This window comes from Homo sapiens, chromosome 12 (assembly GCF_000001405.40).
Source record: "Homo sapiens chromosome 12, GRCh38.p14 Primary Assembly".
NCBI classification, from domain to species: domain Eukaryota; kingdom Metazoa; phylum Chordata; class Mammalia; order Primates; family Hominidae; genus Homo; species Homo sapiens.
The window spans coordinates 63,281,994-63,401,248 of NC_000012.12; the positions used below are offsets into that span (position 1 = coordinate 63,281,994).

Here is a 119,255-nt window from a genome sequence, read left to right on the forward strand (position 1 = left end):
AAAGACAATGTAAGAGAATAAATTACAGGTCAAGTTCATTCATGACATAATTGCAAATATTAGCAACCCAAACATAGTAAAAAGTAAAAATGATAATATATAACGAACAAGTTGGATTTAACCCAGAAATGCAAAGTTAGTTCAACATTAGAAAGAATATTAATATAACTCATGGCATAAACACAGTAAATAGAAAATAAAGATATAATCATCACAATACTCAAAAATTGCATATGTGAAAACTTAAAAATTACAAAAAAACTGACTGAAAAACTTATACCTAAAAATGATACAGTAAAAGCATTTCCATTATTTAAGAGAACAATAAGAATTTCCGTCAACATTGTACTGGATTTCTTAGAAAAAGAATAAAATATGTAAAGATTAAAGAGACAGAAACCCTACTGCCTTTATTCACGGAGGTATATACATAACATTTGCAGAGAATGATTTTGATTATATTTACCATTAGAATTAATAGAAGTTTAGCCTAATTGCTGAATTTATGATCAGTTTATCAAAGTTAAATAATACCCATATAATTTCACTAAATAGTTGGAAATATATGTTTTAAAATCATTTATGACAACAACTAAAAATATATGTCTGTATCTAACAAATATACATGAAATCATAAGAGTTATTGAAATAAAGACCTTTATTTATAGTATATGTGGGGAGTATATTTCATTGACTGTAAGAGTGAATCCTATAAAGATGTCAGTTCTCCCCAAGCTGATCTCTAGATTTAATGCAACTTCATTTAAAATCTTGACTCCTTCTCTAACTTGAAAAGCTACATATGACATTATATATTAAAAAATAGCAAGGAAATCTAAGACACTCCTTTAAAAAGTTGGGCAAAATGACTTGCCTTACCAGATATCAAGAGCTATCACAAAGCTATGATTTAAGCAATACATTATGGGTGTAAGAATAGATTAATAGGTGACAAGAATTGAATATAAATCGAAGAAACAGATTCACAGATAAATGAAAAATTGAAATGTTAATAGAGATGGCATTGCAGATCAGCAAAGAAAATAATATATTCCAGAAATGGTTCTGGGGCAACTGGTTATGAATATGAGACACATGAAATTAGATCTCTACACCATATACAAAATTCAATTCCAATGTATCAAAAACTCAAATGTGAAAGGCAAAACTTTAAAACTTTTGAACCCGGGAGGTGGAGGTGTGAGTGAGCCAAGATCGCACCACTGCACTCCAGCCTGGGCAACACACACAGTGAGACTTAGTCTCAAAAAAAAAAACCGTTTAGAAGAAAATGTGTGAGAGTATCTTCATCAATTTTTGATAAGCTTAAGTCATTTGGAAAAAATAAAAAAGAATATATTTATCACTTCCTACTAGGAAAACTTTCTCAAACAGCATAAAATGTGCCAACAGCATAAAATGTACAAACCACCAAGGAGTAATTAATACTTATTAAAATGAGTTAATATACTACATTAAAATAAACTTTTATTATTCAAAGACATTGAAAACAGTCAAAAGATAAACACAAAGCTGGTAGAAAATATTTGCAATGCAAATAATGGCCAAAGGAATGGTATCTAGAATATACAAAGTCCTGAGACAATTTTTTAAAAATGCCAATCCAGTAGAAATATATCAGCGAAATATGTGGCTAAGTACTTAACAGAAGAGGTCAATAATGATAGGAAGAGCTGATTAAAGCTAATGTAAAAGTGTGTAATACAAAGAGTTGCTCATTAGTAATCAGGGAAATGCCTATTAAAACCAAAAAGTGATACCGTTGCACACATACCACCAGAAGGGTAAAAGCTTAAAAGTCTCAAAATATCAAATATTGGCAGGTAGGCTGGGTAATAGGTACTTTCAAACATTCTTATATCCTATATCCCAACAATCCCATTTCTGGTCATATACTCCAAAGAAACCCTGGCATATGTGCCCAAAGAGACATGTTTCAGAACATTCATTAAACTCTTTGCTTTCATAGTAAGAGAGAAAAACAATTCTGTTACCTAAATTATATAGTACTAAAAATAGATAGGCACAGACAATAATGATTTAAACAATAATGTATTATTTTAATTACAGCCGGATATTTTATAAGTTATTTTTAATTTGCTCTGCTGATAGAAAATAAAAGTGTGGAGGTTCAAGATGTAGCAACTTGCCTCAAATGGTTAAGTAAATTAGCAATTCAACTTATCACCAAGCTATGGTTTCATCTTTCTGTGCTCTTTTCTTCAGATCTCACAGTCTTCCAACCAAGTCACTAATTTAGTAATTTTCAGTTCTCTTAATAGGATATTTTTAAGTGTCCATGCATGTTTCAAGATATTGCTGACTCCATCAACAGTTTTTTATTTCATTACTCAGGGTGAAGATGGCATATGTTTGGTTGTATTAACATATTCTTAATTATTTTCCTTAAAAACTGAAATAAAACCCACAGGGAAAAACAGATGCTTAAATAGACCAGGTAGTAACCCAATCTGGCAGACAGTGAAATTTTAGAAGTACTATTCTCCCACTTGCCATGCCTGATTAGGAATGGGAGGAAAGAAAATTAACATTCATTGATCATCTACTATGTTCCAGATGCTTTGCTTTCAATACTTCGTTTAACCCTGAGAAACCCGAAAGGTGGGCATTATTTCATCTGGTTTGCTGAAGAAGAAGCAGAGATATAGTGACAGAGAGAGTGAGAGCAGGAGAGAGAGAGAGAGAGATTTCTTTCTTTCATTCCCAAGGATCCATCTACTAGGTGGTAAAGCTGGGAACCCAGGTCACTCTGGTCCAATCCTCATGCTTTTTTCTTCATGTTGTGCCATCAAACACAAGGATCTCTATTTGAAGGTCTCATTCAAGCCATTTGGTGTTCAGCTTTAGGATCGATCTATGCTTAAGGTCAAGGCCTAAGTGAGAAGAGGATGCAGGATGTCTTAGTGACCTCAGCCTCAAAATGTCTCCAAAGCCCCTAAAAAGAGGTGGAAAAGCTAGCTAAGAAGAGAGTGCCTGCCTGGGAGTAACTGAGGCAAGAGAGGCCTTCCTTTTGCAGAAGCTATGAATAGACAGCCTTGAAACAAAATTCTGCTGGAGGATGAAACTGCATTTCTGGGGACCCCATCACTCTGGAGAGAATAATTCTGCACTATCTGTGCCATGAGAACAGATGTCAGGCTACCTAGACAGGAATGAGTAGACATAAAGGCAAAAGACCAAGAAGGTTACCATGTCTCAGGGAAGGCCAATAAAGACTCAGAGGACACAAGTGAACTCACTGTCTTCACTGCCATGAGCTCTTTCTTGCCCAAAGAGAAGAGAAGGAGCCCTAAGGGAAAATATGGTGTTTGAAATGAACAAATTGAATTCCTAAATTGATTGAATAATCACTTAAAAAGACTGTCTTAAACCAAAGGCTACATCTTTTGAAACGATGGTTCATTCTAGGTGTCAACTTGGCTGGACTAAGAAATACCTGAAGAACTGGTAAAACATTGTTTTGGGGTGCATCTGTGCAGGTGTTACCAGAATGATTGGTGTGTGAGCCTGAGTGGACTAAGTGGGGAAGGTCTGCCCTTGATGTGGGTGGGTATTGTCTAATCACTGGGGGCCTGGATAGAACAAAAACAGAAGAAAGGCAAATTGATCTTTTTCTCCCCTGGAACTGGGATACACTCTTTTTCCCCTGACCTTGAATGTCAGGACTCCAGGCTCTCAAGCCAGACTTTAGACTCCAGGAATTACACCAGCACCCCTCTCCACTCACCTCCACCTTGTTCTCAGGCCTTCAGACTTAGACTGAGCAACACCACCACTACTGGCATCCCAGGGTCTCTAGCTTGCAGACAGCCAGTGTGGAACTTCTCAGACCCCATAATTTTCATGAGCCAATTCTCCTAATAAATCTCCTTTCATCTCTCTCTCTCCCTCTCTCTCCTTCTGTCTCTCTGGAGAACTCTGATTAATACACTTGACTACAGGTTTTCTGCTACCAAACACAAATGTAGGCTCATGAACAAGGTGAATTTATTTCCAAAGAAATAGTTGCATGTCTAGCAAATGATTTGTGCCTATACATTTAAAACCCATGATGTAAGCATTATTAATCCCATTTTGTAGATATGAAAATCAGCACTCAGAGAAGTTAGAGGCATTTTCTATAGCCATAGAGCAAGTAAATGGCAAAGTAGAGGGTTTATTCGATATTCATTTGTTCCAAAGCTCATTCTCTTTCCACCTCAGTAAGACCTGATTTTTAAGGGGAAAATGCTGAAGCAGTCTCCCTGCCTCTAGGCCTCCATATTCTAAGGTGTGGGTCTTGTTCTTGTTTATGTCTCCTGATGACTGCTGCAGGGCACCCACACGAGGTACATAATGCATATGATCACAGCAGGAAGTCCAGCGTTACTGAAATTTCATTCGAGAACAACACATTCCCTATAATTGTCATATTTGATGACTACTTAGTGAACAAGAACATCTCATTGAAAACAAATGTCAGTCCCATTAAGATATAATTATTCTCTTCTTCTAGTCTGCTCAAGAAAGAACAGAAACTCTAGACAAATGTGCCTAATTTTGTAAGTTATACACTAACACAAAGCATCCTGCTGTGGGTGCCCTTATTTCCATAAAGCCGCATCTCAGCACATAAAAATACAAGCTCCTACAGTGCACACTTTCTTCCATCTCTGGGGGTAAAGGCAGACTCCCCAGTGGGGTGCCTAACTCAAGAATACAGTGCTATTCCAATCCTAATTAATTTCCAGGGTGTGTCCAGCTCTTCTGATTTTTGCTTTCTATGAGGATGGGGTGCCAGGGAGCCCAGGAAAGGACTGAAGTGGCTTTTTGGATTCTGGATCTGCTACTATCCATGTCCCCAGTGCCACTGCTCTTATCTACCATGCTCCTACCCCAATACAATCAGCCTGCTGAGCAGTCTTTCTCTGGCAGAAGGAGGGGTGTGGTCATAAAGAACAATAAAAGTTTTATTAAAAGGGTAACCATACTGTATTTTCTGGAAGAATCCATAGTCCATGTTTCTGTTCTGAGTTATACTCATAGTTACATTTGTACTAATCAATATCTGCATCCTGCTTATTGGTTTCCCAATCATAGTATTTTGGAAGAATCAGTTGGAGGAGTCGCTGATGAAACTAAAAACAAATTGCATATTGTTTCTAACAAACTCATAAATGGGTTGAGACATGAGGAGTGCCCCAGGGAGGTCTAATATCTTAGTGCCCCTCCACTGAAATCCCTAAATATGTATTTAGCATTAATGCAGATGTCAGAATGAGTGCAGTTTAGGAGGAAAGACAGAGAGACAGGACTGCTGGTGGTTTCGGGATTAGCAGCACGTGGTTTCCTGAGCAATTCAGCTCTGGTTCCAAATTTACAAGCATAATCAATGCTATTAACAGAAAAAAAAGTTCCTAAAAGATAGGCAAGACTGAACTGCTACCACAAAATTTACTAACATCCCTCTTTTTTGAGTGATTTCTATTTCCCTTCTAATGGCAACCCCAGCTCCAATTTAATCTTACTGTCTTTGGGCCAAAATTGTTAAGATAGCCGGTCATCAAATTGTCTGTATTTCTTGACAGCATCCCATCCAAAACTGGTCCTTGATTCCTCAAACTCCTTTCAGAACCAACCGTCAACAGCCCAAATATAGAATAAGCTTCTCCTGAGTGTTCCTTAGTATCTTAACACTCCTGAAGTTTCTCTGGGTATGGTCTTTCTTGCCTCACTAAATTAATCAACCTAACAAATAAATTTGTGAATACAGGGATGTTCCTGATGACCTTTGGTTAGTGAGTTTGACTCCGCCTATCTGTCTTAACAGAAAACTTAGCAATCTCTCTAGGACTTTACCTTCTAAGGGTCTGTAACTGGATCAAACCCAGCTGCTCACCAGTCAGAGGACGAAAACACAAGAAGCGAGGTATGGTGAAAGGAAAGCCATTTTATTAATCAAATGCTAGCAATTGGGAACTGACCAGCCTCATGCCTTTAAAAGATCTATCCAACTTTTGGGGCTGAGTGAAGGGGTTTAAGAAGAAAAACTTGTATAGGAGATGTGGAGGAGTGTTGTAGGGGGGTGCGGGTCTGTATGTTTTGTTCTGATAGCTATCTTGAGTAATCGCCTGTCTAGAGATCCCCGTGGTGTCGTCTTGGCTTTGGCCCGGTGGGTGGAGGACTAATTGTTCATAACTCCCCTTAAGTGGGAAAATTCTGCAGCTGGGCCTATACCTGGTTTGTTTCAAAATTAGCCCCTGGAATTTCTAAGCAAGCACATAATTAGATAAGCATGTACTATGCACGCAAGTACCTGGTGGACAAAAGAGAAACCAAGAATTTTAACATACAAGGCTACATTTTGAGATTAAGAAAGAAAGGAAAAAAAATTTCAAAATGCATTTTGAAGTTAAGCTTCTCAGTTTATAGATCCTCTTACCTACCTAAGCATTTTGTACAAGATCGTGCACACTTTGTGAGAAGAGCTCTAATAAACATAATTATCTCCACTTCCTCATATTTCTAGAAATATGCTTATGATCCCTATAGACAATAACCTTGGACAATTTCACAGTTACCCTACCCTCAATCTTCTCTCAGATTTCCCCCTTTCCCTATCCCACAGCCATTGTACATGTACAACAACCCATAGTAATGGATTTAGGATAAGTGGTCTGGTGGATCACATACTCATTCCAAAAGATATCAGTAACAGGGTAGGCTCTGCAGTTTCACAGCTATGTGATTGTGCTAGATTTTCTGTTGACAATCCTATGTTCTGCCTTGAATTACAAGTATTGAAAACATAGAAACTACGTTTCTCGGATTTCCTCAACAACAGCATTCCTAGTTAGAGTTTTGCTAATAGAAGGCACTCATATTAAATTTAGAAGCAACAGAGAGCCAGAAGCAATATCATTTCTTTCTGGCATTAGCAGACATACTCAAGAGCTTTGGAAGACAGTTGATATGAGGTTTTCAACTGTCCTCAGATATTCTTCTGTAAGTCTCTGGCTTTAATGCTGCCAATAGCATTACATCATTGGTGGTAGTTTTCTACAATTTCTGCAACGTTCTGATTCTCTGGAAGTTAGTGCAAGTTTTTCCCAATCTTTACTCCCTTAGCACTTGTAAATGATTTTGTAAGCAACTAATATCCTATATTAAACCTCATCTTGATTGAAATACCTAGAGTAGTTCTGTTTTCCTGACCCAAACTTCCTGACTGAAAGAACAAATAAGGTCCAGTACCCAATAGTTAATCAACACTTTTTCTTCCTCCCTCCCTCCTTTCAGTAGTTCCCAGTTTCTACTGTTGCCATTTTTATGTCCATACATATCCAATATTTAGCTCACTTACAAGTGAGAACATGTGGTATTTAGCTTTCTGTTCTGGTGTTAATTTGCTTAGGATAATGGCCACCAGCTTCATCCTTATTGCTGCAAAGGACAAGATTTCATTCTTTTTTATGGCTGCATAGTGTTCTATGGTGTATTTGTACCACATTTTCTTTACCCTATCTACCATTGATGGGCATCTAGGTTGATTCCATGCTTTTGCTAGTGTGAATAGTGCTGCAACGAACATACAAGTGCATGTGGCTTTTTGGTAGAATGATGTACTTTCTTTTGGATATATACACAGCTGGGTCAAATGGTAGTTCTAAATTCTTTGAGAAATCTCCAAACTGTTTTTCACAGTGGCTGGACTAATTTACCTTCCCAAGAACAGCGTAAAGTGTTCCCTTTTCTCTGCAGCCTTGCCAACATCTGTTGTTTTTTGACTTTTTAATAACAGTCATTCTGACTGGTATGAGATAGTATCTCATTGTGGTTTTGATTTGTATTTCTCTGATTAGTGACATTGAGCATTTTTTCATCTGTTTGTTGGCTGCTTGTATGTCTTCTTTTGAGAAGTGTCTGTTCATATTTTAAAAGGACTTTCAAACACAAAACATAGTAAATTAAATTCTTTGGTGGAATTTAAGTGGCAACATCTGTTTAATGAGAAATATAAAATTTCTGACTGTTATTGCAGAAGTGATTCATGTATTCATAAAACGAATTGTAGTGGATATCAACTAGCTTAGTTGTTTAGATTTAACTGACTGTATTTAAGAGTGATGTAACAATTTTATTTTAAAATGTCCATATTTTCAATGCATAATTATATCCATTGCAATTATTGAAACATAGGGGAAAAATCTTTAGCTATCAACTTAAAATTATGAGCAGTTGCACAGTTTTACAAATTATTTTAGGAAGTACACAAACCAAAGCTATTCATGGGTATCTTTGACTCTTACCCATACCTGCCCATAATAGAAGAGAAAGGCTACTACGAATGGATTCAGAAGGCAAAAATTTCCTTTCCAAAAATCAACAGTCGATTATGGATTCATGTAGATTAATATATCTTTGTTGAGTTCCAATGCTCCCTTCTCTTTTTCTCATGTTTATCGCTAGCCCAAGCCTTATGCTTGAATTGACTTCTTCCTGTGTCATCTGCTCTGCTTGCAACTTTAGACACTGACTCTAGTTCTTACACCATTACCCTTCTACTACTAACTAATGTTAGTTAATTGATCTAACTAATGCAGGCTAGTCGATCTAACCTGCATTTCCTTCTCAGCTTACATCTCTAAATTTTCCCCACAGGACAATTAGTCAAATCTCAAACATTCTTGCATCTTCCAGGTAGATCTGGTACATTGCTCTTTGACTTAGTCTTGCCTTTAGGACTCTTGATAACTTTACACCTGGCCTACGTAAACTCGTGCATTCTCTGATCTGTGTCCTGCATAAATCGTTCTGCCCAACAGTCTGGCTTCATTCCCAATCCTGATCCATTTTATTTGCCTGCTTTATCACTGCCAAAAATGTGGCATAATAATTAACAGTTATTGATAACAGCTGTAGGTTGATGAGAAAAAATAATGCATTATTACTTAGACTTTGTTTGCTTTATATTTCATGTCATAGAAAAGACCTTTAAACTAGCATTTCATATAAAGTTCATCTGCTTGGTAGAGTTCTGCTCTGCTTCTTTTTTTTCATTTTTCCTTTTTTACGTATTATTATTATTTAGAGACAGGGTCTCACTATGTTACCAAGGCTGGCTGGCCTTGAACTCCTGGGCTCAAATGATCCTCCCACCTCAGCCTCCTAAGTAGCTGGGACTATAGGCACATGGCACATGCCACCACACCCTGCTTGATATGGTTTGGCTGTGTCCCCACCCAAATCTCATCTTGAATTGTAGTTCCCATAATCCCTATGTGTCATGGGAGGGAGCTGGTGGGAGGTAATTTAATCATGAGGGCAGTTATCCCCATGCTGCTTTTCTCATTATCATAAGTGAGCTCTCACGAGATCTGATGGTTGTTTTAAGGGGCCATTATGTGAAGAAGAAGGTGTTTGCTTCCCCTTCCACTGATTGTAAGTTAAGTTCTCTGCCATGTGAAACTGTGAGTCAATTAAACCTCTATCCTTTATACATTACCCAGTCTTGGGCAGTCTTTTCTAACAGCATGAGAACTGACTAATACACTTCTTGTTTTCTTTTAAAAGGAGGACTTGCAAGACTAACATGGATGTCCAGGCTTCTCTGGCCAGTTAGCATAGCTGAGATCATAATTATATCAACTACCTAATAGTCAGGCCTGCACACCCCCACCTGCCAGAGTAGCAGCATCCTAGGCCTTCTTGGGTTTTCCTCTCTCTGAACGCCTCTTAAGGAGTGCTCAAGACCAAGGGTAACAGAGATTTGCTTTTGTCCCACAGTCACACTGTGTTTTCCTTTTCCTCTTGAGCCACTCTATCCTCTATCGTACTTTCTCTTACCTCTTTCTGTGGCTCTAGAACTTCAGCACTCTCTTGCCTGATGGCACAAGCTGGGGGGTAAAGGTGGGAGGCAGTAGATGGATATAAAAGACCAGTGCTGCTCTCCCCCAAGTCCCCTCCTTTACCATTGCTTTCCTATGAATATTTTAAAGCAAAAGTAAAATAAGAATACCTAGGGCTTAATTTTTAAAGAGGGCACCTCATTTTATCCAAACCTCAGTAGGTACAGACCTGCTGCTTGGACAATATCACCTCAGCAGAGGCAACACTTCTGATGGCCACACTCCTAAATTTTAGTAAAAATACCTAAGAGGAAGCAATGAACTTCTTGACTACTGAACTTACCAACATAAAGCATGAATGTTTGAGTCAGAAGGAACTGACATCAAGATTTTGCCCTGCCTCTGTTTTTTTCTTAGCGAAGTGATCTTGGAAAAGTCATTTAACAACTCTCTACCTCAGTGTCCTTGTCTGTAAAATGAGGTTAATAAAATTATTTGTCCCATAGGTTTATGGTGAGAGTTTACAAAGATGATGAAGGGTTTAGCCCAGTGCCTAGCAAATGGTAACACTCTACCAGTTGGTTACTAAAACTATTAGTATTTGTGGTGCCAATGTGAATGCCACAAATGGCCAAAACCATATTATTAAATGAGAGGCTTCCTAGGATAGGAGAAACAATAAACCTGGAAGAGAAAGGTCTAGAAATTGCACTCTACATTCCCTATTCTGCAGGTCATCAGAATGGCTCTCCACACATACATGGTTGTGTTTGTTTTTATATTTCTGTTTCACAGGATTGAACACAACAGAAGAGGTTGCTATGGAAACATGTGCACCTTACAATTCTTATTTATGGGAAATAGTTTCCATAAAACTAGTTTCCATACGTTGTTGTTAGATGTCAGTTGTCATTTCTCATCTCTGTTAGCATGCCATCCACTTCTGTACAGTTTCTGTCTGCAGTGTAGCCAATGCTTTGAGTGTAGGGAGCCCACACTGGGCAAACCATGCTTCCTTTCGTATTAGTCAAGCAATTCTTCCATGATTGGTGATTAGCATTTGTTGACAGCAATCTGGCAAGGTAGGCAGAAGAATGTAAGCAGAATATCATGAAAAGGAACTTTAAATTCTGATAGTACATTCCTGCTTTCTCCTTTCTATGGCAACCACAAGTACCATCAGATCACAAAAAGAAATATTCTGAAGCTTCTAGGATTTGAGTGGGTGTTTACATATGCATTGTCTCTGTGAACTGTGGAAGCAATTAAAATGCATGATGTGCCAATATGTAATTGTAATGAAATTTCCATTACTCAGTGCCTGGAAAATATCTGTAGTTTCCACTGACCATTTACTTTAGAGATTTGGGTCTAATAAAAAATGCAGAAAACATTAAGAAGATGTGGGTTAAAACCAGAAAGGTATATTTTCAAAAAGTTGTGGCCAGAGTTCAAAGGTTAGGAATAAACAAGATTTAAGAATTAATGAACTCGCTTTTGAGATTTATCCTTGTGATTTTCTATGTGCGTCTTCTACATTCCTGTAATTACATACTGATTATACAATGTAAGCCATCATGTTCTTTCTTTCTTTTCTTTTTTTTTTTGAGATGGAGTTTTGCTCTGTTGCCCAGGCTGGAGTGCAATGGTGCAATCTTGGCTCACTGCAACCTCCGCCTCCCAGGTTCAAGCAATTCTCCTGCCTCACCCTCCCAGGTAGCTGGGATTACAGGCATGTGCCACCAGGCCCGGCTAATTTTTTTTGTATTTTGGAGAGACGGGGTTTCACCATGTTGGTCAGGCTGGTCTCGAATTCCTGACTTCAGGCGATCCACCCACCTCCGCCTCTCAAAGTGCTGGGTGTTCTTATAAGAGTATGTGTTTACTTCTGAGTCGTGTGGTTTTGGGAAGTGGGAGAAGATAAGCTTATGGGAAGGATGCTGGAATGTTGAGCCAACAAATAACAACATACATAAATAATGAAATGGAAGAGCCACAGCAACTTGGGATACTTAAGGCCACTGAGAGAGGGGACAAATTGTTGTTGCTATTGTTGTTTTATTTTGTTTTGGCTTGGGGAATTTAGACCTCCATATCATAATGTGATAAGCAGTGGGACCTCTTAGTATTGTTGAACGTAAAAATAGATTTGGTTTGTTTATGCTTAACTCCAAACCAAGTGGCAGGTTTGGATGGAATGTCCCTCGCAAGTCCAGTGAAATAATTATAACAAGATGTTATACGGCCTGGCACGCTATGAGAGTACAGATTTAAGACTAAAGGATTATAAATAAACTTATAGGGAAGTTTTAGTACTGACACATTCCAAGAGAAAATTTAGAGTATAAAACCTTATACTTTTGAACACATTAGACACTGAGGACTAATGAATTTTAGATAATAATGTTAAGATGAGTTCCACTGAATTCACTGAGGAATCAGTCAGCTCAAGGGTAGGAACAATTAAATTTTCATGTTTCCACAAACAGCAGTCCCGTATGTCACTTATTAACCATCATAGTTACTGGTAAGTTTGTTTTCAAGGTTTCATGTTATTTAAGAAAACAAAGCAGCAGTCAGGCATGACTCAGCCAACAGGCACTCACTGAGTGTCCACAGGAAGCATATTCTAAGGAACACACCACAAAACCTTTCATTCCTAGAAATAAAAGGTGGATTTTCCTTGCCTACCAGACCACATAGTTGTGATATATTTAGCATAAAGAAAATATTACCTTACAGACAGTATATAAAATAGGATCCATTTTGTGGAGATTAAAAGAGTATAAATTATATAGATCAAACTACAGACCTTGTCCAGGCACTGAGTAATGGAAATTTCATTAAAATTACAAACAACAAAAATATATACAAACCAAGTGTATCTCTGGGTGGTGAACACTTTGGAGATTATTCTTCTTGTTTCTTTAGGTCTCTTGATCATTCAACATTCAAAAACATGTTGTGTTCATGTAATTTTAAAGAGGGTTTTTTAGAGAAAGAATAACCAAGTTGTTCTACAAATCTACAAGTAGCTGATAATCTTGGCCTACAATAGGAAAATGCTAGTATAATTGATGGGCTAGGAGGCTGCAAGCAGTAAGTTTAAATTTGGAGCCAACACATCTGTATTTAAATATCTGACAATCTCATTGTTTGTCATTCCTGTCTACAAAATGGCAAAAATGTTCTGTTTCCTTTCTCATTTCACTTAAAACTGAAAATAGTACTCACACAATAGACATTTTGATTAAAACATTGTCACTAGATGGAGCAAAACAGTAGATTAAAGAAATCTGGCTTTTGTCAATGATGAGCTAAGAATTTAAATAGAACAAATCTTGATAAATATCTCAAGTGTAGGTCGCCAAATATGAGAAAACAGCTTTAGGATTTTCAGTAAGGAAAACACTATGAGGATTTCATTCATTAATTCAGCAAATATTTATTAGGTAACAAGGTAGCCTACTCTAAGTGCTGGGACGGAGCAGAAAACAAGACAGGAGTTGTTCCAGTCTCATGTAACATTCATTCATTCTAGTCACAGAGATGAACAGTAACCAAAACAGGGACAAATACTTACATAATCATAGATGGAAGTTTTACAAAAGGTGAAGGGCAGGATGCTACTGAAATTTATCAGGGGTACCATTCTACTCTGAATTATCAGTGAAGACATCATTGGGAGACATTTAATCTGGTCCCTAGTTACAAGTAGAACTTGATCAGGACAACGATGGGGTGGGAGTATAGGGAAAGGGCTTTGGGGAAGAGAGAATCCTAAGTGCAAGATATCTCAGGCATTAAAGAAGGTTAACAAACTGAAAGAACGAAAAATGAAGCTGGAATATGGTGTGGTGGGATAGAAGGGATGAATGGCTTATTAGATTGTGTTAAGAAGCTTAGATATGATCCTAAAAGCAATGAAAAGCTCTTTGGTTAGCACATGAAGCCAACTCAATTCTTGTTTAAATAGTAACTACATATATTGCATATATAAAAATTATTTTATCTCTTGAATTAATCAGTATTGAAATGTAGATTTTCAGAAGTTTTAGAAAACATGTTTTGTAATAGGAGAAAAATCAACATAGGATTTACAGAATTAAAATCTATTCATGATGTGAATCTCATTTAACCAGTATAACTGTTTTACTAAGTCTACATTTACAAAATAGAGACTCATCTCTTTTTTATGCCAATTTACTTTGGAGCCACCACTGTTTCTTGTTAGATGAAATTTCAGGATATCATTCTGGAGGTTTTTCCTACTCCTCAATTTATTCAAGAACACCAGGAACCTAACTCAATCCCAAGTCTATCAGTCCAGCTTCCAAAACTCCAACTGGGTAGGAGCTGGACCCTGGCTAGTGCATCTGTGCCACATGATTGTTCAACGTGGTTCAGCACTGTTGAAGAGCAGCCCTGCATAGATGAGCAGACTGTGATTGTTCACTACTGCTAAAGCACACTCATGATGATCAGGTCCTAGCCCAGGCTTTGGGTGTGCCCATGCTGTGGGGATGCCCATGCTTTCGGGTGTGCCCATGCTGTATGGGGATGATTATTTCTTGTTCTACTTATCATGGACTAATTCAAACATATACCAGAATATAGTATACCCATCATCCAGTTCAGTAATTTTCAGTGTATGGATAATCTTGTTCATCTATATTCTTCCCTACCTATCCTCCTCACACCCAACATTTTAAAGGAAATGCCAGAATCATATCACTTTATTTGTAGTATTATTTGCAGCACTAAAGATAAGGATTATTAAAAAGAAAACCTAAACCCATTTTAAATGTGATGCCATTATCACACTTAAAATATAAATATGTGCATTTTATCATCAACTATCCAACCAGCATTCAAATTCCCCCAGTTGTCTCACAAATGTTTTAATAATTTATTTTTTATAATTTGTTTGTAGAAATCAGAATCCAAATAAAGTTCATAATTGCAACAGGTCTCTTAAGTCTATTTTATTCTGTACGTTCCCCCTCTACCTTTTTTCTTTTTCCATAGATAGATTAGATAGATAGATGATAGATAGATAGAAAGATAGATAGATTTTTTAAGTAAATGATAGTTTGTCCTATTATGTTTTCTATTGTCTGAATTTTGCTGATTGCATCCCATTTGTGCCACTTAACATATTCTTTGATCCTCCTATATTGATGGGAAATTATTAGAAGCTTATTAGATTCAGGTTGGATTATTGGGGTATAATGACTTCATGGGTGGTATTGTGTACTTCCATCAGGAACACTTATCTAAATGTCTTCTTTTCAAATGTTGACAGTAATGGATGACTATTGCCTAGATTCATTAATACATCAATTATGGTTTGCAAAATGTGATATTCTTTCATTTCCTCTTCAGTCCTTGATTGGATATGTCTATTAAAAAAATCTCTTCCTCAAATATTTGGTTACCCTGGGATCATCGGTAAACAACTGAAACCTAATTGAACTTACATCTGTATCACCTTTCTCCTATGCTAAAATTCCTGGTTCCCAATAACACCAACATCATTACTTATTTGCTTTATTCCACAAAACACACAAAATGGTCTCAGAATAGCAACATCACTAGCACATATGGATACCAATAAAGTTTATGAATTTTCTTTTTAATTCCTTTTTGTCTTTAGGTTATAGTCTATAGGCAATGTACATTGGAATCACTGTGCCTTAAGCTTGTCTGAAAAGTTGTGCCACCAACTTAATAAGCAATTAACTTCCATTTTCATTTGCCTTCAACTCTTAGGGGCTGTTTTTCTAAATTAAATTTTGTTCTATATTTGTGCAAAAGATTTACGTGGCCCTAAAGTCAAAACTGCAAGCAAAGTATATTTTTGAAATTTTAGTTTCTATCTTTGTCTTTGCCATACTAGTCTTCCCCTTCTACATAGTAACTTTTTTTTCTCGTAATTTTAAAGTTATCCTTTTATGGTCCTTACCTAGGTAAACAGTAGCATACTATAAACACTTTTTCTCGCTAAGCGATAAAGTAATTTCTAATTTACATTCCCACGTTCAACTGTTGTTTATCAAGTATAATCACTGGAATATAATGACTGAGACCAAATATAATCACTAGAACTACAGCCCCACTCTCATGGACATTAGGAGCCTGTCACTCTTCTGTAACACTGGCTTTTGGTCAGGACCAAATGGTTTATTCTAACAGGTCTCTCTAAACTTTGAATCTTAGAAAGTCCCTAGCCTCTTAAGCCTCCTAATACAAATAGATTCATTCTACCTACTCCCTACTCAGAGCTCAGCATATGGGAAAGACAGCTTTTGTTTAGTCTCACAAAACAAAACAAAACAAAATAAAACATCTAGCTATACATTTCTCTCAGGATACTGAGTTTCTTTCTGCTGAAAGAAGAAAGGGAACGGGCTTTTTGCAAGAGGAATAATCTTTGGTAAACAGATTGCTTCAACATGACCTTCTGTCTCCCCCAGTAAGTAAGAAAGCTGGTAACAGTTTCCCCATAAAACAAGAAAACCAATTCCATGTAAACTAATACTACCAGACATCTCCTAGGAGCTGAGAAATAGTAAGTCATAATCATGTATTTCATGAAAATACCACAACTGTTTAACAATTGAGAGAATGCTTTCATGATAACTATTCATCTAAGCTGTATGGAAAATCTGTGAAATATTTAACACTGTAATCTCTCCCTTTTTCTTTCTTTTCGAAAGTGAGGAAATAGTGACTTGCCCCAAAACATGCTGCCAAACTAGGTGGAAAAGGAAAAATAAACCCCAAGTGGTTTAATTCTAGTTTCCATGCCCTTTTCACTTTCTGTACAAGAACAATGAATCAACAACTGACCGTATAAAACTATGCTTTCACAAGAATGTCAACAGATGACCAAGTAGTTTGAGTGTTTAGAAAACATTCTCTGACTGGGAAAGGTAAATGGCAGGGAGGAGGGAGGATGAAGAGAAGTGAGTTAAAGGGTACAAACATACACTAGGATAGAAGGCATCAATTAATGTTTGATTGCAGAGTAGGATGACTATACTTTAAAAAATGTATTGTACTCAGGTGACAGACACCCCAAATACCCTGACTTGATCACTATGCATTAGACACATGTAAAAAAATCTCATGTATCCCATAAATTTGCACAAATCATAAATAAAGTAATAAAATATTTGCCGTAATGCTCTACAATTAGCAGTGAAGCAGGTTTAACCCTCTACCATAAACTATTTTAATTTTATTGCTTTTGAATTTGACTAAAAGAGGATTAGGCTGGTAACATATATGAATAAAAATAAATGTATCATTGTAAAAAAAAAAAAAAAAGAAAAGAAAACATCCTCTGGATAACTATGTTTTTATGAACAAGAAACAAGGAATCTGCTTATACAACTGGCAAACAGTTCAGAGAAATGCCTCCCCTACAGCTATGGACAAATATATATTACTAAAACTTACTATAGGAGTTGCACTTGGTGAAATGAATATGTGCCTACCAAAAAAAATTGAGTTCCTATAATTTAATAATAAATCTCTAGGGATAGTGCTATGGAGGCCAAGCTCGTAAAACAGAGAATTTGAAACCACATTCTAATTGACTTATTTTGTGGATTTGAATTTATGTACATTATGTTTTTCTCCAAAGGAAGTAGTGTTTTGTCCTATAGCCAAATAGATTTCTAAGATAATCCAAGCCATCTGAACAGCCTAATGGCAATTCAAGTTTTCTCCTGTCTCTGTTCTATGTAGCCGTCTGGAGAGAACATTTCCATCTCTGGGACTTAAGAAAGGCAATGGCTATGGTTTGGCCCCCAGTGTACCATACAGTTAACCAAACAACTGACCCTGAAGAAAACTCATTTTAAGGTTGAAACTGTAACGAATTCTTCTTCCTCACAATCTATTCAATGAAAAGAAAAGGCCAGATGGCATTTCAGAAACCCATGCTGTCTGATAAGAAATATATATTGGCTTAAAAACTCTAATGAAGAAAACTCCTTTTCGCCAAATGAAATATAAAAGAGGTTCAAAACTGAGGATTTCTTTTCAAATGAGGCCTACAAATTAATGAGATGTTTCCTAATTAAGAATATCTATCATTTTATATACTCAATAAAAGCATTTTCTTCTAATACAACATAAAAATGTTAATAATTTCAAAATGGTGGTGGTTTTCTTTCTTTTACCTTGTCCTTTGTATGACTTTTGCCTAGTTGGTCTGAAGTACCCATCTATAGGTAAAGGGAATCCAAAAAGATTAAACATTCTTACAAAAAGTAGCAAGGAGACAGAAGAGGGTAATGCCAGTTACTAATATTTAAAATTCAATTTTCCAGCAAGAAAATAGAATAGGTTTGCAAGCTATGAGCTGTTATAGAGAAAATATTTCCTAACTTACTTTAGTGATTCTTCTTGCACCCTTGTAGACAATCCACTCTTTTTTTTCTTATATAATGAGCTGTCTTTCTATTATGCAAATTGAGCATTTATGTGGGTAATAGGGGAGAGAGCTACATTAAAAACTAAGTTCAGTGACAAGCCATGGAAAGGTTTTAAAAACAGAAATGGCACAATCTAATTTACATCTTTAAAATATTAACTTTTGTTGCTATAAAAATAATGGGTTATAGAGGAAGAAGAAGAAAGCAGAGAAATCATATAGGGAGTTATTGCATTATTTCCAGAAAGATATGATGATGTCTTGGACTAGAAGAATAAGTGGTGATGATGGAAACATGGAGAGAGTTATATAATTGCTGACAGCACTTACTGATAGATCAGACTTTGTGTGTGAGAGACAGAGATTAAAGATGACTCCTAGAACTTGGGCTTGAACAAACTGGATGAATGGTGGTGAAATGCTTCCAGAGACACAGGATTGGAGATAGAAATTTAAGATTGAATGTTGGCCATGTTGTTTGAGATGCAGGGTATATATTCAAGCAGAGATATCAAGTACAAAAATAAGCAATGTACCAGCTAACCCCTACCCATCTTTGGGCCTGCATCTTCCATCACTCTCCTCATTGCTCATGATATTCAAGTCACCCTGGTGTTTTTCTTTTTTTTTCCTCAAATGGGCCCAACTTTTTCTCTTAAGGCTTTTGCACTTATTACTTCTACCTGGAACTCTTCCCTTTCAGATCTCATATGGTTGGCTATATATACTATCATTCGTCTCAAACATGATCATTGTGAGGTCTTCCCTAAAACAAATAAAATAGCACCACCCCTACCCATCATGCTTTATAAGTTTGTCCTATTCTATTTATTTCACAACTCATCACTTTCTGAAATTCTCTTTTCATTTATTTACTCTATGCCACTTTTTACTAAAATGTAAGGTCTATAAAATTTGCTTGCCTTATTTATCACTAGATCTTCAGTACCTAACACATAGTAGGTGTTCAATAAATTGTTATTGAATAAAAGAAGTAATTAAATGTATGAATACATCATTTATTGTTGTTGTTATTAGTACAATCACTTCTTGTGGTGAATGTTACTAAGTCCCCACCTGGTTCATCTGCATCACAATATTCTCCAGCTGTTTATGAATTTTTGAGGGTGTGCTCAGGAGTAACTTCCTCAGGTATTCTGACACAAGTTCTTCAGATTTGTGCCCTCTGGCTTCTTCAGAGTGAAGTCACTTGTGCAAAGCCACAGGCATTTGGTGTTAGTACTAGAGTTGGAATTCAAAGTCCATGCTCTTTGAATACATACTGTTCCCTCATAGCAAGTATTCAGATCCTATAAAAGTTCTAAGAAGAATTGGATTAATAGATAAGAAAGCTTTTTTCTACAAATGTAAATGTACTCAAGCATTGTGTGACTTTCATAAACAGCACTAAATCACTAAACTTTCCAACCCCTCTGATACACTATTTTAAGAAATGCCTCTTTACTTGGAATGTTACATTTCTAAAAACTACTTTGTAATCACCCTTCAAAAATGTTTGTTCAGGACAATAAAAACTGTTACTTTGGTATGTATTTTGATCTTAGAAAACACAACCTAGATTACATCCATTTAAGAATCAATTCAAAACTCCCTTTTTGAAAGGGATTGATAAATTTACATTGGTCCTGACAAGAAGCAAAAGAATATTTTTTATAGACAGGAAATTAGCATCAGTGTGGACCATGAGCTGAGACTCAAGAGTGGAGTCCTGATTCCAAAATGAAAAAAAAAGTTGTGAAAATGGAAGTAAACTTTGTCATGCTGTGATATGCAGGTGAAATTCCAGTGGGTTGCTAGTAGGTATTCAGGATGGCAAAGGAGATGCTCCCAAATGTATTCAACAACTCTTGAACCCCTCTCCCAATATGAGGATGCAAAAGAGTTGAGAGAGTAGAGAATAAAGGATCTTGTGAGGAGACCTTGGCAGAGAGCTGTGCTGTGAGCCTCACCCCCTCCACCAGCTTAATTATCAGTGAGGAGGAAGGAGGACCTCACACTGCTGCTCAGGGAGCCCATTACCCATGGAGTTGGGGGTAGTCGACCAGGGAATCCCTCCTGCCTAGGACACTAGAGGGTTAGAGAAGCTGGTGAACTGCTTTGAGGGAGCTGAAAGGGTCACACTTTTCACATCTGGTCACACACCAGATCACACCTCATTGTCTTCTGACTATAAAACCTACCACAACCACCACAGCTCAGGGAGACAGATTTGAGCATTTCCTCTCTGACTCACAATAAACTTTCCACACTGCAAAAACCTAGTGCTTCTGTGTTTGGTTTTCCCTTAAATGCAGGCAAAACGGACCCAGTTTGGTTCAGTAACAGACCCGCTCCACTAAGGTCATGTGGGGAAGCAGAGGGACCCCAGCAACGAGAGACTGGAGGAGGTTGCCTAGGGGCTTTCAAGTGACCATCAGAACATAGATACATTATTCTAGCGAAAGGGACCTGCAGGCGGTTGGAGCCACAAAAATTACCCACATGAGAAATAACAATCTTTGAATTCTACCAAGTACAGATCAAAAAGGTGCTTAGGGTGCCGCCAGTTCAAGTGACACCTTTCCTGCCCCATTCTCTTCCACTGCCCACAGGACAGTCTGGGAAAAGCAGAGGGAGGGGCAGACAAATCAACCTCACCACTGACCCCTTCACACTGTAGACTTCCTCCCAGGCAGCAGGGAAGAAGGACTGAAACTAAATCAAGTTCAGAGTTTTCATCTCTATCTCAAACAGAACATTCTACTTTCCAAATGAAGACAATGTTTTCACTGTATTCTCCCTGTAGGGCTCTCTGTTATCTTAGAGGGAATGAAAACATCATCAACTTGTCAAGTTTTCATCCAGAGTTAAGGAAAGATTATTTCTACTGAATAAAATTTAAAAAAAGAATGAAAGACAAAAACAATAAAAACAACACTGTATTTTGATTATGTCTTAACTCATGCTCATTGGCCTACTGGTTATGGCTATTTTCAGCCTGACCTAATCCTTATGCATATGCCAAGCCCATCTCAAGGGTGGGAGGTTTCATGTGGTTGTGATGTGCACGTCTGCAGAGCTGGACTGCCGGGTTTGACTCTGCTGCCACCACTTATTATCTGTGCAACCTTGAGAAATGTATTTTGCTTCTCTGTTCCTCATCTAAAATGAGGGTGCTAATAATAGTACCACCTTTATATTGTTGTGAGAATTAAATGACTTAATTCACGTAAAACGATGCTTCATTCATGTTGAGTGTTCTATAAATATTTGTTATCATAATCAATCACCCCACTTCACAAAAGCAATGCATACTACTTTAGGCTTTTAGTCTGGGACAAATTACTTCTGCCCTAGGGAGAGAAAAATTTTGTTTTCCCATTCTGTCCTCAGGCAGGCTTCCTAAAGGTATTTCCTACCCAAAATTAACTTCTTCTCAGGACAGTAATTATGGAACCATCAATTCCCTACAGGAGAAGCTCTACTTTGAGCTCTAGGGGTAAATTCTTCTCATGGTTCTATGCTATTTTGAGAGGTGCTATTTCCCAAAGCCTGAGTTATCTGATCATAATCCTTTTAAGTGTATTTTATTGAACCTGCACTTCATTCAAATGCCCATGCTTATGTTAAAGTACATCAATAAACCATTATATTCGAATCTCTCTGATATATTCTGAATTTTTGAACCCTTTTTTTTTCCTTTGGTTTGTTTTACTAAATACATATAGCATATGTTCACAATGATAGTAATTTGACTTCAACAAAAATATTGCAGTTTAATTACGGAGGACTTTTTGTTATATTTGAATAAAATGTATTAAAAGCCAAGCAATATGCTCAAGGGATCAAAATTGTTACAATAGGTAGAGTTTGTATTTTCAAGGAGCAAAGTAACGTGGATTATTATAATAATTATTGTTATTTGAATAACTAAAAGCTATCTATTTTTTATTTGGCCTTTTAGTTTGGTAATTGCTGTAAATGCTTATTTCTAACTCTCCCTTTGGTACATCATCCTTAGAGAATTAACAACACCTAGTTTTTATAATTTCACTAAGCTTGAGTGTCAAAATTTTCTAGTCACATAGTTTGAGAAAATTATGAAATAAGCAGTAAACTGATTAGAATAATTATAAATTTTATTTTGGAGTAGATGCATATTTTTAGGGAAAGGGGACGCTTAAGAATGTATGTAGGCTGGCCAGACACAGTGGCTCAGGCCTGTAATCCTAGGACTTTGGGAGGCTGGGGTAGGAGGATTGCTCAAAGCCAGGAGTTCAAGACCAGCCTGGGCAACATAGCAAGACCCTGTTCCAAAAAAAAATTTTGTTTTTAATTATATGGGCATAGTGGCACATACTTGTAGTCCTAACTACTCAGGAGGTTGAAGCAAGAGGATAGTTTGAGCCCAGGAGTTTGAGGCTTCAGTGAGCTATGATTGCACGGCTGCAGTCCAGCCTGAGCAACAGGGCAAGACCCTGCCTCAAACAGCAACAACAACAAAGTACGTAGGCTAAGGGGAAAAGGTTAAAAATCTTTCTCTTGTCTGAAAAGCCAAAATAAAGACAATTATTAATAGGTTATGGGAAGTAAGATGAGATTCAAAAATCCCCCATACATATGAACAAAGCCACAAACACCAATGCGTTTCTGTGTTCTCCAGTTGAGCAGGACTCCAACATGACTCAGGTAGCCTATCATAGCTCTAATTTCCCAGATGTCTCATGCACTCCAAGAGTTCCGAACACTGTGTGAAAGGGAAGTGTCAGCCACTGCTTGGGGGCATAAAACAGCCAATCTCAGTGATGAAGCAGTCTTCAGGCATGGATTTACCCCCTACGTAATTGAGAATTTGTTTGAGAAGTTATCTATTAGAAAATGTGCTATAATTACTGGGGGTTGTGTGTGTTAAGGAAATTGTCGGGGACCTTGGAATTGCTAGCTGATGACACAACTGGAGAAAGCTATCTTCTCTGTTCTGAATTTTTGTTCATTAAGCAGCCGAAACTACTGATTCATTGTGTATGATTAGGGCATGCAAATAGAGTCATGAATAAAGAGTGCTAAAGATGACCCAGACATTTTTCTTATTAGTGCAGATCTCAAAACATATTCTTTTATGTCTCTACACCATAAGCAATTAGGGTGTATATGCAACATATACCACAAACAATTGCCACTGCCACATAGGATAGACTAGAGGATTTTTACTCTGTGTTCTATTTCACGGCTCAAAATGATTAGAATATTGCTATGCCCTTGTTATGGAAAAAAATTAAATCATACTTCTGCATAAGTTTTATTAAGTAAATTTGCTAAAACCTGATTAATAAGATAGTTTGCCCTCCAAAGTTGAAGACTTAAAAATAGTTTCATTGCTCTACTTTGTGCTTTTGAGGCAAGAGCTAGAACATTAAAGTTGTTCAAAAATAATTTAACAAAAATTTCAGTTTGTTACAAAAATATACCCTTGAAATAGCTTTTAAAAGTCAAGAAGTCTTCCTATATAAATATTTTATTAATGCCACTGTCACACAAATTTTTTCTTTTCTTTTTTTCTTTTTTTTTTGAGACAGAGTCTCACTGTGTTGCCTGGGCTGGAGTGCAGTGATCTCGGCTCACCGCAACCTCTGCCTCCCAGGTTCACGCCATTCTCCTGTCTCAGCCTCCCAAGTAGCTGGGACTACAGGCGCCCGCCACCACGCCCAGCTAATTTTTTGTATTTTTAGTAGAGACGCGGTTTCACTGTGTTAGCCAGGAGGGTCTTGATCTCCTGACCTTGCGACCTCATGATCTGCCCGCCTCGGCCTCCCAAAATGCTGGGATTACAGGCATGAGCCACTGCGCCCGGCCAAATAAAAAATTTTATTATCCAATGTTCAACTTCTAGCTGCAATGACAGACATGAAGGAAGAAAAACTACTTCATCCAAATTTAGTACATATCAAACACAAATTCCCACAAAAAAGGAAAAATTGGCAGTGTATTTGAATTATTTCAAAATAGCATTTCAAAGTTTTATTAAACTTTATGAGCACAAAACATGCTGACCCAGAAAACAATATACCAGGATCCCATGGGAAGGATTTATATGTTTATTATTACATTTGTTAATCACAGTCTGGGGAAATATAATTGCCATTTTCTTAAAAAATAGAGATTAGAGTTGTAAAACAAAGTAACTTATAAATCTTTGGATAAATAAAGGTTTAATGTGACAGAAAACCAAGTGCAGTCCTTTGTTGTTGTTTCCAGCTCTACCCCTCATTCATGTCAAATTGAGCAGTCACTTATGCTGTTTTTCAATTTTCCCATCTGCAAAATGAGGAGAAAGGCTTTGCTGTCTCATGGGAATACTGTATTATGTTGCTTCCTCTCCAGTTCTTAAAACTAAGACTGAAACCAAGGCTGCTACTTCCTTGGTGTGATTCATGATTTGAGAGGTTTTGCAAGGGTACTACACCCTAAAATATTTTACTCATTATCACGGGTATCATCCCCAGGGGCTCAAAGCAAATAGGTTATCTAGAAGTCTCCCACATTGTATCACCATCACCTGTTCTTACTTTTCTTTTTTAATCAAGAAATAGTTTAATCATGAGAAAAAATCCAGGGGACAATGTCACAGCAGAAAATGGCAAAATTACACTGGCATCTGTGTTCACAATGAGAGGGAAAGTTGACAGATTCTGGAGGCACATTTTTCCCATTTAAGAATTTTGCCGAAAGCTGTTCATGCTTGAAACGTGAGCCTAGAACTCTAGAATTCTATACACCATTAGACTAAACTGAGCAAATGAAATAAACATTATGGAGCCTCTCCTATGTGCCAGGCATCATGTCAGGCTCTGAAGAATTTTTTTAAAAACTACATACAATAACACAAAGATGAATAAGATACAGTGGTTGCCCATGAGGAACTCGATATGCTATAGCAGTTCAACTTCAAAACATTCAAGGAAGACTATTCTGAAGTAGAAAGGTGGTTACCAGAGGATGGGGGTGAAGGGGTGGAATATTGACCAAAGGGTACAAACCTGTAGTTGTAAGATGATTAGTTCTGGAGACTTAATGTATAGTATGGTAAAAATTAATAGTAATGTGTTGTATATGGGTAATTTGCTAAAAGAGTAGGTCTCAAGTGTTCTTACTACCCACACACACAAACGGTAACTATACGTGGTGATGGATATGTTAATTAACTTGATGTAATTATTTTACAATGTATACATATATCAAAACATCACGTTATACACCTTTAATGTATGCAATTTTAATTTGTCAATTATACCTCAGTAAAGCTAGGGGGTAGGAAAGAAAAAATATTTCATTTGTTTACTTGAGATTGTTTATAAAGTGTTTTTGGTTAATTTACTACTAGGAAAACAAAGGTATGAAAAATCATTCCCCACCTTAGCTAAGATTTAGGAGTTTTCTTTTTGTTGGGAATCCTGGAAGCATTCTTCTCTTCCTATTTCTTCCCTTAAAAGCTAAAATTTCAAAGTACATTTTTGCTACAAGATGTAAAAATGTAGTCAATTGGTTTTATATTCAATAAACAGCACAGCATGACAATAAGCAAAATGCGCAGTTTAGCTCTGCCATACATCCTTTATCCAGAGACAAAATTGATTCCAATTCAAGTTAGACTTCCCGCTGGGGAAGCGACCCTCCTGTCATTTCTCGTGTTACTAGGGGCTGTGGAGAAGTAGCTGAAGGGACCGTTTCTGCCAGGTAAGAGCAGAAGCAAAGAGACGGTCCAATGCCCAGATCTGCTTTCTTTGCTTCTGTTGCTCCTGTTAAAACTTGGAGTTCTTATGCCTACAGACTGATTCACCCATCTTGCCGATGCAGCTATATTTTAAAGATATCACTGGCTATTGGGTGTAATACATGGGCACACAGGATATAAAAGTCTAATCCGGCTCTTGTAAAATCAGTTTTTAAATTTTGACTTCTATGTATTATGCTACTTAGAAATTTTAGTAGACTCTGTGAAAAAAATAAGTTGCTTTTGGAGAGAAACTAGAAATATAATCTGACTAGAACTAGGAGACTACTACTTCTAAAAATGTTTACTTAATTCATTTGTTGGAAATTGAGAAAAAAATAGCTCAAAAAGATGGCAGCCTCCAGTAATGTCAAAATTGTTAGAAAGAATGATTTTTTGAACAATTCACCAGCAAACACACTTGCTTTATTGTAAGCCTCCTTAAAATCTAGATTTCCAAAAATGATCTAAGGCTGATATGTCTTGCAAATTCTCTTTTATATACAGATCTTTATCTGCCCCAAAACTTTCTTAGGATGAGGTAGAAGAAAAGATAAAAATAATAAATGTGGTTGTCTCCTGAGACTTTTAGTTTCTCTTCATTCTTACTTGATCAGAAACCTCACAGGGGCTCCTTTCCCAATGTTATTTCAGTTTAAGTATTTCCATGTCCAGTTCCAGCTGGAAGCAGGCACTGTGGAGCCATGTGAAAAATCAACAAGAACACGCAAAATTAGCCCTTGATTTTTGAACCTTAAAAAGGCTCGGGTCACGGCTGAGTTTATTCAGAATTTCTTATGAGTCCCACAAGATCAACAGTGTCACTCTCCACCAGGGTGCCCTTAGCCTCAAACATCTATTTTTCACATTTAATCACAGCCTCATTTGCTCTCTTGCCTCTGACTCATTGATTCTCCAGAGGGAAGGGAATCTAAATCCTTAGGGACTTTAGATATATTTTAGTTGCAAAAGAAAAAAAAAAAGCCTAGATAAATCATTTTTTAGAAATATCTGATATTGAAGCCCTTTGATACTTTGAATAATTTCAGGGAAAGTGAGAGTAAATGAGAAGAATAAGAATAAGATCAATTTGGATTGAAAGTAAAATCAAAGCAAGCATTTACTGAAAGTTTTATAAAATTATATTCTAGGATGATTCATCATTTCAAGATACATTTGTAGCCCTCAACTTCCCAACAGGCCGGCCTCCAAAAGTTTGTTTGTAAGTTGTTTTTCTGGATCTGGAAAACCATTTCCCTTATAAACAATGTTCTAAATTAGTAGTTCTTGGGCTTTTTGTGTCACGAAGCCCTTTGAGAATCTCTTGAAAGCTATGGACACATTCCCTAGAAAAATTCTCATATGCATATATGCCCCAGGTTTTTCAAAGCCACATTTGGTGGTTTCACAGACCCAACAATGTCCTTTCTAATTAAGAAATCTGATCTCAAATGCCAGGCTAGCTTAAATACTGAAATCTATAGGCACAGAACTAATTAAATAGAATTTTTCACTCTTGTCTGGAAACAGAGCTACCATCTAGAACAGCATATTAAACAATACACTTGTATGCCTTTGGATACCATATAAATTCCACATTAACATCTCTGGCAGTTGCCACACTTAAGCTATGGGGTGGCAGTATGGTGATTTTCTTAGTTCATAAGGGTGCAAGCCATAATCTTTGTTTTCACAAAGTTAGGGAGAGAAGGTGTATATTTTACAGTTGGGGCAGACACTTGCCTCACTTCTGAAGGTCTCTTGCTGCCATTTAAGAAACAATCCTTGCATCCAGGTGCTAAGGCAAGAGAGACATTTGTTCAGCAATTTGCTTATTTATAAATAAGCAATGCCTACGCTATGGCTCAAACTGATGTAGGATATTTCCTTTACCCCTTTTTGGGTCTCGTCCTGTTTACTCAGCCCACTCCTCAACCCCTCCCAGGAAGGATCACGCAAGTGAATGAGTGCACGAACCAGCCAGCCACTTCAGCACCAGCAGGAATAAATTCTATTCACTGGGGCCCGCCGCATTTCACCCCTAGGAAGAGGGAGCGTGTAGGTGAGCAAGTGCAGGAACCAGCCAGCCACTTTGGTGCTGGCAGGAGCAAACTCCATGCAGTCTCCACATCAGCGATGAGGTGGGTGTGCCTGCAACCCCAGGGCCCCAAAAAGTGTGTTACAGTGCTCACTTAGCTCTGCCATCTGCAGACAGCAGTGTGTTATCAGCTCAGTGGGCCCTTTGCCTCTGCTAGTGAGGGCAAAGGGCCAGTGTGACAGGCTTTTTGGGTACCTGCACTTGGTGGGTCCTGAATTCTTGTCTAGTGCCCAGGAAGAATTAGGTCACATGGACAAATTGAAGGATGGTGAATGTAGAGAATTTTATTGAGTGATAGGAGTGGCTCTCAGCAGAGAGGGGAGCTGGAAAGGGGACAGAAAGGGAGGGCCACTCTGCCCTGGTATCAAGTTGCCTCTCTGCTTCTCTCCTCTGAACTCAAGTTAACTCTCCCCAACATCCAGCCACTTCTCCTCTCTACCAGCTGAGTCAGGGGTCTTTATAGGCACAGAATGGGGGGCAGGGCAGGCCGTAGGTAGTTTTTTGGAAAAGGCAACATTTAATTGGTAAAAAGACACTATTCAGAAAGAACCAATCAGGAGAGAGCAGGCAAACAGGAATAGAAGTTCTCACTTTGGGCTGCAGGTTTCAGGCTACTTTTGGCTTAAAGGTGGGGTTTCCACCAGGTACCCATCCCTGTCTGCTTAGACTGTCTCTGCCTCCTGCCTCTCTCATTTCCCCCTTTGAAGAGGCATGCATAACTGCTGTTAGAATATGGATGATGACCAATCTTAGCTGCTTCCTGCTGACAGGGGGCATTGTTTTGGGGAAAATGGCAGTCAGATTTCCCTCAGAGGTCTACCTAAGGGTTCCTGGACTCAGAAGTGGCTGGAGTCATCGTCTGAGGCTCCAGTTGCATGACTGATTGGAGTTTGATGCCCTCTGGGTGACAAGAATTGGTTAAGTACGCATGGATCAAATATGTATGTTATACAAAAAGGAGTTAAAAGAAAAGAATCTAGTGCCAAAGATTATAGAAATAAGAAGTGAAATACACTAATCCTCTTGAAAACAACATTATGCCCTGAGCTGTTTCACTGTAGTGACAGAAATTAAACTCTGTATGGGAACACTTAAACTTTAGAAGAGAGATAACTGTTTAGGGGAGTACATATTCTCACAGGCATTTAGGATTAAGGGGTCTTTGGTAAAGGTGCCCCATGGTATAATATAGAACGAAGGTAAGAACAGCAAGCATAAGCAAGACTATAAAGGGGATATCCATGGAAGATTAATTATTGACACTTATATTTTGTGATTTTTATCTTAAGGTCCCTGATCTCTTCATATTAGTACTTTGAGTGCTCTTCTGGGTCAAAGGAGGAAACTCCGTCAGCTTCCCAGGCCTTTACTCAAGTATAATGAATGCAAGAATCTATTCCAGTGACCTTTACTGCTGTAGGAGTAGAAAGAAGTATGGTGTAAGGTCCCTCCCAATCTGGGCTTACAGAGGGAGAAAGGAAAGGAAGTACCTTTACCAGTACCATGCCCCCTGGGTTGAATAGAGCTGGCCCTAGTTCATGGAATTGGGCCTCTGACAGTTGTTTCAGTTCATGTTGGAAATGGACCAAAAAGTTACATGTTTAATCAAATCAGAGATTTCTTGGTCTAGCAAGAAATCATTGGTGAGAAAATGTCATCCATGCATTATTTCAAAGGGACTTAAACACAGCTTTGAAGTGGAGATTCTAACACTTAGTAGGAATATAGGAAGAACAGACCAGGGGAGATGAGTCTCCTGAGAGTTTCCTGAGGTGCCTTTTGATAATATCATTTGTCTTTTCTACCTTTCCCAAGGATTATGGTCTCCAAGGACAATGAAGATGGTATTGTATGCCTAGTGCCTTCAAGTCCCCCTGGGTGAGAACAGCCTTGAATGAGGGGCCACTTTTGCTCTGGAGGTACCTAGAGAGTCCAAAGCAAGGAATTATTTCATTAATTTGTACTTTTATCACCTCAGAGGCTTTCTCTATCCAACATGGAAATGCTTCTACCCAGTTGGTGAAGGTATCTGTTTATATTAGGAGGTATTGCATGTCCCTTGACTTTGGCATATGGGTGAAATCCATTTGTCAGTCTTCCTCTGGGTAGCTTCCTGTTCTTTTGGTTCCAGGGGAAAGAAGCCATTGACTGAGGGGATTATTTTTAAGGCAAATCTTGCAAGCATTAATAACCTCTTTAACCATTTGTATCCAGTTTTTACTCAAGAACAATCTCTGGGCCAATTGATAGGTTTTATCCTTACCTAGGTGGAAGGCCTGGTGAAGGCTTTTAAGAACTTTCCATTGGTTGGCAGCTGGTAAATGAAGTCAGCCATCCTCCAGTTGTAGCCATTCTGAGGACTGAAAGATGTAACCCCAAGAGGTTGCCCATTCTATTTCCACAGGAGAATATTGAGGTTTTATTTCTCTTATGGAGCCCTCCCAGATCAGAGGGGCTTCAAATGGATCTGAAATCTGGGGACCCCTTGCTGCTGGTTTAGCTGCTTGGTCTGCCAACCTATTTTCCTTGGCTATTCATCCATCCCTTTTTGGTGGCCTTTACAATGTATTATTGCCACTTCGTGTGGGAGGAAAACTGAGGATAATAGTCTATTAATTTCCTGATGGTATTTAATGGGAGACCCATTAGCTATGAGGAAGTTCTTCTCTTCCAGATAGTGGCATGGACATGGAGAACTAGGAAAGCATACTTAGAATCAGTATAAATGTTAAATGCTTTCCCTTTGCTTAATTCAAGTACTCTCATGAGGGCAATTAGCTTGGCTAGTTGAGTACTTGTACCCAAGGAGAGAGACGTGCTCTCAACAATATCATTCCGGGTAACTATACCTCTTTATGGATCCCTTGTTCTACAAAAGAACTTTTACTTGTAAAGAGAATCCAGTCTGGGTTCCCTAAGGGGGTTTCCTTGAGGTCCTTTCTGGCTGCATAGGTTTGTACTACTATCTGTTTGCAGTCATGTTCAAGGTCCCCCCCCGCTCTCCGCCCCTGCTTCCTTGGGGAGGAAGGTGGCTCTATTTAGGAAGGGACAGATTCTTAAGTGGACTGCAGATACCTCTAACAGCAGAGCTTGATATCTGAGGAGGTGGTTATCCATTAGCCAGAGACTCCCCTTAGAAGACAGTAGTCCTGCCACATTAATGGTTAAGTTATTCCCCGTGGTTAACCTAGTAGCCTCTGGTACCAGCAAAGCTACCACTGCAACTGCCCAGAGGCAGGCCAGGCATCCTTTTTCTACCAAATCAAGCTCCTTACTTAGGTAGGCTACAGTCTGCTGGATTGAACCCCAGGTCTGAGTTAGAACTCCCAGGGCCATCCCTTCCTTTCTGACACATAAAGATTAAGCATCTTCCCTATGGGAAGACTAAGGGCTGGTACCTTAAGCAAGGCTCATTTTAGTTGGTCAAAGGCCTTTCTAGCCTCTGGTTTCCAAATTAGGGAGTGAGCTTTAGCTGCCTGAGTCTTCTATATTAGGTGACATAAGGGGCAAGCTATTTCACTGTACCCAGGTATCCATAGTCTGCAGAACCCTGTAATGCCCAAGAATCCCCTCAGTTGCTTGAGGGTTTTGGAGAGGGGAAAAAAGAAGATGGGCTTAATCCTTTCTTCACCCAATGCCTTGGTCCTCTCTGAAAGACCAGGTCTAGGTACTTCACTGAAGTCTGACAGAGCTGAGCTTTAGGCTTTGAAATCTTATATCCTCTGTTAGCCAGAAAATTAAGAAGACCCTTACTGCCCTCCTGAGAGATTGCCTCAGTTATGGCACAGAGGAGAATGTCATCTACGTATTGTAAAGCTTTAACCTGAGGATAAGGGAACTCAAAGAGGTCTTTTGAGAATGCCTGGCCAAATAAGCAGGGGCTGTCTTGGAATCCCTGAGGTAACACTGTCCAGGTTAGCTGGGTGGTTTGGTTAGATGGATCTTCAAATGCAAAAAAGTACTGGGAGTCAGGGTTTAATGGTATGCAGAAGGCATGCTTTAGGTCCAGGACTGTGAACTATTTAGTTCCCTCAGGTATTTGAGCTAGCACGGAATACTGATTGGGAGTCACTGGGTGAATTAAAACCACAGCCTCGTTAATGAGGTGGAGGTCCTGAACTAGTCTCCGTTCCCCATTGGGTTTTTGTACCTTAATATTGGGGTACTACAAGGGCTGTTTTTTTATTTTTATTTTTGGACACATCATCCATTTCTTTACTATTCTTCAGAGTCTAAAACTTCCTTATGATACAATGTATAGTCACCCAATCCAGGCTGTTTATTGAAACTTCTATTCTCATTTGGTGGTAAACTTTTTTTTTTACATTTGTTTTACTATCAAAGATTTAGAGTCACAATAAATACAAGTGACAGTCTCCCATCCCCCCAAGAATGCCCCCAATATCCTGCACTAGTGTAATCTTCTGGTCCCAGGGCCTGTTGAGGAGGCCCTGCAACCTTAAGTTATCATTGATGGCTTCTAGTCCTTTCCTAACTTCTGGTTTCAAGGGATACTGTCTCTGGTTAGGAAAGGGGGTGAGATTCTTAAGGTGGATCTGGACCAGTATGGCAGTTGTAACTTGGCCGATTTTGGCTTGAATTGCCTAAATGTCTGGGTTAAAGGTCTCCACCAGGGAGAGACAAAGAATTTGTCCTGGGGCCATCAGGATGGTGGTCCCCATATGGGCCAGAATATCTCTGCCTAAAAGAGGAGTTGGGCTTTCAGGCACAATTAGAAAGGCATGAGTAACAATAGGTTTCCCCAACTACAACTAAGGGGTTGACAAAAATATCAAGTTAAAGGCCTTTCTGAGATGCCCCTCACAGGTCATGCTAAGAGAGAAGAGGGAGTCTGGATTGGAGAGGAGAACTGAGAGACCCACCCCAGTGTCCAGAAGGAGATCCACTTTCCTCCCTTCAATTTCCAGAATTACCCAGGACTCCTGGATGGTAATAGTAGTCTGGACCACCAGGGTGGGGAAGAGGAGCCCTGGGACTCATCAGTCCTGTTGGACTGTTTGGGAGATTGGCTCTGAACCTGGTGACCAGCATCCCTAGGGACAGTCTGCCTTCCAGTGGTCCCAATTGCAGATTGGACAGGGTTGAGGTGGCTTTCTCATGCTGCCTGGGCAATCCTTCCTAAAATGCCCTGGCTTGCCACATTTGAAGCAGTTAACAAGTACACCTCAGGGATTTTGGGATTTGTGGTCTTGCATGGTGACCATTAAAGCCTCTGCATTTTTCCTGTGTCTTCATTCTCTCTCTCTCTCCCTCCCTCCCTCCCTCCCTCCTTCTCTCTCTCTTTCTCCCTCTCTCCTTGGCCTCCCTATCTCTATTATTATATTATTATAAAAGACCGAGGTGGCCACTTTTAGGAAGTTCTCTAAAGTACTATCTGGTCCAACAGCTTGTTTCCGTAGCTTCCTCCTGATATCAGGGGCTGCCTGAGTAATACACTTATTTTTTAGGATTAGTTGTTCCTTAACTGAATCAGGAGCTAGAGAAGTGTGCTTTACCAAGGCCTCTCTTAGCCTTTCCAGGAAGGCAGTGGGATTCTCATCAAATCCCTGATCTATCATGAATAGCTTGGTATAATTGTGAGGCTTAGTTCTAGTCCTACGTAAGCACCCCCATTATGCACACCTGAAAGCGTTTCCTCTTCCATCTCCCATCTCATCATTAGGATCCCATTTAGGGTCATCCAGTGGTACTGATTCTCTTCCAGTTGGATAAAGTTTGTCCCCTTCCCTGACACTATATGAGATACAAAGCTCATTCCCAAATCTCTCTGCCACTTGCAGAGTGGCCTGCTTCTCAGCATTAGTCAGAGTTTGATTCAAAAGTAACATAACATCTTTCCAGGAGAGTTCAAATACTTTGGTTAAATTCTGGAGAGCCTCTATATATCTGTCAAGATCATCTAAAACTTTGCCAAGATCCGCCTTAATTTGCCTTAATTCCTGTAGAGAGAAGGGGACCTGGATTTTACTGGGGCCAAATTCACCAGGCATCTGTTGGAGGGGCATAAGTGGTACTGGGCCTTGTCTAGGGTGAGGATTTCTAGGAGGAGGCAAGCTAAAGAGAGAAACTGGATAGGGAGGCCAAGGTGGATCCAGGGGAGCAGGGCTAGAGGGAGCTGGATCCCCTGCTGGAGGTTTCTCTGGGGTTTGATTTTTTAGTTCCCTGAGATTGACCCGTGCAGCCTCTCCTGAGATGGCAAACAGGAGAGCCGGATCAATCCTACATGTTGGCAAAGGTCTGTATTACCCTGCAAGGTAAAGAAAGCCTACACATATGGGGCCTCAGACCATTTGCCTTTGTGTTTACAGAAAAAGTCCAACTGAAAGATTGTATCAAAATGAATGGTTCCTTCCTGAGGCCAAGCCAGTCCTTCCTGCAGATCATAATATGTCCAAACCTTTGTGCAGAGGGCTATGAGGCATTTTTTCTCCAGGGTCTGAGGGTCAAAACAGTCCCAAAGATTCAGGATACACTCCAGAGGAGTATGGACTGAAGATGGTAAGGATAGTTGGTTGCCCACTCTGAAAGAGAGAGAAATAGGCATACCTTATTTCCCTTCCCTCTTTCAGCAAAAACCCAGGGTGTGAGGGAGAGAACAAAAAAGGGCATACCTCTTTTTCCTTTCATCTTTTCATCCCCGAGTCCTGGCAACCTTAGACAGATGCTGCCCATGAGTGCTGGTGTGACCTGCACCCATGAAACTTGGTGGGGGGGCAGGGGGCGGGGGGCCTGGAAAATAGGATTTATTTGCACTCACCTATGCCTCCACCCTCCCTACTGTAGGCAACCTTTGGGTTCCCTGGGCCTCATCTATGCCATGGAGCTTGGCCTCCTATCATGAAGCGGGGACTTAATCAGCAGGAATTAGTCCTGCCCATCTATGCTATGTCTGTTGCCTGGCTTTGAATCACTCAGATCTAGTTTTCCTTTCTAGGGCTTCAACCTAAAGCTTGGAACCAAGTTTGGAAAAAGGTATCTCAGGGGGTGCATGGATTCATTTAGATTAAGTTACAGATGGGGCTTTTCAAATTTGCAGTTATCAGCTGGTGGGGTCGCTCCTCCATTGCTTCCCTGCCATAAGCAGAGTGTAAGGTAGAAAAAAACACCCTCTTGCATAGAAAAGGAAAAAGAAAAACCAGCTTAAGTGTCAGAGGCACGTGGAGAACCTCTTGCTCTATGCAAATGGGTTCCTTTAATCACCGTATCCTTCCTCTGGTTTGGACTGAGCTGGAGCTCTCCGCCAGGGGAGGGAAGACTCTGTGGACACATGATGGGAGGGAATGACAAGCAGGAAATGCTGGCCAAATGGCTGCATGGGGCCCCTGGCCCCCAAGACTGCCCTGGGGCTTGGGCGGTGACTGTGGTTCTTTCCTGCCTCATGTGCCCGTTGGGCACAGCACATACATGCAGTGGACATGCCCAAGTGCCCCACCTGGGAGTGGAGGGGGCGGGGTGGGGGAGCCGCTGTGCACTGTGCACGCCTTTGGGTGTTGGGATGAGGTGGGAGTGACTCCTCTAAGAACAGATGGAAATTGCATTGTTCTGAATTGCATATCTGATGGATTGGCTAAATGCTCCTACCTAGTAACATTTCTGCAGTTTGTAGTAACACCCTTAACATTATAAAAGAAGAGAGAGGCGCCATTTCAAACCGTGAAAGAAGGAAGGACAAATAACAGAAAAATCTGGGGGTCTTGGCTGATGCCCTAATGGGCAGTTGGGGACTGAGCCAAGTCTAGGGGCCTTACGGCAACACCGGGGAGTGGCCTCAATCAGACGCCTTCAGTTTCCTCAGGACTTTATCCCAGTCCCACGCAATGGCTAGACCTCTGTGAAGGGAAACAGAGCCAACATTCCTTTCACCCAAAAGAGAGGTGGCAGGGTCACATTCTGTCATCTACAGCTGTGCCATTCATCCTTAATTGGCCACTCAGAGGTTTGGTGCGTCATTTGCCTTCAGAGGAAAGTATGAGGACAAGAAGTCTTGGGGAAAAAAAATGAAGAGACAGATCCAACAGATCCACATTTATTCACCCTTCTGACAAATCCTGGGTGAGCCTCAAGATGATGCAGGATTTTTTCTTGACCCCTTCATGGGACTTGTGACAGGGGTGTCTCATTTATTCACCCTGCCCTGCTCAACCCCTCACAGAAGGGAGCATGCAAGTGAACAAGTGTGGGAACTGGTCAGGTGCTTCGGCACTAGCAGGAGCAAACTGTTCACTTAGACCTGCTGCATTCCACCCCTCACAGAAGTGCACACATAGGCAAGTAAGTGCAGGAAGTGGCCAGTTGCTTCCGCGTCCACAGGAGCAAACTTCATGCAGGCTCTGCGGCAGCATCCAGGTGGGGGTGCTTGTCACCCCAAGGCCCCAGAGGGTGTGTTACAGTGCTGTCTTAGTTCCACTGTCTGCGGACAGCAGTATATCAGCTCACTGGGCCCTTTGCCTCATCACGTAGGGTGGCTGACCTCCACTAGCAAGGGCAAACGGCCAGTGTGATAGCTGTTTTGGGTACCCACACTTGGTGGATCCCAAATTCTTGTCCAGTGACCAGGAAGAATGAGGTCACATGGACAAATTGAAGGATGGCAAACGCAAAGAATTTTATTGAGTGATGAGAGCAGCTCTCAGTGGAGAGGGGAGCTGGAAAGGGGATGGGAAGGGCAGGTTGCTCTCCCCTGAAGTCAAGTTGTCTCTCTCTGAGGTACAGCCAGCATCTCTGAAGTCAAGTTGCTTCTCCTCTCTACTGGCTAAGTCTGGGGTCTTTATAGGCACATGATGAGGGGCAGGGCAGGCCATAGGTAGTTTTGAAAAAGGCAACATTTGATTGGTAAAAAGACACTATTCAGAAAGAAACAATCAGGAGAGAGCAGGCAAACAGGAACAGAAGTTCTTACTTTAGGCCACAGGCCAGACTACTTTTAGCTTGAAGGTGGTTTCACCGGGGACCTGTTCCTGTCTGCCTGGAGTTTCTCTGCCTCCTTCCTCTCTCAAAACTGTGTACAATGGAGCATATTAACTGTGTAACCCTCTTTCCTTAGATTTCTCCTCTCTTAGGAATCTGTGAGCCAAAATGAGTTTCTATTGTAAGAGCACTTTTCCAAGGGTTTCTGAATTTGAAAGTTTACAACATCTCTTCATAGATTATATAGACAATTACCTTCCCCACATTCATAGCATTGTTGTAATAAATAAAAATCAAATGAAAAACTCTATCCTTTTTCTAGAATACCTTAAAAAAAAAAGAGGCTGACATATCCTTTGTTGCCTTATGGTGACTCATTATAGTGTGCCTAGAGGCATCCAGATAGAAAGCCTTCTGAAACCCACACCTACTTATCCTGTCTGCACAGTGAAGCTACTATATCAGGGCTTGTGGTTCCTGTAGGCTGTCAGGGAGTGGCAGTATTATCCTTGGTGCCCTGAGTCTGAATGCTGCTCCTGTGCTCTCAGTATCTGCAGGAGCCAATTTGAAGGCTCCTGTTGTGCCTGCTAGTGACAGCAGTCAAGGTCTAGCACCTAAGTATACCACAATGTCATCCTCACTGTCCTCCCTGGATTCCTTTTGCTCCATATTATAGAGAAGTCAGAACATGTAGTGAGTTTGCCAGCTATTTAAAGAGGTCCTCCTAGTATTTTGTAACATACACCCACAAACACAATTCAGAAAACTTGGCAACATCCTCAAATTCATTTTTCTCATAATTTCACATATAATATAGTATCAGAAAGATAAATTGGGAAATTGGGTCCACAGAATAGCACTTTAGATAGACTGGATTACCATACAACTCCATGCTGCCCACTGACTATAGGCAATGTGACTTCGACCAATGGAATGCCTGTGGATATAAAATGAGCAGTAGCTTTCAATGTGCTGCATCGTTTGCCTCCTTCTTTTGCTCCTATGATTCATCATGAAGATAATATGTCCTGAAGGCAGCTAGTTTCAAGAGAAGGTGTAGAAATGTGGAGCAGATCCAAAGCCAATGCTAGTCAAGCCCAGCTGACCTGCAGCCTGAAACAGATCCACCCAGCCTACACATAGGGCTGTAAGCAAGGGAAAATGCTTGCTGCTGTAAGCTGCTGAATTTTGGAGTTGTTTGTTCTTGTTAGATTAAGTTTAGCCTGAAGCTGCCTCCTTACATATTTTAAGTTCAGCCTAAGGTTTCTCCATGCATGTGAACTGTGACCTAACTGGAGGTGTAAACGACGGTAACCTACTTTTGTGCCAATCACCAAGTTTTGGCCAAAGATAGCCAACTGTTCCAACTTGTTCAAATAAGGTAAACACTGAGCTGTAACCAGTCTGGCTATTTCTGTACCTCACTTTTGTTTTCTGTATATCACTTTCCTTTCTCTGTCCATAAATCCTCTTCCAACATGTGGCTGCACTGGAGTCTTTATGTGCCTACTCTGGCTCAGGTGGCTGTCCAATTCACGAATCGTTCTTTGCTTGGTTAAACTCTGTTAAATTTAATTAGCCTCAGGTTTTTCTTTTAACATTATGCAACACTGTTTTGACAATCACATAACTCATTTACCTATGAGATAGGTAATGTTACTATCTTCACATTGCAGAGAAGGAAATTATATACAGTTGTTCCTCAATATCCTTCAGCAATGGGTCTCAAGAACCCCTTGGTTACCAAAATTGGTGAATGCTCAAGTCCCTGATATAAAATGGCATTATATATGCATATAACCTATGTTCATCCTCCTATATACTTTAAATCATCTCTAGATTACTTATAATACCTAATACAATGTAAATAATATGTAAATAGTTGTTATACTGTATTGTTTAGGGAATAATGGAAAGAAAATAGTTTGTGTATGCTCAATACAAATTAAACCATTATTTTTTATTTCCTGAATATTTATGATCCAGGTTTGGTTGAATTCAAGGATGCAGAATCCATGAATAAGGAGAGTTAAAGCAATGTATTGACTTAGAGCAGTGTTTCCCAAAATGTGTTTCAATGGATCAGGGCTGGCTTCGTGGGTGTGTGACCTAGACCTACACAGTCACACAGAACATTGCACTCAGAAACACCCTGCACTTCATTTAATGCTCCACTGTTGCCTTTCTGAGTTCTTAATTTTATCTTTGAATTGTTTTGTATGTGAAGTCTGAGGGAACAATGTACATGCATGTGAGCAGAGGAGATATGCACAAGACACGTGTTTACCTATTGATTGCCACTTCATTTGTATATAGTATTTGTGATGGCCCATGAACACAGAATTCTAGTGAACCCACAATGCACAGGAGGTCAGCAGGATGCAAAATGAGTGCAAGATAATCATGTCTGTATCTGAGTAAGTAGGGATAGTGGCAGCCCTGAAACACCTGCTTTTCACTCAAACCAGAACTTGCTTTGAACACAGAAAGAAGGCAGTGATGTTCTGAGAAACGCAAACAATCAAGGAGCCCTCTCATGTCCTTTTTTATTCACTTTACATCCCTGAATCAGCCAACCACCTATGCTGAAAATGATGACACAGAAGAAAGGGAAAGATTAGAAAACCCATATTTTCTGTTGTTTCAGTCTTTCCATGCTCATGAATAAGCCTAAAGTAGAGACTGTTGATAAAATGGCTTGTATCAAGAAGTGTGCAGCATTTCCGCTGTTCTTGTAAGAACAAAAGACATGTTTGTAGAAGCTACAAAAGATGAATTGTGCAATTTTGAAGATTATACACACAAGGTGAAGGCTCTTATACCTGTATATTATATTGGCACTACAAAATATAAAGAGGAATGGTAAAATGCAAGCTAATAATTTACAGTTTTTTTCACTTAGAACATTAAAGAGCAAATAAAAAACTCTCATGACAAGTCAATAGAGAGACCACAGAAGAAAGGAAAACTATTTGATACTTTAACACATTTAAAAGCACTTTTTTCCTGCTTGTCAAACAAAAGGGTCCTAACATTTTCATTTTACCTTGGGCTTGAAAATTATGTAGCAGATCCTGCTTGGGATGAACATTTAACTGAGTGTTGAAAGAAGTATTGTGTAGAGAAAAATTCTAAAAGACTCTATAAATGCACTATCCAACACAAAGTGAAGAGTCACATGTGGCTATTTAAATTAAATAAAATTAAAAATTCGGTTCCTCAGTTGCAGTTCAAGTTCAGTAGTCACAAGTGGCTGATAGCTACTATGTTGGACACCACAAATATAGAACATTTCTGTCATTACAGAGAGTTCTATGGGATAGTGCTGTGTTACAGTTTAAATAATTTGAAAAATACTGGGTTATAAAACATTAAATGGATTTTTTTAAAACACAATTTTTCTGAATATTGGATATACTAATGTGAATCTCCAGGAGGGGGCTATAGCATGAAGCATCTCCAAACTTATTTAATCAAAGCTTGCTTTTTTGTAAAACAGTGAACTTCTGGTTCAGCACTTTCTTTTTTAAAAAAAGAAAGATGAACCATTTTTAAGGATTTGAGATATAAAAGATGGTATACATGCTATTCATGGATTAGAAAATAGTTTGAATAGGAGGGTAGGGACCTAATTTGATAGAACTGATGCTCTCTGGAACTAGTTCAGTAAAATCCTTTTCTGGAGAGCAATTTAGATTATCATGTCAATTTATCAATCTTTTTCTTTTATGGATTTTGCTTTTGGTACTTTACTTGTGAAATCAATGTCTAACTCAAAGCAAGCCACTAACTAATTTTTGAATATTAAAACTGTTAGGAGACAATTCTCCATAGCCTTTTCTCATCTTAGCACATTTGGGGAGCAGGGGCACTAAATGCCCCATTATTCTGGAGTATCTTTACAAGGAAGTTTATATAGCAAATAGTCTTGGAAGACTGAGCTAGTGTCTCCCACTGGAGCAAAAGTCAAGTTTGTTCACTGACAAATCTTTCTTTAGGACAAAGATTGGGCAGGTTTACTTACAGCCAATTATAAAATAATAGAATTTCTTAAGTTTGGGGTTCCTCAGACATGATGCAAACCCACTCTATTCACTTGAGCCTTTCTGAAATACTCCTGTAGGACTTGGGGAGCAAAGGTGAATGAATGAACAAACTGTGGTACCACCAAACAATGAGATTCTACTTAGCAATAAAAAGGAACAGATAGTGAATACATGTAAAAACTTGGAGGATTCTGAAAGGTGCTATGCTCAATGAAAGGAGGCAATCTGAGATTATTTACTGTATGATGCTATTAATTTGACATTCTGGGAAATAAAAAGCTATAGTAACAGACAACAGACCAGTGGGTTGCCAGGGGCAAGGGGCTAAGGAAGGTACAACAAAGGGGCAGAGAAGAAAGTTTTCAAAAACTGCTCTGTATTCTGTGATAGAAGTTACACAATCTATGCATGCGTTAAAACTCATGGAATTACAACATACCAGTAAGCAAACAAGCAGACGTAATACATACTCAAACTCTATCAAGTTCCAATTACTTAATTAGATTTTACTATAATCTATGTGTTTGATGGGTTATACCTATTTGTGATATTATAAGAAATATATATTTGGTCTTCATCCCTGGGTCCTGTTATAGAACTGCTAAAACTTCCTGAAGGTGAGGGGGAGCATCTTTTTTTACAATATTTGATCTTAGTCCCTGGTTCCTGACACAAGCGCTTCTAAGTGTCTTTTTGTATGGTAAGCTTTGAAGTTTCTTTTTGTATGCTAGTGAGATGACCAGTGGCTAGGGAGCTCTATGACTATGTAATAGACCCCCACAAAATCCCCCAAATGAAGGGGTTTGAAGAGCTTCTACGCTGGTGAACATGAGTGTAACCAGAGAGGGCATGGAAGCTCTGTGTTCCTTCCCTCATACCCTGCCCTAAGTACCTCTTTATCTGGCTGTTTATCTTTTGTATCCTCTATAACAGTGGTTCCCAAACCCTGGGCTGTAAACTGATACCAGTCTGTGGCCTATTAGAAACTGGGCTGCACAGCAGGAGGTGAGCAGCAGGCATGTGAGCACTATTGCTTGAGCAGCACCTCCTGTCTGATCAGTGGTGGCATTAGATTCTCATAGGAGCAAGAACCCTATTGTGAATTGCTCATGCAAGGGATCTAGGTTGCCCACTCCTTAAGATAATCTAATGCCTGATGATCCGAAGTGGAAAAATTTCATTCTGAAACCAATCCGCCACTCCCTGGGTCATACAATATTCTCTCTCTCTTTTTCTCTCTTTTAGAGACAGGGTCTTGCTCTGTCACCCAGCCTGGAGTGCAGTGGTATGTTCATAGCTCCCCACAGCCTCAGACTTCTGGCCTCAAGCAATCCTCCTGCTTCAGCCTCCTAAATTGTTGGGATTACAGGTGTGATTCACCACACTTAGCTTATGATAGTCTTTATAAATAAACTGGTAAATGTAAGTAAAGTGCTTTTTAGAGTTTTGTGAACTGTTCTGGGAAATTACTGAACCTGAGGAGGGGGTCGTGAGAACAGCTGATTTACAGCCAGGGAGTCACAGGTACTAATGACTCAGACTTGTGATTCGCATCTGAGGTGGGGGCAGTTTTGTGGGATGGAGCTCGTAATCTGTGGGTCTATGCTGACTAGGAGTAGCTGGTATCAAAATTGAATTTCTGTAGCATACCCAATTGTTTGGGAGAGTTGGAGAATTTGTTGGTGTGGGCAAAAGACATTTATTTGGTATCAGAAGTGCTGCTAGTAAAAAAATAAAAAAAAAAGTTTAGTATTATTGTATCCATATAGAAGAAATACTATACAATGGAGCTACTGCATGTAATGGAAGTACTGAACATGTTTTTGCAACTCCATCTTCAGGGCTAACACATTGAAAGCTTGTAATCAGCCATGGTAGGAGTATTTACACTAGAAAAATCCACAACTGCTACAACTAAGGGTTTAGGTTTTTGAGGGTTTACCAGCATAACACTGCATACCAACCTTGCCAGATTACTGGATATTCTTTTAATAGAATATTGGAGCCTCCAGGGATTATCTGAACCAATAGGATATGTACCTTGGTCTTTGAGGAGGATTTTTTCAAATCTGTAGAAATTGAAATGAACTTGTCCAGAACTGATGGCAATGCAAATGATTCTTGTTTGTGGACATGTAAATTTCCCCTGTCCAGTATAGAGACAGCCCTTCTATCTGTAAAAGTCTTGGGGTCCATTTGCAAGATCATTTCAATATTCGTGATCCATAAATATATCTATTCTTTCAATTCTCCTGTGAACCATTCGTAACATCTTTTCTGATTCTCTCATTTCATTAATAAAGTCTTTGACATGTGTTCATTTTACATTGGTAAGAAGTTTTAGCTTTTTTTGAAAATTATCTTTAACAGCAAACTTTTTTGTCTGAAACACATGACTGACTTTAAATCTTCTTGCTAAGAATGTCTGCCTTATTTCCATAAGATTATTCAAACCCCAAGTTTCTGCACTACCCAGTTTCCCTGATAGAATTAAATACTCTGTATCCAGAATATAGTCCTTTTCTTTCAGGTGGTATTATGGCATAACTCAACAGATTTTGCTGCCCTAGTTCTCTTCTAAGAAGTGAAACTTCCAAGAAACTGTAGTTTTGCAGGAGTGACATGATGGGATCCTGTGCAAGTAGCCAGGATTACAGATTGAGGGAGCACTGGGAATCTTGTCTTTGATCCCAATAAAAGACTCACAGAAGGGAAGGGAGCCCTGATTTATTTTAATTAAATTTCATGCTAACTGGAGAGACTAATCATGATCACATTACCCATAGAATCTCGTGGGAAAGGATGTGCTAACAATGGACTTACTGGCTCCTTTCCCAATGCTGCTTATTAACCATAATAGTAACTCTTTCAAATTCCTTTTCCCTGGAAAATTGGCAAAAGTCTCATTCTGATATTGCTTTTGCCTCTACTTTTAATTATTAAATTTTAGTTAATATCCTCTAGATCAGGCAATGGGATCTGATAATTACTGCACCAAGAACTATTTTCAAAAGGCCTGTTCCTTCTTGAGCTGTTTTATTTAACAATCATATGAACTTAAATGGGTGCTATATTTTATTTGGATCAATTCTGCAAACATTAAATTAAAAATATAGCAATCATACACTACTATTTTTCTTAATGTTCACTTCAACATTAGGTATATATTTTTGGTTTTTGGTTTTTTAGCAATATTAAGAAAATAGAAATTTATCTAGTAACACTTGGCAATTGACACTCAACTAAATTTGGAACTGTGAGTATGTTTTGCCTTTGACATCTGGCTCACTTAATTTCCCCTCCATGTGTTCTTTTAATTTAATATTTCAGGAGTTACTGTGCTCCCTAGAGAAGTCAGACTAAATGGTTTTTATTAATATGGTTTTATAAAGCCTAAAAATGTGTTTTATTTGCCCATAGCAGTTATAAATCAGGACCTGAAATTCATTGCAGTTTCCAAAATTGTATATATCTGGTAGTCCAGAGAGGGATAATTGTATTTGTTATATGAGAATTGCTTAGGGGAGTTCTCAGTAGGGCCACTGAAATTATTTTTCAGATAAAATATTTAATCTTTCTTGCCATTTAACCAAATGACTGATTAAACTCCCTTCTGCAACATATAATGTCATGAAACATAGACAAACCCAATGTTTCAATTACAAAGAAAACTCAACTTATTCAATATCCTAGGAGTGACAATTGACTGTTACTCTAAAATTATTAATTAAATGTTTTTGTTACTTTATTCTACCAAGGAAACTCCACTGTGATGATTAATAACGTCACTCCTTAGCTACATTTTTACAGTTTAAGGGGAGAGCACATTCTTTGTCTGTAGGAGGACCCATGTTCAAATTCTGTTCCTTAGTTTTGTGCCATTGGGCAATTTGCTTGAACTTTCTTAATTCTCTATTTCTTTATCAATTAAAATAGGAATAATATCTACATCTTCGGGTTTTTTTGTTTGTATGTTTTTGTTCAGATTTTTTTTTTGAGATCTGAGATGTCAAAAATACCACATAAGCCTATAAAACAGGGTGTGGAAGGGTTATTAACAATTATTCTTAAAATTTAATTTTCTTATGTTTTATGGGATTTGAGGCATTTATGGTTTTTCCATGTTACAAGATTGAAATCAGAGGTAATACCTTTTTAGTATATTTGTTTCTCCTGAGGGAAAACAGGTCCATAAAACTTATTTGGATTGGGAAGGGTATGGAATAATAAATAAATTTAGATAATAACTAAATTACCTTGGGATCCAGGGGAAAACTGGCCCCAGAAAGGCCCCAGGCTAGATCCAAGTTCTTGGTAAAAAAAATTAGCACCCTCAGAGTTCTTAGGGATTTTCAAAGTCCACCCTAACCTCTAAGAGGCCAATTAAACAAGCATTTGTGAGAGTTAATCCTTGTGAAAAACAGGTCTGTTTATAGGCACAAAGCAGACAGAATAGAGAATACAACACAGTCCTTTTCAAGGACTTTACCAGCCCTTCCAAGTCCGCCCTGCAGGCAGGAGAGACCTGGAGAACCATGGCTGTGGTTCTGAAAGGTTGTTGTTACCTTTAATATAGAGACAATGATGTTCTGAAATGAGCAATTATCAGATAAATTTTAGTCACCTGGTTGTATTGGGCCCCAAGATTATGGGTTCATAGAACGCATCAAAAAGCAAACTCCAACATCTGTTAGGATCCTGAGACAATTATGCCAGTTGCAACAGCCTCACTAGCTGGGTGAGGCCTGTAGTTTTACATATGGTTTTATATAGGACAATTTCTAGCTCCTGATGGGTGTTGAGATGGGTTGATACCTACAGCCACGAAAATTTGTAGACCCTCTGACTTTTTTTTTTTTTTTTTTTTTTTTTTTTTTTTTTTTTTTTCAGATTTTTCCATGACATCTTATTGTTATATGTACACCTGGAACAAGAGCTTTGGATCTTTGTTAGATTATGTTCATCTAGAAAGGGAAATCTGAACTTTCTATAACACCAATGTACATGGTTGGCTACAGCTTTCCTAACATTTCCCAGTCCATGCTTACATCCAAGACATCTTATCATTTCAATTAATTAAAAAATCAATATAAACAATAATGCATATATTAGTTCACATTTCAAAGAACATTTTACTCACTGTAAGACTGATGATGTATTTTTATCTTATATTTTAATATAAGATAGTTATTGGTTTATTTAATTACTATTTAATATAAGATAGTTATTTCAACCAATAGTTATTGGTTGAACTATAAAGACGTAGATTCTGCTGTTGAGAGTTGTTATTTAATGACTAACTTTTAAATGCAAATCCTAAGAAAGTTCCCATTTTCTCAAAAGAAAAACTAAAATAATTTATAGATAAAGAAAATTGATGTCCAGTTTTTTACATTGGAGACTAACAGGCTGGCTTCATTCATCTAATTATTGTTTCAACACAAATTTTGGCTGGGCATGGTCACTCATGCCTGTAATCCCAGCACTCTGGGAGGCTGAGGTGGGAGGATTGCTTGATGCTTGGAATTTGAAACCAGCCTGGGCAACATAAGAGACTGTCTCTATAATAAATAAATAAATAACAAATTTAACTGAGGATCCAAATATCAGACATTGTGCTTACAGGAGTTTTCAGCCCACCTTGTGCATATAAATTGATAGGGGAGGGAGGAGAAGGCTGGAATCAATACAATAATTGGGGGATTAACCTTGTCACAGAAGCTAACATCTGCACGCCAGGTGGATGGTGTATGTCTTGATCTATGTTAGACAGGTATTCACTAGGTCAAGCAGCACTTTGGCTTGTATTTGTAGCTGAGAATAGGACAGTGTCATAGGTCTGGAAGACAAGTTCTTCACCCAGGGTGATGTGGGAGCAAGCCCCAGGCTCCAAATAAAGAACTGGCAAGACAGCTGTCAATCAAAAAAAGAAGCAGGCTACTGTCAGGGAGTCAACCAAGAAGTCCAGCTGGACAGTTTCTACTCCACTATCCTGGCTGTTCCAGAGAAGTGAAGAAAGAGGAGAGAAGTCTGGGTCCTGGAGACCTCAGGAACCTGGATATCATCCTGAACACACAAGAAATAAGTTATGGCAGCAAGATGAATTCTGAACCCCACTATGTAACAGATTGGATTCTGTTATTAAGACATTGTTATGGTAAACCAGAACTCCAGCTCAAGACTGCACTTACAGAGAGGAACTTCAGTGATGGGCCTGGGGAGTCAGGGAGCTAACAATAATATCAAGTCAGAATGTATTTTTTTTTTTAATTTTCTAAGCCATTTCTGTGTCTGGAAGTTAGGCGTCTATTATATTTTACTTTCAGTCAACGGAGGTAACCTGCCTAGCAGCCTTTGAGGCAGTCCTTATTTTGTGAATTTTTCATTGTACTTCACAAGAATAAGAAGGGGGAAACCAGATAATACCAGTATCCAAAAAGGTACTTTTAGCAACCAAACTTCACATACCTTTTCCTCTTTCTTTCTCTTCTTCCTGGAAGGCAAAAGAAGAAATCTTTTTGCCTTCCAGGAAGAAGTTCTAGTTAAAAAGCCATCTAAAAGCAACCTTAAGTTATTATTTTTTAACTGCCACATTTGTTTTAAGTGTTTTGCTAAAAATCATCAGCTCTTTTGAGACAGGAATATAATTTATAAACTTTCTGAGCCTAGAAATTCTCAGAACTAGAGCCTTCTAAGCTCTGAGCCTAGAGCTTAGGAGGCATTGTATGTTTTCATTCATCTCTTTTACATTTCCACCTTTTATCTCAGCTACTGAATGATAAAGGATAAGAGCCACCAGAGTCCAAGCCATAGACTAAACTCAACCTTAGACAATCCCAACCTTAGACAATCCATTGGCTAAAACCCAGATGAACCCCAACCCACCATATATGTGAGAGTAAGAAAAACATGGTGATTTTTTGCCTCTTTAGTTGAAGTAGTTTAACAGTATTATTATGCTTATTGCTATAGTATAGCTATTGATACAATGTAACTTATTGATATCATACATACTCATGCATATAATTTTTTACTTCATTTAATAAGAAAATCATACATATTCTTGATCTGAAGAACTGAAGTTGTAAAATTTTTGGTGTTGTAGACACCATACTAATAATTGTCAATTATTGTAAAAAGGTGATTGATTATACTCAAATGAAAATTTTGGGTTGGGGGGGCAAGATGGCCTACTAGAAACAGCAGCTTTCAGAGGCTCCCATCAAAAAAAATAAGTGTGTGATCCTTCACTAGCAACCAAGGTATCCAGCTTCTCTTATCAGAACTGACTAGGAGGCTGATGTGATCCATGGAGACAAGGAAGAACAGTGCGGTGCAGCGGCCCGCTTGAGATCCACACAGAATCGGGCAGGTCCCTCCCCCAAGCCAAAGGAGGCAGTGAGTGAGCATGCTGCCCAGCCAAGGAAACCAGGCTTTTTCTACAGAACTGTGCAACCCACAGATTGGAAGATCCCACTCGTGTACCCACACTACTGGGGTTTAGCGTCCCAACCCTAGGATGCACAGACTCTTAACACCCTCTCAGCTGCAAACTGCTTAAGCCTATGGAACTCCCAGGGGAAGGGGCAACCAGGATTGCTGCTATGGCTGCCTGCTGTCTAAGCATTTTGAGCTCCTTAGGGGAGGGGCAGCAGCCAGCACTGGGACTCACAACTGCCTAACACGCTAAGCCCCCTGGGTCGGGGAAGGGCAGCACCTATCTCTATAGCTCCAGGCTGTGCTTTTCCCCTGCTGGAGCCAGGGAGGCTGAATGGCTTGGTCCCAAGACTTGTCCCCAACAGCCCAATACACTGGCTGTGGCAGTCTGTGACCAGAGTGCCTCTTCAGGCCTGATCCTGACACATCCTTTTTCATTGGTCAGGGCTTCCCAGCAGGAACTCCAGTAGCTCCAGGCAGAGGCTCAGGGATAGACCTGGAGCTCCCTGGGCCTGAACCCCTAGCGGTAGGGGTGGCTGCAGTCTCTGCAGACCAGCAGACTTAGCCTTTCCTCCTGGTAGTTCTGAAGAATCCAGGCAGCCCAGATGAGTGGGTTTTGGGCCAGTGAGGCACACTCACTCCACAAAGGGACATAGTGCTTCATTAAATGGGTCCTGTTTCCCATGCCACCCAACTGGGTGAGACCCTCCAACAGGGGTTGTCAGACACCCTATACAGAAGCAATCCTACTGGCATCAGGTTGGTGCCCCTCGAGGTCAGAAGTCCCAGAAGAAGGAGCAGGTACCCATATGTGCTGTTCTCCAGCCTCCTTGAGTGACATCTCCAGGCATGGGAGTGAATCAGATGAATAGGGCCTGAAGAGAACCCCCAGCAAACTGTATCAGCCCTACAGAAAACAGACCTGACCATTGAAAGAAAAACAAACAAGCAGAAAGCAACAACAGTATCAACAAAAACAACAAAATGTCCCACAAAAACCCCATCCAAGGGTCAGCAGCCTCAAAGACCAACACTAAACAAACTCATGAAGATGAGAAAGAATCAACAAAAAAATGCTGAAAACCCCAAAGGCCAGAGTGCCTCTTCTCCTCCTAATGATCCCAACATCTCTCCATCAAGGGCACAGGGCTGGATGGAGGATCAGATGAATGAATTGACAGAAGTAGGCTTCAGAAGATAGGTAATAAAAACTAGGGTGAGCCAAAGGAGCATGTTCCAACCCAATGCAAAGAAGCTAAGAATTTTGATAAAAGGTTAGAGGAATTGCTAACTAGAATAACCAGTTTAGAGAGGAACATAAATGACCTGATGGATCTAAAAAACACAGCACGAGAACTTCATGAAGCATACACAAGTATCACTAGCCGAATCAACCAAATGGAAGAAAGGATATCAGAGTTTGAAGGCCATCTGGCTGAAATAAGGGAGGCAGACAAGACTAGAGAAATAAGAATACAAAGGAATGAACAAAGTCTCCAAGAAATATGGGACTTCATAAAAAGACCAAACTGACCATTAACTGGAGTACCAGAAGGAGACAGGGAGAATGGAAACAAGCTAAAAAACACACTTCAGGATATTATCCAGGAGAACTTCCCCAACCTAGCAAGAAAGGCCAACATGCAAATTCAGGAAATATAGAGAATACCATTCAGACATATAATCACCAGATTCTCCAAGGTCGAAATGAAGAATAAACCATTAAGGACAGCCAGAGAGAAGGGGCAGGTCATCTACAAAGGGAAGCCCAGCAGACTAACAGCAGACCTCTCAGCAGAAACTCTATAAGCCAGAAGAGATTTGGGGCCAACAATCAACATTCTTAAAGAAAAGAAATTTCAATCCAGAATTTCATATCCAGCCAAACTAAGCTTCATAAGAGAAGGAGAAATAAAATCCTTTCCAGGCAAGCAAATACTGAGGAATTTTGTTATCACTAGGCCTGCCCTGCAAGAGCTCCTGAAAGAAGCACTAAATATAGAAAGGAAAAGCTGGTACCAGCTACTGCAAAACACCCCAAAATATAAAGACCAATGACACTATGAAGAAACTGCATCAACTAGTATACAAAATAACTAAATAGCAGCATGATGACAGGATCAAATTCACACATAACATACTAACCTTAAATGTTAATGGGCGAAATGCTCCCAATTAAAAGACACAGACTGGTAAATTGCATAAAGAGTCAAGAACCACAGGTGTGCTGTATTCAGGAGACCCATCTCACATGCAAAGACACACATAGGCTCAAAATAAAGGGATAGAGGAAATTTACCAAGCAAATGGAAAGAAAAAAAAAAGCAAGGGCTGCATTCCTAGTCTCTGGCAAAACAGACTTTAAACCAACAAAGATCAAAAAAGACAAAGAAGGGTATTACATAATGGTAAAGGGAACAATTCAACAAGAAGAGCTAACTATTCTAAATATATATGCACTCAATACAAGAGCATCCAGATCTATAAAACAAGCTCTTAGAGACTTTCAAATAGACTTAGACTCCCACACAATAATAGTGGGAGACTTTAACACCCTACTGTCAGTATTAGACAGATCTACAAGACAGAAAATTAACAAGGATGTTCTGGACTTCAATTCAGCTCTGGATCAAGTAGACCTAGTAGACGTCTACAACACTTTCTACCCCAAATCAACAGAATATACATTCTTCTCAGTGCCACATGGCATTTATTCTAAAATTGACCACATAATTGGAAGTAAAATACTCCTCAGCAAATGCAAAAGAACAGAAATCATAACAAACAGTCTCTCAGACCACAGTGCAATCAAATTAAAACTCAAGATTAAGACACTTACTGGAAACCACACAACTACATGGAAAATGAACAACCTGCTCCTGAGTGACTCCTGGGTAAATAATGAATTAAGGCAGAAATCAAGAAGTTCTTTGAAACCAATGAGAACAAAGAGAAAACATACCAGAATCTCTGGGACACAGCTAAAGGATTGTTAAGAGGGAAATTTATAGCACTAAATGCTCACATCAGAAAGGTTGAAAGGTCTCAAATTGACACCCTAACATAAAAACTGTAAGAGCTAGACAGCCAAGAACAACTAATTCAAAAGCTAGCAGAAGAAAATAAATAACTAAGATCAGAGAAGAATTGAAAGAGATAGAGACATGAAAAATCCACCTAAAAATCAATGAATCCAAGAGCTGGATTTTTGAAAAAATCAACAAAATAGACCACTAGCTAATAATAAAGCAGAAAAGAGAGAAGAATCAAATAGACACAATAAAAAATGACAAAGGGGGTATAACCACTGACCCCTCAGAAATACAAACTACCATCAGAGAATACTATAAACATGTCTATGCAAATAAACTAGAAAATCTAGAAGGAATGGATAAATTCCTGGACACATACACCCTCCTAAGAATAAACCAGGAAGAAGTCAAATCCATGAATAGACCAATAACAAGTTCTGAAATTGAGGCAGTAATTAATAGCCTACTAACCAAAAAAAAAAAGCCCAGAACCAGGTGGATTCACAGCTGAATTATACCAGAAATACAAAGAGGAGCTGGTACCATTACTTCTGAAATTATTCCAAACAATTGAAAAGAGGGACTGCTCCCTAACTCATTTTATGAAGCCAACATCACCCTGATCCCAAAACCTGGCAGAGACACAAAGAAAAAAAAACTTCAGGCCAATATCCCCGTTGAATATCAATGCAAAAAATATTGGCAAACCAAATCCAGCAGCACGTCAAAAAGCTTATCCACCACAATCAAGTTGGCTTCATCCCTGAGATGTAAGGCTGGTTCAACATATGCAAATCAATAAACATAATCCATCACATAAACAGAACCAAGGGCAAAAACCATATGATTATCTCAACAGATACAGAAAAGTCCTTTGATGAAATTCAACATCCCTTCATGTTAAAAACTCTCAATAAGCTAGGAAATGATGGAACATATCTCAAAATAATAGGGCTATTCATGACAAACCCACAGCCAATATCATACTGAATGGGCAAAAGCTAGAAGCATTCCCTTTGAAAACTGGTACAAGACAAGGATGCCCTCTCTCACCACTCCTATTCAACATAGTATTGGAAGTTCTGGTAAGGGCAGTCAGGCAAGAGAAAGAAATAAAGCATATTCAAATAGGAACAGAGGAAGTCAAATTGTCTCTGTTTGCAGATGACATAATTTTATATTTAGAAAATCCCATCATCTCAGCCCAAAAACTCCTTAAACTGATACTTAACTTTAGCAAAGCCTCAGGATACAAAATCAATGTGCAAAAATCACAAGCATTCCTGTATACCAACAATAGACAAGCAGAGTGCCAAATCATGAGTGAACTCCCATTCACAATCACTACCAAGAGAATAAAATATCTAGGAATACAGCTAAGAAGGGATGTGAAGGATCTCCCCAAGGAGAACTAAAAACCACTGGTCAAGGAAATAATAGAGACAAAAGCAAATGGAAGAACCTTCCATCCTCATGGATAGGAAGAATCAATATCATGAAAATGGCCATGCTGCCCAAAGTAATTTATAGATTCAATGCTATTCCCATCAAACTACTATTGACATTCTTCACAGAATTAGGAAAAAGTGTTTTAAATTTCATATGGAATCAAAGAAGACCCTGTATAGCCAAGACAATCCTAAGCAAAAAGAACAAAGCTGGAGGCATCATGCTACCTGACTGCAAACTATACTACAAGGCTTCCGTAACCAAAACATCATGGTACTGATACCAAAACAGACATATAGACCAAAGGAGCAGAACAGAGACCTCAGAAATAACACCATACATCTACAACCATCTTGCTGTTGAATTGTTCCCTTTACCATTATGTAATGCCCTTCTTTGTCTCTTTTGATCTTCAAAAAACCTGCCAAAAACAAGCAATTGGGAAAGGATCTCCTATTCAGTAAATAGTGCTGGAAAAACTGGATAGCCATATGCAGAATACTGAAATTCCTTATACCTTACACCCTTCCTTACACCTTATAAAAAATCAACTTAAGATAGATTAAAGACTTAAATGTCAAACTGAAAACCATAAAAACTCTAGAAGAAAACCTAGGCAATACTATTCAATACATAGGCATGGGCAAAGACCTCATGACTAAAACACCAAAGCAATTGCAACAAAAGCCAAAATTGGCAAATGGGACCTAATTAAACTAAAGAGTTTCTTCACAGCAAAAGAAACTACCATCAGATGAACAGGCAACCTACAGAATGGGAGAAAATTTTGCAATCTACCCATCTGACAAAGGTCTAATATCCAGAATTTACAAGGAACTTAAACACATTTATGAGAAAAAACAACCCCATCAAAAAGTTGGCAAAGGATACAGACATTTCTCAAAAGAAGACATTTATGCAGCCAAGAAACATATGAAAAAAAGCTCATCACTGATCATCAGAGAAATGCAAATCAAAACCACAAAGATATATCTCACACCAGTCAGAATAGCAATTATTAAAAAGTCAGGAAACAACAGATGCTGGTGAAGCTGTGAAGAAATAGGAAAGCTTTTACACACACTGTCGGTAGGAATGTAAATTAGTTCTACAATTGTGGGAGACAGTATGGCAATTCCTCAAGGATCTAGAACCAGAAATACCATTTGACCCAGCAATCCCATTACTGGGTATATGCCCCCCAAATTATAAATCATTCTACTATAATGACACATGCACGCATATGTTTATTGCAGTACTATTTACAATAGCAGACTTGGAACCAACCCAAATGCCCATCAATGATAGACTGAATGAAGAAAATATGATACATATACACCACAGAATACTATGCATCCGTAAAAAGGAATGAGATCATGTCCTTTGAAAGGGCATGGATGAAGCTGGAAGCCATTATCCTCAGCAAACTAACACAGGAAAAGAAAACCAAATACCATATGTTCTTACTCATAAGTGGGAGTTAAACGATGAGAACACATGGACACAGAGAGGGGAAGACCACATGCCAAGGCCTGTTGGGAGTTGGGGGATGAAGGAAGGGAACTTAGAGGATGGGTCAACAGGTGCAGCAAACCACCATGGCACACGGATACCTATGTAACAAGCCTGCACGTTCTGCACATGTATCCCATTTTTTTCTTGTTTGTTTGTTTGTTTTTTAGAAGAAATTAAAAAAAGAAAGAAAATTTGTTCAGAGCAATGTTTTGGGACTAATGAGTACAACAATAGGAAGAGATGAAATTCTAAGGTCAGATAAGAGGGTGATAAGGACTTATAAAAAGAGATAGAAGAGAGGGTTGCTTCCAAGATGGCCGAATAGGAACAGCTCCAGTCTGCAGCTCCCAGCGATATCAACACAGAAGACAAGTGATTTCTGCATTTCCAACTGAGGTACCTGGTTCATCTCATTGGGACTAGTTGGATAGTGGGTGCAGCCCATGGAGGGCAAGCTGAAGTAGGGTGGGGCATCGCCTCACCTGGGAAGTGCAAGGGGCTGGGGGATTTCCCTTTCCTAGCCAAGGGAAGCCATGACAGACTGTACCTGGAGAAATGGTACACTCCTGAACAAATACTGCACTTTTCCCATGGTCTTAGCAACCGGCAGACCAGGAAATACCTTCCCATGCCTGGCTCAGCAGGTCCCATGCCCACAGAGCCTTGCTCACTGCTAGCACAGCAGTCTGAGATCAACCTGTGATGCTGCAGCTTGACTGGGGGAGGGGCATCTGCCATTGCTGAGGCTTGAGTAGCTCACAGTGTAAATAAAGCAGCTGGGAACCTCGAACTGGGAGGAGCCCACCACAGCTCAGCAAGGCCTACTGCCTCTCTAGATTATACCTCTGGGGGCAGGGCATAGCAGAACAAAAGGTAGCAGACAGCTTCTGCAGACCTAAACGTCCTGTCTGACAGCTCTGAAGAGAGCTGTGGTTCTCTCTGCACAGCGTTCAAGCTCTGAGAATGGACAGACTGCCTCCTCAAGTAGATCCCTGACCCCTGTGTAGCCTGACTGGGAGACACCTCCCAATAGGGGCCAACAGACACCTCAAACAGGCAGGTTCCCCTCTGGGACAATGGCAATAGTTGCCATTCTGCAGCCTCTGCTGGTGATACCCAGGCAAACAGAGTCTGGAGTGAACCTCCAGCAAACTCCAACAGACCTGCAGCTGAGGGTCCTGACTGTTAGAAGGAAAACTAACAAACAGAAAGGAATAGCATCAACATCAACAAAAAGGACGTCCACAACAACACCCCATCTATAGGTAACCAATATCAAAGACCAAAGGTAAATAAAACCACAAAGATGGGGAGAAACCAGAGCACAAAAGCTGAAAATTCCAGAAACAGAGCTCCTCTTCTCCTCCAAAGGATTGCAGCTCCTCACCAGCAAGGGAACAAAACTAAATGGAGAATGAGTTTGACAAGTTGACAGAAGTAGGCTTCAGAAGGGCAGTAATAACAAACTTTTCTGAGCTAAAGGAGCATGTCCTAACCAATTGCAAGGATGCTAAAAATCTTGAAAAAAGGAAAGATGAATGGCTAAATAGAATAAACAGTGTAGAGAAGACCTTAAATGACCTGGTGGAGCTGAAAACCACAGCATGAGGATTTCGTGACACCTGCACAAGCTTCAATAGCCAATTCGATCAAGTGGAAGGAAGGATATCAGTGATTGAAGAACAAATTAATGAAATAAAGCAAGAAGACAAGATTAAAGAAAGAAGAATAAAAAGGAATGAACAAAGCCTCCAAGAAATATGGGACTATGTGAAAAGACCAAATATACATTTGACTGATGTACCAGAAAGTGGTGGGGAGAATGGAACCAAGTAAGAAAACACTCTTCAGTATATTATCCAGGAAAACTTCCCAAACTTAGCAAGGCAGGCCAAAATTCAAATTCAGGAAATACAGAGAACACCACAAACATACTCCTCAAGAAGAGCAACCCCAAGACACATAATTGTCAGATTCACCAAGGTTGAAACGAAGGAAAAAATGTTAAGGACAGCCAGAGAGAAAGGTCGGGTTATCCACAAAGGGAAGCCCATCAGACTAACAGCTGATCTCTTGGCAGAAACCCTACAAGCCAGAAGAGAGTGGGAGCCAATATTCAACATTCTTAAAGAAAAGAATTTTCAACCCAGAATTTCATATACAGCTGACCTAAGCTTCATAAGTGAAGGAGAAATAAAATCCTTTACAGACAAGCAAATGCTGAGAGATTTTTTCACCACCAGGCCTGCCTTACAAGAGCTCCTGAAAGAAGCACTAAACATAGAAAGGAACAACTGGTACCAGCTACTGCAAAAACATGCCAAATTGTAAAGACCACTGATGCTATGAAGAAACTGCATCAATTAATGGGCAAAATAACCAGCTAACATCAATATGATAGGATCAAATTCCAACATGCCAATATTAACCTTAAATGTAAATAGGCTAAATGTCCCAATTAAAAGACACAGACTGGCAAATTGGATAAAGAGTTAAGACCCATCAGTGTGCTGTATTCAGGAGACCCATCTCATGTGCAAAGACACACATAGACTCAAAATAAAGGGATGAAGGAAGATCTACCAAGCAAATGGAAAGAAAAAAAAAAAAAAGCAAGGGTTGCAATCCTAGTCTCTGATAAAACAGACTTTAAACCAACAAAGATCAAAAGAGACAAAGAAGGCCGCTACATAATGGTAAAGGGATCAATTCATCAAGAAGAGTTAACTATCCTAAATATATATGCGCCCAATACAGAAGCACACAGATTCATAAAGCAAGTCCTTAGAGACCTACAAAGAGACTTAGACTCCCACACAATAATAACAGGACACTTTAACAACCCACTGTCAATATTAGACAGATCAATGAGACAAAATATTAACAAGGATATCCAGGACTTGAATTCAGCTCTGGACCAAGTGGACCTAATAGACATCTACAGAACTCTCCACCCCAAATCAACAGAATATACATTCTTCTCAGCACCACATCACACTTATTCTAAAATTGACCACATAACTGGAAGTAAAGCACTCCTTAGCAAATGTAAAAGAACAGAAATTACAAAAAACTGTCTCTCATACTACAGTACAATCAAATTAGAACTCAGCCTTAAGAAACTCTCTCAAAACCACACAACTACATGGACACTGAACAACTTGTTCCTGAATGACTACTGGGTAAATAATAAAATGAAGGCAGAAATGAAGATGTTCTTTGAAACCAATGAGAACAAAGACACAACGTACCAGAATCTCTGGGACACATTTAAAGCATCATGTAGAAGGAAATTTATAGCACTAAATGCCCAAAAGAGAAAGCAGGAAAGATTTAAATCTACACCCTAACATCACAATTAAATAACTAGAGAAGCAAGAGCAAACAAATTCAAAAGCTAGCAGAAGGCAAGAAATAACTAAGATCAGAACAAAACTGAAGGAGATAGAGACACAAAAAAAACCCTTCAAAAAATCAATGAATCCAGGAGCTGGTTTTTTGAAAAGATCAACAAAATAGATAGACCACTAGCCAGACTAATAAAGAAGAAAAGAGAGAAGAATCAAATAGAGGCAATAAAAAATGATAAAGGAGAGAGCACCACTGATCCCACAGAAATACAAACTACCATCAGAGAATACTATAAACACCTCAACAAAAATAAACTAGAAAATCTAGAAAAAATGGATAAATTCCTGGACACATACACCCTCCCAAGACTAAACCAGGAAGAAGTTGAGTCTCTAAATAGACCAATAACAGGTTCTGAAATTGAGGCAATAATTAATTGTCTACCAGTCAAAAAAACTCCAGGACCAGATGGATTCACAGCTGAATTCTACCAGAGGTACACAGAGGAGGTGGTACCATTCCTTCTGATATTATTCCAATCAATAGAAAAGGAGGGAATCCTCCCTAACTCATTTTATGGGGCCAGCATCATCCTGATACCAAAGCCTGGCAGAGACACAATTAAAAAAAAGAGAATTTTAGGCCAATATCCCTGATGAACATCAATGTGAAAATCCTTAATAAAATACTGGCAAACCGAATCCAGCAGCACATCAAAAAGCTTATCCACCATGATCAAGTGGGCTTCATCCCTGGGATACAAGGCTGGTTCAACATACGCAAATCAATAAACATAATCCATCACATAAACAGAACCAATGACAAAAACCACATGATTATCTCAATTGATGCAGAAAAGGCCTTCAACAAAATTCAACAGCACTTAATGCTAAAAACTCTCAATAAACTAGGTGTTGATGGAATGTATCTCAAAATAATATGAGCTATCTATGACAAACCCACAGCCAATATCATACTGAATGGGCAAAAACTGGAAGCACTCCCTTTGAAAATCGGCACAAGACAAGGATGCCCTCTCTCACCACTCCTATTCAACACAGTGTTGGAAGTTCTGGCCAGGGCAATCAGGCAGGAGAGAGAAAGAAAGGGTATTCAAGTAGGAAAAGAGGAAGTCAAATTTCTCTGTTTGCAGATGACATGATTGTATATTTAGAAAACCCCATCGTCTTAGCCCAAAATTTCCTTAAGCTGATAAGCAACTTCAGCAAAGTCTCAGGATAAAAAATCAATGTGCCAAAATCACAAGCATTCCTATACACCAATAATAGACAAACAGAGCAAAATCATGAGTGAATTCCCATTCACAATTACTACAAAGAGAATAAAATACCTAGGAATCCCACTTACAAGAGATGTGAAAGACTTCTTCAAGGAGAACTACAAACCACTGCTCAACAAAATAAAAGAGGACACAAACAAATGGAAGAACTTTCCATGCTCATGGATAGGAAGAATCAATATCATGAAAATGGCCATACTGCCCAAGGTAATTTACAGATTTAATGCCATCCCCATCAAGCTACCACTGACTTTTTTCACAGAATTGGAAAAAACTACTTTAAAGTTCATATGGAACCAAAAAAGAGCCCACATAGCCAAAAGAATCCTAAGCAAAAAGAATAAAGCTGGAGGCATCATGCTACCTGACTTCAAACTATACTACAAGGCTACAGTAACCAAAACAGTATGGTACTTGCACCAATAGATATATAGGCCAGTGGAACAGAACAGAGGCCTCAGAAATAACACCACATATCTACAACCATCTGATCTTTGACAAACCTGACAAAAACAATAAATGGGGAAAGGATTCCCTATTTAATGGTGCTGGGAAAACTGGCTAGCCATATGTAGAAAGCTGAAACTGGATCCCTTCCTTACACTGTATACAAAAATTAACGCAAGATGGATTAAAGACTTAAATGTAAGACCTAAAACCACAAAAACCCTAGGAAAAAACCTAGGCAATACCATTCAGGACATAGGCATGGGCAAAGACTTCATGACTAAAACACCAAAAGCAACGGCATCAAAAGCCAAAATAGACAAATGGGATCTAATTAAACTAAAGAGCTTCCACACAGCAAAAGAAACTATCATCAGAGTGAACAAGCAACCTACAGAATGGGAGAAAATTTTTGCCATCTCCCCATCTGACAAAGGGCTAATATCCAGAATCTACAAAGAACTTAAACAAATTTACAAGAAAAAAACAACCACCATCAAAAAGTGGGCAAAAGATATGAACAGACACTTCTCAAAAGAAGACTTTATGCAGCCAACAGACATATGAAAAAATGCTCATCATCACTGGTCATCAAAGAAATGCAAATCAAAACCACAATGAGATACTATCTCACACCAGTTAGAATAGTGATCATGAAAAAGGAAACAACAGATGCTGGAGAGGATGTAGAGAAATAGGAATACTTTACACTGTTGGTGGGAATGTAAATTAGTTCAACCATTGTGGAAGACAGTGTGGCGATTCCTCAAGGATCTAGATCTAGAAATACCATTTGACCCAGCAATCCCATTACTGGGTATATACCCAAAGGATTATAAATCATGCTACGATAAAGACACATGCACACGTATGTTTATTGCGGCACTATTCACAATAGCAAAGACTTGGAACCAACCCAAATGTCTATCAATGATAGGCTGCATTAAGAAAATGTGGCACATATACACCATGGAATACTATGCAACCATAAAAAAGGATGAGTTCATGTCCTTTGCAGGGACATGGATGAAGCTGGAAACCATCATTCTATGCAAACTATCACAAGGACAGAAAACCAAACACCGCATGTTCTCACTCATAGGTGGGAGTTGAACAATGAGAATACATGGACACAGGGCAGGGAACATCACACACTGGGGCCTGTTGGGGGGTGGGGGACTGGGGGAGGGATAGCATTAGGAGAAATATCTAATGTAAATGACGAGTTGATGGGTGCAGCAAACTGACATGGCACTTGTATACCTATGTAACAAACCTGCACGTTGGGCACATGTACCCTAGAACTTAAAGTATATGTATATAAAAAAAGAGATAGAAAATATTTAGAGATGCCTCTGTTAGGAGATGAGTTATTGTTCTTTCCATTTAAGTATATTATAAGGTGTAATGCCTAATACATCAAAATTCAATCTTAATCCTTTTAGCCCTAAAATTTTCTACACATTCTAAAATTAAAGAATTTGAGAGCTATAAAGGACCTTGGAAATCATTTTGGTTCAGTCCCATGTTTTAGAAATAAGAAAACTAATGACAATAATAATACCATACCTAAAGAGAAAATTTTTTTAATCTTTTCTAATTTATTAATAGATCCATAAATAGATCTCCTGATTAAAACTTTAATCTTCTTTCTATTGTATCACACCATCACCTTGTTTGTCAATTTATTTGGGAGTATGCTTTTGTTGACAACTCTTTTTGTGTATTCTATTTATATGGGAATATTATTTTGTAGTTGGAGTGGTCTATTATAAGATAATTAAGACAAAGTAGCTGTAATATTAGTTTATTATTGTTTATTATAATTTTATTGGTAAACCCATGTTTACCAGTGAAATTACATATGTTATAATGCTCTGTGTACCATAACATTCAGCAGAAGCTCTTTAGTTTAATTACATCCCATTTGTCAATTTTGGCTTTTGTTGCAATTGCTCAATCTCACCACACATGACCATCACCTGGAGAGCTTCACAATACGGGTGCCTAGTCTCATATCTTGAGGTTCTGATTTAAATGTTCCAGGGTGTAGCCTAGGAACTGGGATTGTTAAAAGCTGCTGCAAAGAAGAATAAACTTTTTTTTCCTTTTTAGCCTTTATTCTTATGTAATATAAACATTTGTATTATTCTTGAACAGAAACATTTAATTAAATGCTATAAATTTTCCTTTATATCACTTTAGCTGCACCCCACAGTTATATGTGATATGTTCATTTAATTTTTTCTTTTCTTTAACAAAGCAATATTTATTAATAACAAAAGTATTTTCTTACTTTTTATTTGATTTATAACTGTCATAAATATAGGTCTGGACAAAGCAAAATTGCCTTTGAATTTCCAATGTCTCTTTTTGCTAAATAGTACATATTAAACAAAACATAATATGTATACAATATAAAAAATAGAAATGTCACTTATAAAGTTTATATAAAATAATATTTACAAAGCACTATTCTGAGAACTAAGTTTCATCAAGCTTTTATTTTGAAATTGGATTCTCAAGTGTCTTCAGTTCTTAAGATGATAATGAATGAGATTAAAATTTCTTTTGAAGACAGACCATTTTTTTTAAGTCCAAAATTTCTGGAAGTCCAACAGTTGGTTCATTTGAAATTTGAATTAGCCTTGAAGAAACTCAGATTTGTTTTTGAAAGGTGACGTTGAACAAAAATACTCCAGCCTATGGAGGAGGGTTCTTAAGTGCTTTTTAGAAGCACGGACAAGAATGAACCTCATATTGGAGTGGGAGGTAGAGAACAGACACAGTCTGAATAGAAGAAAAGGGTTCTATTTTCAGACCCCTGGAGAATGACAGAAGGGAGCCCCAGCCATGGCAGTGCTTGGAAAATCTTGCAATGTGATGGTTCCTACATCATCTTCTGGTAAATGAATCATTCTTACTATTTCAGTCATCATCCCCTCTAGTCTTAAGGGTTTAGATCTCTCCTTATTTACTTCTTTTACAGAAGAAATTACTTCCTCCTTCAGGACTGAGTTGGTCTCTTCAACTTTATGTATGCGTCCACAAGACTTTGTATCTTTTACGATTCCTTTTCTAGGCTGGTATCTTCTAAAAATTACTCAATATCTAAATATTCCTTTTGATCAGAACTAAGTATGCCAAGAAATGGATGCTTCATCAGAACTGGTGCAGCCAGTATTTGCAGAACCTGCATTTTCTTTCCCAAAAGTCAGCTTCTAGCCTAATGCATAAATCTGAACAAATATGAGAGACCCACCAAAAAGCCAATAACAGATATACACACCACTGACTTCCACTGGAGACTACTGTAGTCAATGCCTAGCCTCATGTCATCTGGAAGCAGCTCTGCTACCACTTTTTGTGACTTCCCCAGGATCAGCTGAAAGCCAGGCTCCATAGTGGTTCACAATGCCTGCATGGCACTGAAGCCCCCAACAGAATTCCAGTGGGTAACCATAGCTCCCATAGCCTACAACAAACTGCTCAGAATCCCACCGTGTTCTGCCTGGAACCCACCCACCCATGTCTGGCAAACTAAATCAATAACAAACGAGCCAGTCCAAGTGGAGGATAGGTACAAATTTTTTTTTTACTGTGCTTTTTGCCATAGTGGCCTCTCTTTTCTCTTCTTTTTAATTTTCCCTTCTTTTTAATTTTTTCAATTATGAAATGTTTTTATCAAAATCCAATAAACACACCATAAAATTCACAGATTTTTAAGTGTACAATTTGATGACTTTTGACAGGTTACACCTGTGAAACCAACAACCTAATCCAGATTAGACCATGTTTACCACTTTAGAAATTTCCCTTGTGCCTCCTTCCCCTCCCTTGTGCCTCCTTCCCCTCCCTTGTGCCTCAATTCCCCACCACCATCTTGATTGCTATCACATGTTAATTTTGACTATTCTTAAATTCCCTATAACTTGAATCACACATAAGGTAATCTTCTTGAAATACAATAAAATACAATGTTGAATTTCATCCATGTTGTAAGTGGAACACAGTTCACTCTATTTTTAATTTTCTATTGTGCATCGTATAAATATTCCATGATTTCTTTATCCATTCTCCTTGTTTTAGTTTGTTCTTGCATTTCTATAAAGAACTACCTGAGACTGGGTAATTTATAAAGAAAAGAGTTTTAACGGGCTCAGGGTTCTGCAAGGTATATAGGAAGCATGATGGCTTCAGGAAGCTTGCAATCATGGTGGAAGGCAAAGAGGAAGAAGGCATGTCTCATATGGCCAGAACAGGAGGGAGAGAGAGCAGGGGGAGGTGCTACATACTTTTAAACAACCAGATCTCATGAGAACTCATTCACTATCACAAGAACAGCAAGGGAGAAATCTGCCCCCTGATCCAATTACCTCCCACCAGGCCCCTGCTCCAATACTGGGGAATCACAATTTGACATGAGAGTTGGGTGGGGACACAAATCCAAACCATGTCACTCCTATTGAACAAATCCAAACCATATCACTCCTATTAATGGAAATGTAATTTTTCATTTGTCTTAGGTAAATAACTAGGTATGGGGATGTTTGTGTAAGAAACTGTCAAACAGTTTTTCAGGGGGATTGCACTAGTTTACCTTCCTATGCATGAGGTATAAGGGTTATATTTGTTTCGTATTCTTACCAATATTTTTTTCAGTCTCTTTTAAAATGTTAATCACTTCCAATACAAGTGAATTTGTTCTATTGTTTTAATTGGTCCTTTCATGTGCCTATTGGCCATTGTACAAATTCTTGTATAGAAGATGTCTTTGCTTTATTTTTTAAAAAACATTTGAGGTATTTGTCTTATTCTCATTGACTTATAGAACATACATCCTAGTCATAAAAGTCAGATATATGAAATGAAAATACTTGATTCCAATCTGTGACTTGCAGTTTTGTTTTCTGAATACTGTCTTTTGATATGCAGGTTTTAACATTGATAAAGTCCAATTTAATACTTTTTCTCTTTTATAGTTAGTGCTTCTTGTGTCCTTTATAAAACATTCTTGTCTAACCCCAAGGTCATGAAGCTATTCTCCTGCCTCTTCTTCCAGATGTTTTATAATTTTAACTTTTACATTTGCATCTTGACATATTTTGCAATATTTTGCAATAATTTTGTGCAATGTGATGTAGGAGCCAAGGCTTATTGACTCTCTTTGTTTTGTTTTTTTTTAGACGAAGTCTCACTCGGTCACCTAGGCTGGAGTACAGTGGTGTGATCTCAGCTTACTGCAACCTCCACCTCCCAGACTCAAGCAGTCCTCCAACTTCAGCCTCCCGAGTAACTGGGACTACAGGCATGCACCACCATGCTAGGCTAACTTTTTTGTATTTTTTAGTAAAGACAGAGTTTCACCATGTTGGCCAGGCTGGTCTCAAATTCCAGACCTCAAGTGATTCACCAGCCTAAGCCTCCCAAAGTGCTAAAATTACAGGTATGAGCCACCATTCCTGGCCTGACACTTTTTTCTGTTGGTTATGGATCACTTTTACCTACTTGCTTGCATATCCAGTAATTTTTCCTAATAAGCTGGATGTTGTGGATAATACATTATAGTGAGTCTGGATTGGCTGTCTTCCTTCAATTGGTGGTATGTGTTGTTGTGGCAGGCAGCTCATGAATCAATTCTTTTGATCAGACTTTGATTTATTTATTTATTTTTGTTAGTGTGAATGTATTTCACTTTTGTCTTTAGTCCAAGGGGATAGCCCTTACTTCTAATTTTTGGACTTTCTTAGATCTCAGTAGACTGTCAGAGGTGCTCTGCCTGCTCTCAACACACTGGCTAAGTCAGCACACCTGTGTTCCCAGCACTGGGCTCTCTCTGGTGTCTCCTTTCAGCTCTCAGATCTGCAAAGGCCACCTTCTGTTAGGCCTCATAGAGTTTAGCCCTGTGCACATCAGCCCTACTCTTGGGCAAAGACCTGCAGGAAACTTCCAGGTAGATTTTTGTCCCCTTCTCCTAGCCAACCCTGTAGATTCTCCTTTCCTGTACTCTGCCTTGCAAATTCCAGCAGCTTCAGCAGCCCATCTCTGGCTCCTCAGTTCAGGGAGACCACAGTGCTCTACTTGGCTCCACTTCCACCTTCCTAGTCCTGGAGAGTGTCCTACCTAAGAGCCAGAGCTCAGCTCATGCACTTCCACTCTCCCAAGGATCTCAGTCCTGGGCTAGGACTGAGAAGTCACATCATATGTTTGGCCTAGTTTTATGTTTTTGAATTATGGGTTGAATTAGGTGTACTCCCAAAATACATATGTTGAAGCCCTAACTCCCAGTATCTTGGAATGTGACATTATTCAGAAATTGGGTTGTTACAGTTGTAGTTAAAATGAGGTCATACTAATGTACATTGGACCCTTTATTCAATGTGTTGAGTGTCCTTACAAAAAGGGGAAATTTGGAGACAAACACACACAGGGAGAATGCCATGTGAAGACGAAGGCAGAAAGGTGCAAAACAATGAACACTAAATATTGCTGGCAAATCAGCAGATGCTTGGCAAGAGGCCTGGAGCAGATTCTTTTCTCACAGCCTTCAGAAAAAACAATTCTGACAACAATTTTATTTAGGACTTCTGGCCTCCACATGGGAGTCAATAATTTCTGTTGTTTAAGCCACTCAGTTTGTGGTACAATAGTCCTTCTTTATCTACTGGGGGTATGTTTCAACACCCTCAGTGGATGCCTGAAGCAGCAGATAGTACCAAACCCTATATATACTATGTTATTTCCTATACATACATACCTATGATCAAGTTTAATTTATAAATTAGGCACAGAAAGAGATTAACAACAATGAGATAGAAAAATTGAAATAATATACTGCAATAAAAATTATATGACTGTGGTCTCTCTCTAAATATCTTTTTGTACTATACTCACCCTTCTCGTGATGATGTGAGATAATAAAATTCAGACTGCAGTTGACAGCAGGTGACTGAAACTGTGGAAAGCAAAACCTCAGATACAGTGGTCTACTGCACTTTGTTACACAGCCCTAAGAAACTAATAGATTGTGGTAGGAGAGTAGCTGGGCACCAGTAACCCCGCCCTCAATGTGAATTTCTTGACTCTGCTCCAGGCCTCTTCCCCTGGGGCACCCTGGGCCTGGGCGGTGTCCTGCACTCAAGACTTCAGTTTCAGCTCTGTCTTCAGGTACTAGAGCTCTTGCTACAGCTGCTGGCAGTTCTGGGAGAACCCTGGGAAGACTTTAAAATACAGCAGGACTTCATTTCCAGAGATTCTACCTTAATCTATCTGGTGTGGGCCTGAGAATCAATTGCTTGTCAGTGCTTCCCAGGTGATTCTGATGTGCAGTCAATAGTGAGGAAATCCTGCTCTGAGCCTTAGAGTACAAGTCAGCTGCCTAATTTCCTGCTGTGAAGACTGATTTTGGGTTAAGGCATCCCCAGATAGCTGGGCAAACATCACTTCTGGCTGTGTCTGTGAAGCTGTTTCCAGAAGAGATTAACATTGGAGTCAGTAGACCGGGGAAAGAAGATCTGCCCTCACCAATGTCAGTGGGCATCATCCAGTCCCTTGAGGGCCTGGATAGAACAAAAAAACAGATGAAGGGTAAATTCTTGCTTTCTGTCTTTGAGCTGGTACATCCATCTTCTCCTCTCCTAAGATATCAGAGCTCCTGGTTCTCTGACTTTGGGACTCTGGGACTTATACCAGCACCCCCACCCCCTAATCCCTTCTCAGGCCTTCAGCTTCTGACTGGGAGTTACAGCATTGGCTCCTCTGGTTCTCAGGCCTTTGGGCTCAGACTGAATTATGCCACTGGCTTTTCTGGTTCTCCAGCTTGCAGATGGCATATTGTGGGCTTTCTCAGCCTCTATAATCATGTGGTCCAATTCCCATAATAAAGATCCTCTCATATATGTCTATGAATATACACATCCTATTGGTTCTGTTTCTCTGAAGGACCTTGATTAATATGCCAACCCATGAATCATTCAAACAAGCCAATCACATCCTTTCGACAGAACTAGGGTGCACCTCATCCTCTTTCTACTATAAAACTTGCCTCTAAGCCTTTGCTTGTTCTCTCTGCTCCTTGTTCTGCTCTGCCTGGTGTGTGTTGTCTCCTGGGCTGTGAGTATATGTGACTAATAAACTGCTGTCCCTCTCATCTGCCCAGTGTCAGGTGTCATGTTCGGCCACCCCCACAACCCTAGGATGGCAATGCCTGCCTCACCAATGGGGTAAAGAGAAGGCTAACAAAACAATGGTAGCATTGGAAATGATGAGAAGTGAAGATAACGAGCAGGGATCAGATGTATTTTGGAAGTAAAGCTGACAGTAACAGATGGATTTGGATAGGACTTCTAGGTTTTTGGCCTGAAAGCTTCAATATATAGTGGAACTGCTAGCCAAAGTGGGTAAAGATAAGAACAAATTTGATGGGAAAAATTAAAAATAATTAAAAATTATTAACAATGTTTTTAATAATCAATATTTTGACATACTATGTTTGTGGTGATTAAGAGATATCCAAAGTATATTCAGCTGGAGTTATCAAATAAGCAGGTAGATATTTAATTCCGAAGCTCAGGGGCTTACAGACCTTTCTCCCCTTAACAGGTCATGTTGCAATGTGGAACTGTGGACCAGAGAGAGATTAAGTGAGCTCATCAAGATCATAGCTTAGAAATGACAGGTGTTTAGGCTATAAATCAGTGTTCAATCCAATAGAAACATGAACCCTAAAACAAAGGAAACATATTGTCTCATCTGTACCCTTTTCTACTGAGCTGCACATAAAGGTTTGAAAAGGTAACTTGGAGACTGAAGGAACTGGCAAGGATGGAGCTATATAATAGTGGCTCACTTTTCTTCTGCAAAGTGAGAAGTTGCTACAAAGAGATGGGCTAATTCACCCTAAATATAATAGACTTTAACATGCGCAAATTTAAACTTCATGGTTAGATTATTTATAAATGCCCCTAGACTCTCATGATAGCTTGTAATTTTACTAAGATTACAAATTTGCATCAAGGTGTCATGAGGCTTCAATGTGGGAGTGAGTTTCTTCCATAGTGAATAAACCTAGGTGTCAGCCAAGTATCCACATCTCAAGCCAGTTTCATTGTTTTTGCTTGTTTTCTTGTACATGGGGACTTTTAGTAAATAATAAAATAGTTTGATTCTAAAATATATTACAAAAACAATAAAAACCTCCATGAAGGAAAGAAGTTCAAATGATTCAAACATAACTTCAGTATTATTGTATTTATATATTAGAGATTTGAAGAAATTGCTTAAATTCTTTAGTGATGCTTTATTGCATCTTATGGGGGATATTATTGGCTATCATGGTATCTGGGGAATGACAACATTCTAAAAGGTATTCCTGACAAACAGCAGGAGTCCATGTTATTGTTTCACTGAATACCAGAAAATCCTTTGATTCTAAACCAAAAAGGCATTGATTTATCATGAAAATAATTTCAGACATGCATTAAAATGGGAAGAGATGAAGGTAAATAGTGACTGCATTTGGTAGTACAGCTTTGAAGCTGGTACACTTAGTTGTCACATGGCTGTCCAATATTGGCAGCGGTCTACTAAGTAGAACAGTTGTTACAGTTTCAATGGACATTCAACCAGTTTATGGGATTTACAGATCAATGTAGTTAATAATCTGGACCAAGAGAACATGTTACTACAAAGAAAATTTTAGAAAAAGAATACAAATATAGCCTTTTTAGTTTAAAAAATATAAAATCCAACTGATCAAGAAAATTTTGAATTTGGGGAGACACACGTACAATAATGAAATATTGAAAGCAGACTCTCAGCAGGTGTGCAGGGATTCTTAATAGAGTGATAAAGTATAATACAAATGGCATGCGTTGGCAGTAATTTAGTGTGACTCATAAAGACAGTTACATAAACTACTATTCATAAAAGTTGTCCTAGAATGAAGGGGGTGGGCATGTTCACCCATGCTATTCCGCATCTAGAAGATCCTCTCAGTTGAACATTTAGACCTTGAATCTATGCACACAGTCTAGAGCTGAACTTTGATTCCCCTGGCAAATTAAGGATAATGGTGAGAAAGAAACAGCCAGGTGCTAAAAAGGGAGGTTAAAGCACTTATCTTGATTTTTTTAGTTCATGTGTGTGTGTTTAAATTTTCTTTCTGATTGAAAAGTAACACTTACTTGTTGCAAAAAAAAGAAATCAAAACAATCCAGAAATGCACAAAGTAGAAAATTAATCTTTCCCCCAAGTCCCACTTCTCCAAACAAACCATTATTAACATTTGGTATACATTTTCAAAAACATCTTTCTCTGTAAAATATACGTGTGCATGTTTACATATGGATAAAAGGAGAAAGAAAAAGCTTTATATTTGCAAGAATGGGATCATACTGCACATACTATAGTGGAGCTTTTTGTTTTCACTTAATATGTCTTGAACACCATTCCATAGCCATACATGGAAATCTACTTCATTTTTAAATGCTTTGAATACACAGAATAAGCATTCCTTAGATGGAATGTGTCATCATTTATTTAAATAACTCCAGATAAATGAACATTTTGATTGTTTCCAATTTTTAGCAATCAGTATTGCAAGCAACGCTGCATAGTACACATATGATATACCAGTGCATGCTAGTGCAAGTATTTCCACAGAAGTTCTTACAGGAGGAATTGCTGGGTCAATGAGTTCTTTTACATTTTGAATGCAATGATAGACTGTGGAAAGGTGAAGGAACTCAGGCTGTGGCTGCTCTTTCTGACACCTGAGAAGAGGAATTCAGTACATACCGGCAGAGGAGGGGACCATTCATCTAATATTGTGTGAAAAGTCCCAAAAAGCCTTTCTACCCAGAACTCATCTCTTCTCTGGCCTGCATAAAAGCCTGGAATTCGAAGTATAAACTCAAGTTCTTAGTAGCTTTTAGCATTCATTTTTTAGTGGAGTGATGATGGTCTTACAAAATCTGAGAGTAATATTCTCTGTAAATGAAATATTGGCAGGAACTTACAAATCTATTTTAATCAGCACATCTTTTTATTTCAACATCGATGAAAACCTTTATAAAATTTTAGTCTAATTTTCTGTTCTTATTATTGTGGTGGGCTAAATTAATTTGCTTTTCTAAACCTGAAGCTCTTGTAATACCTAAGAATCATTCTTAACATAATACTGTATTTTGCCCAATATATCTTGATACTTTAGATAGAGTGAACTTCTTTTAGATACAGTCTCTCCCCTCCCTCCCAACTATCCAGTGAGTAAGGCAGGCCAAGGGTACTTTGGTTTAATGAATGAGAAAATTGAGATTCAGAAGTTTGAAAGGACTAAACTAGGACACATGGGCAGTATTGTCAGAATTTATCAATGATGAATGCATCATATGATAGATTTAGAAACAACTGGAAATGCGGCTAAACTTTAGCTGACCTCAGGAGATGTCCTGAAAGGTTTGAAATTGGGAATTTTCTGCTAGTTAAGTTAAACTTTGTTGCTTCCTCTTTTGTTAGTTCTTAAAATATATGATGGTGCTGGCCGTGCACAGTGGCTCACGCCTGTAATCCCCACACTTTGGGAGGCTGGGGTGGGGGGCGGGGGTGGATCACGAGGTCAGGAGTTCAAGACCAGCCTGGCCAAGATGGTGAAACTTTGTCTCTACTAAAAATACAAAAAAATTAGCTGGGCGTGGTGGCATGCGCCTGTAATCCCAGCTATTCAGGAGGCTGAAGCAGAGAATTCCTTAAACCTGGGGAGCAGAGGTTGCAGTGAGCCGAGATTGTGCCACTGCACTCCAGCCCGGGCAACAGAGGAAGACTTTGTCTCAAAAAAAAAAAAAAAAAAAAAAAAATATATATATATATATATATATATATGTATATATGATGGTGCTATATTTCCTTTTTCCTTAGCACATCGAAGTGTTGTTCATTAAAAGATTGGATTAGCCTTATAATGTTTAAATTGAGGTTTTAAGGTTTTACTTTACCATATACACTGTGACTAAAACATAGATATGTTCACCACTAGGGGATACATCAGCCAAACTAATAAGGCCATTCTGGGCCACCAGCAACAATAGTTAGCTTTTACATTATTCTATGTGTTGGGCATCCATCCAAGATTACTCATGTTAACTCATTTAATACTCACAATATCCCTGTGAGGTGGGTTTTGTTACTATTCCTATTTTGTACAAGAAGAAAATGAAATACAGAGCCATTAAGTAATTTGTCCAAGGTCACATAGCAAGAAAATAGCAGAGCTGAATTATAAACTCAACTGTTCCGACCCCAGCATTCATGCTCAAAACAACTGAACTATACTGTAGTGTCAGAATGGCAATTTCACTGTCCTGTGTCATGCTTCACTGCTTCAGAAAACAGGTGGCTTCAGGAAGCTAACATGTCAAACCATCACTTGTAGATATTACAGTATAAATATAACTGGCCAGTCCAGAAAAGTCAAAAACACATTTGTGAAATGCAGTTTCCTTAAGATTCCCACTCTCACTTGAATCTGACTTGATGTCACTCTAACTTTGACTTTTATTGACTTTCTAGTGGGCCAAGAAAAATAATGGAAGGAATTTATTGAATTTTATTAGATTAATATTCCCAAGGGGTGAGCTGTATAATAAACTACTCATCCTCTCCCAGTGGTTCAAATTTCAGCTAAATGCAGCCTTTATGACAACATTCTCCCTTTATCACTTGAAGTAATGTTCAGCTACTAGTTGTAGGAAACTTTTGTTCTTTTCCCTGTTAAGGCTTAACAGGCTTCATCTATGTCCCTACAAAGGACATGAACTCAACATTTTTTATGGCTGCAGGAATGGAACAATGAGAACACTTGGACACAGGAAGGGGAACATCACACACCAGGGCCTGTTGTGGGGTGGGGGGGAGGGGGGAAGGATAGCATTAGGAGATATACCTAATGTAAATGACGAGCTAATGGGTGCAGCGCACCAACATGGCACATGTATACATAAGTAACAAACCTGCACGTTGTGCACATGTAGCCTAGAACTTAAAGTATAATAAAAGCATATATATATATATATATATATATAAAAGAAACAAACAAACAAACAAAAACAGGCTTAACTGTGTTTTTATTAGCAATGGTCATATTTTAAAGGCATCTTTCTTATGCAGCATTGAATATTTTAACAAACTGAAACTTAACCTTGACAGTACCACTAAACTTTAACCAAAATGTCTCACATATATTGGAGTCATTGTATACAATCTCAAGCCACAATGCCTAGGTTCAAATCCCAGTTCAAATCTGCCTCTTACTGGCTGTTTGCCTTGGGCAAAATCTTTAATTATTTAGTGCCTTAACTTCCTCATCTTTAAAGTAGGGATTTTGACAAAGCCTACCTCACTCACAGGCTTGAGAAGTAATTGTTTACTTTAGACAAGTTTCTTATGCTCGGCACTGGTCAAAGTTCTTTACATGTGTTACTCATTCAATCCTTACAACAACCCTGCTATCCCCACTTTAAAGTTGCTAATATCCCCAGTTTAAACATGAGGAAACTAAAACACCAAATGGTTAAGAAACTTGTCTCAAGAAAATTGTTAAAGCTAGTAAGCAGTATGGCCTGGATATAAACTTAGCCAATCTCACTCTAAATCTACAGTTTTAGTCACTGCTACACACTGCTATTTTGATAATCAGTTTTAAATTGCAACACACTTTCAGACCCACTTTATAACAGCAAACATGTTCTTCTAATGTTTTTTTCATTCTGACTTCTGTCTGTAAGCAACCAAACCAACCCTATTTTGCCATTCAGTGATCCTGGTGTTCTAACTACATAGACCATGATTAAGATCATTCAAACATTGGTGGGATGTATTTCTATAACTTTAAATAAATCCCTTCATCTGCTTCTAGACTCCAGGTTCATACCATCTGCTATATTAGATGCTCATTAGACTCATGGCAGGATAAAACTGCTCATGAAAAATCCATGTAGTGAGCGTTTAGAATCATTACAAAAGTCTTCTGAGAAAAAGATTTATAACAGAAGCCTTTAGGTGAAAGAGTAAGAAGTAAAATTTAACAGTGAAATTTACACTGTCTCACAGATTTTAGAAAACCTAGTCATTTATCATTCATTTTATAGGAATAAACAAAATGAAAATTTACATTGCTATTTTGGAAGGGAAAATACTTTATTCTTATTACTCTCAAGACTTTAAACCAAAATAGGAAAGTAGACTCACTTCGAGGACAATACTTCAAAATCAATTCTAAAAAATTAGCATTGTAGCCACATCATACTGTTTTCTATAATAGAGCTCCATTTTTTCTTTTGCTTTTGATAAACTCAATGAATTGTTGTCAAATATAACACCCTGTATGCTACCTGAAGTGAATCAAATCTTTTGGGGAAGAAAGTTCTGATTTTGGACAAACTGTAGGAAGCCATTTTTAAAAGGGCTAAGATAGCTATACTGAATTTTTATCAATCTTTGTGATCACCTCAGAGTTTTTAAGTAATGCTGTGTTTGCATAAACATGCTTGTTGAATGAGGTTTTTTTTTTAAAAAAAAAAAGAAAAAAGACAACAACAAACAGTATTTTCCAGGCTAATTAGACTGTCTATGCTTAAAACTAACGATTAGAATTTCCTACGGAGCAATTCAACTCCTCTATCACAGGAGTGAACCTGGAGTAGGCAACTGCTGACCCATGATGGTTTGAGAATTTCTGAAACACTTATTTACCTCTGCAAGAAGCATGCAGAAGTTTAAAATCATAGGGTCTCAAGATTTGAAGGAATTCAATGGTCAAATACAACCAATCAATCAATGTTTTAACTCGCATTTTCAGTATCTTCAATAAGTCACCCATGAATAACACTAGGCCATGAATAACACCTCTGAAGGCAAAAAACTTACTTCCTAAGCTCTAAATGCTCCACAATCATTCCTCATAAAGACCAACTTTATTCCAAGACCTTTTCTAGCTGAAAATAAGTGTTTTTATTCATATGTGTATTTTCAATGCCTAGAAAAACATAGACAAACAAATGCAGAGTGAAGTTAGTTGAGTTGAATTGCAATGGACTTCCTTGTGTCATAGACTGCCTTGCATTCTAGTTAATTGAGCATGTTTTATTTCCTAAACTAACTTGTAAACTGTACAAGGGAGGGCACCTTTTTTCATATATCTCTGTATCCTTTGCATCCTCTACTATTGTACAATGCACATAGAATGCCCTATATATTTCTTGAATTTAAAATGTGAATGAATGAATGAATAAATAAATAAATCTTAGTTCTAGGCTATTCTTATGAGATACATTTTACGCTGCTATTCAAAATCAGGAACAAACATTTATGTTCTTTTTCCAAGATTTTAAAGAATGACTGAAGTTAAATTTTCCCTAACTAGAAATTTCCACACAAAGCAGCCAGTAAGTCTTTGTAGTAAGACTTAGCTCCCTGATTTTTGAAACTGATATTTCCTTCTTAGAAATATGCAGGGATTTTATTAAAAATATGTGGCTTAAGGAAATTCAAAGACTTTTCCATATATTCTTTTGTCTGTTATTTCAAATGTATAAACATACAGATTGAATGCCCATTTAAGGCAAAATTATATTTATGTCTCTAATAAGATGTTTATATTCTTTTTCTACCCAACGGAGATATTGAGTGTGAAAATTGGCTACTGAAAATGAATGGGACCAATATATATGCTGTAGAGTATAAAAGTGCAAAAACAGCCAGCACAGTGGCTCATGCCTGTAATTCTAACACTTTGGGAGGATTGCTTCAGCCTGGAAGCTCGAGACCAGCCTGGGCAACACGGCAAAACCCCGTGTCTACAAAATAAAAATAAAAAAATTAGCTGGGCATAGTGGTGCATGCCTGTGGTCTCAGCTACTTAGGAGGCTGAGGTGGGAGGATCACTTAAGCCTAGGACGTCAAGGATACAGTGAGCCATGTTGGTGCTACTGCACTCCAGCCTGGGCAACAGAATGAGACCCTGTCTCAAAAAAAAAAAAAAAAAAAGTCTATAAAAGGATGTTATCTGTTGAGTAAGATAAGCATTAATTTTCAGTTAATTACTTTTGAAAGTATCAAAGTTAACACATAATGCGTATTTTAAACTCTGTCTGTTTAGTTTGGCTTGATGAAATAGTACAGATGTAAATTATGTCCTTGTTCAAATTCTGAGTATGCTACAAACCAACTGGATAATCTTGGACAAGTTATTAAACCTTTCTGGGTCTGTTTCCTCCCTGTAAATAGGACTTTTTTTGATTATTAATACATGTAAAGTATTTAACACAGTGCAAGTGATCCATAATTACAAGCTATTACTAGTATGTTCACAGAAGAATAGAGCATGGCTGTTGAATGAAAGAATCAATTGAAAATACGATTACTCTCATTTATGCAATCAGAAATAGCACACACTTTCAAATCAGTCACTTTATAAAACTATTTAATTGTTCAGGGAATACTGTTTTTACTCAAAATAATTTTGGAACTCCTTTCTTGAAATTGCCTTAAAACTACTTTATGAGCCACTTAAAATACTACCTCACCATCACCTTTTAAAATATTCATTTTTCAAGGTTAAGATCAAAGATACCACTCTTTTAAATGATTTTTCTGATTCCCTAGTTTAAAATGCTCTCCTCCTCCACTGAACTCTTAAAATGCTTTGCCTGTAACCCCCTCCTTTACTTTCTATGTATTAGAGTTTCATCTGCTCTTGCCTTCCCTATCCTACTAACAGCAAGCCCTAGGAAACATGTTTCACTTATTCGTGGATCCCGAGGGTCTCTCTCAGTTATTTTTAATTAATATTTGTTGCTCAAAGTTTGTTTTATTGATTATTAATGAGGCTGTTTGTGTCTGAATGAAGCCACACTGGATTCCTCTGACAGCCAAGGAGCAACCCTGGGCAATGGGTTCAATTTCAGCTCACTTTAACTACTTCGCCATTTTCTGTTTTTAAAGACAGGGAGTACGTCTAGGTAAAGAGCATAAGCTTTAACATCAGACCAATGACATGCTGCATGATTCCATTTGCACAAAATTTTAGAAAAGAAAAAACTGTAGGGATGGAAATAAAATCAAAGGTTGCTTGGGGGAGAGGAAGGGATTGACTTCAAAGGGACATGAGGGAATTTTGAGGGAGATAGAATGTTCTAGATCATGATAGTTGAGATGGCAGTTATAATATTGTATGCATATGTCAAAACTCACCAAAGTTTGCAATTTTATATGCAAATTATAGTTCAAAAAAAGCAGATTTAAAAATATTGAGCCAGTTAGAAACTTCAAGGAGAAGCAAAGGTGAAAGTCTGGGCCAAAGTGGGAGAAAGGAATCAAGAAGGAAAAACTCAGTAAGTTAAGCTTCATCTTAAAAAAAAACGGTACGAGAGAGAGAAATCTATGAGAAGTTAGAAGAGCTTTTCTGAATTCCACCTGATTCTCAAAGTTCAGAAAAACAAATTCACATAAACCAAGAAACCTACTAGGTGTGAAAACTTGTTCTGGATGGTGAAAGAATAAAGGAGAAAACAAATAATATTAAATGAACAAATGCTACATTTGGTGCATATTAGTAATTCAAGCTCAACAAAACAGCATGCCCGAGCCAATGACCTAAGAGCAATTAAAATGAAAAGTAGCACAGCCAGATGGAATTATTGAAAATGATGATGTGCAAAGGAAATACTAGAATGGACTTCCTGGGGAGGTGTGTTCAGAGCCAGATTTTGGAAGAAGTAATTGATCACATCGCGGGGAGCAATACTCTGGACGAGAAAGAATGTCATGAGCAAAGACCTAGAATCAGGAAATAGTAAGCGTGAGAAAATGTTATTGATTTTCCTGTTACTGTATATTTATTAGCATAGCCTTGAAGTGACATTTGCGGTCTAACACAAGTCACAATTCTTCCCGGAAAACTTCTCTGTCAGCGCATCCCAAATGGAATGCTCCAACTTCACAGAAATCCTTCAGTCTGTGCCTCACAAATTAGTATCCTGATTTGTTTCTCAACTATTTAATGTGTTCAGTTACACTATTTCTGGTGCAGGAATCATGCATTCATCCCTCTTCTACTCCCAAAAGGTGTAGTACATTCCCGGGCAAATAGCATGAAATAAGACAAAAATTTGATTTATTAGTCAAATTTAAAACTTACCTTTGAAAGAAGTAAGAACATGTTATTCCTTCAGTAAAAACATTTCCCCTTCAAGTAGAGACATATTTAACACAAAAGTAAAACACCAGAATGCCATTGCTGTGTACTTTTCCTCTGTAAAGAATGATTCTCCTCTCCCTCTCCATCTCCTTCTCCCTCTCCCTCTCCTTTCCCTTCCCCTACCAAGGACTGAAATGTTGCTGGATACTCTGTCAAAGAACTAGAAATCACTGGAGCTTGTTTGATGGTTTAAGATATTTTCTTAGTACAAGACTGGAATATGTGAGCATCAGGACTAAGTACATCATTTGTACACATATGAGGGTGGGAGGAAAATTTGGGGTTGATTCAAAAATGAAAGATTTGGGCCTTTCTGCCCATCTTCCCTCTGCTAATCTCCCTTGAAGGGATAAAATGCATATGTGAAGTGGATTCAGTTGAACTGTAAGCCCTGTTGTGGCACCCACAGGAGGCTGCAAAATAAACACTCTTCTGTGTTTAGGGGTCACTGATCGCTATCCTGCTAAGGATTTGTAAGTTGAACTTTCTTTAACCTTGAAATCCATGGAACAAATGTGTGTCCAAGAGAGTTTAACTACTGCTAACCTCATTATTGTTGATGTTTCTGTTTGATCTGGTTTTCCTTTTATATCGTTATTTATTCCCATTTACTTGATACAAGTTTCCTAGCAGTTACTGGTTTTAAAGACCTATTGGAACAACTTAGAACAACTTTTAATGATGCTGCTCTTTGGAGTCATTTTATGATAAGAAACTACCAGTTTGTTCCTTTGAATTAGACCAGTTATACTGCAATATAATAGGCTTATTCTACTCCTGTATTTCCTTACTTCTGACTTAGTCATTTCTATTGCTGAATGGTTTACTAGGGTTTATTTGTCAGTCATCACAGGAGGAACACACAGAGATATTTTTTCTCAGTAAGGAGTGTTCTACATCTCACATTCAGTCTAGGGTAATCTGGGCTCTCTGTTGTGTTCAGAGTTTAACCATTCATTATTACAATCTATGCCCACAAATACAATTAGTAAGTGGTATTTTGAGGACTCCATAAAAACACAAATCATAGGTTTACATCTGCTCTTAAGTTAAAAGAAACATGTTTTTCTTTATTATAGCCCTCTCTTTGGGGACTTTGATACAAGATTATTGGTAATCATTTGGGGATATTTTACTCTACTCAGCATTAGTCCCCCACCCAGAACATCTGGAAAAATACAGCCAATATCCAATATCGGTATATACAAAAATAGTCCTTTGATAAATATTTATATATCTTTAATAATTTTGTATTTGCCTTCATATAATGAGAAGAGGCAGAATGACTTACTTTGCTTCAATTTGCTACTGCAGCTGCTTCCAAGCAATTCAAATGCACATTGCCTTTCTTATACTCAAATCTTTTAGGATCTCTGGAAAAATTCTAGGCATGTAAGATGGTTTTTGCACTACCCTCTTCAATTTTTTTCATCTTTCATGTTTGCATACCTGCAAGTGGTTAACCAATCAAGCAAGCAAATTAAAAAAACAAAAGAAGAAAAAAAACCCAGTTGAATTTAGTTAACTGGCCCATTATTTTGAAAATAAGTTAACAAGTGAATAAAAAAGTATATATTGGCCCTTTAAATTCAATCGTTTGTGTAAACTTTTAGAGTTATTTGTATGTAAAATAATTATGTGTATTAAATCACAAATTGAGCATGAAGAGTGTCAGAAAACTAATAAACACCTAAAAACAATGATTTCCTGAGATCCAAGAATTTAAATGTATTTAGAAAAGTAGAGAAAGAAGAAAAAGCAAGAAATTCCATTGAATCTAAAAGAAATGTACCTTTTCAGTATATCTTGAAATACTTTTTATCTTTTCTCTTTTTTTTCAACTTTTATTTTTAGATCCAGGGGCACATATGCAGGTTTGTTACATGAGTATATTGTATGATGCTGAGGTTTGGGGCATGAATGGTCCTGTCACCCAGGTACTGAGTATAGTACCCAAAAGTTAGTTTTTCAACACTTTCTTCCCTCCCTCCCTCCCTTTCCCCTCTAGCAGTCCCCAATATTTGATAGTGGGTATATTTTCCCGTATGTTCTGGGTGGGGACTAATAGTAAGTAGAGTAAAATAATCCCTAAATGATGACTAGTCTTGCATCAAAGTCACCAAAGAGAGGCCTATAATAAAGAAAAAATATCTTTCTTTTAACTTAAAAACAGATTTGAACCTGTCAGTTATATTTTTATGAAGTCTTCAAAATACCATTTACTAACTGCAGGATTAGATTGTAACAATGAATTGTTAAACTCTGAACACAACAGAGAACCCAGATTACCCTAGACTAAATGTGAGCTGTAGAACATTCTTTATTGAGAAAAATATCTCTGTATGTTCCTCCTGTGATGACTGGCAAATAAACCATGGCAAGTCACTTGGCAATAGGAATGATTAAGACAGAGTAATAAAATATAGGAGAAGAATAAGCCTATTATATTACAGCATAATTGGTCTATTGTTGCCATCTTTATGTCCATGAGTACCCAACGTTTACCTCCCAGTTATACGTGAGAATATGCAGTATTTGGTTTTCTGTTTCTGCATTAATTTGCTTAGGATAATGGCTTCCAGCTGCATCCATGTTGCTGAAAAGGACATGATTTCATTCTTGCTTATGGCTGCATAGTATTCCATGGTTTATATGTACCACATTTTCTTTATTCAATCCACTGTTGATGGGCACCTAGGTTGATCCCATGTCTTTGCTACTGTGAATACTGCTGCAATGAAAATGCAAGTGCATGTGTTTTGTTTTGTGTTTGTTGTGTGTGTCTGTGTGTGTGTGTGTGTGTGTGTGTGTTTGGAAGAATGATTTGTTTTTTTTTTTTTTTTTTGGATATATACCCAGAAATGGGATTCCTGGGTTGAATGATCACTCTGTTTTAAGATCTTTGAGAAATCTCCAAACTGCTTTACAAAGTATCTGAACTAATTTACATTCCCATCAATCATGTATAACCATTCCCTTTTCTCCACAGTCTTGCCAACATCTGTTGTTTGTTGACTTTTTAGTAATAGCCACTCTGACTGGTGTGAGATGGTATCTCATTGTGGTTTTGATTTGCATTTCTCTGATGATTAATGATGTGAAGCATTTTTTCATATGGTAGTTGGCCACTTGTATGGCTTCCTTTCAGAAGTCTGTTCATGTTTTTTGCTTATTTTTAATAGGGTTATTTGTTTTTTGCTTGTTCAATTAATTTCCTTATAGATTCTGGATCTTAGACCTTTGTCAGACGCATAGCTTGTGAATATTTTCTCTCATTCTGCAGGTTATTTGCTCACTCTGTTGATAGTTTATTTTGCTGTACAGAAACTCTTTAGTTTAATTAGGTCCCACTTGTCAATTTTTGTTTTTTTGCAATTGCTTTCGAGGACTTAGTCATAAATCATAAATTCTTTCCCAAGGCAGATGACCAGAATGATATTTCCTATGTTTTCTTCTAAGATTCTTGTATTTTGAGATGTAACATTAATCTTTAATCCATCTTGAGTTGATTTTTGCATATGGTGAAAGGTAAGAGTTCAGTTTCATTCTTCTGCATATGGCTAGCCTGCTATCTACCCCAGCACCATTTATTGAATAGGGAGTCCTTTCCCCATTGCTTATTTTTGTTGACTTTGTCAAAGATTAGATGGCTATAGGTGTGCAACTTTATTTCTGGGTTCTCTATTCTGTTCCATTGGTCTGTGTCTGTTTTTGTACAGTACATTCTGTTTTCGTTATTATAGCCTTATATAATTTGAAACTGGGTAATGTGATGGCCTTCAGCTTTATTCTTTTTGCTTAGGATAGATTTGGCTATTTGGGCTATTTTTCAGTTGTATATGAATTTTAGAATATATTCCGTGAAAAATAAGGTTGGTCGTTTGATAGGAATAGCGTTGAATCCGTAGATTGCTTTGGGCACCATGGCCATTTTAATAATATTAATTCTTCCAATCCATGAGCATGGAATATGTTTCCATTTGTTTATGTCATCTATGATTTATTTTAGCAGTGTTTTGTAGTTCTCCTTGTAGGTCTTTTGTAGATCTTTTACTTCCTTGCTTAGATGTATTTGTAGGTATTTTATTTGTTTATGTGTGGCTATTGTAAATGGGATTACATTCTTGATTTGTCTCTCAGCTTAAATGCTATTGGTGTATAGAAATGCTACTGACTTTTTGTACGTTGATTTTGTCTCCTGAAACTTTACAGAAGTAAACTTTATTAGTTCCAGGAGTCTTTTGGTATAGTCTTTAGGGTTTTCCAGATACAGAATCATATCATCCATGAAGATAGATAGTTTGATTTTTTTTTTTCTAATTTGGATGCCTTTTCTTTCTCTTAACATGATTGCTCTGGTTAGCACTTCCAGTGGTATGCTGAACAGGAGTGGTAAGAGTAGGCATCCTTGTCTCATTCCAGTTCTCAAGAGAAATGCTTTCAGTTTTTGCCCATTCAGTATGGTATCAGCTGTGGGTTTGCCATATATGGGTCTTACAATTTTAAATTATGTTCCTTTGATGACTAGTTTCTTGAGGATTTTTAAGATAAAGGGATGTTGGATTTTATGGAAAGCTTTTTCCATGGAGCTTGAGATGATCATACGGTTTTGGTTTTTAATTCTGTTTACGTGGTGGATCACATTTATTGATTTGCATATGTTAAGCCAACCTTGCATCCCAGGAATGAAGCCTTCTTGATCATGGTGAATTAACTTTCTGATGTGCTATTGAAATCCATTTGCTAGTCTTTTGTTGAGGATTTTTACCCCTATGTTCATCGGGGATATTGGCCTGTAGTTTTCTTTTTCATTGTGTCTTTGCCAGGTTTTGATGTCAGGGTGATGCTAGCTTCATAGAATGAGTTGGAAAGGAGTCCCTTCTCTTCAGTTTTTCAGAATAGTTTCAGTAGAGTTTGTACCAGCTTTTCTTTGTACATCTGGTAAAACTCAGTTGTGAATACATCTTATTGGTAGGTTTTTTATTACTGGTTAAATTTTGGAACTAGATATTGGTGTCAAGGTTTCGATTTCTTCCTGATTCAATCTTGGGAGATCATGTGTTTACAGGAATTTATCTATTTCCTCTACATTTTCTAGTTCGTGTGCACAGAGATGTTCATAGTAGTCTCTGAGGATCTTTTGTGTTTCTGTGAGATTGGTTGCTATGTCATATTTGTCATTTCTGATTGTGCCTATTTCGATCCTCTCTCTTTTTTAATCTGTTAATCTATTTAACAATCTTTCAATCTTACTTATCCTTTCTAAGAACCAACTTTTGGTTTCATTGATTCTTTGTATAGATTTTGGGGTCTCAATTTCATTCAGTTCTGCTCTAATGTTAATTATTTCTTTTCTCATGCTAGCTTTGATGTTGGTTTGTTCTTGTGATAAACAATATTTTTAATCTTTTAGACACATGATGTTACACAGGTCAGCCACCTACCAACTTAAGGTACAGCATGAAAGCCAGAAAGTCACTATGGACACACATAGAGATGACATGTCTTGTAGCTGGAAAGCAAACTGTGCTGAAAAGCAGACCCAGGATTTCACTGAGAGGAGCAGAGTTACTCCTGAGTTGCCCCATCCTGGGGCAAAATTCCTCTCCTTCTATGTACCTGTGAAGTGAGATAGCCAGTTATCCACTTCCAAAATATAATGATGGAACAGGCATGGAATAACAGTTATGGACAGTTCTATCCCAGAAGAGAGAAAATAAAAGGAAGAAAAAAGTTACTTGTCACAAGCAATTTTGAAATCCAGCAGGGCAAAATCCATTAGGCTTCAAGGTCTGGGAATAATCCTCTGTGACTGGAGGCTCCACTTGCTGTAGCTCAAGATTCTACTCTCTGGGTCTGTGGCTCTGTCCTTGAAGAGCAGCTGAATAATTCTATCAACCTGTTTCCTGCTGCCTTTCAGGGCTAAGGTATGTGTTCACCCAGATGCTGAGAGTGTTAGCAGCTGGCAGCTTTCAGCTGAATTTGTCTTGTGACCTCAACCTTAACAAGCTACCCAAAGCCATTCCTCTCCTCCATAGAGGAAGCCTGCATTCAATGGTTGGTCGTTGTGGACCACCTCTGAAGTGCCTTCACAGCATAGTATTTTTTGTAGAATTGACTGAGGACTTTGTTTTTTGTTTTTTGAGATGGAGTCTCGCTCTGTTGCTAGGCTGGAGTGCAGTGGCATGATCTCCACTCACTGCAACCTCTGCCTCCTGGGTTCAAGTGATTCTCCTGCCTCAGCCTCCCAAATAGCTGGGACTACAAGCATGCGCCACCATGCCTGGCCAATTTTTGGTATTTTCATGGAGACAGGGTTTCAAGATGTTGGCCAGGAGGGTCTCTATCTCCTGACCTCATGATCTGCTTGCCTCGGCCTACCAAAGTGCTGGGATTATAGGCGTGAGCCACCACACCCCGCCAGGACTTTGTTTTTTATTACTATTACTTTTTATTACTATTACTATTATTTTACTTTAAGTTCTGGGATATATGTGGAAAATGTGCAGGTTTGTTACATAGGTATACATGAGCCATGGTGGTTTGCTGCACCTATCAACACATTATCTAGGTCTTAAGCCCCGCATGCATTAGATATTTGTCCTAATGCTCTCCCTCCACTTGCTCCCCAACCCCTGAGAAGCCCCAGTGTGTGTTGTCCCCTTCCCTGTGTCCATGTGTTCTCATTGTTCAACTCCAACTTATGAGTGAGAACATATGGTGTTTGGTTTTCTGATCCTGTGTTAGTTTGCTGAGAATTATGGCTTCCAGCTTCATCCATGTCCCTGCAAAGTACATGATCTCATCCTTTTTAATGGCTGCATAGTATTCTATGGTGTATATGTGCCACATTTTCTTTATCCAGTCTATCATTGATGGGCATTTGGGTTGGTTCCAAGTCTTTGCTATTGTAAATAGTGCTGCAGTAAACAAACATGTGCATGTGTCTTTATCGTAGAATGATTTATAATCCTTTGGGTATATGCCCAGTAATGGGCTTGCTGGGTCAAATGGTATTTCTGGTTCTAGATCCTTGAGGAATAGCCACACTGTCATCCACAATGGTTGAACTAATTTACACTCACACCAACAGTGTAAAAGCATTCCTATTTCTCCACAGCCTTTCCAACATCTGTTGTTTCCTGACTTTTTAATAATCGCCATCCTAACTGGCATGAGATGGTATCTCATTGTGGTTTTGATTTGCATTTCTCTAATGATCAGTGATGATGAGCTTTGTTTCATATGTTTGTCGGCCACATAAAAGTCTTTTGTTTTTGAGAAGTGTCTGTTCATATCCTTCGCCCACTTTTTGATGGAGTTGTTTGTTTTTTTCATGAAAATTTGTTTAAGTTCCTTGTAGATTCAGGATATTACACTTTTGTCAGATGGATAGATTGCAAAAATTAACTCCCATTTTGTAGGCTTCCTGCTCACTCTGATAATAGTTTTTGTTTGTTTTCCTATGCAGAAGCTCTTTAGTTTAATTACATCCCATTTGTCAATTTTGGCTTTGGTTGCAATTGCTGTTGGTGTTTTTGTCCCAAAGTATTTGTCCATGCCTATGTTCTGAATAGTACTGCCTAGGTTTTCTTCTAGGGTTTTTATGGTTTGGGGTTTTACATTTACATCTTTAATCTGTCTTGAGTTAATTTTTGTATAACGTCTAAGGAAGCGGTCCAGTTCCAGTTTTCTGCATATAGCTAGCCAGTTTTCCCGACACCATTTATTAAATAGGGAATCCTTTCCCCATTGCTTGTGTGTGTCAGGTTTGTCTAAGATCAGATGGTTGTAGATGTGTGGTGTTATTTCTGAGGTCTCTGTTCTGTTCCATTGGTCTATATATCTTTTTTGGTACCAGTACCATGCTGTTTTGGTTACTGTAGCCTTGTAGTATAGTTTGAAGTCAGGTAGCAAGATGCCTCTAGCTTTGTTATTTTTGCTTAGCATTGCCTTGGCTATATGGGCTCTTTTTTGGTTCCATATGAAATTTAAAATAGTTTCTTCTAATTCTGCAATAAAGTCAATGATAGCTTGATGAGAATAGCATTGAATCTACAAATTACTTTGGGCAGTATGGCCATTTTCATGATATTGACTCTTTCTATCCATGAGCATGGAATGTTTTTCTATTTGTTTGTGTACTCTCTTATTTCCTTGAGCAATGATTTGTAGTTCTCCTTGAAGAGGTCCTGCACATCCGTTGTAAGTTGTATTCCCAGGTATTTTATTCTCCTTGTAGCAATTGTGAATGGGAGTTCATTCATGATTTTGCTCTCTGCTTGTCTATTGCTGGTGTATAGAAATGTTTGTGATTTTGGCACATTGATTTTGTATCCTGAGACTTTGCTGAAGTTGCTTATCAGCTTAAGGAGTTTTGGGGCTGAGATGATGGAATTTTCTAAATATACAAACATGTCACCTGCAAAGAGAGACAACTGACTTCCTCTCTTCTTGTTTGAATACACTCTATTTCTTTCTCTTGCCTGATTGCCCTGGCCAGAACTTCCAATACTATGTTGAATAGGAGTGGTGAGAGAGGGCATCCTTATCTTGTGATGGTTTTCAAAGGGAATGCTTCTAGCTTTTGCCCATTCAGTATGATATTGTCTATGGGTTTGTCATAAATAGCTCTTATTATTTTGAGATATGTTCCATCAGTGCCTAGTTTCTTGAGAGTTTTTAACATGAAAGGATGTTGAATTTTATCAAAGGCCTTTTCTGTATCTATTGAGATAATCATGTGGTTTTCATCATTGGTTCTGATTATGTGATGGATTATGTTTACTGATTTGTGTATGTTGAACCAGCCTTGCATCCCAGGGATGAAGCTGACTTGATTGTGGGGGATAAGCTTTTTAATGTGCTGCTGGATTTAGTTTGCCAGTATTTTATTCAGGATTTTTGCATTGATGTTCATCAGGGATATTGGGCTGAAGTTTTCTTTTTTTGTTCTTGTGTCTCTGCCAGGCTTTGGTATCAGGATGCTGCTGGCCTCATAAAATGAGTTAGGGAGGAGTCCATCTTTTTTTATTGTTTGGAATAGTTTCAGAAGGAATGGTACCAGCTCCTCTTCATAACTCTGGTAGAATTTGGCTGTGAATCCATTTGGTCCTGGGCTTTTTTGGTTAGTTGACTATTAATGCCTGAATGTTCTTGGCATATTCAGGGATTCAACTTCTCCCTGGTTTAGACTTGAGAGGGTGTATGTTCCCAGGAATTTATTCATTTCTTCTAGATTTTCTAGTTTATTTGTGTAGAGGTGTTTATAATATTCTCTGATGGTAGTTTGTGTTTCTGTGTGATCAGTGGTGATTTCCCCTTTATCATTTTTATTGTGTGCATTTGCTTCTTCTCTCTTTTCTTCTTCATTAGTCTAGCTAGTGGTCTATCTATTTTGTTAATTTTTGCAAAAAAACAGCTCTTGGGTTCATTGATTTTTTGAAGGGTTTCTCGTGTCTCCATCTCCTTCAGTTCTGCTCTGATCTTAGTTATTTCATGTCTTCTGCTAGCTTTTGAATTGTTTTTGCTCTTGCTTCTCATTCTTTTAATTGTGTTGTTAAGGTGTCGATTTTAGATGTTTACAGCTTTCTGATGTAGGCATTTAGTGCTATAAATTTCCCTCTAAACACTGCTTTGGCTGTGTACCAGAGATTCTGGTATGTTGTTTCTGTTCTCATTGGTTTTAAAGAACTTTGTGATTTCTGCCTTAATTTTGTTATTTACCCAGTAGTCATTCAGGAGCAGATTGTTCAGTTTCCATGTAGTTGTGTGGTTTTGAGTGAGTTTCTTAATCCTGAGTTCTAATTTGATTGTGCTGTGGTCTCAGAGACTGTTTGTTATGATTTCCATTATTCTGCATTTGCTGAGGAGTGTTTTACTTCCGATTATGTGGTCAATTTTAGAATAAGTGCCATGTGGCACTGAAAAGAATGTATATTCTGTTGATTTGTGGTTGAGAGTTCCGTAGATGTCTACTAGATCCACTTGATCTAGAACTGAGTTTGAGTTCTGAATATCCTTGTTAATTTTTTGTCTCATTGATCTGTCTAATATTGACAGTGTGTGTTAATGTCTCTCACTATTATTATGTGGGAGTCTAAGTCTCTTTGTAGGTCTCTAAGGACTTGCTGTATAATATATACTCCTGTACTGGGTGTATATATATATTTAGGATAGTTAGGTCTTCCTGTTGCATTGATCCTTTTACCTTTATGTAATGTCTTTCTTTGTCTTTTTTGATCTTTGTTGGTTTAAAGTCTGTTTTATCAGAGACTAGGATTGCAACCCCCGCTTTTTTTTGCTTTCTATTTGCTTGGTAAATATTTCTCCATCCTTTTATTCTGAGCCTATGTGTGTCTTTGCACATGAGATGCGTCTCCTGAATACAGCACACCAATGAGTCTTGACTCTTTATCCAATTTGCCAGTCTGTGTCTTTTAATTGGGGCATTTAGCCCATTTATGTTTAAGGTTAATATTTTTATGTGTGAATTTGATTCGGTCATCATGATGCTAGCTGGTTATTTTGCACATTAATCGATGCATTTTCTTCATAGTGTCATTGGTCTTTATATTTTGGTGTGCTTTTGTAGTGGCTGGTACCAGTTTTTCCTTTTCATATTTAGTGCTTCCTTTAGGAGCTCTTGTAAGGCAGGCCTGGTGGTGACAAAATCCTTCAGCATTTGCTTGTCTGGAGAGGATTTTGTTTCTCCTTCTCTTATGAAGCTTAGTTTGGCTGGATATGAAATTCTGGGTTGAAAATTCTTTTCTTTAAGAATGTTAAATATCGGCCCCTCTTTCTTATTGCTTGTAGGGTTTCTGCAGAGGGATCCACTGTTACTCTGATGGGCTTCCCTTTGTAGATGACCCAACCTTTCTCTTTGGCTGCCCTTAATATTATTTCCTTCATTTCAACCTTGGTGAATCTGACGATTATGTGTCTTTGGGTTGATCTTCTTGTGGAGTATCTTATCTTAGTGGTGTTCTCTGTATTTTCTGAATTTGAATGTTGGCCTGTCTTGCTAAGTTGGGGAAGTTCTCCTGGATAATATCCAGAAGTGTGTTTTCCAACTTGGTTCCATTCTCCTCATCACTTTCAGGTACACTAATCAAATGTAGTTTGGTCTTTTCACATAGTCCCATATTTCTCAGAGGCTTTGGTTGTTCCTTTTCATTCTGTTTTCTCTAATCTTGTCTGCATGCTCTGTTTCAGCAAGGTGGTCTTCAATCTCCGATATTCTTTCTTCTGCTTCATCAATTTGGCCATTTATACTTGTGTACGCTTCATGAAGTTCTCATGCCGTGTTTTTCAGCTCCGTCGGATCATAACACACCATATTAACTCTGCCCAATAGATGAGGTTACTTGTCATATACATGAGGTCATCTGGGGCTTAATAACAAAGGATTTTGCAATAACTTTTGAAAGTACAAAAGCTTTGAGATGGAGTTTCTTTCCAGGAGCATGAAGAAGAGATCATTTTTTTGCTTGAGTTCCAAAGCACTTTCCTGGAGATTAAACTATTAAATATAAAGCAAGAATCCCTTTAGGGGTGAATGTGGGAATGTGACCCAGAAAAGTAACTTTAAGAATATGTAATTGGTCATGATGAAGAGCTTGTATCCAACTTAGTTTCCTGCCATACACAAAGAAAAAACTGCAAAAATGTGTGAAACTATTCTATTATTTTCTGGTCATTAGTAGATCATACAGATCTACTCATAATAACCATTCTCTCACAATGATTCTCTCATGATCATTGAGAGAATGGAAGTAAACAATGTGAGCTCTATACTTACTCCAACTTTCTTTCTGGGAGAACTTTCCATATCATGATGCATAGAACTGAAGCCCAAAGAGAAAGTAGCACTCTCACAGGTCAAAGGAGACAGAAGAAAGTTTGAGGTTGCTGGAATAGTTAGAATTTTCAGGGCAGGCCACTAAAGAGAAAGGAGCCACAGAGAAGGGGTTCCACCAATGTAAAAAGCCATATTACATATGGGGGAAGATAAGTACGATAGCTGAGTTACCTCAAATACAGTGGAGGACAGAAGACAATAGAAAGAGAAGAAACTGCCAGCCCAAAATTATACATCCAGCAATACATGTTTCAAAAAAGGGGACTGAAATAAAAATATTTCAGAAAAACGAAAGTAGGAAAATTTGTTGCAGCATTTTTGAGCCCCAGGAAATTGTAAAGAATGGTCTTTAGGCTAAAGGTAAAGGATACTAGATGAAAACTCTACAGGAAGAAAGAAGAGCTTGGAAATAGAAAATAAGTCAGTATTATAAAAAGTTACTGTTATTACCTAGTATTTTCTTGAAAGATACTTATTCTTTAAAGTAAAAAATAATAATGATATAGTTTTGGAGTTATTTAGTGTATCAAAATAAAAGATAGGCAATGCTATCACAATGAATGATAGGGAGGGTAATGCAATTATACTATTGTAAGTTATCAAATTTGTGAAGTGAGAAGTGGAAATGTGAGAAGTATGAAATAGGAACTGAGAAGATTCAGATGATTAAGAGTAAGTAGGAAGTAGATCAGGTATGAAATGTGAAGTGGTAAAATATTGACTCTGAATAGACTTTGTTAAGGTAAAAATGAACACCGCTAGCCTTGTAAATGGAATACTATAATCAACAAATAAATTCAATTGGCCCAAAAAAATTCAGGAGAGGAGCAGGAGAGAAGCAAAATACTTAAGGGACATGAGAAAAAAACAAATGGGTGCTAGGATTAAATCCTACTATATCCATAAATACATTAAATATAAATAAACCAACCAAACTCTCCCATTTAAAGCAGAGACTGTCACTACACACTGTCTCAAAGAGGTGCACTTTAAATTCAAAGAAGCAAATAGATTAAAAGTAAGAGGATAGAAAAAGATATACCAAACAAATTGTAAGCATAAGAAATCTGGTGTTATAATATTAATTTCAAACAAAGTAGATTTCAGAGATAGAGACAATTCATGATGACAATAAAGGCATTTCTTCAGAAAGACGTAACAACCTTAAATGTACATTCACTAATAACAGAGCTTTAAAAATGACGAAGCAAAAACCTAACACAACTTAAAAAGGAAAAAGACAAGTTCACAAATTAGTTTGACTTTTTTAGCAGTCTTTCCTCTTCCCCACATAACTGATGAAAGAAATAGACCAAAAATAATTCAAGATACAGACAGTCTGAACAACAGTAAAAATCAGTTTGATCTTACTGACATTTATAAAACACTACATCAAAAAAAACTGCAAAATAACCATTTTTTTTGAAGCATCCTTTGGATGTTCACTAAGATAAGCCTATACTGGACCATAAAATAAGTCTCAGTACATTTTTAGGGATTGAAATCTTAAGTGTATGCTCTCACTCCATCTATATAATTTATGGATTTAAATTATAAATACAAAACAGTAAGATATCTAGAAAATCCTTCAAATATTTAGAAATTTAAAAACACATTTCTAATTAATGTATTATGATTTTAAAATAATAATTTAATAGAATAGAATAGAGACTCCAGAAATAGACCCACATACATATGGCAAATTGATTGTGTAAAGTCAACAGCTTAATTCAATGGAAAAAGGATAATCTTTAAACAAGTAGTGCTGAAACAACCGGATATCAATATGGGACAAAAGAAGCTATGCTATTTTCCTCACACCAAATATAAAAATTAATTAGAATTATAGGCTTAAATATAAAAACTGAGACTATTAAACTTCTAGAAGAATATATAAAAGAAAGTCTCCATTACCTTGTACAGCAAGGAATTTTTAGCCAGGACACTAAAAGTATTACCTGTGAAAAAAAAATTGATAGATTCAACTTTAATTAAAAATTCTACTATTCAAAAGATATTGATAAAAATCAAATAACATCAATAAAAAATTAAAACTCAAGATGCATACTGAAGAAAATGATATATATTTTTATCCAGAATATATAAAGAACATTTACAAGTTAATAACAAAATAAAACAATGAAAATAAACAAATGTTTTGGACAGATTCTTCTTCAAAACAAACAAACAAACAAACAAACAAACAAGGATTAGTGAATGACCAACAATTACATGAGCAGAGGCACAACATCATTGGTCATCAGAGAAATACAAGTTAAAACCACACGAGATACTACATACATACTAGAATGCCCAAAATTTAAAAAGTTCAATTGCATGTATTGGTAAGGATACAGAGCATCTGGAACTCCCAAAATTACTGGTGAGAGTGCAAAATGGAGCAAGCTTTTTGGAGATATATTTGGTAGTATCTCATAAATTTAAATATATGCTTACTGTATGATCCAGCAATTCAACTCCTAGGCATTTACAGAAGTAAAATGAAAATATATTTCTACAAAAAGACTCAAGTAAAATACTCATAGCAACTGTAACAGTCAAAAACTGGAAACAACCCGAATGTTAATCAAAGGAGAATGAATGACTTTGGCTTATTTACATATAGTATATATATACAGTGAAATAACACATAACAAAAAAGAATAAACTTCTGAACACATAGCAACATGAGCCAATCTTAAGAATATTATGTTGGCCAAAAGAAGGTAAACATAAAGGAATACTAATTGATTCTTATTTAGATGAAGCTCAAAAATATGCAAAACTAATATAGGATGATAAAAATCTAAGTACTGATTGCCTCTGAAGAAATGTTGGCTGATTTAAGGGGAGCCCAGGGGAATTTTCTAGATTTTTTAAAAAGTCTTCAACTTTTATTTTAAGTTCAGTAGTACCTCTGCAGGATGTGCAGGTTTGTTACACAGGTAAACATGTGTCATGGTGGTTTGCCGCACAGATCGTCCCATCACTAGGTATTAAGCCCAGCATCCATTAGCTATTCTTCCTGATGCTCTCCCTCCTTCCTTCACTGCCCCCTCCACACACAGGTCCCAGTGTGTGTTGTTCCCCCAATGTGTCCATGTGTTCTCATCATTCAGCTCCCACTTATAAGTGAGAGCATGTGGTGTTTGGTTTTCTGTTGCTGTGTTAGTTTGCTGAAGATAATGGTTTCCAGCTCCATCCCTGTCCCTGTAAAGGACAAAATTTTGCTCTTTTTTATGGCTGCTAGTGGGAATTTTCTAGATTAATGGAAATTTTCTAAATTTGGATATAGGCAATTGTTACAGAAGCATGAAATTTGCCAAACTGTGTTTGCAAAGTGGCCAGAGGACTTTTTCTTACCTTGGAGTGAGTGAATACGCTGTGATATGCTATGAGGCTAGCCCTGGTCTCATATGTCACTCTTAGCATGGAAAAATTATCCCCATCAAATACATTTTAAGAAATGATGGAAGACAAAAATAAAATTTATTTACTTCTCAAGATTCCACTTGTTCAGTGTCAATTTTTTACCTTAAATATTAATATTTTACTAATATTAATTTATCAATATTAATAGATTAATAATGTAGGTTCCGTTGAATTTGGTGCACCTCTGACAATTCTGACCTTGTGGTAACTTATTTCTCCCTATGCTTGCCTCTGAGTCAACTATCACGAGCCTTTGTTTCTCTAGCAGGTCTTAAAGTCCTTTGGCCTTTTGTTATAAATCACAAATTTAAATTATTTTGTTATCAAAAACACAAATGCAATTTTGGAGACAAATCTTATGGGAATGTTCAATTATAAAGTAGTCTTCCAAAACATTCAGAATGTGTATTTATAAGTATTTGAATGTGTGTATTAGATTAGCCTATGGTCCTCATGTCTCCAGTTTGAAAAACACTGCTAATTAGAGAGACATCTGTGTATTAGGAAGAAGAAAACATTATAATCTAGAGTCAATTCTAACTACTCACCTAACTGCTCTTTGCCTCAGTTTTTCTATCTGTACAATGGGTGAAATGATATTCATCCTACCTTATCCAGATAAGATTTTCAAAAAGAGAGGTGCCTTGAAATGAAATGACATATGAAAGTTCAAAGAAATGTTTTGTGAATTTAAATATAAATAATGTAATAATGCAGGCCATATTAACTAGTATCTGAGATTTTATCAAGAATCAGATTCTAGTTTTTCATGTTTTATCACACGAAGCAAGACCCTTATTGAAGTTGATCTAAAAATAAAGTCATTTGAAGAGAATGAAAATTTTGCCTAGATCATCATCATCTTGTTTCAAAGGCGCCTTGAATAGGCAGCAAATGTAACTTATTGATGGGGATACTCTATTCGTCTACTAAAGTTTTCATCAATGAGCACTTTTTATTTCCTTTAATTGCTTAAAAATTGCTTAGGTGCTTCATTTCCAACTGGAATTTTGGGAAAATTTTTTTAGTAGAATATGTTTTTCTGCATTTAAAATAAAAAGTCTCAGATCTAGTTATAATTTTATATAAGGGCAAAGAGATGATCTTTGCAATTGCTTCAAGTCCTATTGCCCTTTGATTCTCTTTGTCCAGCCTGTTTAGTCTCATAATATTTGGTCAGTTCCAAAATTTTAAGTTATGAAGATGTAAGGTTTTTACATTGGCTTATCTTGTCCTGTCCACAGTACGCCTTGCAAAAAATTCACCCCAAAGTATATTTCATTTCCCAAACTTCCAAAAGGGAAAGGTAGATATAAAATACATTCTCAAACAAAGGGAAAATTATCCTATCTACTTTTGATTAATGTGTTAAAATACATTTTAAACAAAGAAGAAATCAGATTTTTATTGCAGTATAACAGGAAAAAGTTATCATTTTGTTCATAACTTTTTCCTCCTGTTGAACATAGTGATATTTTAAAATATATAATGAGTAGTAGAATATGAATTAAATAAATTTGTGCTGCATAAAAAAGATAAAAACATAGTTTCTTCCAACAACCTAGAGGAACTTTCTGTGGAAATATGATTGTAATGGAAAAAAGAATGCCCAATTGTTTTATGTATTAATAAAGAATTCCATTGGGCTTCTGTGAATGAATTTGTGATTAGGTGAAATAATACAGAAGAAAAATTTGAAAGATTAATACAAATTATGAAAAGTTGTTTTTAAAAATTATTCCTTCCTTCTTTTACCCCACCTTAATTGAAGAAAACTTTTCTTTCTTCAAGCTCTCTTGTACTAGGTCATATAGCTGTAAATTCCTAAGTTATTAATTTGATAAGAATAAGCATTCTTTCCCTGAATCTCCTTTTTGAACTCTCTCACTTAATATATTAGGGTTTTAGCTCTGCTTTTATAAAATATCATAAAAAAGGTTCTTTAATTTTTTTATTAACTCTGATAACATGTACCAAAAAAGATGGGAACATAGGATTTAATCACTCCTTGCCCATAAACTAGCTGGGTGGCCTCAGACCTCAGTCTCCTCATCTCCAAGTATAAATATTAATACCTTATCATCATAACACCAGACAGCTGTACAAAATCACCCCCAACTTCCAACTTCTAACTCTAAATTATTTTCACCTCTAGTTTCTGTATTTTCTGTGATCCTGTTGAACTTTAAGCTATTATCTGACTACAATAAGTTGGATGTGCTATCAAAAGTTTGCAGGGCACATTTACTAAGCTTTTTGTGGGTTGGGAGTGGGGATAATTCATTTCTAGTGTAAAGCCTCCCAGAATCTCCTTTTGGTTAGATCTTTATATGCATGTTTACTTCAGCTGATTCTATGCTTTGGCTCTGTAGGAATTAAGCTTTCCTTGAAGGAGTGTTCTATAAAAGGCCATTGTTTTGTATCATTAAATATGAGAATACGACACATGCAATATGGTAGCTGTAATTAGTGTTTATGGTTCCAAATTAAGAGAAACAGAATATCTTCCTGAACTAATATGAAATTTTTATTAATGCTTATGGTGGGAGATAAACCAAAGAAATACAGGCACCTCAAGTTGGCCGAATAGAAACAGCACTGGTCTGCAGCTCCCAGTGAGAGGCAGGTGATTTCTGCATTTCCAACTGAGGTACCCAGTTCATCTCATTGGGACTGGTTGGACAGTGGGTGCAGCCAACAGAGGGCAAGTCAAAGCAGGGTGGGGCATTGCCTCACCTGGAAAGCACAAGGAGTCAGGGAATTTTCTCCCCTACCCAAGGGAAGCTGTGAGGGTCTGAGCCTGAGGAGCTCTGGCACAGATATTGCACTTGTCCTGCGGTCTTTGCAACCCACAAACCAGGAGATTCCTTCTGGTGTCTACCCCACCAGGACCCTGGGTTTCAAGCACAGAACTGGGCAGCCAATTGGGCAGATACCAAACCAGCTGCAGGAGCTCTTTTTTTTTTTTCCCATACCCCAGTAGCACCTGGAATGCCAGTGAGACAGAACCTTTCACTCCCCTGGAAAGGGGTGCTGAAGCCAGGGAGCTTATAGCAGACTTAAACATCCCTGCCTTATGGTTCTGAAGAGAGCAGCAGACCTCCCAGCACAGTGTTCGAGCTCTGCTAAGGGTCAGACTGCCTCCTCAAGCGGATCCCTGACCCCTGTGTATACTGACTGGGAGACATCTCCCAGTAGGGACCAACAGACACCTCATACAGGAGAATTCTGGCTGGCATCTGGCAGGTGCCCCTCTGGGTCAAAGCTTCCAGAGGAAAGACCAGGCAGCAACCTTTGCTGCTCTGTAGCCTCCACTGGTGATACCCAGACAAACAGGGTTGGGAGTGGACCTCCAGCAAACTCCAGCAGACTGGCAGCAGAGGGTCCTGTTAGAAGGAAAAGAAACAAACAGAAAGGATTAGCACATCCAGTCAAAGACCCCATTTGAAGACCAAAGGTAGATAAATCCAAAAAGATGGGGTAAAATCAGTGCAAAAAGCCTGAAAATACAAAAACAAGAATGCCTCTCCTCCTCCAAAGGATCACAACTCCTTGCCAGCAAGGGAACAAAACTGGACAGAGAATGAGTGTGATGACCTGACAGAAGTAGGCTTCAGAAGGTTGGTAATAACAAACTCCTCCGAGCCAAAGGAACACGTAGAGTGTAGAGAAGAACATAAATGACCTGATGGAGCTGAAAAACACAGCACGAGAACTTCATGACGAATACACAAGTATCAATAGCCAAACTGATCAAGTGGAAGAAAGGATATCAGTGATTGAAGACGAACTTAATGAAATAAAGAGAGAACACAAGATTAGAGAAAAAAGAATAAAAAGGAATGAACAAAGCCTCCAAGAAATATGGGACTATGTGAAAATACCAAATCTACGTTTGAATGGTGTACCTGAAAGTGACAGGGAGAATGGAACCAAGCTGGAAAACACTCTTCAGGATATTATTCAGGAGAACTTCCTCAACCTAGCAAGACAGGCCAACATTCAAATTCTGGAAATACAGAGAACACCACAAAGATACTCCTCGAGAAGAGCAAGACAGATAATCATCAGATTCACCAAGGTTGAAATGAAGGAAAAAATGTTAGGGGCAGCCAGAGAGAAAGGTCTGGGTTACCCACAAAGGGAAGCCCATCAGACTAACAGCAGATCTCTCTGCAGAAACCCTACAAGCCAGAAGAGAATGGAGGCCAATACTCAATGTTCTCAAAGTAAAGGATTTTCAACCCAGAATTTCATATCCAGCCAAACTAAGCTTCATAAGTGAAGGAGAAATAAAATCCTATACAGATAAGCAAATGCTGAGGAATTTTCTCACCACCAGATCTGCCTTAAAAGAGCTCCTGAAGGGAGCACTAAATATGGAAAGGAAAAACCAGTACCAGCCACTGCAAAACCACACCAAAATATAAAGACCAATGACACTATGAAGAAACTGCAGCAACTAATGTGCAAAATAACCAGCTAGCATCATGATGACAAGATCAAATTACACATAACAATATTAACCTAAACATGGAAAGGAACAACCAGTAAAGCCACTGTAAAAACATACCAAATTGTAAAGAACATCAACACTATGAAGAAACTGCTTTAACTAATGGGCAAAACAACCAGCTAGCATCATAATGACAGGATCAAATTCACATAGAACAATATTAAACTTAAATGTAAATGGACTAAATGCCCCAATTAAAAGACACAGACTGGCTAATTGGATGAAGAGTCAATACCCATCAGTGTGCTGTATTCGGGAGACCCATCTCACATGCAAAGACACACATAGGCTCAAAGTAAAGGGATGGAGGAATATTTACCAGAAAAAGCTAGCAGAAGACATGAAATAACTAAGATCAGAGCAGAACTGAAGGAGATAGAGACACAAAAACCCTTCAAAAAATCAAGGAATCCAGCAGCTAGTTTTTTGAAAAAAATCAACAAAATAGATAGACTGCTAGCAAGGCTAATAAAGAAGAAAAGAGAGAAGAATCAAATAGATGCAATAAAAAATGATATAGGGGATATCACCACTGATCCCACAGAAATATAAACTACCATTAGAGAATACTATAAACACCTCTATGCAAATAAACTAGAAAATCTAGAAGAAATGGATAAATTCCTGGGCACATACACCCTCTGAAGTCTAAGCCAGGAAGATATTGAGTCCCTGCATAAACCAATAACAAGCTCTGAAACTCAGGCAGTAATTAATAGCCTACCAACAAAAAAAGTCTAGGACCAGATGGAATCACAGCTGAATTCTACCAGAGGTACAAAAAGGAGCTGGTACTATTCCTTCTGAAACTATTCCAAACAATAGGAAAAAAGGGCATCCTCCCTAACTCGTTTTATGAGGCCAGCATCATCCTGATACCAAAACCTGGCAGAGATACAACAAAGACAAAAAAAAATTCAGGCCAATATCTCTGATGAACATCAATGAGAAAATCCTCAATAAAATACTGGCAAACTGAATCCAGAAGCACATCAAAAAGCTTACCCACCACGATCAAGTCAGCTTCATCCTGGGATGCAAGGCTGATTCAACATACATAAATCAATAAACATAATCCATCCCATAAACAGAACCAATAACAAAAACCACATGATTATCTCAACAGATGCAGAAAAGGCCTTCAATAAAATTCAACACCCCTTCATGCTAAAAACTCTCAAGAAACTAGGTATTGATGGAACGTATCTCAAAATAATAAGAGCTATTTATGACAAACTCATAGCCAATATCATACTGAATGGGCAAAAACTGGAAGCATTCCCTTTGAAAACCGGCACAAGACAAGGATGTCCTCTCTCACCACTCCTATTCAACATAGAATTGGAAGTTCTGGCTAGGGAAATCAGGCAAGAGAAAGAAATAAATGGTATTCAAATAGGAAGAGAGGAAGTCAAATTATCTATGTTTGCAGATGACATGACTGTATATTTAGAAGATTGTATATTCATGGATAGGAAGAATCAATATTGTGAAAATGGCCATACCGCCCAAAGTAATTTATAGATTCAATGCTATCGCCATCAAGTTACCACTGACTCTCTTCACAGAATTGGAAAAAACTACTTTGAATTTCATATGCAACCAAAAACGAGCCCGCATAGACAAGACAATCCTAAGCAAAAAGAACAAAGCTGGAGACATCATGCTACCTGACTTCAAATTAGACCACAAGGCTACAGTAATCAAAACAGCATGATACTGGTACCAAAACAGATATATAGACCAATGGAACAGAATGGAGGCCTCAGAAATAACACCACACATCTACAACCATCTGATCTTTGACAAACCTGACACACACAAGTAATGGAGAAAAGATTTCCTATTTAATAGACGGTGTTGGGAAAACTGGCTAGCCATATGCAGAAAACTGAAACTGGACCCCTTCCTTACACCTTATACAAAAAAGTTAATTCAAGATGGATCAAAGACTTAAACATAAAATCTAGGACCATAAACATCCTAGAAGAAAACCTGAGCAATACCATTCAGGACATAGGCATGGGCAAGGACTTCATGTCTAAAACACCAAAAGCAATGGCAACAAAAGCCAAAATTCACAAATGGGATCTAATTAAACTAAAGAGCTTCTACACAGCAAAAGAAACTATCATCAGAGTGAACAGGCAACCTACAGAATGGGAGAAAATTTTTGCAATCTATTCATCTGACAAAGGGCTAATATCCAGAATCTACAAGGAACTTAAACAAATTTACAAGAAAAAAACAACCCCATCAAAAAATGGACAAAGGATATGAACAGACACTTCTCAAAAAAAGACTTTTGTGCAGCCAAAAGACATATGAAAAAATGCTCATTATCACTTGTCATTAGAGAAATACAAATCAAAACCACAATGAGATACCATCTCATGCCAGTTAGAATGGTGGTCATTACAAAGTAAGGAAACAACAGATGCTGGAGAGGTTGTGGAAAAATAGGAATGCTTTAACACTTGGTGGGAGTGTAAATTAGTTCAACCATTGTGGAAGACAGTGTGGTGATTCCTCAAGGATCTAGAACTAGAAATACCATTTGACCCAGAAATCCCATTACTGGGCATATACAAAGGATTATAAATCTTTCTATGATAAAGACACATTCACACGTATGTTTATTGTGGCACTATTCACAATAGCAAAGACTTGGAACCAACCCAAATGTCCATCAATGATAGACTGGATAAAGAAAATGTGGCACATATACACCATGGAATACTATGCAGCCATAAAAAGATGAGTTCATGTCCTTTACAGCGACATGGATGAAGCTCGAAACCATCATTCTCAGCAAACTATCACAAGAACAGAAAACCAAACACCACATGTTCTCACTCATAAGTGGGAGTTGAACAATGAGAACACATGGACACAGGGAGGGGAACATCACACACTGGGGACTGTCAGGGAGTGGGGGGCTAGGGGAGGGATAACATTAGGAGAAATCCCTAATGTAGGTGACGGTTTGAGGGGTGCAGCAAACCACCATGGCACGTGTATACCTGTGTAACAAAACTGCACGTTCTGCACATGTAACCCAGAACTTAAAGTATAATAAATAAAAAAGAAATACAGGCACCAAATAAGAGGTGGCTGTTAATCAATTAATTCACCACAAAATGCAGTAGATTGAAACAGTTTATTCCTGTACCTCTTGATCTTTATGTGTATAGATTGTAGGAATTCACCAAGAAATTATATAAAATTTGAAAAATATTTTAGATGCACTCTGAACCACAATATTATTTTTCCTTGAAGAGGTCTCTTATCATAGAACTCATAGATGAGTCAGAAATAGAATACATCAAATAGGTCACTGTGTATTTTCTTGTTGAGCTCACAATGCCACAAAACACCCTGCTGTGCTTTTCATTCAGTCAAAAGACCATTATGTCAATTCCATTCATTTATTCATTTGCTGCATTGTTTCTAAGACTTTCATTTTGTGTAGCTACCTGAAATGTCTCTAAGCTGCTATGATTTTTTTAGTGGCCCATACTTCAGGAAACTGCTATGATTTTATCAGAGCTCTTTAGACCTATGGTGATGAGTTCATTCTCTTTCTCTTTCTCTCTCTCTCTCTCTCCCTCCCTCCCTCCCACTTTTATCACTCATGCCATCCAAAATACTACTAGCCATTAGCATTACTTTATGTCTCCTTCCTTTCTGCTACTTTGTTTTTATTTCCCAATTTCTATTCTATTCTATCTCAGAAACCTCCAACACAAACTTTTAAAGAGTACATATTTTCTGTTTTCACCTACAGTGCCTATATTGATTCCTCTTGCTGTTCTACTCCTTACCCAAGATAGCAAAAGCATTTTCAGAACCAAGAATTCTGTCTAAGGCAATCACTGTATTGCTTCCAGGGTACTCAGGCTTTAATTTAAAGAAGCTTCTGGTCTGAAACAGATAGGAAGGAAGATTAGTGTTATTTTTTTCCAGTTCTGGGTCTAGCTCTATCTCTTCCAGCATTTGTGACCCTAGAGGAATGCTAAAAGAAACCTGCTGGAGTTTCCTTGCCTAGCAGAAACCCCAGTAAGGGTCCAGATGTTCATGCTTCTCTGACTCCCCAGAGGCCCTCCTCTGGGAGATCGCCATGTCTGTCTCCCCCAGAACTTCACAGTTAAAGCTTCCCAAACTCCTTTCATTTCATTCCTCATAAAATTTGCCCTTCTTGGATCCCTGTTCCTCAGATTCATGATTATGTCTAGATTAAAGCTGATAAACATGCTTATACCTAAGACTTTAGTAACTAATAATAACTTAATTTTGCATCTTTTGCAGTTTAATATGACTTATCCTACCTTAGCCCTAAAGAGTGATCATTAATGGTGGAAATTTCAGGTGATAGATTATGCAGAAAAATTTGGGGTCAGCAGAGGCATTTAGGCACCCTAAAAGAAGAGCCACTTAATCCCCAGTGTGGCTGGAGGTGATCATAATGACACATTTCCCACACAAATGAGTTCTAACTGGAATAGGACATAGTAATCACAGGGTTGCTGCAGGCAAACTGAGAAAAGGAACTGTTGTTGCCTATAACTGTAAGACATAAACTCCAAAAAGTGGTTTCTTCTACCCTGAGAGATTCCAGCAGGGATGTAAAATGCTGAAGTGCTTTGTTTAGGGAAACAGAAAAAAAAAATTCTCTTTCTCAATGCTCCAGAGATGAACACCGAGAACTTGCTGTTCAGAGAGACGAGAAGAAGGAGTCAACAGTTTCTGAAGAGCCTGTTAGACTTAGGCCATGCTGCACCACAGCCCCTCTCCTGGGAGGTGTGGTCTCAGCACCCTGGCTTCTAGGGGTGCCCTAATGAGGTAGAGAGGATCTCTTTCCAAAAATGCATCAGGGAAGACTGCAAGCAGCATCTAGATTACATATTTCCTTTGGAATTTCTTCATGCTCTCCTGGGGTTTGCAATTTTCGGTGTGAAGATTAGTTATTTAACTTAGTATCATGGGGCATCTCATTACCCAAACTTCCTAGTTTCCATGAATTGTCACTTATTCCAAAGACTTAATTGGCTGCCCATGGTTATCTTGTCTAAAATGTTTGCCTTCTGCCCTCTGGAACCCCCACTGCTTTGTAAGCAGACTCTCCTGTATACTCAATCTCTCCACAGATTGAGGTCATGTGAAATACTATACAAGAAAAATCTGAAGGATAAATGTTTTAGTGAGGGTCCTCCCAGAGAAACTGAACCAATAGCATGTTCATGTATATACATATTATACTGAATGGGTTCACACAATTATGGAGGCTGGTGAGTCCAAAATCTGCAGTGTGGGCCAGCAGGCTGGTAACCGAGGAGAGCCAATGGTTCAGTTCCCATCTAAAGGCTAGCAGGTAGAAACTGAGTAGAGCTGATGGTGCAGATGACGTGCAAAGGCAGTCTGCTGGAGAATTCACTTTTGCTCAGGGGGGCTGTATTTTCTGTTCTCTTCAAGCTTTTAACTGATTAGATGAGGCCCACCCACATTATGGAGGGCTTCTTACTCAAAGCTCACCAATTTAAATGTCAATCCCATGCAAAACCACCTCAAAGTTAACACATAAAATTAACCTTCACAAGTCTACCCCTTGCACCTTGGCACCCATATTCATCTCCTTAAACCATACTTAGTCTTCAAATAAGACAGTAAGATGGTCATACTTCCATCTAACACAATACAACTGTCCTGCATACACTCAAGAATGCACTAACCCTTTCCCCAGAAGAGGATGCAGAGTCGTTGGATGATGTTTACATATTTCAGCCCTTGACTCATGAATCCTGGTCATGGGAGAAATAGTACCATATATTGGACACTGATTCAGAGTATATATATGGCCTCCTGAAGAACCTTGTTCCAGCCCTACAAGGCATTGCTACCTAGCTGGCACTGTAACTTAGTCTTCAAAAGACGACTCCACTGTTCTATTTAGCCAAGGGCTTCAAGATGGTGAGGAACATGGTAAGACTAGTGAATTCCATGAGCATGATACCATTACCACACTTCATTTGCTGTGAAGTGAGCTTCTTGATCAGAAGCAAAGCTGTGTAGAATACCATGATAGTAGATTAGGCATTCTGTACAACCATGGATGGTAGTTCTGGCAGAAGCATTGTATGCAGGGAAGGCAAATATATATTCAGAGTAAATGTCTGTTCTGGTAAGAACAAAATGCTGCCCTTTCCATGATAGAAGCAGTCCAATGTCATCAACTGAATTTATTAATTTTCCTTCATCTACATTCCCCAAAACATAGAAGCCCCTTTCTCTTGTCAAGTCCTAAAAGTAAAAACATCCAGTGGGAAAGGACACTTAGCCAAAGTGTGTGCAACAGATGGACACTAGAATAGAGCAAGAATGAAGTAAGCAAGAATGGAGCAAAATGTCTTAAAAATATCTGCAGATGGAGCTGGAGTAACTTTTTGTCAAATCTACTTAACAATCAATTCTCCTCATTCCCTTCAAAGTAATGGTTTTTAAACACTCATCCAATGTTGTTACTCCCTTACACAAAATACATTAGTGGCTTAGTAGATATGCCCTAAATCCTTACCATGGCATACAAAGGGCTTCACAATCAGGATTCTTTTATGTCTTCAACATTTAGTGCCTACTAATATATTCTGCTACCTATTGAATGCAGTTTTCAGACCCCTTCACTAAACTATTAAGAACTCATTCCTTTGCAGGTTATCCCCTATGCCTAGAAACTCTTCTGTTTTTATATTTCTGTTCACATAACAAATTCCTCCTTATAATTTAAAAACTGAGGTAAAGGATGCTTTCTTCGACAAGTCTTTCTTGAACCCCTCTCTCCCAAGCAGAGATGAATGCTCCCTCTAGGTGCCACTGCTTCCAGCATAGTTCCTGTCACTTTATATTTCAATTATTTGTTTGTCTATAGATTTTTCCCCTCTCTCATATTCTGAATTTCTTCAGGGCAAGATCTGTGTACAATTGAATCTTCAGCCCCTAACACAGTGAGTGAACATACGCTTGCTTATTTAAGCCTAGTTAAAGCAAGCTGACCACCCACATGGCCAATAGACTCAGACACTTCTGGACCATTTACAGGCATTGTCCTGAGCTCCCTTGCCTTCTTACTCTGGTCCAGTGTCATCTTGGCTTCCAATCTCTTTTTTTCTCTCTCTCATCCTCCACTCCGTATTTCCCCATTAGACAGGACAACAGAAGTCAGGTTTCCAGGCTGCTGAGGGCAGCAGTTCTAAACCTTTTGTGTCCCAAATGTGTTGAATCATAGGACAAAAAGAGAGAAAGGAGTGGAGTACAATGATCTTGTTAGTGTCACCTGAAGAATGATGAGGTTTGTAAATTTGAAAAGGAGACCTTTATTTCTCATAAAGCATTGCAGCCTGCAGGGTGGCCATTCTGACAGGCTGGGAAGCATAGCCTCTGGCCAGAAGCCAGAAACAGACACTTTGGGGATCAGAAGAATAATACAGAAATTTATTCTGAATGGGGTGGCCTAGTATACATACTCAATAAGCTATAGAAGGAGGCATAAACATTTATGAAAGGAGAAATGTACACAAACACAATTGAGCTTCCTGCCTCTCCATGGGACCCATGTTCAAAAACAGTGGTGTTAGCATGATTTGAGGATGGAGTTTTCAGTCCTCTGACATCAAATAGTGATGCAGAGGACACACAAACCCTCACTGTGCATTCTCCATAGACTAGCCAGAACCATTCTGTGGTCAGCGGTGTCTTCTCAGGCAAAAAGAGGAGGGATAGCTTCAGGCAGTTGGTTGATATCAAAACGGTAGTCTTTTGAAAGGGCTGGTTTCTGTTAGCCCTTAGGGAAGAAAGCCTAATGGCCATTAGGGAGGGAGCAGGTATAATGAGGCGTGTCTGACCTCACACCCCATCATGGCCAGGAACCCAGTTTTCAAGGTTTCTCTGGAGTCCCCTAGGACAAGAGGTAGGTCGGTTCAGTCAGTTGGGGAGCTTAGGATTTCATTTTTGTTTCTCACTAGACATGTAAAATTAATACCACATACCACAATATGCATATATCTCAAAACCATAGCACCAAAGCAAGCAGCCAGATGCCAAAAAAAAGTACATAATAGATTAATATATGTTGTGAAGGCCAAGCAACTCCATCTTAGATGATAATCTAACGTGTTGGTTACTGATTAACCCTAGTTCTGGGAAGGCCTCTTAAGATTTCTAGTTTATTTATTGCTTCTTGTGTAAGAGGGTGTAGTTACCACAAATCCTGCCCTTAAGCAGCTGTCCTACACATCTCTTCTGAAGCACACATACGCTTTCTCTACAGCATGTAAGCCCTGGGTCTGTGGGGTAACAGCACAGGGATCCACCATCTTGTCTTGCCACCTCTCGAGATACAAACACGACTTCTATTCATAAGTTCCAGTATTTTTCTAAGAAACTGAATTTGTCTAGCCTCTTTCTTCAGCCTCTCAATTCCTCGGACTTTGGGGCTAGGTTTGCGTAGATTTGCCCACCATGGACAGTTGTTAAATGTCAGGAGAGTGGTTTTTTTTAGGAGTAAAGTAAGTCGAAAAGAACACAGGGGAGTTACTGAGGTGCTTGTAATGCTTCGTTTCTTGATCAGTGTGCTCAGTTTGTGAAACTCTATCAAGCTGCACACTCACTATCTATACGCTTTTCTGAATTATGTAATACAGAATACACAATGTGAAGTTAAGAAAATAATATCACAATGGGAAACCATTTTATACCCAGGAGAATAGGAAAACTTTAAAAGTCTGACAATGCAAAATGTTGTCAAGAATATGGAAAAATTGAGAATTCCTTGTTTTTAGAAGTGTAATTTTATTTTTAAAAATCTTTGGAAACTAATTTAGCATTATCTTGTAAGAAAGAACATGTGCATATCCTACAACTCAGTAATACCATTCCTAAATCAGAGAAATTCTTGCACATCTACACCAGAAAGCATATAGGAGAATATTCATAGAAGCATTGTACATGGATTAAAGCAATAAAGGAAGAAAAGAAACAATTGGGGTGACCCAGCATCAGGGGAATGGATAAATGGCAGCATATTTGTATTACACAGCTGTAAAAATTAAAAAAAAAAAAACTACTCACATCAACAGAGATGATTTTAGAAATGAATGTTAAATAAAAAAAAGCAAGTCACAAAAAATTACACAGGAGTCAATGTTTATAAAGCTTCCAACATAGCAAAAGGAACACACACCTATGTGATGAAGCTATAAAAAAACAAAAAGAGTAAACACACAATCCAGGAAAGTGGTTACCTCTGGGTGAGGGAGGGAGATGCAACTGGGGAGGGGCATCGAGGAGCTTCCTTGGAATTGTCCACGGCCTAATTCTTAATTAAAGGGTGGGTTGCCACTGTGCTTTGTAATTTGCATATGTATTATCTATGTTTATTTGTATGTACAAATTAATCAACAAAAAAATTATCTGAGAATTCTGGTTCAGTATGAACACGTAGTGTTACCCGACTTCCTTTCTAAACCACTCATTAAATGAAAAATACAAATGATAACAATATTAAAGGAAAACTACACACAAAAAGTAAAAAAGAAGAACCATTAGCTAACAAAAGCTATCTATCATTTTTTGGCTTTTGGGGTTTTCCTTTAGAGACAGGGTCTCGCGCTGTCACCCAGGCTGCGGTGCAGTGATATGATCATAACTCACTGCAGCCTCGGTGTCCTGGGCTCTGGTGATCCTCCTGCCTCAGCCTCCAGAGGAGCTGGGAGTGCAAGTGTGTGCCACTGCCCTCTGAAAGAAAATGAGCGGAAGGGGTTACTGTCAAAACATGCTAGACAAAGCTGTAGCTCAAAATGTATAAAGAAGGACTTAAAGCTGAGGAGAGACAGATCAGTTGCCCCACTGAATCCAAGGAGAGACTTGGCCTAGAGAATTGTCCATTATGGTAGAAGTAAGAATAAGAAGTGGGGCTGAAAGTCAGGACATTTCTTGAACATCTCTGTGTAAGCCTGAGGCAGGAGAACAGGGCCTGGAGGCAGGGAACCTAAGGAATTCCTAGAACCAAATCAAACGGAAACACTTCAGCTATGACAGGAAATATCCTCTTCATTTACATAGGGCCTAAACCAAGTCAATGACTTTGTAACTTTACTTCATCCTCTTTCTTCATTTACGTAGGGTGTACACCAAGAAAATAACCTTGTAACTTCACTGTAGCCTCTTCATTTACATACCGTGTACACCAAGTAACCAATGGAACCCCCTAAAGGGTATTTAAACCCCAGAAATTTTTGTAACCAGCCCGTGAGCCGCTTGCTCAGGTCCACTCCCACCCTGTGAAGTGTGCTTGCATTTTCAATAAATCTGTGCTTTTGTTGCTTCATTCTTTCCTTGCTTTATTTGTGCATTTTGTCCAATCCTATATTCAAAACGCCAAGAACTTGGACACCCTCAACCAGTAACAAGAGTCTAATCCACTTCATGTGCCTCCCCCAGCCCAGGTAAAAAATTCCTGGTGGAAAAATCGCACCATCTGGGCAAGTGCAGCCTTGGTGAAGGGATCCCAGGCTGGATTTTAGCTCTGCTTCCTACACAAGCACCTGGACCTCTACTTCTGGAGATTGTGTAGCAGAAAACCATCAGCCATCAGCTTCTGTGTTTTCCCAGGAGGAAGCTACAGCTAAAGCTATTATCATTTGCCTATCTAGGGCCCAGCATTTAACATGTTGTTGCTATTTAACCCTGGTAGCCCTTGTGTCTCTGCTCTTAATTTTAAATTCCTTTATCTTGAAATGGGGGAGGGGTGGGAGCAAGGTTGCAAGGAAAACTGGCAAACTTGAGTAACTCAGTCCTATAGTTAACCAAATGTCTAACTTCTATAACAAGAAAAATAAGAAATATCATTTAATTGAGTTGGGGAGATAAAATATATAGGTGCATGTTTAGTGGGTTATCTAAAAAATGAAACAAGTGAAAATATTAGGGCATGTTTTATATAGCAAGGGTAAGTATTGTTTCCTGAAATGTATGTGTGTGGTGTGTGTGTGTGTGTGTGTGTGTGTGTGTGTGTGTGTGTATTACTGAAATATGGTTCTGATTGTGGGGTTTTGTTTTAAAGTCTGTGATGTTTTTTAAATTTGGTAAACACGCAATGAAACATTGATTAGTACCCAGAGAAAAGAATGGGCTACCAGGTACAGAGACACTGGCAGGCGTTCCTAGATCGTGGAGCTGATGCCAACTAGATCTAAATTAGCTGCTAGGTGCTGGCCAAGGAGTATCCCTGTGAGAGGGAAACTGCGTGGTCAGGGGACAAGGTTGAGGGTAGAGGGTAACTTTTTTTTTCATCGAGACGGAGTCTCACTCTGTCGCCCAGGCTGGAGCGCAGCCATGTGATCTTAGTTCACTGCAACCTCCCCGCTTCCCAGGTTCAAGTGATTCAACTTCCTTACCCTCCCGAGTAGCTGGGATTACAGGCAGGCACCACCACGCCCAGCTAATTTTTTGTATTTTTAGTAGAGATGGGGTTTCACCATGTTGGCCAAGCTGGTAGCGAACTCCTGACCTCAAATGATCTGCCTGCCTCAGCCTTCCAAAGTGCTGGGATTATAGGTGTGATCCACTGTGCCCGGCCAAGGGTAACTTTCGATAGTCTACCCTGTTGTAGAAATATCACCTATTCATAAATAAATAAATAAATAAACAATTTATGCAAGGGCAAACTTTTTTTTTTAAGTTTATGGATTTCCTACAGTGTATTAGGCACTTCTTTAGGGTTTTACTGAGGGAGTCAACAAACTGCCCAAAGAAAGAAAATACTATATCAGTAAAAGTCTAAGGTAGTGGGATAGTGAACAAACAGTATCATGTGGCAATCACAGCATGTTCTAGTGACACCTGAAACCTATTGTTTATTTACTTTTGTTGAGTTAATTTCAAATGAGAATCAAATGAGATCGTTCAGGGGAAGTATTTTGAAAATGAGAAAAACCGATTGAATTTTAATGTAAGGTTAAACCTCAGAGATCTGTGGTCCTTTAGGGTATGGGGGAAATTAGGATAGCAATGAGTTAGAGGGAGCATTTACAGGGTTACATTTATTCTTTCATATTTTGGGATGGGATTCTAAACAGTCTCAAAGGTTGAAATATTTCCCAAAGGTCGGAATGCTAAGAGGTCAGCACAGCAACCCACAGAGTTTGTTGCTAAGCCTAACAAAGTTCTCTGTTTATCAGATCATTTGTACAATATTTTGTTATTGTCCTTCTAGTTGAGTGACCTGAAACAAATGACATTCTATTGCCTTGGTTTTCTCAGTTGTAATTGCAGACATTGAACCAGGTATTCTCTAAGATCCCTTTCCATGCTAACAGTTGTATGGAACACCTCCACCAGCCTAAGTACCGGGGCCCATTTTCCTTTGAAATCATTAATCAAGTCCTATTCATGAATCCATCCAAAGATCCATTTATAACTGCAAAAGCTGCCCTGAGACATGATACTTCCCACAGCTCCCAGATCAAAAGAGAACAATTTCTACCGGGAAGTATTTCTGGCCGCTTCCAGAAAATAGTCATTGGTGTACTGTAATGCTTAAACAATGTGAGAAAAACCAGTCTAAATGCCACTGCATTTTACTTGCTGATTTTAGAAGACCTAAAATCTGTCTGCAGCAGAAGAGGGACTCTCCTCCATATGCGCTAAAACTGAGATCAATACTGCCACATACTACCAAGCACTAAGATCAGAAAGAGAATTGTGTGTGTCACTTTTCTAACAGACTGTAAGCCTAGACAAGATTGCTCTTGACCTCACTAAAAATATTTACCTCTACATGGGAAAAGATGGAATTAACAAATTTTGGAGCAAAACATTGAAATTTTAAAAAATAATCTTGGAGTAGTGAAAATCCTTCTAAGTAAGGAATAACCCTAACTTTTTAAGAGAAAAGACTCATGCATTTGACCCTATAAAAACTTCTGGACGAAAAAAGAAAGGAAAAGAAGTATGTGTTTATATATATGCAAAAATTTAAAAACCAGCAAGGGTCTTTTCATAAACTGACATTTAACATCTAGATAATACAAAAGCTTCTATAAACAAGAAAAAGTAAATAAACCAATAGAAAAATGGACAAAAGACACAAAGAAAAAAATACAAAGATAGAAAAACAGCAATATCTGAAAAAATATTCAGCTTGATAAAAATCATGTAAAAATTATGTATTATTGGCTATCAGATGTGCACACTTTAAATTAGATAGTATCTACTGTTGGCATATTCGAAAACAGGCATTCCAACATGGTGGGTGTACATTAAATTGCTACTACCTATTTGGTAGGTAATTTGTTATTTCAATTAAAATTTGCAATTGCCTTCCTAGACTCAGCAGTTCTACTTTTAAGTATCTATTCAAAATAACAATATACACACAAAGTTATACAAACATGTTTATCTCAGCCTTCTCTGAAATAATAAAAAGGTATATAACTAAAAATCATATATGTTAAATAAATGAATAAATAAATGTATAAATATAAAACCTTGTAACTATACATAAATAAAGATTTATAGTTAAATAAATTATGGTACATTTGGGGAGGCACAGTAGTAAAAAAGAATAAGAAAGATAAATACATACCGACATGTAAAGAGGTCCAAAGTATGCTGGTGCTCTTGCAAAAAGCAAGTCACATTATATACACATCATATGATTACATTTGTATTGCAATAAACACATCTAAAAGAGAAATCAAAGTGTATATGTGAAGTTCATAGATGTATTCCTACAAGTTCTGAATGCAGCCTCTCCTCTGCATGCAGTGGAGGAAACATTAACATGTTTTTGTAATGAATATTTATAAGAAAATATTGGTGTGTTATCTGTATAATTCTTAAATTTTAGAAAGAAATTAAACAATGCAGGAAAAGAAAGAAAAGATAAAGGAAGAAGAGAAGATAGGGAAAGGGAAGGGAAGGAAAAATTTTGTGTGCATCAGCTATTGAAATGTCAGGGTAAGATACATCTGGTCCTCTTAATAATGATGTATCTTAGGAAAATTACATCACCTTCTCCCAGCTTCCTTTCACTAAGAGAAGTAGAGCAGAGTAAATCATTGCCCAATCTTTAGAATCAGACTACTGGATTCAGATGCTACTCTACTTATCAATGTAAGATCTTAGTCCAGTTACTTGACCTCTCTGTAATTCAATATCCTCATTTAAAAGCGGGGGAAAGTGGCCGGGTGCTCACGCCTGTGATCCCAGCACTTCGGGATTACAGGTCAGGAGGCAGGCGGATCAAGATGTCAAGAGATCAAGACCAGCCTGGCTAACACGGTGAAACCCTGTCTCCACTAAAAATACAAAAAATTAGCCAGGCGTGGTGGCAAGTGCCTGTAGTCCCAGCTATTCAGGAGGCTGAAGCAGGAGAATCACTTGAACCCGGGAGGCGGAGGTTGCAGCGAGTGGAGATCGTGCCACTGCACTCTGGCGTGGGCGACAGAACAAGACTCCAGCTCAAAAAAAGAAAAAAAAAAGCGGGAGGAGTGAGTAATATTAATATCTATGTAAAGTTCTTGTAAAGATTACATGCCAAAAGTACTTGGAACAATATTGACATTTGGCAGACACACAGTGTTAGTTCTTCAATTAATACCAGTAGGCACCGTCTATGTGTTACGGATGATAATAACATGAAAAAACACTGCTCTCTTTTCGTTGCTTGGAATACAGAGAGGAAAGGCTAGGCCATATTGGAAGCCAGTGCACATATGAGTCCATCCAGGTAGATGGCACAGCCCTGGGTTTGTAGAGTCTACACCCAATAGATAAAATTCTAAGCCAAAGAGTAAGCAGTGCTTGAATTGCAATGAAGAGTTTGCTAGTATGTGTGTGACTTTTCAAGTGCTTTCAACATACTAGGATCTCAGTACATACGTTTTGATCAATGTAGTAACAAAATTATAGTGTAGCATATTTGGGCACAAATTCTGGTTTGCCAGCCATGTGATGCTAGACAAAAACTTCAATCTTCCATTTTCTCATCTGAGAATATGTGGACTTGAATATCTAATTTGCACTGTTGTAAGAGTTAGAAATAGAATTTATATAGTACTTAATAATACCTGGAGCAAAGTAGGTGTTGAGTAGATAATAGATGTTATTATTATGGTCTGAGAATATCTATCTAAGCTGGCTTGTTTTAAAATTTAAAAAAATAATTCAACTTCATGAGTACTACTATTTGCAAAGAAACCTTATGATTTAATGTAAGTTTAAACACAGGACTAAGAAGCAAGAGTTTCAGTTCTTTCTAATTTTAGCTCTGTTGCCAACTTCTTTAGAGCCCTTCAAAAAGTCACTTAATCAAATGAAATATTTGTTAATAATAATAGTCTGTAGCCAGAGTGTTATTACAACATCCACTTGCAGAACAATTTACTGTGATTGTGCATGAACTACGTTTAAAATTCTTAGACTTCTGTTTGGTGTTCCGTGAAGTCATAAACCTGGGAACTTTCTCAGGACATTCACCTGCGAAGTTGGAGTTTTGTCTAGTTCCTCAGCATGCTCTGTTCCTATGTGCTTGCATTCCATGGTCGGCCCACACATTTTCTTGTCTCTTTTTTTTTTTTTAACCTCCTCTCCCAAAGGTTTTTAAAAGATTAGACAGGGTGGTCCTTAATCAACATTTGCATTGGTTGACTGAAAGGAATAGGAACTACAGTGACTTTTTCCCTGATATTCCATAGTCAGTTAGCTCTTTGTCTTAGATTAACCCCGGTTGATGCACCAAACTTCCTCCTATAAGTGACTTTAGGGCACACTCACCCCATCCTTCTAACAAGAAATGTTTCTACCCAGTCTGAATTCCAAGAGCATCTTATCTCTAAACACTTGAGGTATATATAATTTTCTACCCCACATTATAATGATATCTCTTCCCTCTAAGATTATAAATTCCACAAAGAATCAACAATATCTTTACAGCTTCATAGGCTAAATGTAATACTTTATAATAAATTATGATAGAAAAATAAAGAGAAAGCCTATATTGGGATTTTTCATGTCTAGGTGTCTTCGTTCATGTTGCTGTAACAAAATACCCAAGACTGGATAATTTATAAAGAACAGAAATTTATTTCTCACAGTTCCGGAGGCTGAAAGTTCAAGATTAAGGCACCAGCAGGTTCAGCATCTGGTGAGGGCTAGTCTCTGCTTCCAACAGGTGTGCCTTGTTGCTGCATCCTCACATGGCGGAAGGCAGAAGGGCAAAAGGGACAGAAGGGGCCTAGCTGGTTCCCTTTAGCCCTTTTATAAGAACACTAAGCCTATTCTAAAGGTAGACAAGACCGATTAATCACGTCCTAAGGGCCCTGTTGCAGAACCCCAAATTCAGGCTCCTGTACCTCATGCGCAGCTGAAATCAAACCAAACTTGGAATCAAACTCCAATCAAAACTTGGAGATGCTTAGTGATAGAGAAAAATGTATTCGATTCGGCCCAAGTGAGGAGGCAAGAGGGCAAAATCTCTCAGATCCATTTGAACAAAGAGATGAAGCAGGGAGTTTTTATGTGGTTAGCAAGTAACAGAGGGGGAGTTTCAGGTAACAGAGGGGAAAATCTGTGTTTCTTCAGTCTCAGATAACAACTTGAGCAACCAGACTTCTGGGCATCATCAGCTGGTTGCAATGTCTTAAAAGCATTCATTCCTTTCTGCAAAATTTTCAATGGCCTTGAAGTTATCTCCCCATACTTGACAAAGAAACAGTAGTACATAAGCAATTTATAATTATGTTGTGGGAACAAGCAAGTAATTAACATGTGCAAGCAGGCAAGGGCCTAATCTGAATTTTCGTTATTTCAGTCACTAAAAATGCTAGGGTATGGAATTCTCAAGGATCCTACCTCTTAATACTATCACACTGGGGTTTAAGTTCCAACATATGGGGGACAGATTCAGACGACAGCACTGGGATAATTTTTAAATTCAGGACCATAGTTTTCTAGCTGTTTAAAAAATACCAATATGATTTCAAAATACCAGTGTAATTACATACTGTTGGCTTATTTTTATCCTAATATTATTATACCTCTGGTTGTAGGACTTATCATTTTATTTCAAACTGATAAGTTAATAAGACAACATTTTATTTCGATTTAATGGGCTAGAAAACATATAAAAAACTACTTATAGAGAGGTCTTGAAAATTTAATGGTAAATCTTATATAGTATATCATGAGAGTACACATATATAAATATAGGGCTAGCCCTGAGAAATATTTTAGAGTTCATTATGTTCTTTTTTTTTTTTAAGCAACTTTTTTTTATATATATACTTTATGTTCTGGGATACATATACAGAAAGTGCAGGTTTGTTACATAGGTATACACGTGCCATGGTGGTTTGCTGCACCCATCAACCCCTTGTCTACATTAGGTATTTCTCCTAATGCTATTCCTCTAGCCCCGCACCCCCTGACAGGCCCCAGTGTGTGATGTGGCCCTCCCTGTGTCCATGAGCTCTCGTTGTTCAGCTCCCACTTATAAGTGAGAACATGCAGTGTTTGGTTTTCTGTTCCTGTGTTAGTTTGCTGAGAATGATGGTTTCCAGCTTCATCCATGTCCCTGCAAAGGACATGAACTCATCCTTTTTATGGCTGCATAGCAGTCCATGGTGTATATGTGCCACATTTTGTTTTTCCAGTCTATCATTGATGGGCATTTGGGTTGATTCCAAGTCTCTGCTATTGTGAACAGTGCTGCAATAAACATACGTGTGCATGTGTCTTTACAGCAGAATGATTTATAATCCTTTGGGTATATACCCAGTAATGGGATTGCTGGGTCAAATAGTATTGCTAGTTCTAGATCCTTGTGCATATCCTACAATTCAGTAATGCCATTCCTAAACCAGAGAAATTCATGCACATCTATACCAGAAAGCACATAGGAGAATATTCATAGAAGCATTGTTCATTTAAAAAAATAGAGAAAAGAAACATTTGGGGTGACCCAGCATCAGGGGAATGGATAAATGGCACCCAGGTACTTCAGCTCAAAGACATTTGCTGTAGCCAGGCGGGGGTATAAAGCCTTTTCTGTTTGTTTAGGGACTGGCTGAGGTGTCTGGCTTGGGGGAACACTGGATGATCAGAGGCCACATGTGGAATTGGCAATCCGCTGGTCCCCCACAAATGTACAGTGGGTGCTGGTGAGGCTGCATATATAAACAGCTGTGAAGGCCAGTCAGTGAAAGTGAAACTTGTATCTTTTCACCTTGGCACTGGCTGCTTGGCTCCCTGCTTATACACTGTGTATGTATCTCCCATACCTGAATACATTCTAGGGGTGGATATTTTACACAGCTTGGCACTGTGATGTCTATCACAGACTTGACGGACCGCTTGACAGAACTGGGACAGTACCATTATGTGATGGACTTGGCTAATGCATTCTTTTCAAGAGAGCCAGGAACAGTTTGCCTTCATGGGAGGGCGACAATGGACTTTCACAGTGTTGTTGCAGGGCTATGTGCACATAGCCCCACCATACATCATGGTCTTGTTGATGACGTTATATTAACCTCTGATTCTCTTGCAGATTTAGAAGCAGCAACACCCCTCTTGCCTGGGATTGGGATGATGCAGCAAAGACCACCTTCCTGGCAGCAAGTGGGCTATTCAGCAGGCACAAGCCCTATGGGTAGTTGACCAGGGGCACCCATTTGAATTGGATGGGCATGTGACCAAGACGGTTTTGGCTGGGGCCTCTGGCAGCACACAGAGCACTTTAGAATGCAAGTAGGCTTTTGGTCCCAACTACAGAAGGGAGCTGAGCTCTAGTATATCTTGATAGAGAAAGAGCTAGCAGCTGTATATGCTGCCCTTCAGGCTCATGAGAGCGTGACAGCATGGGCTACGGCTGTCATGTGGATGACTTACCAGATAGCAGGATGGGTGTGCTCATGGATAATGATCCCCAAGACTGGGACAGTGCAGACATCCACTTTAGCAAAGTGGGGCACCTACTTAGAGCAGCAGAGTACACTCAGTCCAAGTCCCTTAGCAGCAGAGCTGCAAGAGGTCTTGGGACCTGTAGTCCTAATGCAAGATAAGGCCAAGGGGCCTGAGACACCCCTAGACCCTGAGCCATCACCATTTAAGGAAGGGTATCCTCAATTCCTAACATGGCATGGTATACAAATGGGTCTAGCTGAGGTGCTAGTGCTGCCTGGACCACTGTCGCAGTCCAACCTAGTACTGACACCATATGGTTTGAAACTGGATGTGGACAAAGTAGCCAATTGGATGAACTTAGAGCAATATGGGTGGTGATCACCAAGTGTTGGGGTGATCAGACCCAACACTAGGCCTTGGAGGCTACGAAGTCTGGCAGAGTCAAAGGAATGAGAAAAGACAAGAGTGAAAGTGGGACCAGGGGGCCAACACTAGTATGGAGGCTGCAAAGGCCCTGAGCTCTGGAAGCCTGCACTATTTATTGGTGATCAAACAAAGAAACAGGTGGTGAGGATGTGGGGGTTGAAAGGTAGCGGTGCATCAACGCGTGACTTATAGCTGTGACAGTTTAGCATTTTCTTTGAAGCATATGGAACACGTTCTGCTACTTGAGATGACAGGAAACATGTTCTTCTAGTTTAGGATACAATCGTTCTAGGAGCCTGGGAATGCTAGAAGCAAGGAGCCAGCAAGTCTAGACACATTCCAGAGGCCACAAGGGTGGGGGGGTGGGGGGTGGTTTATGCCCTGAGCCCTGGATTCCATCCAAGCCATGAGGGGTTTTATACCCTGGGCTTAGATTGTGGTGCGGCAGGGCAGCCTTCCACCCTTTGGCACAGAGCTTGGTGTTCCAAAAACCATGAGGGGTTTTAGACCCTGGACCCCGGATATGTTCCAAGACTCTTTTACATTATGTCAGACATGCAAGCCCTGCCTCAGCTCTTTCCCCAACACTCAGCTTTTCCCCAACACCAAGGAGGTGACACCTATGGTAATCTGCACCAATAGCTGGGCAGTTTATCAAGGCTTAACCTTGGGGTTAACTACCTGGAAGTTACAGAATTGGCTAGTTGGCCACCAGTCCAAGTAGGGCTGTATTTCAAGGTTGGACCTGGTGCTCCAAACCTTAAATAAGCTGCCACGGAAAGGTAGCTGGCCCTGGGGAAAGCACTGTTGCACCAGGCCACCACCCCCTTTCAGTTACAGATACACACCAAGGATAACCTTCTCCAATCAGGTATGGAGACAAATGGTAATGTTACCTGTCCCCTGGCTGACCCATAGCTTCCGTGATGGATGGGGCTGGTTAGTAGGAGAGCATGTGGTACCCCCACCACAGACACCCCAAAGTATAAAGCAACCCTGGGGTAACATCACCATGGGCTTGTTGCCTGCCATAACCTGGAGTTGTTGCTTCCTGTATTACCGCACTGGCCTCTGCGTCCAGGGTTCTGCCCTGTGAGCATGTGTCCCCACTAGAAGAACTCCCTCAGCCTAGGGGTTAGAACGTAAAGCCTATATGTCAGAACTGTGTGTCCAGGGCCTGTGTGCCAAGCCTGTGTATCAGGCCTGTGTGACCAGATTTATGTAGCAGGCTTATGTGTCAAGCTTGTGTGTTGGGCCTGTGTGCCCAGAGGCTAATGTATATGTCAAGTCTGTGTGCCTAGAGCTTATGTATAAAGCCTATGTGTCAGGCCTGTGTGTCCGAGGCCTGTGTGCTCAGAGCCTATGTATAAGGCCTATGTGTCAGACCTGTGTGTCTGGGGCCTGTGTGCCAAGCCTGTGTATCAGGTCTGCGTGCCCAGACTTATGTATCAGGCTTATGTGTCAAGCTTGTGTGTTGGGCCTGTGTGCCCAGAGGCTTATGTATGTTTCAGGCCTGTGTGCCTAGAGCCTATGTATAAAGCCTGTGTATTGGACCTGTGTGTCCAGGGCCTGTATGCCCAGAGCCTATGTCTCAGGCTTATGTGTCAAGCGTGTGTTGGGCCTGTATGCTCAAAACCTATGTATCAGGCCTATATGTCAGACCTGTGGATCCAAGGCCTATGTCTCCCTCGGCCTAGTGGGTGGAGTGTAAGGAAAATGGATGTGCTGTGGGTCAAGAACAGGCCAAAGTAAACATCCATTTAAACATGACTCAGTGAGTTTGCAGTGCAGGTGCACAACTCTGTTCATTACAAAACCTATTTATGTAAGCTCATACTTGGCTCTGAGCCACTATTGTCTGTAAATGGTATAACTGTCCTGCTGATACTGTGCATGGGGCTCACACCCAGAGAGAGTGAGTAAAGCTGCTGACCCTGTCAGGGAGAGCCGGCTGCCTTGCAGGCAGACAGGGGGGATCCAGGAACCAGCAAGTACACCAGGGAGTACAGTACAGATGTGGGAGAAGCAGGAGCCACAGAGCCAGGTGCTGAGAGGGGCTACAGCTAGAGTGGGCAGCCAAGACAAAGGTAGATGGAGAGAGAGAAAGAGCACAATAAAACCA

At 38.6% G+C, this 119,255-nt stretch overlaps 1 long non-coding RNA gene across 3 annotated transcripts; it reads right to left on the reverse strand.

Annotated features, from left to right (window-relative positions):
- Positions 1–1,242: 1,242 nt before the first annotated feature.
- LINC03056 (long intergenic non-protein coding RNA 3056) lies at positions 1,243–91,760 on the reverse strand. Of its 3 annotated transcripts, XR_007063344.1 has the most exons (3): positions 77,883–78,078; positions 10,758–10,943; positions 1,243–2,915 (listed from the first exon to the last, which is right to left on the reverse strand). It is a non-coding gene; the product is annotated as a long intergenic non-protein coding RNA 3056 (long non-coding RNA). The 3 variants fall into 3 exon arrangements; XR_007063345.1 differs by lacking the exons at positions 1,243–2,915; positions 77,883–78,078 and adding an exon at positions 91,717–91,760 and having other exon boundaries at positions 8,138–10,943; XR_007063343.1 differs by lacking the exon at positions 1,243–2,915 and having other exon boundaries at positions 8,138–10,943.
- Positions 91,761–119,255: the final 27,495 nt, after the last annotated feature.